General features: G+C 38.0%; 8 protein-coding genes across 10 annotated transcripts; 3 read left to right on the top strand and 5 right to left on the bottom strand.

The window, feature by feature from the left end:
• Positions 1-18,813: 18,813 nt before the first annotated feature.
• Positions 18,814-29,938, bottom strand: chatb (choline O-acetyltransferase b; the record flags this gene model as incomplete). The annotated part of the gene is made up of 15 exons (XM_079261204.1): positions 18,814-19,080; positions 19,899-20,036; positions 22,105-22,167; positions 22,401-22,542; positions 22,852-22,974; positions 23,086-23,214; positions 23,310-23,410; positions 23,484-23,653; positions 23,758-23,935; positions 25,855-26,035; positions 26,148-26,201; positions 27,671-27,789; positions 28,364-28,555; positions 29,055-29,097; positions 29,862-29,938. 15 exons carry the CDS (start codon positions 29,936-29,938, stop codon positions 18,814-18,816), a joined length of 1,977 nt encoding a protein of 658 aa, XP_079117330.1.
• Positions 29,939-31,470: 1,532 nt separating this feature from the next.
• On the bottom strand, positions 31,471-33,039 carry slc18a3b (solute carrier family 18 member 3b; the record flags this gene model as incomplete). The annotated part of the gene is made up of 1 exon (XM_079260831.1): positions 31,471-33,039. The coding sequence occupies one exon, from the start codon at positions 33,037-33,039 to the stop codon at positions 31,471-31,473; it is 1,569 nt and encodes a 522-aa protein (XP_079116957.1).
• Positions 33,040-40,515: 7,476 nt separating this feature from the next.
• On the bottom strand, positions 40,516-45,022 carry rgrb (retinal G protein coupled receptor b; the record flags this gene model as incomplete). The annotated part of the gene is made up of 7 exons (XM_079260342.1): positions 40,516-40,656; positions 40,927-41,040; positions 41,469-41,586; positions 41,693-41,846; positions 43,034-43,155; positions 44,489-44,645; positions 44,947-45,022. 7 exons carry the CDS (start codon positions 45,020-45,022, stop codon positions 40,516-40,518), a joined length of 882 nt encoding a protein of 293 aa, XP_079116468.1.
• Positions 45,023-49,670: 4,648 nt separating this feature from the next.
• Positions 49,671-52,343, top strand: lrit1b (leucine-rich repeat, immunoglobulin-like and transmembrane domains 1b; the record flags this gene model as incomplete). The annotated part of the gene is made up of 4 exons (XM_079261378.1): positions 49,671-49,792; positions 50,138-50,595; positions 50,827-51,132; positions 51,274-52,343. 4 exons carry the CDS (start codon positions 49,671-49,673, stop codon positions 52,341-52,343), a joined length of 1,956 nt encoding a protein of 651 aa, XP_079117504.1.
• A 1,878-nt stretch (positions 52,344-54,221) lies between these two features.
• Positions 54,222-55,967, top strand: LOC306771187 (leucine-rich repeat, immunoglobulin-like domain and transmembrane domain-containing protein 2; the record flags this gene model as incomplete). The annotated part of the gene is made up of 2 exons (XM_079260292.1): positions 54,222-55,003; positions 55,180-55,967. The coding sequence occupies exons 1-2, from the start codon at positions 54,235-54,237 to the stop codon at positions 55,965-55,967; spliced, it is 1,557 nt and encodes a 518-aa protein (XP_079116418.1). The 5' UTR covers positions 54,222-54,234.
• Positions 55,968-58,698: 2,731 nt separating this feature from the next.
• Positions 58,699-72,454, bottom strand: LOC306771777 (cadherin-related family member 1a; the record flags this gene model as incomplete). Its single annotated transcript, XM_079261094.1, has 17 exons — positions 58,699-59,241; positions 60,684-60,938; positions 62,443-62,671; positions 64,138-64,205; positions 64,819-64,983; positions 65,799-65,951; positions 66,292-66,495; positions 66,620-66,720; positions 66,826-66,904; positions 66,990-67,133; positions 69,395-69,511; positions 70,738-70,824; positions 70,968-71,057; positions 71,203-71,253; positions 71,345-71,490; positions 71,795-71,890; positions 72,394-72,454. 17 exons carry the CDS (start codon positions 72,452-72,454, stop codon positions 58,699-58,701), a joined length of 2,589 nt encoding a protein of 862 aa, XP_079117220.1.
• A 4,762-nt stretch (positions 72,455-77,216) lies between these two features.
• On the bottom strand, positions 77,217-82,215 carry ghitm (growth hormone inducible transmembrane protein). 3 transcript variants are annotated; one of them, XM_079261110.1, is made up of 9 exons: positions 82,125-82,215; positions 81,589-81,750; positions 80,368-80,470; positions 79,974-80,085; positions 79,721-79,862; positions 79,467-79,575; positions 79,066-79,254; positions 78,026-78,197; positions 77,217-77,936 (listed from the first exon to the last, which is right to left on the bottom strand). In XM_079261110.1, exons 2-9 carry the CDS (start codon positions 81,718-81,720, stop codon positions 77,849-77,851), a joined length of 1,047 nt encoding a protein of 348 aa, XP_079117236.1. In that variant the 5' UTR covers positions 81,721-81,750; positions 82,125-82,215; the 3' UTR covers positions 77,217-77,848. The 3 variants fall into 3 exon arrangements, with proteins under 3 accessions (XP_079117236.1, XP_079117238.1, XP_079117237.1); XM_079261112.1 differs by having other exon boundaries at positions 82,147-82,193; XM_079261111.1 differs by having other exon boundaries at positions 82,094-82,164.
• An 11,155-nt stretch (positions 82,216-93,370) lies between these two features.
• chst3b (carbohydrate (chondroitin 6) sulfotransferase 3b) lies at positions 93,371-94,857 on the top strand (the record flags this gene model as incomplete). The annotated part of the gene is made up of 2 exons (XM_079261346.1): positions 93,371-93,489; positions 93,639-94,857. The coding sequence occupies exons 1-2, from the start codon at positions 93,410-93,412 to the stop codon at positions 94,855-94,857; spliced, it is 1,299 nt and encodes a 432-aa protein (XP_079117472.1). The 5' UTR covers positions 93,371-93,409.
• Between the last annotated feature and the right edge of the window lie 49,322 nt (positions 94,858-144,179).

Raw genomic sequence — 144,179 nt, forward strand, 5'->3', positions numbered from 1 at the left:
GCTTAGATTATTTTGCTCCGAAGACATAAGGGAAGGAGAAGATTTGTTGTCATGACCCCTCGTGTGCTTGTTTATTGCTAATTATTCCTTTTTTTTTTCTTTCTTTTAAAATAAAAAAAGATGTAAGGAAAATGCTAAATGTTGCAAATAGACCTGAGGCATTATGGTTCTTGTGTAAGGGATCTAATTTGCATATTATTCTAATCTTAGAACATGAATTATTACATACCATTATTATTTAACACCCCTGACACTTGCCAAGATGTTTGATATGTAAAAAGTATTTCTGCTAACATTTTAACAGCCAATAATTAAGCAAACCTAATCCATAGGTTAAGTTATATCTAACAATTTAACACCAGAGAAGCTTAATCAACCTTTAGAGATTAAGTTGCTCTTATATAGTGTGAAACAAAATGCATACAGTGAAATTACACTTAGATTCCAGCCACCTTTAAAAGCAATATTTGCTATGACCTTATCTTTTCCACAACAAACTTAAACCCTCTTAAGTAAGCTTTCTTGTAAATCCTTTAAATCATCTTCAAGATTTTTTAAGGAAGCTCTTGTCTGCTGTTTTTTGTTCTGTTTCCTGTTTAGATGATCCCACGCTGCTTCAGTAATGTTGAGGTTCAGGCTCTTCAGAGCCACTGCCAGCTCGTGTATCATGGGGTATATCTCAGCCTTCTCATTTCCCCTCCTTTGGAAAGGTTTCTTGACAGCCACTCTTCATTGGGAGCCTTTCTGATAAGGCTTCATTGAAAATCAGAGGGATCAATTGTAAAAGATGCATCTCTTTGCTCCTGTGTCAGAACAAAAGAGTCTTTTTTTTTTTTTTTTAAATTTCTTAAGAATTTCCCTTTCAGATACTGTTTATCTTATGTGGATAGATTTGTACGGTCTAACAGTATTTCTTTTGTCCTCTACATGTTCAGTTTCCTTGGAGATTTTGTTACTTCAACCACCATGGCAGTATACTGTATGCCATGTTATATACAAATATTTCTGGGAATCCATGGTTGTTACAAAAATGCTATTTTATATCTGTCAAACTGCGAAGTACTTAACATTTTTCATGGCTGCAAATAATGATTAAATCATGTAACAATGTGCCTCAGAAGTGGTCTATTATGTGTACACACAAATGTGCTTTATCCCTCGTGTTACATACATTTTTTGTATTTGATTCAAATCAGTGAAAAGTGGCTTCACCAACAAGGACAGGACTGAAAATGGTTGAAAATAAAGCCAATGTGCAAAGGAATGCTTACAAAGACCTTTATGAAGGTTTGGAAACAAGAACGTCTGTCTTCTTAAAAGGAAAACATAAAGAAATGATGGTTGGCTCAAGACTTCTGCACTGTACTGTAAATATCTTCTGGTAAAACTGAAACCTTTCCAGTATGAACACCACCAGCGAAGTCACCTGTTAAGAATTAAATTTTAGACATCAAAGAATTCACTCCAAGGTGATTAGATCCCATGCCTTTTGCAATTAATCTGCACACTGACATTTTCAGAGGGATTTATTAAGAGAGACTTCTTGGCAAAGCCCTCAGCACAGCTGTATCATGTTACAACTGCAATCTCCCTGGAGCAAGACTCAACCGAGTGAAGGAAAATCTATCATTATTTGCAGTGACAAAAACCAAAATACATTTGTACAGCTAAGGTTGGGAAGCTCAGACTCTGTCATATTTTCTCCAAGCCATCATGCTCATCAGAGAACCATAACAGTCTTTTCCAGACAGGATGTTTGCCTTGTCAGACTCCTGAAATTTTAACATTGTTCTTCTGCTTGATCAAATTAGTATTGTCACGATTTGCACACATGGACTGCTGTCTCTCTGTTTGAACTCAGCATGACCTAGATGTTTCCTTACTTCCTCTGTGTCCTGTGTGGCATCTCAGCAGTAGCATAGTCACTGCAGTTTGGCGGTAATTGTCTCTCCCCTCCGGCTCTACACATGCTGAGGTGGTTCCCCCTCCAAAGGCAGTTCCTTAACTGCCCCAGAAACCTGCTTGCATTGTCTTTTAGTTGGGCTAAATAACCTGCAGTCAAAAATAGTTTCTTAAAGATGGGCTGCTCTAGAGGAGGTGGAAGCAATGTATAATTCCACCACAACAGCAATTATTTATTAGTGGCAGCTTTCTGTGGCCGTTTTACTTTAAATGTTTTCACTGCAATTGATCCAAAAGAAAAATCCATTTTATGTGAAAGCTGTAGCTTTTAAGCAAACTGACTGCTCGCTCTGTAAGGTCAAGGATTGAGTGAGTGAAGTTATTTTGCTGCTAGTGTTATTAGATTGCCAATTTATCACTGGAGTGTCATGTGATTGATACTGACTCAGCTTGAATGAAAGATGAAACGAGGCCGTTTTTGCCTTCACACAAGAATATCCTGGTTGTCAAGCAAGGCTGTGTGGAAGACGCTCTTAAAGTGAATATGCAGTCACACTGGTGTGGAAACATAGTTTGCACTTGTTACTGTTAGCAATGTAGATAAACCCAACTTTAACAATGAACTATGAACCATTTTAAAATGTATTTTTCAATTTTTACCCTAGTCATGGATCTTAATTGTTTGTTAGAAGTATGGCTTTCTCTTCCCAGTGCCTCACTGATCATCAATAGTACACTGAAGCTGAACTTTAGGCTGGCCGCTCATGCGCATACACTCAATATCTATGAAGCCACCCCAGAGGTCTGTCCTGCCACAGACTTCCGAGGAAGTATCATGATCGTATCTTCAAAACTTCAATCTGTAAAAAAAAATAAAATAAAAAAACATCAATCTGCCACTCTACCCCATGCATATGTAAGCCATCATACCACAGGTGCCAATACATTCATTTTCTGACCAAATTTGGCAACATACCCTCTCTTGGAGAAACTATGCTTCTGAAAAATTCTTTTATACCCAGTCCTGACTCCATTCTCTGTAACCAATTGATCGACTTATCGACTTATATGAGAATCTTTTTAGAACAGTGTAACTTGTGTGTCCCATAAACTTGACTGAATTAGCATTTTTGTAACATTTTACGTTTTTTCATCTATGTTTAAATCTAATTTCAAGTGTTACTGCTATTTTTTCTTTTTTTTTTTTTTTTTTTTTTTTTTTTAAAAAAGTGTTTTTGAATAGCACTTTAATCCATTGATGCATCGTGTCTACTACAGTGGACACCTATTTAAAGGCTGGACTCTTGTATATTCATAAGCGAGGATGGTATATTTGCAATTGGCCACTTCAGTGGACATTAGTAGAGTCACCCAAAACACTGCCACTCACTGAAGAAAAAACAAATGTAGTATGAAACGTCATCCATACATGTACATGTAATTACCAACTTTATCTCAGTGATGAACAGGACAAGAAAATGATATTTGTCCATTTTTTAGAATATTTCAATCTTATGAATATAACAATATATTGTTTTATAAATACTTCTATAGAATAGAAAAAAAAATGAACTAAATAAAAAGTCAAACAATATTAAAGACAAAGAAATGTGTCTCTGTACATGTCTAGAGAAGTAAAATGTTTCATGTAAAAAACAAAAAATCTGGCATTGTTTCTTAAATCATGCTTTAGACAGTTAAAAGACAGAACCTCGTGAGCTGGAATGCCCAAAGCCGGTCCTCAATGGCCGCTGTCCCGCAGGTTTTCCATGTATCCCTGCCCCAACACACCTGACTTACATTAAATGGATCCAACAGCAAATGAAATTTTGCACAATGACTGATTAATTTGAGAAAGGATACATGGGACACCTACAGGACTGTGGTCCTGTTGAAGATACTCTTGGATTGCTTGCAATACGTTTTAAATTCTTCTTCATCTCTACTGTGTGTGCTACATAATCGGCGCTAATTCATAAAAAAGTTGTGATGCAGCGTAAAATGTTACTTAAAGGTTACAATTTGCAAATACTATAAACCAGTATTTATTTTGTGGAAACTGAAACAATTTTCCATTTTATGGAAAACATTAGGTCATTTTGAATTTAATAGGAGCTACACATTTAAAAGGAGAGTTGGAACAGTTTGATGTTTACTTCCTCTGTCTACTTCCTCTAAACAGAGTGCTTCCTCTCCTTTGCCTAACTGTTTGTAAACAGTGAAAAGTGGGGAGACTGAGAAAGCGAGAATTGCTGTCCCATTCCTTTTTCAGAAATTTTCATCTCATGACATGACACGTTTTCTATTAGTGAAAGAGCTGCACTGCACGCACGCAGGCCAGGATAGTACTGTACTCTTCACCTGTGAAGCCACGCTGTCATGATGGATGCTATATGTGGTTTAGCATTGTCTTTCTGAATTAGGCCTTCCCAGACATAGATGTTGCTGGATGGAAACAGATGTTGCTCTCAAGCCTCTGCCACATTAAATGGGTGATGCTTTGAGAAGCCTAATTTAATGCAATTTTGGTCACATTTGCATATATTTGCATGCATATTATTGTATCATGTGAACATGTGTATGCCTACTTATCAGGAGGAGGTCCACCACATGACAAAACCATTATGTTTTAAAGTAGGTGGGTTGTACTTCTTATCATAGGCTAAGCTGCACAAACATATACCTTTACTGTGTAAACAGTTCACTATGTAGCAGGCAGACGGTCAGATAGTGGAATTCAGTTTGTATAGACTAGATTTGCAATAAAACCTATGATTAGAACACACAGAAGATCACTGTGTCTAATTTTTTTTTCTTTTTTTTTTTTAATTATTAATGATTTTATGCTGTTGCTTTTTTTTTTTTTTTTTTGGACATGAACAAAGCCTTTTCTGGGACACAGTTAGGAACTTGATGCAAATTCCTTTTGTTCATCTGTAGAAGCAACCTTTTGATTCTAATCAGTACATTTAGCTTTATTTTGTTTTTTTTACTTTAACATTTCCTGAATTTTCATGCTCTTACATGATGAGCTTTCTTTCCTTTTTCCTTTCTTTCTTTCATTCCTTCCCAGATTCTGATTTCAGAGTATTTACATTTTACCAATCTTTACTCTCCAGATTTGGTGAGCTGTTGTGAATTGTAGCATCAGTTTCATGTTCTTAACTCCGCACTGGCAGTGGTGGCACCTTGTCTTTCTGCTCATATGTTTCAAGGTTTATCGTGTTGTGCATTACCTCTGTACCTTCATTGCAAAAAGTGGTAATTTGACTTGTTTGATTTCTATCATCTCAAAACCAGTCTGATCATTCTGCTCTGACATCAACAAGGCATCAGTGTTTTCATTCATATCCCCACTGCTACTTTGATATTTTCTCTTTTTTTAGACCATTCTCTGCACTAGAAAAGGTATTGTGTGAAGGACCCAGCAGATAAGCAGTTTATGAAATACTCAGACCAGCTCATCCAGGAGAAACAATCATGCCATGTTCAAAGTCACTTAAATCCCATTTTTTTCTTCATTCGGATCCTCTGTAGGAACTTTGGCAAGTTGTCTACATACCTAAACACATTGCATAGCTGCCATGTCACTGGCTGATTGGCATTTTATGTAAACAAGCTCTTAAACAGGTGTACCTAATTACATGGCCAGCAAATGTCTACATAAGAAAACAGCATTTTTATCTGACAGTCTGAAAGCTCCATCACCAAGTAGCACTGAGAAGATGTGACCCAGATATTCTGAGAGGCTTTTTTTGTGAAAGTGCCACCATTACAAAAAATAAGTCTCTTAGACTTAGAATTGGGACCAAAAGAAAGAATTTTTCTTTTGGTCCCAGTATCAACAGATAAGAGTCTCATCTGGGTTCAAAACGTCTAAATGTTTTTGGGACCAAATGGCCATCATTTACCACAATACGATTTTATATTCAGATTTCTGTGGTTTAATGATTTAACTTCCAAGGATCATTCTTGTTATTTTGTTCTCAACACATTTTAACTGGAATATTTTATGATCCAAGACTTAAAATGTGGAGTTTAAGTGCTCCCGTTATTGTTTTGAGCAGTGTAGTAAACAGCATTGAGTTGCCCAGATTCTATAAATAGTAAATGCTGTTAAAGCAGGAGGAATATGTTGTCATGTAGCAAATTTAGCATTTGCATGTATTTTTGTGATCTGCATTTTAGCAGCTTATTCTGCATAAAGTTGAGCTGTATTCTTTCCATTTTTAAAAATTTTTTTTTGTTGGCTGATGTAGCAGATGAGTGCCGTCCTTCGAATAAAACAAGGGGTTGTTTTTCCTGCAGAGCTACTCTCTGCCTCAGAGAAATAATCAACTCAGTGAGAATGTAGATATAAGTATGCTTATAGGAGTTAAAAAGATTACGTTTCACAAACCTTTGTGATTCAGTTTGTTTGTCTGGCTGAATTTAGGACCATTACATAAAAAACCAGCCAACACTGCTGTGCGAGTCACCTCATAGGTCTAATTCTGGACACCCAACCATAATGTTATTGACAGAACATTAAGCTGGGTCATCGAAAGATGGTGCTGGCGGCAACCAGTGTTTTCACTGTGTGAGGAGCAGGTTGTGACAAGGTTTGGCATTGAGATCAATGGAGGAAGCCCACCTGGAGATGGATGACGGGAGAACATTAGCACTAATAAGCGTCTGCCACACTGCAGAGAGAGTCTGAATCTTACCTGCTGGCTGCTATTGACTGGAAAGTGGAGCAAAGACCTGAACCTTTCCTCATTGCACATTGGTTTACCAGGATATGAGAGAAATATGGAGTCACTGAGGGTGTTTATGACTAGACAAAAGCAGGGGCACAGTTTATTCATTTAAAAACCTTTAATGCATTAGAAAAATAATCCTGCAACAAAAAGTTAATGTCTCCAATGGACAAAATCCAAGAGAATATCGACTTAGTTATCATTTATCATGATGTATGAGCATCCTGAGACGAGCAGAACGGGAGGCAGGTCCCTCTCTTATGGAATAAGCTCCCAGTTAGTGTTAGGGAAGCAGACACCCTCCCCACCTTTAAGACTAGGCTGAAGACTTATCTTTTTGATAAGTCCTATAGTTAGGGATAGTTAGCATCCCTTAGTTATGCTGCTATAGGTTTAGACTACTGAGGGACATTTCCTGATACACTGAGCTTCATTCTTTCTCTTTTTATCTCTCTCTTTTATCTCCCCCCCCCACCCAATAACAGTGTTGCATCATTAACATGTATGTCTCCTGTCTCAGCAGGTCTCCCTGGCCGGGAGTAGCAGTTCCTGTTGTCTGTTGTCTTTCTGTCCTCTTCCCCCCACACAGCAGAGGCAGATGGCTGCCTGTCCTTGAGCCGGGTTCTGCCGGAGGTTTCCTTCCTGGTAAAAGGGAGTTTTTTCCTTCCCACTGTTGCCAGTGTGCTTGCTCAGGATGGGAGATTGAGTTGGACTCAACTCAATCTGTTGGTTTCCTTATATAGGCTGTTATGAATTGGCCTTCATTATGTTTTTTTTTTTCCTGTCTGTAAAGCGTCTTGAGATGGCATTGCCATGATTTGACGCTATATAAATAAAGTTGAATTGAATTGAACATGTACAAATGAATGTAAAAACTTAGCAGGTACAAGATGGCAAACTAATTCCTCCCAGCAATTAGTGACACTAAAATGGTCATTATTGGCTGTTTCAGAAACCTGAGCAATGATGTAGGCATCTTTGAAAATGAAAATGAGCTTGACATTTCCCCGCCAAAGTGGATGGGGGGAAATGAATGTCCCTTTGTCTACTGTTTCAGAAACTGACATTTAAGAAGAAAACTCAGAGAAAGACAAACACAGCCATCTTTAAAATCTTTCAATTAAAGCTGAGTCTATATTTTAGCTGTCTGTTTTCACTCACAAAGGGATTATAATAATGACCATTCTGGCATTTATGAGGAAACTGTTCCCAGGATGAGAGCTACGTTTACACACCATCTTGGAGCCTAATTGGGTGAGAAGTGAGGGCCCATTAAATAATGTGCCACAATATATTATATGCCATGAGCAGAAATGAGCTGCTTCCACAGAACCAGTCTCATTTAAAAGAAATAAAAAAAAAAAAAAAAAAAAAAAAAAAAAGAAACACAGATTCTGCTTTGACAGGATCCCTCACAGTGAAATTCAAATCATGAGTGTTTAATCTTTATACACTGACGGTTTCTTAATTGGGTAGTAGTTTAAAATAAGACAAAAACTAAGAAATTAGTTTTAACCAGATAAGACAAATTTTTAAAATGTGGCATATTTTAATAAAGATGTTATAATAATGTAGGAATCACAGTGGCTCTAGTTACAGTCAGTGCAGTAAAACAGCTAACTCTAAGCAGGCAGCAGCTGTCATCTTCCTCTTTAGCTGTTGTTATAAGTTATAATGAGGTTCTGTTGCATGACAAGGGGACATCTATTCATCTGAAGGTAATTTACTCTCTGTTCAGCCCAGGTACTTGTCTTCTCATGGTTTCTAAACTATAATCCATCCACAGGCTGCATATTAGCCACACTACTGTAAACGTAGAACCTAAACAGTGTTGGCAACATATGATTCATTTTGAGATTGCAGGATCAATAACCAATTTGAAGATGACCTGGTGGAGAGGATCCAGATTGTGAAGCGGCGGTTCAATGTGCAGCGTAAATCTCAGCTGGTGGATGTGTGTCTGGGCCTGCCACAGCTCCTGCTCTAGGGAATGATTTATGTCTTGGCCCTGCGACAGGTCCAGCAGTGGTTGAGCTTCCATCAAACAGCCGTGGCTAATTTGAGTGGCCTCAGCAAAAGAGGTTTCTCAATGAATAGTGGGATGGAAAGGGAAAGAGTCAGGGTGTTAGAGTTAGAAAAAGTGCAGAAAGTCATGATTGGTGTGGAGAAGAAAGGAAAAAAAAAAAACAAACGCTCAGGAGGCATTGATCATTAGCTTCTTAATCCTAAGTGTTACTATATATGCATGCAATGCCTCTGCTTTCCTGGAGACTTTGCATTTCACTTTTAACATAAAAGATAAACAAAAGAAATATATGCTGTAAATCCATGGCTGGAGTGTATAAGATTCTACAAGGCTGTGCCAGGCCAACATCTTAAGACCAGAGTCAATCATCCACAAATGCCCTGCAAAGAGACAAATGCTAAAATGCTTTCCTCAGATCGGAGTAACAACCGTTCATCTGCATGCATGGCTTCCCTATTCACTATGAGAGCTGGTTGCATAAGAGCCAAATATGAACAGATCCAAGGTGACAGGAGGGGAAAAAGTTAGATAGAAAGAACTCATTAGGAGAGCTGCACCCTCCATGCAAGTCCATCTCAGTAATGCAGAGAAATTTGTTATCTGGCCATGAGTTCTGAAGGATCTCTCATAACACTTGACAAGTGAAAAGCGCCACCAGGCTGCTAATGGCTTTACTGTCATGGGTGCAAATAAAAAGGCATGAGTTTGCATGCATGCAGGCTTTGTGGCTCTGGTCATGTGAGACGCAGTTTGCAAAATGCAATTCTCTCACTCCCCAAGTTCCTGAGCAGATCTGCTCTGTTGCCAGGCCAGATGTGAGATGGAGGGATTGTTGGTGTTGGGGAAAGTATGTGTGTGTATGTGTGGAGGGGCAGTGGTGGGGGTAAGGTGCGCTTCATTACATAGTCAGCTCCCAGGTGGCCATTTGTCCCAGTAACATTGTCCCAGCAGAGTAAAGCACTGTGGGTGGAAAGGAGATGAACAGAAGCCAGCACGAGCAGAAACAGCATCCCCAATCCTACAGCTGCCAGTGGCTCCATCACTCTCAAGACTCCAGTAACTAAAGCCACACACCATGGAGCAGTGCACGCTTCCTGACTCCTGCCAATTACAGTGACCCATTAGGAAGAACGAATGCTGCTTCAGCAGATGGGAAAGCAGAGGTGCTTTCATTTGCTTTCTTGAGGATGGAAAAAAATCTTTTCTGCGTCGCTGTAGCTTTAATGTCTGAGTATAACTTAAAAGTCAGATATTATTAGATCTTGTAGTCAGCTATGATTTTTTGAAATATTTGTTAAAATAAAATTAGAAAAGCAGACATAATCATGATGGTTTCTGAAACTGAATTCTAAATCTTCCAGGTAACAACTACCTTTGTGGTCTTCTGGATATGTAAGCTGGCAGTAGTTGTCCAAGGGGATGAAAATGGAAAACTGATCTGAGAAAAATTAATCAGTTTTATTATGGTACTATTTTTCACAGAATAATGAATGACAAATTTTTTTATTTTTTATCTGAGAAGTTTGCTGACTTTAACAACTACTAAAATTGATCTAAAATGTACTTTTTTAAATTAGGGGGGCCAGTACCCATTAGTTGTTCATAACCCTCAACTACTAAAACTCTGACCTATTTTGGGGCTAAATTTTAAAGAGCAAAAAAAAAAAAAAAAAAAATCTGAAGTCTTCACAAAGTTACAAAATCTGTCATGATTGTTATTTTTAATTATTGAACTTATAATTCTTATACTACTTCACCCACAACATATATGCATCCAGCATATTATGAGTGGGTCTACTTATAATTTTACATTCGTGTGTGTTGCTGTGATGATGTGTAAGTGTGAATAGTATGTTATGTATATGTGGGTTTGATGGGTTCTCAACTTGGGGGATTTTAATGAGTAATATTGTTTTTATCTTCTTTTTTTTAATGTGAAGAGTTTGCACTACTTTTTTTTAATGTATGAAAAGTGCTTTATAAATAAAGATTGAGTGATTGATCTCTCATGCAGTTGCAAACGTGACTTCTGAAACTCCCATTGAAGAAATAACACACAGGTTTGTTTTGGGTAGAATTATCTGACAAAGCCTAATTTTATACAATCTATGACAGACACTCAGCTTAGAAGAACCACAAATTTCCTTTCTTCATTTGTCCAACATGTTCATCAAAAATGCTGTAAATTTTTGCAGAAAATGCAACTGAACATATGAAGTATAAGAAATTTAAACACTTTTTTCCTTCCTTTACTAGTGAAGTGAAAGACAAAACTGAAGCACAAACAGTCTTAGAGGAAGAGTTACAGACTGTGATCAACAAACACATTAGAGGGCAACTCACCGGGGAGTTTTCTGTGACAGAAAGTTAATCCCACCACTAAGAGGTGTTATGAGAAATCAGATAAGAGGCATTAGGAAGTTTATGGACCACACCACACAGCTGTGACTTAATTTGGTGTTACCTCTTTCGTAAATTTTCTTTTTTTTTTTTTTTTTTTTTTCATACATTCCTGAGCTCATTTGTGTTTATATACTACCCGGGGTTATGAAGGCAGATGAAGGAAGCGGAGAGGAGTGAGTTGGCGTTGGAAAATAATGGTTCTTTGTTTAAAGAGCAGCTGGGGAAAGCAATATGTGGTGACAGAGGGAACACTTCTGCTGGATCTCTCTCACAGGGAAAGGTGCTAACCCTAAATCTTTCTCTTATTGCCACAAGCAGCACGACAATATCTCACTCTGACGACCGAACTCTGTTTTTTTATGGGTGCTTGGATAATTGAACAACAGGAAAGGAAAAAGGTCCAATCCACTTATCCGTAAAAAAAATGTATCTAAACCAAATGACTAGTGAAGTGATACACGGATTCTCTCTCTTTACTCCTCTGTTGCCTTTAACTCTTTGTAATTTGTCAGTAAGATATGTTTGTGAACCTGCAGTGTTTGGCGCAGGAGTGATGGTATTACCTGGGCTACATGTGTCCTGGTGTAAATAAGCCTGTCACTTTAGCCACTAGTTCATACGTAATACAGGACAGGGCTGAGGGATGATGGGCGAGACGCTTTATGGCCTCTCCAGCCACACTTGTCAAGGAAACAAGCGCCTGAAGACAGCACGGATACCCTCGACAAATAGGCTTTGTTTGTGTAGTTTACAATTACCCAACTCAGAGACAAACTATAAAGCATTTTCAGTCTCCAGATCAGAGCATGAAGCAAAACAACAGCAAACTCTGAGCTCTACTTTCCCAGTCAAACTAAGAACTGGTAGCTGAAAGAAGAATTTGATCAAACTTTTACCTTGATAAATAAGCCTGATAATTTTTTTCTCTTGGATAATTTTTTCCCTCTTGTTTTAACTTCAAGTTGAGATCTTGCTCAGAAGTAATATGTTAGACACAGAGCACTAGAATAAAATTGTATCTACAGTTCTGCATTCAATCCCCCTGAGTTTGATAGCTGCTGTCCTGTTTGTTATTTTTATGTTTTGATTAAAATGGATGTCTTCTGAAGAAACTGTTGGGCTTTCACAGATAAAAGCCAATAAATAAAGCGCAGCAGGGATCCAGGTTTTAACTGGGAAATCTACAACTCCCTGCAGCATCATGGAGCCTTTTATGTAGCATTTTAATTACAGATTTTGTAAAAAAAATAAAAAATAAAAAAAAAAAACCAGAAAGAAGAACAAATGACAAATTTGCCATCTTCATTTATCTGTGGATAATGATCCATTGTGCCTCTTTGTTCCACAGTCCAGGAGAGACCTGAGTGACTGTTGCGTTTTTTGACGCTGCCACCACAAAAGTGACAGCTGCATAACAAGCTCAGTGCACAGCAGAGCCCAGAGGTTCACTGTGCTACTGCTGCTCTGAAAAGCCCTGAAAGCACATGCAGACAGCTCCCTTGTCTCTATGGACAGTTACACAAACATACAGCCATTCTGCAACATGCGACAAGCCCATGACTCAGATTACTCAGCTGTGCTATTCCCCATACCCTTTTGTAAAAAAAAAACTTTATATACATGAACATATCAAACACCCTGAGCCAGTGCTGCTCTCTTCGGAAGACTATCTGTGCATTGTTGGAATGTTTGTGCTGAAATAATAATCGTCATGGTAAGAAATCACAAAATAAAATAAATAAACCAATATTCGCACTTGATGATTTAAATTTAGATCAAGTTTGGACTAATCACTTCATCAGTTTCAGCATAAAATTGAACAGAGGGAAACATGCTGCAACTTCTTTCTTTGACGACTCTGCCATGTGTTGGAATCTAATCATTTCCTGAAAATGATCAAGGCCAAAAGCCAGTAAAATGTCTCCTTTGAAATGTCAGGGAAACATCTGGCTCAGGCAGAGACATCTGTCTGATGAGGTAACCCTCCCAAAGCTCCAAAAGTTCAACATATATGCATCCAGCATATTATGAGTGGGTCTGTATGGCTCATTACAGGTAAAGCTATCATTTAAAATATTTTAAGATATATGAAAGGTGTTTTATGGTAGCTAATAAGCTTCCTGTCTCACTTTGAAATCTTTGCCAGAGAGCTGAATATAGTTTTCTCTTTTTGAAATTATGATTGGTGCTGTGTAGCCACAGAGCAGATGGTGTTATCTACCTCATGGGGGAGAGGAGCAACAAGTGTGCAATTAAAGGCCTGAAGAGATGGATAAACTCACACAGGCAGATTCTGGAAAATAAACCAGTTCAGCAATGAAGCACAAAATTAATAATACCTACCTGGTGTAATTGGAGGGTTAAATCAGAAAATTCTTCTGCATGGGGAAGTGAAATCAGTAATCTGAGCTAATTAAATATTCTTACATCTTCATGGTCAGCAGCATTTCAATAGTCTTTGAATTAACAGTTTTTGCAGAAACAATTTAACTGCCAATCCAGCAGTTTCATTGCTGAGGTTGTAAAATCTATAATGTTTGGATATTTAACTGGAAGCACCGGAGTTATTAAGGAAAACATTTGCAACCGAGGAAGTAATCGAGTTGCACTGTCAAAGACTGGGTCAGTATCAGAATATTGTCATCTTCAACTCCCAAGTGTGCGATAGCTACAACAGTTTGACAAATTCTTACACACTCGCTAACATAAAAGACTGGGCTGTTCATTCAGGACAGAAATGGCCAAAGTGTCCTTTCAATGGACAAGTAAAAATGCTTTTCATCATAAAGATAGACACTTTGCTCCTACAATACATTATGTACAGTACATTCTCCATACACTCTTCACACTCCAACATACTGTATATACACCACTTGACTTTTTAATTTCAATTCAGTTCAATTCAACTTTATTTGTATAGCGCCACTTCACAACAATGTTGTCACAGGGCACTTTACATACATGAATCAACATACACATCATTTCGAGCCAATTCATACATATCCTATCATAGAAACCAACTGATTGCATCGAGTCATGGCTTTGATCCAATCCTCCATCCTGAGCATGCATGTGGCGACAGTGGGAAGGAAAAAACTCCCCTTTAACAGGAAGAAAACCTCCGGCAGAACCCGGCTAAAGGAGGGTGGAGAGGACAGGAAAGACAGATCAACATGTACAATTGCACTTATTCAGGAAGATCTGCGGAAAAAAGGAGAAATAAGTTAGAGATGGCAATATTGGCATATATTTATACATTAATATATTAGAGAAATAGAGCGAGGTACTTCTCAGTGCATCAGGTAAAATCTCCATTGCTACATAAATAATGGATGGCTAGACTACCCATAACTATAAGAGCAATAAGCATAACATGGACAGTTGGGTCCTGTGCATGCAGACTCCAACTCAGGAGATTTTTAAAACCCATTTATATTGTTTTAATGTGCTTTGTGGGCATCTTTATTTCTTTTACCTTATCGTACAACCCCAGCTCCAACAAACGTTGAAATGTTGTATAAAATGGAAATAAAAACAGAATGCAAGATATACAAATGTTTTAAAACCCCATTTTATTACTGTAGGAACAAAAAATACATATTTGATGTTGAAACTGAGTCATTTTCCCATTTTAATTTAAAACGGTTGTTTCTTTTGGATTTCATTGGCAGAAATAAAAAACAGTTGAAACAGGGGGTAAGAAAGGCTGTATAAGTAAATGGTCAACAAGTCGAAAACAAATGGCTATTAGGCAACAAGTCTAACACAACTGATCATAAAACAAGCATTCCCATGAGGCTATGTCTCTGATGTAAGGATGGGCAGAGGTTCACCAGTCTATGACAAATTGTGTTTAAAAATTGGGGAATATTTCCAGGCAAATGATCTTCATTTAGTTTTTTTTACTGATAGCAGGCATGAATCTCTTTTGAGATCACAGCATGGACCCCAAAACACTTCCAGAAATGATTATCTGTGCATACAGTTTATTTTGCAATCCACAAATGCTGCTCAAAGATCTATCATGCAAAGAAGAAGATATGAACATGATCCAGAACTGGCGCTAACCTTCTCTGAACCAAAGCGCATTTAAATGACTTGAGACAAATTGGAATATAAATATTTTTCTTTTGGCACAAAATTCAGAATTTGAATTTTTTTTTTTTTTAAAAGATGGATGCTTGTCATCAGCAATGCTGTAAAGGAAATTCATCATTCCTCATCCACTTACCACCCAATCCATCCATTCATTTAATCATCTACCCATACCTCCTTGATCTATTCATCTGTCTTCACTTTCCTCTTTGTCTCGCCTTCATCCTTCCTTAATCTATCCTTACTTTTCCTCACCCATTCATATCTCCACTACTGTTCCCCCTGCTTTATCTGTTCATCCTTCTCTTTCCCTCATCTCTTTCTTTCTTCCATCTCTTATCCAGCTACCAATACCTTTCTTTAATTACCCCCCCCCTCCTCCCCACCCATCCATCCTTCCATCCCCCTCATCACCTCTCATCCTTTACCATCTCATCGTTTTGTCTTCTCTCTTCATATAATCACTTTGTTTCTGGGGTGGTCCTAAATCAGCTTGGGTCACTAACATCCTGAGAGTCCCCACAAAGAGTCTCGTCCCATTCTTCAAACAAACACCCCCAGATGAACCAGTTAGAACGTTCAAATCTATCTATAAATTTGTGCTCACATTTCATTAAATAGCAAACTTACATTGTTTGTGTGGTCCTTCCTGGTGAAAATAGCCATGAGATTTTCCCAAGCAGTCTACAGCATCACAGTGTTGGATTTACCTCAGCCCATTATGACTCTCCTTCTATGCATAAATGTTTGGAAAGAAAGCAGTCCAATCAAAAGACCAAGTGGAACTCAAGTCATAGTTGACTCAAATGCATATAATTATTTAGTTTGTGGTTTACATCCACAGCTTAGTGCAACAACTGCTAAAGATTGAGTTACTGTTTGAGTTGTTTTTTTAAGTTTAAACAAATAAAGCCAAGAGTATCATATATGATATGTAAAGTTTCTGAGATGTTTGGCATCACATTATGGCAAAAACTTTGCTCAAAATCCTGTTAAACACAATCTGACACTGGTTTACTGCCCCCTCATCAATTCCAGAAAGCAGAAGATGATAAAAATTATGAAATATCACATGGGGATAACGGTAAATGTCCCCCTTTTGTTTACATTATGTTAAAAGGCCTTCTAAAAACCACATTTTCAAAAAATTGTAATTTTCTTACAATTTCTTTCTTGGGTTGGTCTCTAGAGGGTTAAAACAAAGAAATACTAACTCTGAAAGTAATGGTGATATTCATTTTATTTATTGATTGCCTTTCCACATTTTGCCATGTGACTGTTTTCATTACTCTTTATATTGGTGATTTCAGCTATCATCAGTAAAATAATGCTTAAGCCCAAAATATTGTATTTTACTTTTCAAGATGAAGATGACATGACTTTTCACTCTACAATATTAAAGTAAATTCTTCAATAAAACTATATTCTGTATTTCAGTTGTATTATACGTTATAGATATATTTAGAAATAATAAATCAGGCCCTTTCTATGCACATATAAAGCCTGATTGTTCATCTATTTTGAATTAGGCAAATGAAAACACTCTTAACGGCACATGACAAACATTACATTCTTGTACATGTTTTACCCACTAAACAGAAAACACCAAATAAAAACATAATCAAATCAACAGCATACAACACTGATTAGATTTTACAGAGATGACATAAACAGGTTGAAATACTTTAAGGCATTTTGTTTAGTCTTGACTAGTATTTTGCTATGTGATACAATACTGTCACACTGAAATATAAAAATACTGCTATTATTTAAGATTAGACATGCACATGTGTAATTTGCAGTTTTAGCATGATGTAAATTTTGAAATGATCTACATAGTTCACATTCTTTTTGGCAGATAATCACACAACACGTGTCATCTGGACAGATATTACAAATATCCACACATTTTCACAACAAATAAAGACTAATTTGACATACTGCAACATGAGTCATCACAGATTAAATAAGACCCTCGACAAACATTTGTATGGGGATTTTCAGCCACATTACTCTAAGCAAACATTTTGACCAAATCAACCACATAATATCAACTTTTGTTATTCATTGCAGTGTGTTTGAATATCAAATATAACAAATGTAGATACACTGATTTTAAATAAGCTTCATGCATTTAATGATCTGGGCTGGTAAATTGCACATAGACCCTCACTGCACTTGCTCTTGTGTTATTGCACGTAGAACACTAAACACGAAAACAAGACATTTATACCTTTTATCCTGCTTAAAACTACTTTTTGTACATACACATAAACACAATATAACACCTCGGTCACTTCTGGACTGTATCCCAGTTTTCATTTAATACGTATTGCTGTAATAGATTACACACCAAACAAGACAATTTCAATGTGCCAATGAAACCACTATACCACATAACTAACTTTTGTCTTTACACAATATTTTTAATAATCAGTTGTTTATTTTAACAGCTCATAACATTAAAATTCATCTCTTAATATAGATATCTTAAAGTGCACCACCAAATAGACTTCAAATATGCACAACCCCTTTGGCAAAGTCACTCTTTTAGTTAAGGTAATTACATAAAAGAATAAATGTAATTTAGCACATTTTATGGATCTCACAGTGTTGACAAACTGGCACTAATGAGGTTGGCTTGGTCACATTTACAAGGGGTCATGATTGCTATATATATTTATATATATGTATATATATATATATATATATGTATATATATATATATATATATATATATATATATATATATATATATATATATATATATATATATATATATATTAAAAAAAAAAAAAAAAAAATTATATATATATATATATATATATATATATATATAAATAAAAAAAAAATATATATAGTATTACTTATATATATATATATATATATATATATATATATATATATATATATAAGCAATTCATAGCATATATATATATATATATACATAGCATATATATATATATATATGTATATATATATATATATATATATATATATATATATATATATATATATATATATATATGTATATATATATATACATATATATATATATATATATATATATATATATATATATATATATATATGTATATATATATATATACATATATATATATATATATATATATATATATATATATATATATATATATATATATATATATATATATATATATATATATACATACAATATACATATATATGTATATATATATATATATATATATATATATATATATATATATATATATATATATATATATATATATATATATATATATATATATGTATATTGTCTCCCCTTTTTTTGTATACCATATTACTACTCTATGTTAGGATCGCTCTTTGGAATCACTCTCTGACAGTGGATTTTATCCTCAGATCAGTGCTACAAAGAGGACATGGCTTCAGTTTCCTAAGGGCAGCAGACCAGATAATGTCAGCCGACCAGGGTCAGTGTTAGACCAGAATCATTCTGTTGTCCACACGGATTCAAAAGACCCCCTCCCCCAGTTTATTTTAAGGCTTTTGCATTTTACTGTGAAAGTAATACTATTGCACAAACAATACATGAAGGCATCACAGTCTAAATCTAAGAGTACTGAGTTTAACAGCAGGGTGAGCATGCTCTCTCAGTATGGCTTACTTTCCTGATTTATGAGTCTGGCTGGGTCCCTGGCTACTGTCAGCCGGTTTGGTTGCCGCAGCACCAGTTCTGTTGCACAGGTCCCTGATTTCCAGTAGGCCCTCGTTTAGGGCTTTGATCAAAACGGCTGAGCTTGTTTCTGTGTTCTCCCAGAAACTTGACACACAGAAGATTATGTGGTCTGACTGTGGGTTGTAACAGGCACCGTAGCCGTTGGGCACCACTGGACCGTAGCAGCAGAACATTTCCACTGCTGTAGGAACCTGTACATAAAACAAAAATTGTGTTACTCTGGCTCAGCATGACAAATAAAGTAGATGTCTGGGATTTAAAAAAAGTAAACAACTAATAAAATATGTGTATTCTGATAATATATATATATATATATATATATATATATATATATATATATATATATATATATATATATATATATATATATATTATATATCTTATCAGAATTAGGATTCAAGAGGTGACTAACTCTGATGGCTGTTGTTTCAGCATTAGTAAATGTGAAATATGCCTCTTGTGAGGAGGACCTTTTACTTGCACTGTGTAAGGCCTGTTATTGTTTAAAATTGTGTATTGACATGTGTCTTTTTTCCCAGTTCTTGAAGTGTTTGCTGATGATACAACTTTCTTTTGCACTGAGGAAAACTTAAAACAGCATAAAAGTCTTAATGAACTCAGAGGAAATCAAATGTTTAGCAAACCCAATGTCTGAACAAATGCATAAATCTTTTGTATAGATGCCCCTGCTGTCAAACTGTGGAACAGTTATGCTGATTACATAGATTACATCGTTTCCTCTTACTATACTGCATGAAGAAAATTGTGCTTAAAATAAATTTCAAAGTTGTTTAAGTTCACTTATCAACACACAACTGTGTTATATTTACATAAATAAGTTTTCAGGAGAATTCATATGATATTTCTAAATCATGTTTTAACACTGGAAAAGCAGAAGTTTGTATTACAAACATATTCCTGTGCTTGTCTATTTATTATATTTTCATTGTTAACTGTGAAAAGAGAAAATAAAAGATATGGCTAAAATAAAAATAAAAAAATGTTCTACCTGGCTGGTGGAGAGGATGAAATGGTTACTAGCCAGATATGTCTCATCACAGAAGATCTCTGGCTTTTCCATGTTGAGATCCTTTGCAGTCTTTAGTAGCCCAAGGAGGTGATTGTCTATTCCCATTCCTGTAATCGCCTGAAAAAAAAAACCCTTTCCTGAAGAATGATGGATTTCTTTTTATCAGTTAGAAAGTTAAACATAGCACAGAAATGGTTTATAAGCCAAGTCAAAATAGCTGTTGCGATACTGGAACAATTCCTGAAGGTCTAAATGAAGTATCAGGGGTATGACTGGATTGGAGCAGCATCCAAACAGCTGCTACAAGCTGTTGTGCAGCAGTGGATTAATGTACCTAATATTGATGAGATTTTGGAGTTTGGTTGTTGAATTGCAGTCTAAAGCCGTCTTTTAGTTCCTTAAAATGTTTTCAAAGTTGCAAGTATGTTGGGGGGAATTTAACAAACATAAAGACCATGTCATTTTAAGTGAAACATTGATGTTTTTGCTGAACCACAGAAGCAGCAACTACTTGCTTTTAGTGTTCTCTGAAAGTCCAGTTATGTTGTTTCACGAGTAATAAAGTGCAAAGTTGTGGACTTGTTTAAATCTAGAACTAACAAAGGACAGAGATTAGGGTGCACAGGTAATTTGGAATAACTTTCCTAAATGATTATTTTAATTTGTTGCAATCTTGTTGTTGTTTGCAATTTATTCAAATGAAGGTAACAAAATTATTTGATTAAATGTAGAAAACTGTCTTAAACATGAACATTTTACGTTAAGACATGGACACGAGCCCTCTTCTATGCATGTTTGACCACAACATGAAAGTTTTTAGTTAACCTATAAGCCAAATATAAAAAATGTTTATAATATGCAGTCCTCACATTGTATAAATATTATTTAATCATTTAAGAATGTATGAAAGTTACAAACAGGTCTATATATTTTTTAGAATCCTAATGATGAAGGACGCGATGGTAAAAAATTATCAAGTTTGCATCCTTATTTTTTTGTTAGACATGATGAAATTGTTAAAAACAGTTCTCATTATTTTCGGAATAGAAATTTAAGAAAATCACTAAAAGCGATCCATCTGTGCTTAGGGAGATGGTGATTTTCTTTATCTTAATGCTAGCTTACTTTAGTTTAACATACCATACATCAACTTGGTCGTATGAGGTTTGCAATCCAGCAGGGCTTCTATGTATCCTGCTCCAACACAGCTGATTCTAATAAATGAGTCTTTGTGCAGAACCTGATGGGCTGTTATATCCATTTAATTCAGGTGCGTTGAAGCAGAAATAGATGGGAAACCTACTGGATTGTGGACCTCGTAGGACCGAGTTGAATTCCCCTGCCTTGCATAATGTGCTTCTTACAGAATGATCCTGAGACACTGCTATTTCTAGGATGCTACATCATCAGATCCAAGCAAAGGACTGTTTTGTTGTCAAGGATCATTCAAAGGACTTTGTCTTATGTTTCATTAGAAAAAAAAATCTCAGAGTTGCGTCTTATTGTCCTTCACCTCCAAACACTCAACCAATTGTACAAGCCCAAAACAAATGAATAACAATAAATGGTTTTGATGCAATCAAGTTTTGTCACTGTAATTTAGGACGTTAAGGCAAAGGTCAGAAAGGAAGAACCTCTCAGGTGTAACGGTGGGCTTGACAATCTGCCACAAACTGTATCTATAAACTGTGGAACGATTTTAACAGATGTTCTTTAATGTTAAATCGTCTCCTAAAACTCCAGCAGTTGGTCTCCTCACATCCCAGATGTTTGTTAAAAGTTATGGGATGCTACACAATGCGATTTATCACCCTGTTCCCAATTTTTGGAGCTATGATAAAATATCTGAGATAATAATTATATTCTGTTGGGAACAGAATATGTTAACTTTGACATTTTTTCATCAAAAGGAAGGATAAAAAGCTGTTTGGTTGCAGCTACAACAACAACTATTTGACAGCCATGATGACTCTTTCCTAAATTAAGAAGGACATGACTTGTAAGGACGAATCTTACTGTGAGGAGGTATCCTTTGCATCGTACATGTACCAAAGCTAACATAATGAAGTTTAGTCAAGAGAAAAAGCAAGCTGTCTCAGAGTTTTGTAGAGATTTGTTGTAGATACAATGCCGAACCGGCTATGTCACTGACATCAAGATATCTTTTCAGAACTGAAATACTTACTGCGACAGTGTAATTTGTTTGGGCATTAATTGCATCCCTTAGCCTTTTCATTTTCTCTGAATCCTGTTAAAGAGGTAAAAAAAAAACTTGTTAAAGAAAAGTCAATGCATTTGTTTTGTCATGGACATGGACAGTTTCTATTGTTCATAGATCCATCAAATCTGTAGGGAGATCATCTGTTTATATTGAGAGACTGGGTTTGGCATCCCAAGCTGGATCGTTGCACCTGTTTCATTTAGCAATGAGCTGTAAGGTGGGAGTTAGTAATTTGGGGGAAAGTGAGAAAAATGACTCACGCTGAAAGTTGTTTTCTCATCTGTCATGGACTTCACAAAAGCCAGGGCTTCGGGAGTAGCTGAACGAATGTTATCTACCCGACCTTCTTGAAAACGGCGAAGTGATGCACTCTCATATGTGGACACAAGCCTTTGCCTGCATCTGACAGACAGAAATTGACAGGATGTGCCAAAGCCATGTCCTTTCCATTAAATTTATTTTTTATTTCAATATACTATACATATTGTATAAAGCTGGGGTGGGTAACTCTGGTACTCAAGAGCCACTGTCCTGTAAGAGTTAAGAGTTTCCCTGCTGCAACACAGCTGGCACACACCAGGCTTAACTCGCAGACTGATGCAGAACTCAACATCAAACTCGAGTCAGGTGTGTTGCAGCAGGGAAACTCCTAATACTTGTAGGACTGTCGCCCTCAAGGACCGGAGTTGCATAAAAAAAAAAGTAATTTACTTGTAAAATGCAAGTTGTAAGGCAACTTGTATAAATGCATCTGGACTCATCTTTTGCTTTTTAATAAATTCTTTTCCATAACTCATGAATTTGAATACGTCCATGTCCAGATTATTCACTAGCCTGGAGAGAAAAAAACAAAACATACAAGAAATGAACAATATTTAAACATGTCTCCTGTGGTATTTGTTATCATTTGTAAATAACGCATCTGCTTCCTTGTGTTGGTCTTGCCTTTGGAGTCTATCTGCAGATGCTTTTAAGAGTCCTTGGATGTGGGGGTTATACTTCCACAGCAACCTTCTTGGAGGGGCAAGATCTCTCTCTGTTGTCAACTTTGCTGTCTTGGAAGGACTTCCTGTTCTGTTCACAACAACAACACTTTTGTTTTTGCACAATATAGACCTCAACGGGATTCATTGACATGACAGTATTCTCAGTACAATGTGCTGACTTACATATATTTCATCAAGTATTCAGAACACTGCACCAGAACGATTCCTTCAAATGGTGAATGCTCACACACCACCCCACATACCCCATTCATTCCTATAACAAACTAAGAGAAAGCAGAGTTAAGTAATTTAAGTTTATACGTATCAAGGATCACAGTGCCTGGAATAAAAGCCTACCTGCATGGACTTGTCATACCAGCGGTTTGCTCCATTTTTCTCATGTCCTCCACCATGGAGCATCATCAGTGCCCTGTTAGTATCACTAGGCTGGAGACCACAGGGTTCATCCAGACACACCACACAAACACAACTCTCAATCAGGGCCAAAGAGTCCCGGTTGGTTTGTTCTGCATATAGGAAGAGGGTAGACATAATACCCATCTGAAAATTGCTCATCAGTGATTTGAAACATTAAAAATGGGCAGGATGGAAGTTAGAGTTGCTAAGAGACCTTTTATCAGCGTTTCTCTTGCTTGAGCCCATTCTGTTCTCCCATCTGATGTCAGGATGCCAAAAGGAGGCTGTTTCTCTTCAGCATTTTCTGACATTGCCACGATCTTCTCCAGTTGGTGGAATATCTCTGTCTCATTGAGCTGCTTGTTGTTTGGGACTATATCTATAACGAAAAACTAGTGAGAAAAAAAATTTCAGTGATGTCATAGACTGCAAGATACATGACACAACTTTTGTTAGAGGATACTGTTGAAATGTTTCCTTACTGTTGAACTCATCTCTTGTTTAAACAGTTATAATCATGAGGAACTTAGCAATAATGATAATGACTAAAAATGGCAATTTTGTACCAACAATACAAGTCCTGTGCTCCCATTAGCTAATGATGGAACTCCAGGAAGCTCCTAGACAAAGTAGTAGATTTAATCAGCTTTAATCACATTAACTCATTTATTCTCCATAGAGATGGAGCCTCACACGCAGGAGACCGATAACTCTTAGGACCATTTCCAGGTGAAAAATCTTACAGATGTTGATGATATGGATTAACACATTTATATGCACGATGACCATCAGTTATGGCTCATACTGTTTATATATGAAATTAATTAAATGATGCAGATAGTTGAAGTTAGGCTGATTTGTGCTGAGAATTTTAGAGTAAGCAAATGCATGTCTTTAAACAAAATTCCCTTCACAAAACCTACCAAGGATTATATAAAACTGATATTAATTCAAATCCAAAAATCAATCATGTTAAATAAAATGTGAATTTTTTTTTTTTTCACTTGGGCTGACCTGTTTAACTCTCCTTGTTCATCCATCATACCTGTCCTTTAAAAGTCATATTAAAAACATGTAATATGTCCAGGAAACCTTTCGAAAATACGTTTTTAGCAAGAAACTTTACTTTTCAAGTTTGCTTATTTGAGTCAAAAGTAATGGTTTGAGTGCATTTATCAACATTTAAATTTTTTTTTCAAAAGTAATATGCATTTCCAGAAGAGTAATAAACCCTTTAAAGTGTAACATCTCGTGTGCAACTTTACTTTTTTTTTTTTTATCTATCAATAAATAAACTATCACTTGTGTTTTACTGAATTTGAAAAGAAAAAAACCTTATTAAACATATTGTTAATTTGCATAATAAGCTCCATATGAAACAGATAATGTATTTCTTAAACTATTGAATGTGATGCAGTTAGGACAACACCCACCAGAAGAAACCAGAATTGACATGTATTAACAAAACTTTAAATCCTGAAACTGCATCATAGTTGGAATTTTGGGAGAGTTATGTTGTATTGCATTAGTTTTCATCAAAGTTTTCTAAAGTTGCCACTTTGGAAAGAATAGCAGTAAAATTTCAAACCTTAAAGTAGACATGTACACATACCTACTGCAGAAAGGCTGGAAAAAAATTAGCTTTTTTTTTTCTAAGGCCCTTAGTTTAATTTCCATTGTTTATTTTATTTTATGTCTTTCTTTCGGTATTTACTTATATTCCTCTATTTATTTATATGTCATAATGTATATAATAACTGCTAAACAGAATCTGTAATAATATTTTCCATGTAGGTACTTCATGGTAAGCCTGTGCATCATTTATATTTTGTCCAATTTAAATATTCAAATATTCATGTGAATACCTTTGATAGATTTAAGACAGCTAGTTTCATAAAGGCAGACTGGATCTGTTATTATAGGTGGCAGTAAAACCCTGTGATATAACCCAAATAAGATTAAGCCTACAGATGAAATATTTGGTTATCTTGGTCAAGTTGCACAGCAATGAGAGCTTTATATTTTAGTTTAATTTTATCATTTGTCCTATGATGGACCGGTAACCTGTCCAGGTATACCCTGCCTCTTGCCTGCTATATACACAAATATACAAATAAAACATGTCTATTACATTTATATTTTCATACAGATAAAAAAAGATTGCATTAATTTGTAACCCATTAATACATTACACAATAACATGCTAAAATTTAAACACAGATAAAACCTCTAATGGTTTCTCTGAATGAGGCACAGTCTTCATTTAGAAATGTGATGGCATGTGAAAAGTCTCAAAGCCTGGGATCCTGACCTGGTTCTTGCATGCCACAATTATGTGCTCTGGTGCTGAGGAGACTGCATTCATGTGGACTTTCAGCATGTCTGTCTTTAACCCTGGGTAGCGGTAGGAGGTGAAGAGGCGGTAATACTGCTCCATGCAGAAAGGAGTCCCAGCCAGTTGGCCTCGAGCGAAATCCACTGGCAGTGCTCGCCTGAGAGACATCATTACACACACCTGATTACCTCTGACTCAGTTTAAAGGGTTTTAAGTTAAATCCACAGTGGTTGAAGGGTGGCAGGTAATCAGTTACAAACTTAACTCACGCATCAATGAGAGCCTTGTACTCCAGCACTCCCTGGATGAGACGGGCAGCGAATCTTAAGAGTAAGAATGGTGGAATAAAACAAAAAGAAAGAAAAAAAATTGTGTTGTGAGACAACGAACAATCAAAACAGGCTGGCTGGTGACCATAATTACATATACTCTCATCCTTCAAAAAAACTAACAGTGATCAAATTATGGTGAATTACAAGGCTACAGTAAGGAAGCTGTGTGTGTTTATCTGTGTGGGAGAGAGCTAGTCTGTATATATGAGTGGGCAGTGTGGGCAAATAGGTAAAACACAGTGCCTTGTCAGGTCTTATGTTGTATGTCATTTATCTTGGTGTTATTACGTTCAAAGCCAGATCAATACAAAGGAGGCAGCCGCAGCCCACCACACCCCTAAATGAGGCCTGACTAGTGGTCTCTGTGGAGAGTTTGGCCCTGTCACTCCCAATTTAATAAGTGGCCGTGTCAGTAGATTACCAGCTGCTTGGGGTGCTCTGGAAATATTCAGTTAGTGTGGTTCGAGCTGACAAAAGCTAATGCTGAGTTACAGAGTTGGATGGATCGGTGTAATGTCTGGTGCAGTATGACTCATTTAATAATGGGCATGACTGTAATTCAGATCTTAATCTGAGCCTCTGTTTGCGGAGAAGAACATAAACCCTGTCAGCAGCTGAAGCGCACGACATACTTATTGTCTGCTGACGTGAAATACTTTTCATTTATTCCAAACTGAGAATCCACATCGGTTTTACAAAACAATAAAACTGACTTTCTAAAGCAGTTCAGTGTTCAGTGTAAACTTTATGAAAAGTGACATGTTCTGCAGATTTCTTTCTTCTATTGCAGTAACATATTTCACTCAGCTGCAGCTGTAACTCATAAGGCATCAAAAATGGGGTTTCAACTATTTGTTTGTAGGTTTGTAGGTTTGTAAGAATGTCAGCAGTACAAATTGGGTTATAGCAGAGCTTTAAAAATAAACAGAAAAGAATAATTAAAGTATTTTTTTAAGCTTAAAATCCAAATATTCTTGCTTTTCCAAGTCTTGAGTAAAAAGACTATTTTCTGTTATTTGTTGGAGAAAAGCTGAAGGCAGATACAGACAAACTGATATGACTTTTTCGTTGTTTTTGACAGTTTTGTGAAGAAATAAAGGGTAAAAGGCTTCCTGCTAATTGAAATGTTAATTTAGTATTCATTGTAGTAATAAATACTAAATATTCATTTAGTATTCAGCTTTGTTTTCATTGGTTATAGAAGAGTAACACACTTTTTGTAAAATACAATTTAACCCCAAACCTGAACATTAAAATCTTAGGCATGAATACATTATGTCCGAAAAATGTATTCAGTCATTTTTCCATTTTTACAAAGAGAAGAATAAGCTTCTGTTTTAATTTCTGTTATATCCAATGACACAATTCTGTTTTTTCATCTTCTGCAGTAATATCAGAACGGAAAGAAAGAAAAACGTTCCAAGTTTACGCATCAGCAGAACCAAATGACCAGCACATACCTGAGGGCATCTTTATGATCTCTGAATGTCTGCTTTGGGAACACCATGGCGGGGCTGGAATTGACTGGTAAGGCCAACCTATTGTTCAGGTACATGTCCTCAAGCCAGTAGTCATAGACCTAAATGTAAACAAGGGACACATTATGAGAAATGTTGCTTTTTAAGGCATTTTGGACTCTATGTTATTACTTTGAGATTGAAGACCTGTGGGCAATGGGGCAAAAGAAACATTGCAGTGGATCATCTACCAGGTGAAAAAGGAGAGTGGGAGTGTAATAGACTTCACTACATTGGATGAGCTTTGCACTGACCAATCACCCAGATGCAGAAAGAGAGACTGAGGCTCCATAAATCTTCATTACCCAGTGCTATATGTTCTGTTTTTTCAACTATTATGAATATGCAATATATATTTTTTTGAGATCTTTATTTTCAGTCTGTCACACAAATATTGAGGCGATTTTTATCTTCAGTAAATGTTTGTGTATGAAAAACAAAAAACACATCTAAAAAAAATTCCATCAGACACATTTTTTTAGTTTTTAAAATTAACAACTAAGTAACTGAAAAGGGAAAACGTGTCTGCTAGCTCATATATACAAATAAATAAAATTTGTTTTTATCAAATGAAAAAAGCACATTTCCCTGCTCTACACGTAGCAGCAGAGTTGTGTTTAGAGCTGCAGAAATTACCCAATTGCTTGTCTTGTCCCTTCGCTCCATAAGCCTCTTCTGTAGAACCTCTCCAACACCTCCGGGAGCCCCGAACTTCTCAACAATGACCTTTGTCTTCTTAAACTGTTCCTCATTCACCAGATGCTGAACGCACTTCAAGTAAGTGTCAAGTGTTTGTTTCAACGGCGGGACAGGGATCTTTGGCAACACCTTATAAAGAAACAAATCAGTGACTGTTCAACATTTGCATGTCTGTCCTTTTATTCACTGTTCATTAGCTAAAAGGGGAATTTCTCTGTATGAATCCCCTAATCCCTTTTATCACTATAGCCTAACTTAATAATTTATCTTGGATGCTTCAAGGCCCGTTTGAAAACTAATTCCAACACCTCATGGGGATTGTTGGAAAATACAACTTGAGTATCTTTTCTGTCTGATCTTGGATGATTTTCAGACTTACCGCTGTTTGAGAAGCCAAAATGTTGATATATTATTAGGTTAAAAGCAATTGTGAAAATAGTTGGGGCTGTGAGTTTATCCAACTTTTCAGTATGTGTCAAATAACATTAAGCACTATACAGCAATACAGTTACTTTTGGCAGGGTTAAAGGTTGCTGTCGAAGGGTTTTATGATATTTTATCTCTGCAGTTATAAATAAAATGAAGATATGAATAAAAACAAAAGGCCTGCTATCCATTTTTTTTTTACCCCTAGTGGTAAGACAGGTAAAGCTGTGGCGCTGTCCGTGGTGCTGAAACACAACAAACTTCAGCACCACGGACAGGGACACCACGCGAGTAGGAAATGATAAGAAGTAACGTAACCACTTCATGACAAGGTAACACGTTTCATACTTGGCTGCTTTGGTCTCCTGCCGCCTCTTTCTTCATGATTTGCATGCTTGCAGTCCAGTCCAGTCAATGGAAAACGACTAGGAAAGCCTCTAAAGAGGGATGGAGTTCAGCCGCTCCTCCTTTGAAGCATGGTAAGACATTTGAAAGAGGACAGGGAAGGGAAAAAAAAAAGGACGCAATAAATAAAATTAGGCCTATCGAGAAATACGGATACATATGCTGTCTGAAAGTGAGCCTGTGAGCTTCCATTCATCACTTTGCAGCCTAATGCAATTTGCTGCCTGTCATTGAATTCCAGCTGCGCCCCACGCTCACCACTGCAAGCAGATATACATCTTTTTTTTTCTTTTTGCTATTATCTATTTATTCCTAAACTAGCTGAAACAATTAAAATACACGTTAATATCCTCCATTTCCCATTTAAAAAAAAGAAGGCAATGTCACACAAATAATCCCTATTTGCAATATTAGGTGACTATTTATTAGAGTGGAGGTAGTTTCTAATTTAAAAAAAAAGTAGATTCAGACTTTATGTTTGCATCATTTAACTTGATTTGAACCCAAGGTGCTAATAGAGTTAATAACAACTTTTAAGACTGACACTATATTCCCTGTTACTTTTCTCATTTTATTTATTTCTCGAAATAGAAATAGTTCTTACCTGATGCAGATGAAGAACTCAAGAGGTCTGAGAAGTGTGATGAAGTTGCTTTCCACACCCACGCCTTGAAAACCCATGTTTTTATTTTTTATTATTATTATTATTTTTATATGTATATATATATTTTTTATGATAAAGCTCGGTGTGGGCGCTGGACTGTCCCCCAGTCCTCACGCCTCGCCATAAGGCTGCAACTTCGCATTAAAGCGTGGCTTGGAAAAGATGCTGAAGGTGTTTGAGTTTACCTTCCCCCTTGAGGCAAGAAACTCCTCCCATCGAAATCCATTCGCAGAACATGCTATCTGACAGCTTGCTTTACCTCCTCACCATCCTCCCCCTCCCACATCCGATCGCAATTTTGACATATAAAAAAGGCTGACAGACGCTTTTTGGTGTGTCATTCAGAAGTCCCGTCATGGCCTTGTGGAGATGACACATATGGAGCTTTTCTGGTTTAAACAGCACGGGTCACACCTGTTAAGACAGTCTCTGTGTTTTTCTGATGCTTTTTTAAAACATTGTCTTTATTTTTCATAATGTGGTGTGTGTTCATTTCCTGCTGTTTGCCTGTGATCAACAGCAACCTCTGAAAATCTAAATTCAAAATTCTACTTTTCCCATTTATATGCATTTTATTTTTCTCATTCACTCACAGTGTCACCCAATCCCTTATTTTCAACCATGGATTCTAGACGCTTCCCGAAGCGCATAATATATTCATCTGAAAGAAATAACTTTCACGCATAATTATTTATTCATTTTATTATTATCATTAGTTTGGAATAAAAGTGAAGTCGCCGCTATCACACATATCCAAACAGAGATTTATTAAAACGACCAGTGTTCAAATTAATACACAATTTGTTCATTTTTAAGGAGCCTGACTTCATTGACAACGGCTTGACAAAATGTTCCATACACACACGCACACACCGGTACGCGCGCGCACAAACACACGCGCACACACAGTATATAGTGGTCCACGTAAACAATTTACATTGTGCACATATTCACATATGTACAAATTAATATATTATGATACAATTATTTTCAAACAACGAAAATAATAGCAAACAGGCCCACAAAGTGAAATGAATTCAACAGACGACGATTTAGACAAGCAAAAAAAAAAAAAAAAAAAAAAAAAAAAAAAAGAAACGGGCCTTTAATGTGCATGTAAAAAAATGTTTTCTCAGAGACTAAAAAATATAGGCTATTTTGTGTAAGGGAGGGGAATGTGCTGCTTATAGTTGGTACCACAAAATCCTGTACGCACATTTATCTAGTTATATATTTTAATATAATACTCAATAATACACACAAATTTAGCAATTGCTGATAAATCTCTCACAAAACTCCAGTTAAACGTCCATAACAAACGCCACGTAGACTTGTTCGACACAATGAAACCACAGTGAATATAAAAGAAAAAAAACCCCAAAACAACAACTTTGGAGAACGGGTCACACAATCGGGATTTTGGTGATTGGGTGTTTATATTGCACATCGGTACTTACATAAAAGTTTATATTACTAGATTAGAGCCTGTCTGCCTAATCCGTGTTAGAAAGCTCCGCAGAGGGGGATGTTTCAGATGGCGGTGAGAAGTTTAGGTATACTCCGGACCGGATGACTCCTCTGACACGGACCGCTGTGCTTTAAAAGGGTCGAACCCATTTTCATCTACTGTCAGACAGTTCCCTGCTGAACTATAGCCCTTCTTTTTCGATATCCTCTCTTCCATTTTGATTGTGTCGTACAGCCCCTGCGGAGCTTCGTCTAACAGGTTATCTCTCTCTGAGTAAGACGGTTTCATTTGGCACACGTTGCGCAGCAGCAGCAGGGCTGGTGCGTAAAGCACATTGACGAGACCCATACCCAGATTAAGTTGCACAAAACCGAGAGTGTGCACTATTTGCCCGGCTACCACGGGACCCATGGCGTATGCCACAGAATAGGAAATATCTGCAAGAGCATAAACGCTGCCGTAAACAGAGACGTGACGCACGTCGACTAAAAACGCAAGTGTCGGTAGCAGGGCTGTGTCTACCAGCGCAATGCCAAAACAAATGCCGCACAGCGGGGCAATGAGCTGCCCGAAAGTTTTGCATGCAGGAACTGTGCAGGAGCTCGCGCCTATGATAACCATACCTAAAGCCCCGTAGAACCACTGTAAATGTGGATTTTGTGCTGCCAGTTTGACTGTTATGTACACACCAAGGACATGAGGAAAAAAGGCTGGGAGCCAGGTGAGTCCCATTTCCCACTGAGAGGAGTGCATGGTGGTCTCCATCCAGTTGGCTATGGTGGGCTCTAGAAAGGCAAGGGGGATGTTGGCCACTGTCAGCGCCCCAGCAACCACAGCAATGTAAGGATCAATCATGAGTCTGTATATGGGGGTACCGACTGGCATGTTCTCTCTAGTCCTGTTGGAGAAAGGCTTGATCACGGTCAGTAGCAGAAAACCGTCAGCCAGGCAAATGCAGGCGAGCACAATGAAGGGCACCCTCTTGCCCACAAACTCGTACAGGACGCCCCCGAAGGGAGGTGCTACCAGACTCCCGAAAGAGATAAACGCCAGAGCGATGCCGAGCGCCCTGCTCCTCTCCGCTTCCTCTGTGTATTTGTCGGCTATCATCGCGATCCCAGATGTGTCCGCAAAAGCAGACCCCAGACCCTGCAAACTTCTGGCCACAAACAGAGTGATATAATTCTCCCCAAAAGCAAATATGCAGGTGGAAACGAACATAACAGTGAGTCCAATTAAAAGAGGGATATCATATCCAACCCGATCTATGAAAGTTCCCGACAGTGGATTAACTAAGAGCTGCAGGATGGCTTTAGATGCAAAAAGTACTCCTATCTGGATATCTAAATTGTTCTTGTTGCTTTTGTCTTGGCTTGTGCTGTTGGCTGAGGAGTTGGGGTGCATCACTACATGGACGTGCTCTGACTGCTCGCTCTCCAGATCAGCAAGATAGTCTGGGATAATTGGCACGATTACCATGTAGAGCATATTGTCCAGCAGGAGAGCCACGCAAACAATCACTAAGATGATCCGTCTTTGCTGGTGAGGATCCCTCATCGCGGTGCCTAGCTGCTTTGTTCTTTGGCCCATCTCAGATAGTTTTACGGCGGCTGATTTGGCCAGCCCGGATGATCCTCCTTCTCCATCCATCTTGTGCTTTTCTTTCCTTTTTTTTCTTTTTAAGTTATTTTAATTCTTAAAAATAGTATTTGTGCTTCTCCTGTTTGCTGATGTTTCAACACCTCGGATGACTCATTGGTGTTTTCTCTACATTGAAGAAATGCTCTCCGTCCTCACCTCGCCTGTGCGTAAAGGGAGAGGCACAGAGGAACTTGGCCGCCTCATCGGTGAAGATGGCTTTCTTCAGCTTCCTCAGCTTGTCCTCGATTCAGCCTCATCCGATGCTGTTTCATGATCCTCCAGGACGTGACGTGGTGAAAGCGTAAAATATCTGCACCTCGCAGAGGTTTGTAGCTCTATCCTTACATGGCAAAGTTTGTGTTTGGAGAGATTTCCCTTACTTATTAGCAACACTTACTCTAGGACGCTCAAACGCTCTCATCCTCGTGTTCATCCCTTCTATCACCTGTGGCACTTTTCCTCTCTGCGCCGAGACCAAGAATGACTTCGTGGCCATTGGTGCGCATTAACCCGCAGGTTCGGCGCTATTTTAGTCCTTTTTTGTCTCTCCCTTTCATCCAACGCTGTGACGCATCACCAGCTTGCCCCCAAGTGGATCCCCTCGCCACTTGCCTCCTTTATGCTAATCTCCAACCATGGCAGCGATCACTTCAACCAATAAGAGCCTGTGAGGTTTACAAGAGCAAAGAAGGGGACAAAAGACTTTCTTCTGTCCAGAACGGGCTTTTGGACTTGTTTAAAAAAATGTTTATTTTCAGACTCATTCATTCATTTCATAAATTGATTTATAAAACTGTTTTCAACATTGGCTTGAGAAACGTTTCCTGAAGGAAATATCAACCCAACACAAAATGCATATCCAACGCACGAAGTTAATTCATGTTAAATAAAGTTAATTAAAGTTCATCTAAAGAAAACGTAGAGAAAGAGCAACAATGATCAGCACACTGGCGTCTCGTCATGTTTATATAGATAAATGCAACATTAGTGCCGCAGTGTTTAACAAAACACCAAGAGAAAAAATATTAAAGACAATAAATACATCACTAATAATGGGAAAAGTTTCTGCAGAGTGATATGAACTTGTATTCTCTCATCTCTGTTTGTCTCAATGATTGCGCGCCGGACATGAAATTGGAGTCCCTAAGATTTCAGCACCACCACGTTTTGGATAGCTGTCGTCAAGTAAGACGTTATTTCTTTCTTTCTTTATTTCCTGAAACGTGGTCCAAATTCCAAAGTCTAACAAAAATTGCCTTAATAATGTTTGAATGATAACCTCATATGCAAGCATGGAGAATCTATGCGGGTTAAGAAGGAAGAAAAATAATTACATTGATTTAGACAGTAGCGACACCTTGTGGTGAAAATAAGCAGATTTAAAATAAACAATATAGTCATGCAATGTAGTAAACCAGACACGTCTGGCTACTTACTACATTATAACTTTTGTGTAGCATTATATGTGTTATGTTCAATAAGATAACCAAACTTATTACATGTTTACAATAAATGAAACCCAATATCTTCAGATGTTGGTTTGCATCTTTTTGAATGAATCATCTATAGAGTTCAGTGCTTCTTTTATCGTTCTGTTTTTTTTCTTACCATGTTCCAAATGTATCAGAATCAAACTTTAGTCATATTCTCAGTAGTCATGACAAAGGAGGAGAGACACAATCACCAAAAACACTGAAATACTTAATTAAATAATTTACACACGTTATGAAAAACATTCAAAAGGATGTGTAACACACACACACACACACACACAACCACACATTAAATCTCACAGTAAGTTTATGATGTAGAAACATTGATAAGGTGATAAATTGTAGACATAAGGTCCAACTGAAAGTTCAAAGTTCAGCAGCCTAATGGCAGTAAAACAAAAATCCATGTTAATCTTTTAAAATGTTTACGATCTGTTTGACAGAGACTCTGAAAAAGATCATGCAGGGTAGGGGGAAATTTTCCCCTCATTACCCTCTCTAGGGCCACCTTGTCTTCCAAGCTGAGGCTGGTGTATCAAGTGAGATGCAATGTCAGTCAACATACTGCCAACCACACCTCCACAGAATATAGTGGGGAGTGATACTTCTTTCAATTTACTTAGGAAGTGCAGCCAGCATAACTGGAACATGATATTTACATTTGTGTGGTGTTATAAGTGTGAATAGCTATACCTTGATTAGCCATATCATCACTATTGCCTGCCTGATATTAGGCTGCCTCCAAAAAGGGGCCAGATATATGTGGATTGGGTGTGCTTCTGACAGATGCCATTTAATCTCACCAGTTAGAGGCCATGGCGAGCAGCTCAGACTGAGCAGAGGTCAAGCTAGAAGCACAGTGGGGGAGTAGTAGCCTCACAGCAAGAATATCGCTGATTTTATCCTCAGCTTGGGGAGGTTTGAACAGTGTGAAGGTTGCTTGTTCCTCTCTATGTGTGGGTTCTCTCCATGTAGTCAGGCTTCCTCCCACCCACAACACATGTATGTTGGGTTAATCACTATGGTTAATTGATCATTTCTCACATGTAAGTCGCTTTGGATAAAAGTGTTTGCAAATGACTGTAGAATAGAATGCTAGAACGTCATGCTAAGCAAGACGTTGCCACGAGGAGGGGTAGTTCCGGGTAGCAATGGTGCTCATTTTCTACCAACAGAGGTCAGTAATGACTTGCAAATAACATGAAACATGCAGCCTGAGGGCCACAGTCCTGCAAGAGTTAGGAGTTTCCCTGTTGCAGCACACCCTGATACATATCAGACTTCATTTGCAAAAAAGAAATAATTAATAATAAGATAAAACTTAGGTAATAAATATCAAAGTAGGAAACATAAGAGTGGAACTTACAAACACACACACATACATATCTATCTATCTATCTATCTATCTATCTATCTATCTATCTATCTATCTATCTATCTATCTATTCATCCATCCATCCATTTATATATATATATATATATATATATATATATATATATATATATATATATATATATATATATATATATATATATATATATATATATATATAGGATCGATGTCCTAGGGCAAGACACTGAACCCCAAGCTGCCCCCCGATGTGCCTATTGGGGTATGAATGTGTTGGATGTGTGTGCGCGTGAATGGGTGAATGTGACAAGTAGTGTAAAGCGCTCTAAGTGGTCTGCATGACTAGAAAAGCGCTATAGAAGTACAAGTCCATTTACCATATATATATATATATATATATATATATATATATATATATATATATATATATATATATATATATATATATATATATATATATGATATAGTTACTATCCACATCTATCTACTATCTACAGCTGTTTAAAACAATATTATTGAAAACTGTGAAAGGATACTGCATTAGCGTTGTGTACATATTACCTACACCGTTCTCTGACTTGTTGCAGTAGTCTTATAACAGTTGCTTATAATGAAGACTCCTATCGGCAGACAGTGTACTCAGTGGATTATCTGAAGCAGAAAAGGCAGCACGACTGCACCAATAGGAGGATTAACACACCACAGGAAATAACTGCCCAATTTCACTAATGACTAAGGCTTTGCACTGCAGCAGCCGTTACGTAAATCCTTTTTTTTTTTTTTTTTTTTTTTTTTTTTTTACATTGGTTGTACATTGCAGCCATGATAATGCTTTTTTTTTAAAAAAATATAGCCATCACATGAGTGACATTGAGGAGATGTTTCTGCACAAATAAACTCAGCTAACTCATTATATGTTGGCAGAATCAAGAGTTTTATTTTGATCCTCTGTGTCACATTAAGGAAGATAACTTGGTGTCTGACATGGAAATGGTGTGGGGAAGAGAAATGCTGCATGGATGTCTAATGGTGCAAATGGGATCTAATGCTTTGAAAAAGATGCCATAAAAATCCACTGATGTGTCAGTTTTTAGAAAAAATTACTCACTCTGGTGTATTGAAATAGCATTTTCAGTAATCTATGCTGACCTAAAAACCATTAGAAATCAAGCACATTCAGTATTCAAGAACACACACGCAAGCTTCATGTCATGGTTTTTATTAGATTATTTTATTTTATTAGATCTTTTTTCCCAGTGTGTGACATGATCTGACCTGTGAGCTATAATGTGTAATGTTTAAAGGATTAACCATGACCTTTGTTTCTGTTCTAAATAGCTCTCACCCTTGTAATGGATTGCCTTCCACACAAGTAAACACACTCATTACTTAAGTATTATGCATTGTGGGAGGGTTTTTGTTGTGCCAATTCTCCATTAGTATTGGCCCAACATTATCAGTGAACTAAAGATGTAAACAAAGTGTAATAACTGTACCATTTTTATTTATTTATTTTTTTATTTTGTTGCCTGAACTATAATAAAGCATTTTTTATTCATCATTGTCACATTATAAGGCTTTGCATTTTTCTTTAAATATGTTCTTTTTCAATTTTCTTCTATTTCAATGTGCAATACAGCTGCTGAAAACAATATAACTTTTAGTAAGCTTGAGAATGATAAAATTAAGCCGCATTGCTTAAATAGCTGTAAAATCTAAACCAGTAGTTCTGAGTTCAACAGGACAGAGCAGTATGGTGACATATATGCTTAATTCCTTGAATACATCTGACAAACACTTTTGATTCTAAGATTGTAAGGAGACTTTATCTGGTTCTTCTTAACAGCGCGAAATAAGTATTTAAATAAGATTCAAAGGCAATAAGCTATCCCGCAGTATTCCGTTTTCACAATGTTTTCACAAAAATAATAGTGATAGTGAAAATTACAATAATGGTTGTGTGAAAAATGTTAAACATGATATGGAAGGAAAAACACCAGTTTAAAATTATATTCTAGGGCTTGATTATTTTATTTTATTTTACCACTTATCTAACACCATTGCTGCTGCAGTTCAGTAACTTTGTTACTAAACTTGATAACAAAATAAGTATTACTTGTGGATTTGGTTAAAAAAAAAAAAAAAAAAGAGGTTTAACTAAATACAAAACCGGTAATACAGATCAGAAAAGTTCAACAAAGATCTAAGAACATTCTGACCTGATAAAAACGGTTTCCCACGTGGGTGATGTTGCATTTCTGGCACTCAGTTTTGCTAAATGTTACAGTAAATGCATGGCTGTGCATGATTAGTTTCATGTACAGACTTTTTTCTCTGTGAAAACAACCTTACATCGCCCTGTTGGATAGTTCTGGTCTAAATCCCCAGTCAATGAAACAGGTCGAAGCCAGATTTACTTATTCCTACGATGTGTTGGAAGCTTAACAAGGCTTAACCTGTGTGTGGCAAGTCATTGTGCTCTCTTCCTGAGAATGTGTTGCTGCCTTTTTTTGTCTACAGCTTCGACCAAAATAGATCACCGGTCCACATAGATACTTTGCAACGGGCAGTCAAATGGTCTGCTGGTTCCAGGAATATGAAGCTAATCTTTTGGATTCTTCAGATTCTCCTGCAATAATCCCACAGGTGGAAGAGGGGCAGAAAAATTATGAGGATAGGATTGTATCCAACATGTAATACCAACTAATGAGCAGCTTGTTTATGTGCTGGAGGGATATTCAGCATTGAAGAGTCAGCTCCATAACAGCATTCCTGAGTCAGCTTTTCCTTAGAAGAGTCAGTGTTTTCCAACTTCAGCCTTTTCAATTTACTTCAGCCTCTTTAGGGACAGTTTTACAAAAAAAAAAAAAAAAAAAAAAATAGAACTGCAAAATCTTGAGGAATGACATTACTAACGTGTTACTTACCAGTTTAGTTTAGGATTTTGGCATTTATTGTGCTAATTTTTATTCAATACAGATGGTAAGGTCATCTATTTGCTGGTATTTGGTCAAAACCTTCAGTTAGAGTAACCAAAGTTTTGTCATTGCACAAATTATTCTTTTTTTTTGTTTGTTTTACTTGTCCTGTCCAGCATTAAAGCAAGCAGAATGATGGTCTGGTTGCTGTGTTGCGCTGTGCAAATGTGCTTTTTCAAGTGGATATATATATATATATATATATAAAGATCCCCTCGATAATTTATTTATTTATTTTTTTTAATCTATTTATGTTTTATTTGTATTTTTTACATGAATAATCTTAATTAACTGGTCTTAACCGATTTCACAGTGATCAGCAGTTGCTTAAATAAATATGTAGAAAATATTTAAAATCTTGAGTCCATGAATGTCTGTCCATTCAGTCATTGTGATGATATGTCTATATGGACACAGATGTGTTTACTATTTTGTTTATTTGGAGTTGATTTAAGCCTAGATTCTGACACTGTTTTCTCATGCAAATGTGACTGCTCCTCATTAACGCCTACCTACTTCTCTCCTGTTAAGATGAGCCAACATTGACATTAACAGGATTTTGGATGCTGACCAGAACGTTCAGGTTAGTGTGACTGGATAGTTTAGACAAGATATTTATAGTAAATGTTTTTTTAGCAAGGAGCAAAGTGGAATGAAAACAATCATGGGAAACAAATGTAAAGGAGCAAATGGTTTCATTGGCAGTGTTGCTGTAAGCGTCTGTCAGGTCAGTGTCAGATTAAACCACCCATAAACAAAAGTTTATCTTAAGGTACTTAAAGTTTGTTGAGTCACTCCATTAACAAGTCTTTGGATTCAGTGGTCTTTTTCATGTGCATGGAGAAGTAGTTATTGTGCAGTTTCTCTTTCCTAGAAACATAATTTGCCTTGTTTTTACGAGACATCAACACAGTGAATATACAAAAGCAGCTATTAAATAAGATGTGGAATGCAAATTTAGCTGGCGGTAACTTAACATTAGACTTAAAAACAAAACGTCCAATTTACTAATGTATTCATGATAAGAAAAAAAACACACTTCAGTAAACAGTGACTGTACCAAGGATAGCGGTCAGACTCGTTTCATCCTAGGTGCAGCCTAATTGCATAATGGAGTCTTAACACAGTAAATGCTTCCTCCCTTTAAGTAGATGTTACATCACTGCTAGTAGTCTACCCAACTAAAATAAAATTGTTTAACCTGCTTGATAATTACTTGAGACCGCCGTGCCATGAAAAGTCATCTCCGGATGCTGCATTGTCACTTGCAACAGTTAGGCTTTTTAATTACAACAGCTCTGCAATTCCCACTGAGAAAAGCCTTGATAGAAAGCACACAGCAGACACGCAGCAGCATCTTTTTTATTGTGTGTTAAATGGGGATGGAGAGGTGAAACCTAGAGACAACTTGCTGGAGAAAGATCTTTAAAATTGCATCGATCCAGCAGGTGTGGCTGCGCCAAACAGAAAGAGTCCTGAGTTTTGACTACTCTCCAAATGGGACGTGGAAAGAAAAAAAAAAGAATCAAAAGAAACTAAAACCAGTGTTTTGGGCATCTCAATAGCTCCACAGTATCTACTTTACAACATCTTAGTATGTTCGTGTGAAGGACCTATCATAAGAGAAGATGGTGGTCTGAATTTTTGCAGAACATACTTTCTCTCATTTTGACTTCTTAATATCTGGCTCAACTATCTTCTGTCCGGTGAGGAAGTGCCAAACGCCGCCTCGGTAGAACTCATTTCCAAATGAGTACAGAAGAGCATTGAAGAAGGGGTTTGTCTTCGCAACAACTGGAAGCACCTACAAGAAAAAACAGCAACAACAAAAAAAAACCAAACAATGTTTCTATTCCAGTACATAATTTTATTTGGGGGTGGGAGGAGTTTCGGTATAAATAATAGTTAAAACAGATTCTAGTATTTATTGTAGTTATTGCTAATACAGTAAAGTTATGAAAATCTTCCCTCAAGGCAACACTTAGCCACCGCACAAGTCATGTAAATTGAACAAGAAATTAATAGTCTTGAAAAAAAACTAAATGTGTATGAAGAAGAGAAAACTAGTGCTCACCATTCGAAGCTTTGGAGAGACGACTTTCACATTCTCAAAGCAGGCATAGATACACATGAGGACGTATGGGCCCCAGCACGCCAACATCACTCTCAAAGGCAAACTGGTGTTAAACTAGAACATATATTCCACAGTGTTACATGCAGCGCAGTGGACTTTAGATGTATAACAAGCTACACAAAGGAAAAAAATCATGTTGCGCAAGAGCAACGTGAAACTTAGTGTCATGTCAATTGACAAAACAATGACAACGTTACTGTATATGACAATGTTTAAAACAAACCTACCTATTTATGTAACTTAAATGAGCATAAATAAGCCCTAATCATCTAGCATCACCTAGCTAGCAAAAGCTAGCTCATTGACTGTGATTTTACATTTATTGCACAAACCTGAGATACATGTCAGTGTTTTCATCAAACTGTAGACAAAAAACCCATAAAGTACACTTTCAACTCATTTTTATAGTCATCAATAAGTGTTTAGAAATGCAAATGTAAATTTCAGCACATTTCTATTTTGGCAAATTGCAGCATATTTACCCTGTGATTATGGATCTTCTTGAAATGTTTGTAGATGGAATCATAACACGACAACATGGTGATTGCTGGGAACATCAAGTAGAGCACCACCAGTGTTAGCATGTAGGTGATGAAGTCCCTGTCAACAGGAAAATAGCGTGAGTAAATGGTTGCGTGAACGCAGCATATAACTACTGGTTTTAGAGCGCGACTACAGTATGACTCCTGTAGTTACATAACTCTACCTGTCTCCTCTGGTGTAGTCCAGTGTACAGCATGTTCTCATTGGTTCAAAGTCATAGACACCCCATCCCATGAGGGGAACAGCAGCCCAAAAGATGGAGAGGGCCCAGATGATAATGCTCATCGTCACAGTTGTACTCCAGAAGAGCTTCTGTCCTGTAAATTCAAATGTGCCAACAGTCAGTTTGGATAAAAATGATAATGATAACGATGATGATGATGTCATAAAGGGAAGTAAAAATTGTTGCTAAGTTGTAACTGGATGTGTGACATTTAGTTAATTTTAGTGTTTATATTGAAAATATTCAGAAATATAATCTCAGAAGAATAAATTTTATATGAAAGATATGTTAAATATATGATCAGAATTATATATTAAAATCAACCAAACCCCACTTATGTCCCCCTAATAACCTAAAAAGACAATGCAAGTCTTTCAAGAGCTGATCCGTGCCACCATCAGTATTATTTTGTCAAATTCCTTTTTTTTACACACAGAAAAACAGAACCCCACTCTAATACGCTCCCATCCACACCAGAGCTCCTCTCATTCAGACTGGGAGCAGTTAGCTAAATCACTTTTCTGCAAGTTAAGAGCCTGAGGGAGAATCAGATCCTCTCAGGTCCAATAAATTAGACAATCTCAAGCAGTGTAATCATGTGAGAGGTGTTGTGTCTACTTGGGGGGGGAAGTTAGCCTGCAATCAGAGTGGTAACCACAGTGTTGCTGCATGACTGGATCTGTTGAGCAGTAAGTCAGTTGGAGGTCTACTGTTGTACCCATGATAAGAGAGGAAATAGGTGCAAGGGACCATTGGCTCTCCACTAAATGTTGTATATACATTATATATATATATATATATATATATATATATATATATATATATATATATATATATATATATATATATATATATACATACATACATACAATGTATATATATATATATATATATATATATATATATATATATATATATATATATATATAGATATCTATCTACCACAATGCAGGTATGAGAATCAACAGGGTGAATCCATTAGTTTTTCACTGTTGAAAATAGAGTTTATTTAAACAGATATAAAATTCCAGCCTCAAGGTTTTTTTTTATCCTAGATGGCCTTTAGAGATAAGGTAGGCTTACCTTAAAAATGTGATCATTTTTCACTGAAGTGAGCACTTTCTGCAGAGTACGTTGTGACAATAAGGAGGAACATGCAGCTCTTAAAGTTTAAAGATACACCAGATGTTTTGTGTGCCGTGCCATAGATAATCCATATGTTTGTTGTGGTGTTTCACTGTGTTTTTTTCTAGTGCAATTGGGGTCATTTTGTTTACTCACTGGTGCAGTACTGGTGATATCTATCCCAAGCAATTGTAGCCATGAAACTGATGGAGGCCAGCACTGATATCATCCCCTGGAAACCATGATAGGCACAACCATCTTGACCAAAGGGCCAATACCTAGTGATGAAAAAGAAATTTGTGTTACACTTCAGTTTACCGCAATCCTGCAATTGACTGTCAGTAGGGTTCAGAAAACAATCCTCCTTGGGGCTGCAGCTCAAACCGCTGACCATCAGGTCACAAGACAAGCGGCTCTACCACCTGAGCCACTGCCACCCCCAATAACCTGCTTTAATATAATAAAGATGATTTTCTCAAGATGGAAATTGCCTCTGATAATTAATGCAAACTGGGCCTTCATTGGTGAGTTTGCAGAGGTCAAGACATTCCTTGGGTGTGTGTAAAAAGCCCCCATTCCAGCTATCTGCTATCTCCCTCTAATCAATTTTTGGATTTGGAATTTGTTCTTTGGCTTTTTAATCAATATGATCTCTTATCTTGTAACTAAGCTTCAGTCACGGCTCTATTGTTTCTGTAAAGCTCCTGCTTCAGTTAACTTTTGTTTTATTTCCTGTTTTATTTGATAAAGGAGTAACCCTTGTTTTTTATGTGGATTTTTGTCAAATGGTTGACTTGTTTTTATGTCAAGTTGGGATTTTGAAGCTCTGTGTTAAACCCTGGATTTATGTTCTCTTTATTTCCTGCTGTTGCAGAGTCATTTATAAATTTAACAGCTTTCTTGTTTCCATTGTATCCAGGCTCTCTGTGCCCACCACGCAGCTGGATCCTAATCATTACAGATTGTAACACCAGACATATTTAAATGTGTTACATGATTTTGTAAGCGACAAAGGAATATGCTAGATTATAAATGTGGCATGTCTTTGAAGGAGGCATAATACTTCAAATATAGACTTTTCAAAGTTTTCGCTTGCACAATATCTATATTATTCTGAATGAAAAAATATGATGTCTTTAAAGCAAATTTTCAGTCCTGATTATTTGTCTCCATGTGTCACCAACACAAACATCTTCCATTAGCATGCAGTAAATCAACTGCCTTGGAGTCCAAACGTCCATCTGTACAAACATGCTTACTGTGTGCACCAGTGAAGGCACATCTTTATTTTTATTTTTTTTTTTTTCAGACTATGAAAACCCATTTTAATGAGACAATCAAACACTATATTTGTTCTCCAGTGAGTAAAAAAGACCTTGTTCTGTAACTTCAGAGAGATTTGCTTGCAAAACTTTTTGCCTGAAAGAAGTGGATTGTGGAGTGGATTACAGAACCTAGAAGCTTACATGGCTTGAGCTGGATAATATCAAAGACTGGGTTAATTCTGTTAAAGGATTTCATTTAAAAAAAAAAAATGCTCTGGACCTTTACATGATAAAGGGTCAGTAAACAGAAAGCACATTTAATAATACACAGTCCTCTGTGTTATACCTGAGATAGCTAGCATATGCAGCTGTGAGCCCGTTTAAATTCAAGCTTATGTCAGCCAAAGCGAGATTAAACACAAAGAAGTTACTGGGTGTTCGCATCTCCTTCACTGTTAGGAAGGCCAGGATGCTGATGGCGTTGAGGAAGAATCCAAGTAGGCCTGAAAGTAAAAACAAGTCAGTTACTTCCTTTTAAACCTCAAAATTACAAATTTGAGGTTTCAACCACATTGACATAATTTTGAATTAAACCTAAATTTGGCCCACAAACAGTAAAACATGAATTGGGTTTGAGCCATTTTTGGTTTGCATGGTGTAAACCTGGAAGACAAAGTTGAAGATTCTAATGTTGCCCTCCTTAATATAAAAAACATGGAGACAATGCAAAGACTATTCAGTCTCTGCAAGTTCCACAAACTGGACTGAGTTGACTCTTGATCGTCCCACGTACAGTCCACTTACCCCCAACAAGAAGCGCAGAGCCGAAAGTAAACATGTCAAAATCAGTGAATCCCTCTGGTAATGTATACGCTCCCATGTTTAGATGCACAGATTGCAATTTGCACAAAAACTCAGTCTTTTTTCCTGCTGCGTGTCGAACCACCGTTTCCTCCAAAATATCGCCTTATAAAGGCTCTTTCACGTGAAAAAGCACAAGGAGACTAATCTCCGTAAAACCCCTTTTGCAATCCTCTGGGGAATGTTGTAACGAGCACTCTCCCCAAACTTCCTACAAGTTTATGATCGAAGCAAAGTTTGCGCGACTGCTGCTGCGCTATTAGTTGATGTAAAAGGTAACAAGATCTGAAATGGGATTTTCAAACCCTGTGTTTACAGATACCACCTTCCTTTCTTCAATGCTAGTTTATTTAATTCAGCTTTTGTCTGATAAGGACGCAGAGGGGCTTCATGGGAAATGTAGTTTTTTTTAAAGGTGCAGCGCACTCTTAGTCCGATGGAAGTAAAACCTGAAATGACATCCTTCTTTCATATCTTTAGGCAAGATTGTGATTTTTTTCACCCTCTACAATTATAAAATAGCTAACAATTAAAGCATTTTGCATTATTAACACCCTGTTTGGCAAATCTGATATTGATAAATCCTGATTATTTTAACATTCACCTCTACCACTTGTCACAGGGCTGCAACAAGCCCAAAACGTACCAGATTCACCTCCAAGAGCTCTCCTGACAAAATTATTTCATTGAAACTGGCTTAGCCCTTTATGCTCGAATTTTAAAACACAAAGGAAAGTTTTCAATTTGTGTTTTCCATTAAAGTCATACATTTGTATATGTGGTGTCTGGTTCTACAACTTCTGCTCTCACCTCTGAGTCTGTCAAATCCTGAATGTAGACTTTTCTATTTAGAGATCTAAACATTATTTCTGTTTTTAAATTCAAATCTTCATTCCACAATTATCTATCTATCTATCTATCTATCTATCTATCTGTCTGTCTGTCTGTCTGTCTGTCTGTCTGTCTGTCTGTCTGTCTGTCTGTCTGTCTGTCTGTCTATCTATCTATCTATCTATCTATGACCTGTATATCCATTACAGGTCACCAGTCCATCACAGGGCCAACCCAGTATGTATGGAACCATACATATTTGTTTATGCTCATTTGAAGCTTAGAAGAGCCTGTGTTACTGATTGTTTGTTTGTGCAATATGGCGTCAGATTCGATCTGACTACAAAAAGGAAAAACAAAAAAAGAACTTTGTCAGACCTGAACATTTGCAGACTATCCATCCTTTCTATCAGTAATTATGTATATTAAGGCAACTGATAACTGATATCTTAATATAATGTCTTAAGCAGAACAAAAAAAAAAAAATGATTGTACATTTGTAGCCTGCTGCTAACAGAGATTGTCTCTCAAAAAATCTTTACTCTAAACTTTAAATTGTGAGTTATAAAAGTCAGCAAAACTGTCAAAATCAATTCATATAGATGTGTATCTGTCACACTGTTTGCTAAAACAACCTTTAAAAAATCAGGACAGCAGAAAAGTGATCTCTGCCTCTTGTAGTAGCATGAACCCTTTAAAATGTAACATTTGGGTAGGCTCTGATTGCTCCACTAATCTCTCCACAGATTACCACAAACTCATTAACCACGTAGTTACGATGTGTCCCAACAGCATTATAATACCCTTTTTCTGAAGCTGCCCATATTGTCCTGACTGAGGGTCCAGACTTCCTCACATTCAACGAAAAAAAAAAAGGCTGCAATGTCGATCCTTGTGACTGCATCTGCTGCTTTGACACATGGGATGTCAAAATGTTGTGATTTGATTTGGACCATCTGATTCACAAGTTGCTGCCCCTAATCCAAACAACAGGCCTGTGCATTTGTTCAAAGCTGATGGAGCAGTAGGAGGTAAGCTGGAACATAAAGCAACACAGCTCTGAATTTCGCAAACGATTCAATACCACAATCTGTTAAGCTACTGCAGCTGAGGGTGATGAAACTGGTGCCAGCACAAACCAACCCAACAGAATCATGAATGCTGTGAATTTAGCTGAAAGAAATACAGACATGAAAAGTTCACTAATACGGACGGCTTTGAGTGAGAATAATTTTGATTTTGGCCAGTATTATATCCACCATCAAGCACTGATTAGCTCTTTTACTTCATTCTCAAGATAAAAAATGCTAAAGTAACACTCAAGTACCATCTCATTTAATGTCTCAAGTCTTATCTCTTTGCAATCTCGCTTCATTATGTTTCATTAGGAATGAAAATTTGTGACCTGACCCAGTCTGTAATCGTTTCACTCATGTGCTTGTATCTTTGCAGCCGTTAAACATTAGCCCATTGCATAATCTGTTGGTTTTGCAATAAAACAAAGGTTCCTGTGTTGCGTTTGTGCTGAAGCCCAGCAGCAAGTTGATGAATGAAAGTGATTTTTGTTCATTCCTACGAAAGTATAAAGTAGCATTACAAATAAGAAGTAGTGTTAGTAGGTGAACACAGGTCCTGTTTCCAGGTACTGGTGCTTTAAGGTGATTTAACTTTAGATGAGTTTTATCCAATTTTTCTGCAAATGTCTATTTTTATTATTCTGCAATTTTTTTCCAATGGTATTATTTAGCAATCTTGTATATGCTGTTCTTTTTTTAGCCATCCTGTTTGATATCAGCTGGACCTCAACCACTAGGGTGAAATAGTATTTCTTAACTTAACAGAAAGCTATTTAGCTGTTTTCTTATTGTCTTCTGCTTTATGAATAATGATTTTTTTCCAGTACAGTTTACAAGGACTGCTAGCACAAAGCTTGAGGAGCCAATGAGAGGTTTAAAATAAGCATCACTTGCCTTTTCTTAGTGATCACTGTAAATAGCCCCATAGAGCTCATTAAGATGCTGAGAGATACTGGACCAGTTAGGCCTCTTTTCCCTGGAACAAGCTCACAGTTTGGTCCTGGAGTGCAAACACTCTCCATTATGTTTAGATTAGGTGTTAAACTTGCCTTATAATCTGAGCCATCTGGGTCCATGTGAGGGATCTCCCATGATGCATCAAACACTTCCCTCCTTTTCTTCCTCCTCTTTCTCCATGCATTTTTGTGGCATCACTGTACTTTGTAGGCAAAAAACTGAATTACTTCTTAAACCGAACAACATAAAGATGTTGCTTTTGAGAAAGACTTTTAAATTTGAACTAATTTCAAAGAAATAGCTTTTCAATAATTTTTCACTTTTACGTCATATTCTACACATTAAAGCAGGAAGAATTTATGCAAATGCTTCTCACTTGATTAAAATTAAGTTTTTGAAGACACGGCCATCTCATCTTTAAAACAAGATGCCTATCTCTGAGGTTATGCATGTGGATGGTGATAGGGACAGGTGCAGGGTCAAACGTTTTCTTGTCTGGGGCAGCCCTTCTGAAAGAAATAGAACACAGATATAATAATAAGGGACAGAGCGATGACTGGATTAAAGGATTTGAAATCACCCTGCCGTATATTTAAACCTCTGCACCTGAAAAAAAAACCAAAAAACCAACAACTCAGGCACTGTGACAGCACATGCGTCATTCGCAAAGTGCGTCACAAGCAGACACACGGATGTAATACAAATATAGAAATACTTATACATACTGTAGCACCTATACTGCTGAGCAAGCAGCTTAACTGCCATTCCTTTCCTTTCTATTTGGTGTGATAGAAAAATACAAAAGAGAGCTTTATAGATTTATATATAATACATAATAAATTATTGTAGCTATCTACTATCTTTTCGGCACTAAATCAAGAAAGTAAGTCTGTCTAACATTCAAGGTAAAGTCCTGACTTGTAACTAATTTTAGTTTTCTTGGAATTAGACGACCTAAAAGTAGAAAAAATTAAAAGTTTTTTTTAAAATGGATATTTAAATCAGTGGTTACTTGAAACAAAAAAGTTTCATATTTATTCCATTGCGAAACGATAAATACTGTATGAAAATGATGCCAGGACTATTCATCATCACCCTCTCTACACTGCCATCTAGTGTGCATTTGTTGCTATATAACTCCATTTTGTTTTTGTATTTAAAGTAACTACGATACTTGAAGATAGAGGAGAAACTGAAGGACTTCTTATGAATCTTATTTTTTCATTCTTTTCTGTTTTATCATTAATTCTGACTGGTTATGAAGTATTTAAAGATGGTCAAATGTTAAAGTATGGCAGCTTTCACCGGACTCTAGCTATTTTAAAATATTCGCACTTTCACATATTTGTTGCCTACCTCAAATGTGTCAGTTTCACTGACCCACAAGTAGTGGATTTGGAAGATTTGGCTTCATTTACCTGCATCCTCTACTTTATCAAGCTGCTGCACCAGTCAGCACGTTTCATGCCGTATTTAACCAGCCAATCGATTGTTTTTAGAGTGTTTCTCAGAGAAAGAAAATGCAAAGTGTGTAGCCTATCAGCGTCCAGGAAAGAATAGCCTAATCGTGTGAATGAAAATAACCCAAGTCCTCCTCTAATCCCTGCCTATCCCTTTTATCTGAGGATTCAGACCAGTCAGAACAGTGTGGAGCTGTGAGCCTGAGAACTACCACAATGCATCGGAGGTCCTGTTAGACCGTGTTCTTACATCTTATCTTTCTTTTTTATTTTCTTTTTATTTAGTCATTTTTAAAAAATTGTAGTTTAGATCCTTGGAGTTTGCTTCTTACAGGGGGGAAACATGAGTCGTCACTTCTGTGCTGCTTTTTGTTTGGCTTTTGTTTTTCTTCCTCTGATGAGAGCTTCATGTCCTGCACAGTGCAGCTGCTTTTTCCACAAACTAAGCGATGGATCAAAAGCAAGGTAAATTATTTGCATTTTGTTCACAGCTATTACTATTTTGTTGTTTCTAGCATGCAAGCCATGTTTAATTTTCTGCAGCTTTTCCTTTATTCACTCACTCTGTATTGTGAGGGATTAACTTGGGGTTGCTCTTTAATCTCCTTTGCTTGTTACTGAACAAAAGGTTAGGTTACTACTTTTTTTTTTCTCTCTAAACCTGAAATGTTAATTTTAACAAAACAGAAACTTTGAATACAATTTAATACAACTTAAATATAGTTCTAACCCCATCTACTTTTAAAGCATCTTAAAGCAGTTTTTGTGTACTGTCATCTAAGAAATAATATTATTTCTGTCTTTTTTTAGGAGTGTGCTTTGCAATGATCCAGAAATCACTGCGATTCCTCCAAACTTCCCCATTGATACATCCAAGCTCCGCATTGAGAAGACAGCAATTACACGCATTGCCAGCAACAACTTCCACTACCTCAACAACCTGGAGTTCCTCTGGATGTCTTTTAATTCACTGAATGCGCTCAATGCAGACAGTTTCCGGGGTCTTTACAACCTGGATGAGCTCAGGCTGGATGGGAACTCACTCACATACTTTCCCTGGGAATCTCTGACTGACATGCCTATCCTGAGGCTCCTGGACTTGCACAACAACAAGATCTCTGCTATCCCTACATCTGCTACCATGTATATAAAAAACATCACCTATCTGGATTTATCCAGCAATAGCCTCACCACCCTTCCTGCTGAGGCTCTCTCCATGTGGCTGAGTGTAAAACCACCTCAAGATTCGGAATCTAAATTAATTCTGGGTAAGTATCAAGCTGTAACGTTTTAGGGCACTGGAAAGTTTGCCTTTTTTTTTTTTTTTTTAAAGCTGCCTTGTTTTAGTAAAGGGATTAGTCTAATTATAGCTATTGTGTGCAGTGCCAGTATGTCAAGGAATCAGACTAATTGTTCTTATTTTAACTCCCAGCTTTTGTCTTAAGAAGTCTCAGCATGGTGTTAGCTAACAGTCGTTGTTACTTTTGGTCCCTTTGCAGGTCTTCATGACAACCCATGGCTTTGTGACTGCAGACTTTATGATCTGGTTCAGTTTCAAAAGTCCCCCTCGTCATCTGTGGCTCTCATCGACACCAGGCTGAAGTGTGCTGATCCAGAGAGCCTTTCAGGGGTCTTCTTCACTGAGGCGGAGCTGCAAAGGTGCCAGGGCCCTCGGGTCCATACAGCTGTGGCTCGAGTTCGGAGTTCACTGGGCAACAACGTCCTGCTGCGCTGTGGAACTGTTGGAGTTCCGATTCCCGAGCTTTCTTGGAGCCGTGCTGATGGCAAGAAAATGAACGGCACAGGTGAATTTCTCCTAAGCTAATTCCATTGTGCTGAGTTTAGAAAAGCATCTATTTGTGTCCAAGCCCAAATGTCAACGAGATTAAAGTTCTTCCATTTGTGTCAATCTGTTAAACCCTGGCTGTCTGTTTCCCTTTTTTCAGTTCAGGAAGAGGTTTCAAAGGAAGGTATCATCTGGTCGATTCTGAGTGTGCCTGCGGTCTCCTACAGGGATTCTGGGAAATACGTATGCAAAGCTACCAACTTTGTGGGCACTGCAGACGCCATCATCTCCTTAGTGATCACAGATTCCATCCGATCAGATGAAGCAGTAGGTGGCGCGTCTAAGAGAGGCAGAGGGAAAAAGACTGGTGGCATTGGCCGAGCTGCTTACCAGGAGAAGCTCATCGCCAGATATGTCCCCCCACCTACCAGCACTGCTGCACAGCCCATTATCGAACCTCTTAATGGTAAAGGTGTGACTGGGAAGTATGAGATTGAGAGCTACAGTGTCTCTGATGATGCCTCACCAGGACGAGGCACAGCGTCGGAGTCCAAGAAGCCAGATGAGGGGGGCCAGGATGCTTTGAGTAACTTAGCAGCCAATGCCTCATCGTTGCAGCAAATTCCTGAAAAGAGGGTGGTGCGTTCGGTAAAGGTGATTGGAGACACTGACCACACAGTCTCTCTGAACTGGCGAGCCCCTACAGCCACAAACGTTACCGAGTTCAGTGTCCTGTATGCTGTGTTTGGAGAGAGAGACATGCGGCGAATCAGTGTAGGTGCTGGAAAGAACCGGATCACCATTGAGGGCCTTGTGCCAAAGACAAAGTACATTGCTTGTGTTTGCGTCAAAGGGTTGATCCCAAAAAAGGAGCAATGTGTAATCTTCTCAACAGACGAGGCCGCCAGTGCCAGTGGCACTCAGAAGCTCATTAATGTGGTGGTGATAACGGTGGCGTGCGTGATCGCTGTCCCGCTGACTCTGATTGTGTGTTGCGGGGCGCTAAAGAAACGTATCCAAAAGCTGCTGGGGCGACAGGCGAAAGAAATGCAAGACTCCTACGTCACGTTTGAGACTCTCGGCCCAGGGGGCAAAGCCAAAGGAATGGAGGGGGAGTATCTGACCCGGCTAAATCCTGATGAATCCAATAGGTTGCTCTCAGCAAGATCAAGTGTAGACTCAGAGGCCGTAGCCAGGACTGAGGGGCCACCTAATGAGTACTTCTGCTGAAACCAAACAGAACCTCGGTTTCAAGAGGATGCACTTTGTTTTGCCTGCGATGTTGACAGATGAAGCGCTGAACTGATCAAAGACTTCAAAACTGAAATGACCCTATTTCATGGGTATTCAGCAAACTTAGTTGGTTCTGTCAGCGCAGGATATATGAGATTATTTTACAGCCTTGTGGGACTAAAATCATCCATTTGTTTGGTTGGAAGCAAAAAGGGAAGCTTAACACAACAATACAGTTTTAATATTGGTGTAAGTGTGTGAAAATAACTTTTATTTTTTTATTTGTCATGCACTTTTAAAGATAATGTTTTGCCTAGAAAATTGTGTCGATACCCTAAACTCGTGACAAACCCAGTGATTTTTTTTTCTTTTTTCCAGAATGTCAACCTTTGCTTTGTGTTTATTTAAAAACAGAACGTGTGTAGACAACCAGCAGTCTGTTTAGTCTGTTTTTTATATCAGTTTAATGTTGATGTGCCAGGTTTACTGTTGGCTCAGAAACCTAAAATACAATGAATTTTATAACATGTAAATATTTGTAATCTGAAATATTTATCTATGTATGAATGTAAGGACTGAAAATAAATATTTTTTATATTTACTCATCCTTACAAGCTTTATTTTCTTCCTTGATATCTGAGATTATATATTTTTTTACAAGACAGGATTCATGTTAATTTAACTGAAGGAAAATGTTTTCATGATCTGGTGGTAAAACTAATTCTCAGACAAATGATGGTTGAGTCTTCTGAAGCCAAATACAGCTTTACAGAGCAGTCAGCACGTCTGTAAGAAAATAAAAGTGCAGCCGAATGAGCAGGCCTATTTGTAAAATATCAATAAAAATGCAACATTTTGCCACCTCAGGAGAAAAAAATGAAAAAGTATCTAAGCAGACTAGAGTGCAATGCTTAAAAATATTAAAATAATTTGTCTCTAGCTTTTCTGAGAGATTACTGAAGATCGGATTAACCCATTTGCCTGTTAAATTGGAGCCTGCTGCCACAAAAAGATGGAGTATCGTAGCAGAAATTTAAAAAAACCAAATAGACAAGGCTGTTCCTTCCTGACACAACCTTTATAAACTCAAGACAGCTAGGGTCAGATTATTTAGGTCAGACTACAGTCCTTTCCAGACATCTGTCTGTCTCGCTTGCAGCCCTCTCTCTCTCACTGCTCCTAAGCCTGACAGGCTCCAGCCCACTTAATACAGATGGCCCTCTTGTGTTGTCAGTGTTCTGATAGGGGACAGATACATGGAATAAGACTGATGCAAAGCATTTTGGTATCATTCCTGAATAACAGTAACTAAGCACATGTCATTATGGAACAGCATTCATAAGAGAGAAAATGCAAACATTTGATTGAGATCATGCTGTTTTCCAGACAAAGTGGACCACTGCTATAAATACACCTTTCCTGTGTCTCGAATGTCATTCTGTGTCTTAAGCATTACGTCAGGGAAGATTAAGGTAATAGGCTTTCTTTGGGTGCAGCCGATAGGCATGTACTGCCCTTACAGGCCCATTTCACATGTTCGTCTATGAACATGGATGCCTTTTGTGTCTCATTGGGCGTCTCTTTGTTTTCTTCCATCATTGTTCCTGGATTTTCCACTTGTTTGTTGGGTTGTTCCTGCACAGATGAGAACCTGGGGAGGTAAGTTACTACTTAAGCTACAGAAATTTTTATAAGGAAGTTACATGAAAGTTGTGACCTTGTTTTGACCAACCTGATTGTTGCTTTAAATGTAACTCTCTTGATGCCGAAAATCTACAGACATTGTCCATAAATGTGTACAAGTGCAGCATCTGCTACATAAGCAGCTGTAGACTCAGCTTGTCTTTTTATTAAGCGTTTCATGTCTCATTCTAGATCTTTACTATGTATGGAAACCTCTATGGGACAAATCCCAGGGGACATCCCTGATGATTTCACCAAAATTCGAATTGAAAACTGCCACCTGACTGAGTTGCCTCGAGGTTCTTTCTCTAAAGTTAGTGCCTTGGAGTTTCTCTGGCTAAATTTCAACGAGATCACCCTGATGAACATCAAAAGCCTGGAAGGGCTCACCAACCTGACTGAACTCCGGCTGCAAGGCAACAAGCTGACTTCAGTACCGTGGACAGCATTTCAGGACACACCCAAACTCAAGATTTTGGATCTGAAGCACAATCGACTGGATGTGCTACCTGAACACGCATTGCGACACTTACCGGCACTGACCTACTTAGATTTATCCTTCAACCAGCTTAGCATCATATCAAAAGATGTGTTTATTAATTGGCCTCTTTTCCAAACTGCAGAGAAAGCATGGGGGAAAGAAGGGGTGGTGTCCAATGTTGTTTTGGCTCTGCATGACAATCCCTGGTTGTGTGACTGTCGTCTTAAAGGATTTGTTGAATTCATCAGGGGGGTCAGCCCTCCCATCATTCTGATGAACTCTTACTTGATGTGCTCTGGTCCAACCTCCAAAGCTAAAATGTTTTTCCATGAGATCCAGTTAAAAACATGCACAAAGCCCGTGGCCTCTGCCCCAGAGACCAACATCACTCTACCTCTTGGAGCAAATGCCACATTGCGATGTGTAGTCAAGGCAAGACCAGCCCCATCTATTCAATGGATGTACAGTCTGAAGATTATCAGAGGATTTGCTGGTAAGTTTTTTTTTTTGTTTTTAATCACAAACACTCAAAAGTATTGAAATCCTGCCAGTATAATGCCTCATGCGTTTGAACTTTCAGGTTTGTGCCACCCGATTGTGTCCTAGCCGATGAAAACAATCTTCTGGTTTTAACGTAGCTCTTTTTAATGCGCTGTTTTCTTGTTTTAGCTACACAGACTCAGAAAGATGAGGAGACAGTCACTTCCGAGCTGGAGATTCCTTCCATTCACTTAGCAGACCGAGGACTCTACACTTGTCTGGCCAACAACTTTATTGGCAACTCATCCGTCAGCATTACGCTAAGTATTAATTCCCCCAACTCATCTGTTCCTATTCCTCCACCTGTGCCCATGCTGTCATCTGACGACAATGTTCACATAAATATCCGCATCGCCAAGCAGACAGTCTACGGCATCACCTTAGAGTGGTATGCAACAACAGTAAATCCTGCAGAAACATGGTTCACCGTCCACTTTGGCAAATACGATTCACCCAAGAAGGAAATGATCTACATCGGCCCTGGCATCAACAGCTACTCTGTCAGCGATCTGCTTCCAGTCAACAAATATGAAGTGTGCGTCACCCTGAAGAACCACCCACCAAAGGAAGGCCAGTGTATTGTGTTTGTGACAGGAAGTGATATCAGTGAGCTGGAGCAAAGAGAAAGGCTGATACATATTATAGTCATTGTGTGCGCGATGGTGCTGGCTGTGCCAGCCGGCATGTATGCATGCACCACAGAGGCCAGGTTCAGCTGTGTCGATCGCTGCGTGGATCTGTGGAGGAAGCGGAGGATGCATGAAGACAACATGCAAGGGACAGAGAGGCAGGGCACCTTCGATAGCCTGCAGGCAGCCAGTGATGAAGCACTGTGCAGGGACTCAGAGGAAAAGCCAATAAAGAGGCGGAAGTCTGACGATAGGTGCAAAGGAGGAAGTGCGGCTCAACTGTACTAACATGGACATAAAATAAGAGAAAACTATCAATATTTGTGTATTTGTAAACAATGTTAGTTTTCATTGTGGCTCCAGTTTGAGCCTTTTCTCATATCCAGTCAGTGTCTTTGTTTATAAGCATACAAAACAGCAGCAAAGATTTTTCTCATGAAGCTGAGATAATATTTTGTCATCCTGCTGCAAATACTTTGTGTGTTAATTTATTTGAACACTGTTTGAAAATTGAAAGTAGTGCTGTGATTTTAATCATATCTCAGTGCATAAGAGGTACACTGGGGCTACTTGAAAAAAAGATGTATTTTTTTAAGCCACTATCTCAAAATGGTAACACTTTACTATAATGGTACAAATCATACACTTAGGTAAAATGTAACTCTCAATGAACTAATGCATTTATTAATGAAGACTTTATTATGAATTCCTGTAGCTCATGAACTAATGATGATCTCAATGTTGATTCATGTGTTTACTTGATTGTTTATTGATTAATGAACAATAGTTCTCTGTTAATTCATCAATATGTTGACATATTTGCCGGTAAGCAACAGGAATTCATGATAAAGTCTTCATAAATTAATGCATTAGTCACACATTACATAAGTATATGATTTATACCATTATTATAAAGTGTTACCCTCAAAATGAAGATGCCTTATGAGTCTTAAAATGTGCACAAAAATAATGTTTTTCTCAAAATTTTTGTACTGTGCACCTGCACTTTTGAAAATAATAATAGGCATATTATACTTTATTGTCTATATATGTATACAATTCTATATTACAGAATAAATCATGTATTCTTTGTGTGACTTTATAAGACACTGTGTTCCACTTTGTTTTGAAAAATGCCATTTTCCCCCTCTACAGAACATGAATACTGTCTTGTAATGGATTGAAATGTTTTGATGTGGATTAAAGAGAAGGCAAATGTTGAGACATACACAGATTTTCAGCACAATCACTCACAAGATTTGTTACATAAGCAGTGTTTTGCTATGTATCTATCCATACGGTACTAAGCAGATTATTGTGATTTTCTATCTGACTCCTACTCAGCAGGACATGATATTTCTATTAAATGGCTGAACTAACTGTATCTGCATGGTATATAAATACAGGCATAAGTGTTTAGTGAGTTCAACAGAAGTCTGTGAAGTACATTGCAGTACAAAGCGTTGTGTTGAGATGGAATCGGTCATTGGATCATTCATAGAATAAAAACATATTTACAAGTGTAACAGAATAGGAATATGTGAGTCATTAGATTTCAGAATGCAGAAGTTTATTATGGATTTCCAAGATGCTTCCTTTTATTTCTGCAAGCACAATGAGTCATTAAAAGACGAGATTCGTCCACCAAAGTGATTAAATAAGAATATTAAGAAATTCTAAACAATCTTTTTCTTTTTTAGAAATTTGACATGAAATTAACAGTTTCTCCAAATCTTTGTCCCTCTTGCTTGTCTACATATTTCATTACAACACTTCCCAAAAAACACAAAAAAATACATTGAATTATTTTCAAATGTTTATTTAAAATCAAGACAGTACAAAGACAGTACAAATATGTTACTTGAAGGACCAGGCATGTGTAATTCATATTTATGATATATAGTCAATCTCAACTTAATTAAAATAGGTACAAGTTGATACAGTTAGATACAAGTAATTTGTAACAGCAATGACTTCTTCTTTGCCTACATTTGAAGGCATTGATGCATGATATAGAAAGTAATTGTGTGGACCCTTAATATTTGACAAAAACTCTATATTTAAATATTTAGATCTAAAGAAATGTCCAAGCAAGTTACTAAAACATAACAACGTTAGCTCAAATATTTCAAGCATAGGACTACTCTTTACCAACAATATCTCACAAGAGGAGTTAGATCGCCTTGTGTGCATTTTTAGTCTTTTTCTTCTGCTGCAAGATACAACTTTGAACAACATATATATGTGTATATATTTATATGAATATATGTGTGCGTGTGTGTGAATTAATAGAAGGATACAATACTGTACACTTAAACGGAAATGGACCAATGTACATTTATATAAAAGCATTTTTTTTAAAGAATTATTCACATAAATAAAAGCAGGCTTGTGTTACTACAGTGGCACATTGTAATCATACAAAGGAGCAACTTTTCAGCTTTAAAGCAGCTGATGTAACACAATAAAAATATCAACACACAGGTTCTTTAGCACTTCATAAAAAGCTGACATGTCAAACATCTGTATGCCTCAGTGACCAAGAACACCTTCTCTTTGTTTTATGTTCTTTAGGATTTATTGTGCAGAAATCCTGTTCTTTGTCCAAAAAAAACATTTCAGGGTTGGGAGCATTACATTTTAAGGACGTTATGCAACTTATGTGAACACAGTAAGTCTTTGCAATCCTCTCCCTGAACAATTTACAATGATGTTTCTTACTGCTGGGATGATGTAATCCTCCTCAAGATGGCAGTGTGGTGAATTATCTGCAGCATCCTCTTAAGCCCTCTCCTGTCCTTATCAAAACTAGATCATTTGAGGATGCAGCACATCCCATTTCCGTAATGTCATCTTAAGACATGAATATCTGTAAACCTTCCTGTCATACTCATGAACAATCGCAAGGTAGGACCACCTACCAGATCATTACATGTAGCACAGGTACAATGGGTTAAGAGTATTAGAGCTGTCAAAGAAAGGACCAAACAACCTTAAACCAGATGTTTTGTAGTTTTAGTTAATAATAACCTTGGTTGTTCTCATGGATTTTCTGCTCCAGCTTCATTTTCAGCTCAGACACTAAAGCAGAGCTGATGTTTCCCTCTTTGCGGCGGCCTGACTTTGCTCTCTTGGATCCTTTGGATGCCAACGTACCAGATATTGTTGGGACTGCCCAGGGCCTTTCAACAGGCCGTATGTTAGCTGGAGGAGGAGGAGGCAGGCATGGAGCAATAGGCGGTGGAGGCTTCGTCCGAGGACTGTCAGGTTCCTGTTGGGGACTGCTCTCTGGGTCCCTAATAAGAAACTTATCTGCGGGGTTGGTGAATCTAATACCAGGCATCTTGAAGGTCCAGGGCTGCTGGTCCCTGGGCCGCTTCTTAATGATGCGACGTGCCGGCATGATTCTGTTGGACTTTGAATTGCGCATGAACATAGCTGTAGAGATCATGACCGTCACTCCTACCAATACAGTAATGATAAAAGTGACCATGCCTAGAGCTTTTAAAGGATTGTCCCTACTTTTCATTAAAAAAGCAGCCATAGGCCCCTTGAGAGGAGTCTGTAAAAGAGCACAAATATAGTCATTTTAATCTGAATCTGCGGCTGATACATCATTTATCCAAAGGAGGTAAGCATGAAAGATGAATGCGCAAAGCACTGACAGAGGAGGCCCAAACAACATATCCACCAACCATGTGATGCTTTCACACACACACACACACACACACACACACACACACACACACACACATATACACACAAACACAATGATGTTCCTCTGTCCTACTGTATAGGACTACTGATGCAAAGCTAAGAACTAGGCAGCACACTAGTTGTTGGGAGTGCATCTGGCAGTGCGGCGCTTTGGGATTTCTCTCTGACTGATGAAGGCTGAACAAAAAGGATGGCATGGTTCATAAGACCCGAACAGACATGTTTGCAGAGGAAAGACAAGGAAAATATGGAAAATTAAGAAGCTTGAAACCAAAGAAAATCCCTTTTAGTGAATTTGACAGTCAAATAGTCTGAGTCATGCTTGAGACAACAGAATGTGTTGGTCTTTTAAAAACTAATATAAAAACTTTATTTTTTATAAAAAAAAAAAGTAAGTCTCTTTAGAAGTTTTCGAAACCAAAGAATAAATAATATTACAATAAAAACAGAGGAAAATATTTATAAAATTATGTAATAGTTTCATTATTTACTTGAATGTGCTCCAGTACTCTTTTACAGACAGCAGCCAGCCTGTATCTTCAGCTGCACCAGCAAGTACCAGCTGTGTCTCACTTGACTCTGCGGATAATTTTTATATAATTACTCTCAGGGTTGATTCGGGACTTTTTCACTGCATTACAGTACAGGATTGTGGATATGCAGATTGTCAGTAAAATGAGGGATGTGACAATGCTGACAAAAATTCCAAAAACTGTCAGCGGACGTTTGCTGAGGCCCATGAAGTATGATATAATTCGACCTTTGATCTGAAAAGCACGATACACAACACAGAAACAAAACCAAAACACTGAGTCATCATGAAAATGGCAGAATGAGGGCATGATGAAAACAGACATGTGAAACCATGATAATGACTGACAACTTGAAATAGCAAGCAGTTTATCTAATCACAGTCATATTTCAAATTTGACGGAGACCAAAATTAGCATGAACTAATCCTGCAAACAGATTATGTGCCGTCACTATGGTTACATTAAAACACATTAAAACTCGATTGCTGTTCAAAGTACGATTAAAAACATATTCCAAACATTTGGCTATCATAGCTTTGTTTCTGGTTCTGATATTTTTTATACAACTTGACAACAGTTTTATCCACCATGGACTATGAAGTTGATGGCAGGTGATAAGCTTAAACTGGGGTGTTTATTTTGCCTACAGTAGCATAGCAACAATGCCTACTGCCTTATGTTGAACTGCCAAAATCTATAGCTCAGGCATGCAACAAAAAAGCAAAAGTGTGCTGCTAGTCAAAGCAAGTCTTACCGCCTCTGTGATGTCGATGTTGACCACAGCTGTTGTGCTGAAGGATGGAGAACCTCGGTCCCTGGCCTGCACCACTAGAGACCACTTGCAGTCCTTCTGTTTGGTGATATTGTGAACAATCTCCATAGACTTTATGAAGGGCTTCAGTTTGATCTCACCAGTGTCTGCGTTGATATCGAATGCGTTGTCAGGATCGGCTGTCATGATGGAGTACTCGATGACATTGTTTGGAGACTCTGCATCATCGTCCATTGCCTATATGAAATAACAATTCATGTAATTAAAATGCCAATAACTACAATGTAAATCACCTAGATAAGTAGATTCAAGAAATAGATTTATGTGTTTTTCAGGCTTTTCTGAGTTCTTGTATAACACAGAAAGAGCTACCAAATACAGTAAAATAAATAAATAAATAAATAAATAAATAAATAAAAAAAAATATTCTATTGTGGAACTGAGTAGGTAGCTTATGGTTAATAGTTCACAAAATGTTTTCTTGAAACATCATTTATAGAGTATTAAAAATTAAGTAGATGTTAAAACCTCCATTTTTTTTTTCAAAAAAGTCCACATACAAGAAAGAAGTCATATTTTTTTTTCCACCTTTTTTACAATGGTGTGTCAGTGGACAAACCCTGTGTGTACTGTCCTGTAAGTAACACTGCAGTACCGGCTTTGTCTGTAGGTAGGAGAAATGATGTCTTAAAATGCACCTGGAAGGAGACAGTACACATGTATAATTTTGAAGTAGCTACCAATAGTGCAGTGATTGCTGTACCTGAATCCACAGGATCCATTCACAAATAAAAACATTTATTATGAAATTACTTTGGCAATTGACGTCCACTGTTAAATTGCATCATCCAATGTCCATAATTGCCCCCTCATTCTAGTTCAGGTGAAACCTCTGTTAATTTCCGTTTCAAGTTCAGAAGTTCCTTTTGGGAATGATTTGAGTCTAAAATCCCAGCAATACATAATAATACATAAATCATAATTTTGCTCTAATTAAAACTGGCCTTTATCTGCATGTTTGGGTTTCATTTTCAAAATATTTGACAGCTTATGAAACAGTTGAAAGGCAAAAACATCAAACCCCAACTCACATATGGTTTTATAACTTTATCTTTTAGGACAGGAGTCCTACATTTTTAATAAGTCTTACAAACTTGGATGAAAAAAAACAAAAACAGCAAGGCTTTTGTTGATGCCTTTGAACTTTCTGATTTCTTTCAGCTGGCTGCAACACTATGCTCCAGGCTCATTTCTTCCAGTTGGAGAAAAAACATGTCACCTGAGTGCTGAGACATACTGATAACATTTTGATCATTCTTGATCAAAAATGGACTGCAAAATAATGAGCTTCATCAGTTTTTTATACACATGTCAGGTTTGTGGTTTTGTCTTTTGACTAGATGTGTATAAGAAAACAGGCAAAATCTCACAAGAGTAATATATGAAAACTAAACCTGACTTTTAGGAAACAATGTGGACACCACTGGCAGCTCCCTTCCAATGATTTTAGACAAGTTCATTTCAAAATAAATGAATTTGCGGAAATGGAAGTCACAACTCCAAATTTCTAAATGCATGTAAAAGTCACAAAACTTTCAGTTTCCAGTCATCACAAGATGAATCATAAAACGTGCTAAGCTGAGTGCAAAATATTTGGGAAAGTTTAAATACTTTTATTTTAGAAATAAATAAGTGAATAAAGACCAGTGACAAATATATTATATAATCCAGAGTTAGCTACCTCCACTTTGACAGGTGTGCCGATAATCATGGTCTTCTCCAGAAGTCTGTCATCAAACTCTGGAGGGTGGTCATTCATGTCCATGACGGTGACGAAGACCTCGGCCAAACTGTACTTGCCCTCTGAGTCCTCAGCCTTTACGTAAAAGTTATATTTTGACCTGACCTCTGCATCCAGACTGGTCCAGGGCTGCGTGGAGATGAGACCTGATGATGGGTTGATAGTAAACCTGCAGGTAAGATCAGAGACTGAATGAGTCACAGTCCCGTAGTCACAACCAACAATGGGTTTCAAACACAAGATGTTTAACAGCTTAGGTGATATTTACATCACTGCCTCTAAATCTCTGCATGACTCATACTTGGAGTTTGCCAGAAAAAGGTTTTGTTTTGTTTTGTTACCTTTTTTTGTCCAAATTATATGTAAGTGCAGTGTCGCGTTTTGATTTAAAACGTTCTGCACTAATTGGCAAAAACTCCAACCATCCTTCTGTCCATCCTTCAATCCATCGCTTTATCCTCTATCCATGCTTTATCCCGTTAAAGATGGCTGGGGGATGGAGCTAATCCCAGCTCTGTGTATTTTTCCTGAGCTTTGATCTAAAAGGTAAATCTCTGTGTAAACTGTGCTTTGAGAGATATTTCTAGGGACTTAACCTATTATCCTCAATTACTTCAGTATTACTTTAGTAAATAGGCATGTATTTATGAAACCTATTTTTGTGTGAGCATGTGTATGTGTTGTGTTGCCTTTTCAAAACAGTTTGCCAAATTTTTCCAGAGATAAACCTGTTGATATAAACATCGCTCCTTCTCTTTGAGAAATGTACAATTGCAATCTAGTTTTACTGGAGATGATCACATTTTCAGCTTCAAATATGTTCATGCTTATAGAGACTAGAGTGTGTAATTTCCTGTATATGCCATCCCATAAGAAATTCTGTTAAATTTCTTGTATAAAGGAGCTCAGATGTAAAATGTCTTCTCATATTTGTTTGAAAACAGGTGATGAGGGAAACAAGCTTTGCTCCTTATTGTGCACCAGTTTTTCACCGTTTTAGTCTACTGAAGGAAAAATAATTGCCTTAAGTTTTTATTTTTGTTTAATCAATTCACATACATGTAAAGTATAAATACACTTTATGGTGCAGTACTGGGCTTGCCGCCATTTTATTCAGCTGACTTTTCCGTCTTGTTCTCTTGTGAAAATTCACAAGTCAATCTGACAACTTTCACACAATTAATTTGGGTAGCTGCCTGCAGACGAGCATAAATTCTCACTTTGTTTCCGCTGCCTGCTGCCTCGCTTTTTTAAAAAACTACCGTTTCTGAGGCTCCAGCTGTCACATTGCATGTTAATTGGCTCTGGCTATGTGAGAGGGGCCAGGCTGTCTATTTTTAACCCTCCAATCCAATTAGGAGATTATCCAGCATCTTGCAGCCATTTTAGCATGAGCTGTTTGTGAAGCAGAGGGGCCAATCAAACTAGTTCAATGCTTTTCCTGTTCCATCAAAGATGCTAAGAAGAATCAAGAGAAGAATCCTGCAGGTTTTTCTGAAACACTTTTCAGTCTCACTTTATAAATGTCTTTTTTGTATGTGAAATATGTTTTTGTGGGAATACAAGGGTTGAAAAATTTGATCAGACTGAAGCTAAACTGGCAGGACGGAAAGGGATTTTTTTTTTTAAACTCACAAATCAGATCCTGATCCATAAATCGTGTATTTGACTTCACCCCAAGGCCCTGAGTCTGGATCATTTGCCTGGGAAAAATAAAATAGGATAGAAATTAAACCATATTTGACAAAAAAAAAAAAAAAAATGCAAATAATAAAACACTGTAAACATGGATATGAGATTTTTTTTACAACTTTACTTTTATGTAGTGACAGTAGGAGGTTACACATCCTGGTTAATAGTTGTTATTTATTATTCAAGCTGGCTGTGGATAAAGAGCTAGGGTCTTAAGCCACTGAGGGTGGAGTCTTACTGTATTGAGAGGGGATGTAAGGATAGGTCAGCATGATTAACCTTGAAGCAAAATTAATCTTTTTACTATGCTGTTGTTTGGTCACATTGGTTTATATTTCAGGGAACAGTTCTTACAGTGTGAAGGAACTTCACAGGCAAAAGTATGAAAATGTCATCAATAATTCCCCTTATTGAGGAATATCACGGGGCAGACCGAAGTGGTTAAATGTGACATTGTGACATGAGTTATATAAGCAGAAACAACTAGAACAGAGCTTTTTCTGCCTGGCTCGGACACATTTCCATCTGATAGACTGCACTGAGTAATATGCATTTATTGAAGGGTTGATGGATTATTTAATCACATTGTTTGGGTTAAAGCAGTGATAATCGTGATTGACTCACAGTTACAGACACAACTCTGGAGCCTCCGGGAGAGTTCTCTGGCACCCTGGCGATGTAGTACTCTGATGTGAATACAGGGATGTTGTCATTCGTGTCCAGCAGGTTGATCACGATGTCAGCTGTTGCACTAAAACGCTCAGGAGTGTCGATCTCCACAGCCAGCAGCTGCAGAGACAAACAAGTAGTCGGAATTAGAATAGAAATTGATGACTTGATTAAAGTCATTAGCAAGAATGAAAATCTAAATCAGCAGCTTTGTGAGGTGGTAATATTTTTTTTATTAAAAAAAGATTGTTTATAAGAAGTTAGCCTGAAAATACATGAGGTTGTTGAAAGAATTTTTTATGTCTACATCTTGTCATTTACTTACATGCAAAGGAGCCTTGTATATATGCACTGTTAAGAGCGATTGAAAAATGCTAAACTTTCCTTTTTTCTATTTCTTCTACACATTGAGTTTTAACCTGTACTGGACTTAGAAATCACATCCAAACTTTGTTTGGAGGGTCTACCAATGTAGGTTTTAATGTTTTAATGTCACAAAACCCATTCTGCCCCTCAAACATTGCAGCACATCTTATTACCTTATTTCCCACAGGCTTTGTTTTAGTTCTTGCCTTGTTAAAATATTCCTCATGAAAAGCACAGTCTGCTCTGACTGGCAAGGAAAAGAAAGCTTGAGCAAAAACCACAAGTAAATGAAGAAAAGCCTCAACTATTAAAAGGAATTTATTTTGAGCAATGCAGGAACGGTGTTTGCTGAATGAAAGACAATCCCCACTTGTTGTGGGTTTTGTACCTTGTAACTTAGGAGTTACTTTATATACATGTGAAGCTACACAACAAAAAAAAAAGACCCCTTACATAGATCACCAAAAATCAACACATAATAATCTGTATAATGGAATAGACTGTACACACCTCCTTCAGTACTCATCAATAAACTTATGATAACATGGTCACATCATATGAAGTTTTACCTTAAAAGTAAGGGTTGGTCCCTTTTCATAGTCGATGCCAGATGTGTCCTCCACAATGATGGTCACCTGGGCTTCATTTAGGACAGTCTGGGGAACCACTCGAAGTACTCGGTTCTGCCCCACAAGTCTCAACTTAAATTTAGCATTTGCTCCCTGAAAAGAATCAGAAATGTAGAGGAAAAATTAGTGTGTAGTCTGGACAAGAATAAATAAAGAAAGATACACTCACTGCTAACTCAGAAAACCTTTGCACATTTTTGTAAATAACAATTATGAATTATAAAGTTTTGTAAATAACTGAGACAATCAGGTAGTTTATGCTCCATAAAGCAAGATGGAGAGAATAAACATTGTTTGGTTTAGCATTTGATATGATGTTGCATAATTACATGTTATAGGTTTTAATGCATCTCTCAGCAGAGTCACAAACAAAGAATAGAATAAAATGTGACAATTCAGAAACTATTTAATCAAATGTATTAGTAAAATTCACCTGATCAGAGTCATTGACCGTGATCTTAAAGCCTCTAAGGATCTCCCCTGCAGGTGGATGCTCATACATCGTGACCTCGAACTTGCTCTGAGGTCCATTTTCTCCATAAAAGGTCGGAGGATGGTTGTTGAGATCCACCACCCGGACTGTCACCGTGGTAATGTCATAGTCCAGCAGCTGGTTGTTTGGTCCGACTTCTGACGCCTGGAATTAAACATCACATTGATGAGCACATTTGACAATAATGGTCAACAGTATTACTTGAAGGGGGGGATAATAATCCTCAAGAAGTGTGTGTATGTGGAAGAAGATGAGTGAAAAATTGTACCTTGACTTTAATTTCATAAAGTTCACTTTTCAGGAGAGATGGATGGGCTGACAGGGTGATACAGCCACTGGTGCTATTTATGTCAAAAACACCATCACTACCTACAAGATGAAGACAAATGTGTTTAGAATTTTAACAAAGTAAATCAAATGAATGCAGATGATGCAACACCACCTTCAAAGACTCAGCTTAGCATTGTTTCTTACCATTAATGATAGAATAATGCATTGGGTTGGGATTGCCTTGATCTCCGTCCTTGGCATACACTGTGTATATTTCAGAACCCTGGAGGAAAATAAAATGAGGCTGAACTTTATGTAAACAAAAGCAATGACATTACGTAATAGCTAAACCTGAAATAAAGTCTTACAGGGACTGAGACTTCGTAGATATAGCCAAAGTATGGGGTTCCTATAAAAGATGGAGGCATGTCTTGGGCATCAAGAACATTGATTGTTACAGTGGCTGTGGAGGTCATCACTTGGTGTTTCCCTTTGTATTTTCCTCCTCCATCCTGGGAAAACAGGAAAGCAGCACAGAAAGTAGAGTTAATACACTTTAATGATATTAGTTGACTGAAATTCATCATGATGACACATTGTTAAGATGGCTTTCCTATGTGTAAGATAATCTTTCCTTTTATGGATAAAATATTCTGTTATTGCAGTTATTAACTCGTGTTTTCTGATTTGTTTTTTCTCAGCTAGTATCACTGGTTCTGAGGTGTTTGCTGATCCCACTTCATCCACCCACCATCAGGATTAGGAAGACATCTTCCCTTTCTTTTCTCTCCACTGTTGCCCACCACCATGTGTCTGATAGCCTCCCTAACTAGCCAATTCCTTTAATAAATTGGCTTTATGTGTCATGTATAACTTTGCAGTGTATATGTTAAAATGCCTTGAGATTACCTCTGTTGTGATTTGGCACTATATAAACAAAGCACAACTTTACTGAAATTGTCATTGTCCTTTCATGTTAATCTATCAACGAAAAATACAGCTGAATGGTTCCCAGTTTGAGCTCGATTAGTTTAACAGGTCCTCTTTTGATTTAATCTAATCTGAAGATGATTTTGCCACTTTCAAGAGGAAAAGTGAAGTTTTAAGGAATGAAATGACAACATTTGATTTAGAAATTGTTCAGTTTAGCGTTGGAGGCTGTGGGATTATATATTTTTTCTGGTATCTGGTGGTCATTTTTATATCTCAGAATTAATATAAAATCTGATCATTTTAAAAAACAAATATTAGAAGCTAGATGTCTTGCATCAAATCATTTCATGACTTAGATTTGCTAAAATGATGAAATGATACAGACAGCATGATAATAAGAAAGAGAGAAACTACATTTATCTAAATTTTTATCATAGTTTATGGGTTTTGGCTAGGGTTTTGCTTCTGTTTTTTATTAAGCTGGTTTACTTGCTCTATTGCTTAAATCAAGCTTCTAATTGGTTAAAATTATTCATTCATTATCCTAAACGCTTAATCCAATGAAGGGTCGCGGGGAAGCTGGAGCCTATCCCAGTAGTCTTTGGGCGAAAGGCAGGGTACACTCTGGACAGCTCGCCAGTCCATCACAGAGTGGTTAGAATTATCTTTAATCAAAATAATTATTTTTGTATCATGAGACTTGTCCATCCCTCTGTCTTGGCTACCAGTGTTTCATCAGTCCCAGTGCGTGCATTTACGTTTTTATCTCTCCCTCTTTATTCAAAAGTTGATTTACCAATTTGTGTCCCTGTCCCACTTCACCTGCTTATTTCCTGGATTAAAGAGTTTTCTATTTGACATTTTAAATTCTGTCCTTCGGTTTGGTTTCCAGTAAGTTTCATCACAGTTTCTTTGTTTTCCTCACTCCTGTCTACTTTATTTACACAACTCCTGCAATCAATTTTCTAATTTGACATGTTTTTTTTTAGGCTTTTCTGTGTTCTTTTATAATATAAATAAGTTACCAAATATGGTGTAACAAACAACTAAATAAATAAATAAATTTTTTTCTAACTTGCTCAAATCTCTTCAGCAAGTATGACTCAATTTAGAAAGATTATATGAAGTGAAATACCAAATACACTCTTTGGCACCTTGGAACAGTTTTTAGTTTTACTCCAGTGGCCTCATGTTGTAGAAAAATTTCAATGCTGTTGAATTCCTTCGTAAATTCCCTTGAAAACTCTTCTTTGCATACTACCTTGTAACAAAGTCTTTTTCAATCAATAAGCAGCTAAAACGTTTTGAAGCAGGAAACCTAAAGTTCTGCAGGAGCCATTTTTGTGTAGCCTTTGTGCTTAAATTTAGTATGGGGAAATGATCTCCACAGTACCGAACTAAGATAACTTTATGAAACCAATGCCAGGCTGTACTTCAATGAGAATTCTTTCATATGTTTCATTAAAAGAATCTGATGTGATGTGTGAACACATAAGCACTTAGAACAAAGGACAAGTTAAATACCAACATTTTCTATCAAACTATTGCTCCAAATGAGAGAAGTCCTGGGAAAAATGACTGCCTTTATTTTACAATAAGAGCTCATGAAAAACCTGACAGCTCTAGCAGATTTTATGAGGAAATGTACGACAATAAACATGTCAAAAACAATATCATGAGGATTTTGAGGACAAAATTTTCTCTGCAAAAATTAGGTTTATGCATGCTGTGTTGATCTTGCAATAAAATGCAATAAGTGTAAAAAATAATGGGGTCAGTGAGGCTTGTGCGCTTTGTTGTTTACTTGTTTAGAGCACCAGAGAAAAAAATGACCTCTCACCTTTGCAATTACTGTCACAAAATGTGTCGCTGTGGTCTCATAGTCCAAAGTCTCGCCAGGTTTCACTCTGAGAATCCCGCTGTGACCGTCAATGGTGAACTTGGCAAATGGGGAGCTCTAATAAATTAATGAGTCAAAAAGTTAGTAGGACAGAAACAATAAAGAGCAATCATGCTAATGCCAGAGAGGCTTCTGATCAATATTGACTCTCAATCTGCCTCAAGTCAACCTTGTCATGACAGCACAGTTTTATCTGACAGTCGACACATGAACAGTAAGAATTATTGCTCGGTCAGCTGTTGGCCTGCACCAAGCCTAAGCTCCTATTAAGCCCTCAATGCCTTGCTCAAATGTAATTGAAATTTAATCTACTAAAGTAACAGCATTTCCAGACTGCTCTCTGATATGAGATTAATCTTGTCCACATTGCCCCATCACTCGAATGCTCTTTTCATCTCTCCACATGGCAGCACAGCTCTCATGATGTTGGTCTGACCTTTATTCTTAACCCTGACTGTTTGGTTCTTATCAAACCAGCAAACAGCATCCCTATCTGGGCAAGAATAAGGACATGCACACATATAAAGATGTAAAATGAGAATTTATTTATTTATTTTTTTTAATTGTAAAACAAAGTTCTTTTTAAGCTTAAAAATTAGGTTTGGAAACCAAGAGGATAAAGTTGTTGGCAGACTTTAGAGTAGATTTCCAAGGTATGAAAGTTAAGAGGTCCAAAGTCTGGAAGACTCAAATGTGATTAGTCAACTCTTATGATCATCTCTGAATTCAACTGGATGACATGTGCGAGGAGGCTAAAAAGGCTGTGACCATTTTAGCCTCAGTCAACTCAGGTCACTTTTCTGAGCACGTGCTGCTGTAAAAGCCTGATGACAGATATAGATGCAGTAGCAGTTATTACGCTTTAAAACAATTCTTGTAAGTTGGATTGCCTTCACTTTTTTAGTTATGAATACAAATATATAATCAAATCTAAATATAAATCATATAACCCCCACATACAAAAAAAAAAAAAAAAAAAAAAAAAATATATATATATATATATATATATATATATATATATATTCATTTCCTGAACCACTTCATCTAATTCAGGGTTGCGGGGACAGCTCGCCAGCCCATATATATATATATATATATATATATATATATATATATATATATATATATATATATATATATATATATATATATATATCTTATTTAGATAGCTAGATAGATAGATAGATAGATAGATAGATAGATATAGTACTGCACGATAATACCATATAAGCTGTTGGTTGCATCTGTGCATTGTTTGTATAACTATCAAGCAGTAAAATTACCTGTAGGAAATATGAAACACTGCCGCCTGAGCCGAGGTCTTTGTCCATTGCATGGACTCTGTAGATGCTGCTTCCTGGAGCAGTGTCCTGGTAAATTGACAAGACATTTCATAAAACCTGCTTTCATTTCAGTGTTGATCAGTTTGTGAAGTTAATTGTTAAGATCTCAAGTTTGTTAATGCACATTGTGCAGATATGACGTCCTGCTACAACTGTGATGAATGGTGTACCTCTGGTATGTCAATGATGAAAGGAAGGTTTTGAAATTCAGGTGGCTCATCATTGGCATCTGTCACAAACACTCTCACTGTCTCAACAACCTGACAACAACAAGAAAACAAGAGAGTTGCCTTAATTAGACTAATTTAATGTCTGCTTTTATGCAGAGAGAAACAATTAGCAAATTCATTACAATTACATTATAAGCACTGACAACAAAAAAAATTGCAATCTGTAAAAACTTACTTTATTACGGCCGTCTGTTATGCTCACAAGTACTGAGATTTCATCTTGTTTCTGTGACAGAAAAGGAAAAAAAACAAGCTATAATGATTTCTTTGAGCCTGTGCTGTTTGTTTGAAATGAAAGTCTTTGTCAAAAGGCTCACCTCTCTGTCTAGCTCCTGAATTAGAGTCACATTTCCTGATTTTGTGTCCACCCTGAAAAATTCTGTTGTGCCTTTTTCGAAAGTGAGACCATATCGCACTGGATCCCCTTCTGGATCTGTACCATTTAAGATGTACACCTGTGTTCCTAAGAGTCACAAAGCAGAAAGTTTGCAAAAGCTTTGGTTTAAATCCTTTGTGTTTTTTTTCCTTTTAATTACATATATTTATGGAAGGTCAGATGAGGCCCCACGCATATTGTTTTCTTCCCGTAAGTCGTAATGTGCGTCACAATCCAAAAGGTATTACAGTGATTAGCTGGAGCTCCAATACTTCTCTGATAATTTCTCACCAATAAATAACACATCTTTAACTACACATATGACCACTAGATTATTAAAACCAGCCCAAAAGCATGTCAAGATCATTATTACACAACAAGTGAAACATACCAACAGGTGTGTCCTCGGAGATGCTGAACAAGGCCATATTCCCACTGGTGCTGCTGGGACCATTGTCATAAAAATATGGAGCATAGTCTGATTGCCCTGCATGACAAAACCAAATAATATCTTGTAAATGTTTTGAGTTTAAGATAATTAATGATAATAATAACCAACCCTTTCTGGAAGATTAGTCAGACTGAAACACTATATAAGCAGATATATAAACAGATTTATAGACTGTATAAATCCTTCAAAAGTTTCGTAAATAAGGTAGAGTTTTCTGTATTCTGTTCTACTTGTTAAGAAATATTTATCATTAAATTATAAGACTGATGCACTCACTCGCTAAAAATGAGGAGGAATCGGAAGCAGCAAGGAGGAGGGAGAAAAAGCGTGAATATATTTAGATTAAAAGCTCAACCACTAAAAGTCTAAGAAAAACATAACTACACACTGAATTCAATGAAGTACAAGCAGCACGAGCACTGTACACTAAGATGGACCTGCCCTCTTTGTGCTAAGGGATTAAGCAGATAAGAGCAAGCCATGAAGTCTTAACCGCACACAATGATAAGAAAAAAAAATAAGAAAAAGAGTAGCCTTACCCAAACTGTAGTGAAGCAGCAGGAGAAACAGTAAAGCATGCGTTTTCTTGTCTTTCTTCATCCTGGTGCGGAGGTAAGGCTTGGCTGGCTCATGTGGAAGGCTTGGTGGAGGGAAAGCAAGCAGAGGAGTGTTGTGTCCTTCTGGAGGCGTCTCAGCAGGCTCAGGAGGTAGAGGCTGGGACAGATTCTAAGGCACTAATCCAGTGACGCATCCCTTCCCTCCGCAGACATCTTCTGCCACACGGCTCACACTCCCATATCTCCCTGAAAAACTCCACAGTGGAATGATAGTTCAGGTTTAACACGTTATGGTGTGATCATCACACTTCAGCACACATGTGAAAATGAGGCTCTGCATCTAAGATTACTGGAAAGATTTTGGGGCTTGAAAACAAATGTTCTCTGTGTTGCAATCAGTTTACGGATTGAAAAAAAAAAACACAAGAAACACATTGTAGATACTTATGCAGTCATTTGTTGTGTTTATTTGTTTGGATAAGTTTGGTATTTGGCTCTTCTCCCAGCTGTAATGGATTTGGACAAACTTAGCAGTCGCATATAGCAAAACACAGTGGCATAAGTTTTAGTGAACACTTTCCCTGGCAGCGCTTTGACCAACACAAGCTTGAGCTGCGCTTACAGATCGCTGATATACTTATAGCCAAGAGGCTTTCTCTGGCCTTGCAGTTCACTTTCCCCAATCAACCTACTGACCGGCAGGCAGTAACCCTCCAGTCGCAAAGCATATAAACAGCACATAGCAACAACCAGAGTTTAACTTAACATTGTTGTATGGCATGCCTATTGTAATATCATCTTAAAATAGGAGCTTTATGTCATGAAACAGGTGATATTTGTCACTTAAGCACTGCCTGAAATACCTAGACATCCTCCTGGCATGCATCACCTGCAGCTTAAGCAGATCAAAGCTAAAACACATGGCTCAGTTATGATCTGATGGTAAAATATAAATAAAGAAATGACAGCCAGGCAGATTGATGATCTACCTTACGACACTAATGATGGCTGAAAAACGTCATACTTTTTATTTTCTGTCATAATGAGAGTTTTTACCTTTTTTACTTCATAAAATCATTTCAGCTCTGCGCACAAGCAGGTGTCATGCGAGTGCATGTTTGACTGGTGTTTTGATGAAGCGTGTTAGCAGTCCTGACTCATGCTGAGCTGCAGTGTATGCCTCTTGTGTTCACAGGTGTAAAAATAGTTCTTGGGTGAATATTAAATCTTGAATGCATTAAAGATACAAATATAGTACATACAAATGTAGATCTCCTTCAGTCAAGATATTAAATGTACCTAAGAATCTGCTTGTAGTATAACAGATTAGGCAGCAAATTCAATTTTCATATTACTATAATCTGTTTCATATTCTACTGTGGAGTATTATTACTCCTCCTGAATAATGTAAACATTATTGTAATATTGGAGCTGATGGAGTTAACAGCATCTACTTTTCTGACCATTAAAGATTACTTCACAACCTGCCAGTGATCTTGTCATTCTTGTTGACATATAGGAATATGAAAAACACTTTTCTGGCCTTGAGAAAATACATAATATCTGGGTGTCAGAAGTAATCGGAAACTCAAAAACTTATTTACCTTTACACTTTAATCTTGGTAAATATGATCGCAGCTAACAGTTAACTCAGAGTAGAACTTTCTTGACGTCTCATGCTGCACTCACTGTACCTATGGAAGCAGGCAACCAAACCAGTTTTCCTCATACCTTTTTTTCTCAACTATTAACCACATATACCCAATAAGCAGTTGTGGAGTTCCATTAAAATATAAATAACTATTTTCCTGTGCTTTGTATTGTGCTTTATGTGTTCATTCATTCATTTTCTGTTCTGCTTTGTTCAATTCAGGATACTTGCTGTTAAGGAGAATCTAAAGTGGAGAGAAAGCCTGAGTACCCCGAGACATCCGACTTATCATGCACAATGAAAACATGCATCTCTACACAGTAAACTTCACAACCTCACACCATCCGAGGCTTGAACCAGTACCTGTCGATGGGCAATACTAAAATTTTCCCTGTCGATACAACACCATTAGTTTACAGTACTTTTTCACTGATACCAATATCAATACTGATATTTTTTGCCCCTTAAAGGAAAATCACGACTAGCTTTTATAAACAATAATAAATTATACTGATGAGTAAAGTAAACAAAATTAAGATTAAATAAATATTTTTTGAGTGATAAAATTAATTATTAGGGCTGTGACGATATGCTTTTGTCCCGATTCAATTCAATTACGATTTTTTGGGTGCCGATTCGATTTAAATTGATAGGCTGATAGGCTACCATAATCATGTGACACAGAAGGAATACACTATGACTGGGCTTTGCATGCTGTTTTATTGCATTAAACATAGGTGAAGACAAATGGCATGTTTTGCATCCCCAGTGGTATCTTGATACTCAGAAAATATCGGCTCTGATATTGTGACTGGCAGATATCAACTCCAGAGTATCGATATGCCCATCCCTTCTCACTGTGACGCAGTGGTGCAAACTGCCACTTTATCACTGTGCGTCATGCTTTAATTAACACATCTGAGATCTGACATTTTGTTAGTATTTTCATTTAGATTTCCCAAGTTATAAGTTATGAATGAAGTATCAATACCACAGTGGTAGATCTAAGGAATACATAAAGAAACACTGTTCAAACATTGTCCATAGTCCAAGTTTTTAATGCTTCGACAAACATTGACAAACACCAAGGAATGAACAAAGGTGGGTTAACAGAAGCAGAATATCTGACTTAGAACTAGTGTTTTGCACACCGACTAGCTGCTAATGTAACTTCAGATTTTGATCAGTTGGACATCATCAGATCATTTGCAGGCCTCGAAAATCTTTATCAGCTGTTCATGACCAAACTGCAGACAGCAAACATTAATATTTCACAGAAAAGATTCTGTGTTTTTAGTTTCTCTGTACTGTATGTTGACTTATATGGTGATATGCTTCAGTTGTTAATAAACGAAAATGTGCTCTAATTTGTCATTGCAATCTTGCACAAAGGTCCACCTTTTATTTGCAAAGGGGCACACTCAAAAGGATAAAAGGGAGATCATATGGCTCCCTTCACCTAATAAAACCGGCTATTATGAAGAAAGACGGTAAAAGTATGGTTGAACAGAGAGCTGTTGGAATGTAGCCCTCTGGTGTTTCGACAAAAGCATGTTACAGATATTTTGTTAAAACCTCAGGAAATCAGATAGGGGATAACACAATATGCTTCCTTTAGTTGATCAGTGGATATCAGTCATTTTTAGTCATAATCAGGGAATCAACTGTAGTAGAACATGCACAGATCGGCTATCTTCTGGGCTTATATTAGTCTCCCTCTCCCTCCACACACACAAACACACACACACAATCTGCCTCAAACCTCTAAGCAGTAAAAACCTTGGATCCTAACCAAATATGAGTCATCAATCTGAAAATGACTGGCAGAGGGTAAAATCTATCCCCAGAGATGGCACATTTCTGCATACTGAATCATTTGCCAATTTTGTCCATTATTTTCCTCTTAATCTCCTCCATTAGTTAGTTTTCATATACAATATGTGAAGCATTCATGTCCAAATGATGCACATGATCTGAAAGGTTTAAACTCTGCTTGGCAGCTGCATACTCCACGTGTATGCGACTTAGCCAACACCTGCATATTTACAGCTGTTAGCATCTGTTGCAAGTGCCCTGGTTTGAAGGTTTCATTCTGGAGAAGCAGCCAGATGGTGGACAAGAGGATTATGACAGTAAGCCTTTGTCATCTGCCGCTACACACCGACTGTTTATGGGGATATGGGCTACAGGGTGCATCCCGCTCAGTCTGGTCTGAAATGCTAAGAGTGTGGATAAAAAATATTAGAACATATAAGTAGTTATCTATCAGATTAAGTTGTGGCAGCAGTGGGGGGTTAAGAACTAAAGCTTACACTGTGGCTCAAACAATTAGTATTAATCAGTGTTCGACTTACTCTGAACGTTGGTGGTTTTGCAGAGGACATAAGTTAATTGTTAAATTATTTAAGAATTTAAAACCTGAAAACTTATTAGTGAGATATTTCCAACACTCCTTAAAAAAGAAAAGAAATCCTTTCCAAACTGAAAAGGCAACAATTACCAGCAAAAAAAGGGGGACTGTAATTTTCTGTTGTGTTCAACAGAGAAGTGTTCTCTGTGGATCAATAGCAGTTTGATGGATTATAAATAACTTCAAAAGAACTATAGATATGTGGACAATAACTTCACTTTTGTACAGCGACATTTCAGAACGAGTGTGAGGTTGACATTAGCTACTTTAACCTGTGCCTACTTGTCCTCTAGACAGACATTTAAAACTATTTTATGATCAAGTATTTTGAAGAACGTTACTATTCCAAAAAAGTAACTTCATACATCAGAGAAAGCCTTATCAGTGTCTCCAAGGACCCGTTAATGCCAAAGTGAAAACGGTTCAAAGGCGGATGTGTCTTTTCATTTAGTTATAAGCCTACTACCTTGTTTCCTCCATCTTGATGTCATGAGGAGCAGGATGGTTCCAAATGGCAAAAGACAAAGTAGAACTCTAAAACTGAGGAATCTTAAAATAATTCAAATCTCCTCACTTTTAAAACTTACGTGTTTTTGAAAACTGAAGTTTTTTTTTTTGTTTGTTTTTTCTAAATGAGGATTGTTGCACAATAGATATATCAACTCAATGCTTTGTTTAAAGATCACAGTTTAAAATGAGGCAAAATAAATAAATAACTAAAAAAAACATCTCAGAAAAACAAAATTTTCACATGTTTATCAATTTTATTGATTAATTCAATTACTGAAATTATGACATTTTCTCCAGAAAAAAAAGGACTGATATTATTATAGATGTAATATAAATGAATTCCCAAGCCTAATTTGTTCTATTAATGCAGGACAATGTGGTTGACATATGTGGCATTTCTGTTGTATCTTTCTAAACTGTAATCTTTGAATGAAAATAAATAGAAAAAAAAAGAGAGATTTTACAAAGAACATCTGAGCAGGCAACATTCCTCTGACAGATTAACATGTGTGACCCCTGAATAAACAATACAATTCCAAAATACAGCGAGAGTTCAGTCTCAGTCTTATCAATATACATTACCAGTCAAGAGTTGGGATACATCCACCCATTAACTTTGAATAAGTATGTGTGGCCAAACTTTTAACTAATATTGTACATCAATTCCTCTTCTTTAGATGCACTGGAAACATGCATCTCAGGGTGCGATCCTTATCTTCACGTACTTACAGAGCATTTCTGTTCATCTACCAGCTACATAAGACTTGTCTCTAAAAGATAACAGCTGATGTATGCCGACAGGAACAAAGTGGAATTTTTTTTCAGCTCTGTGAAGCAAAGAACTGCAGCAAAAGTTTTTCTCATGTTTACTTCCGTCTCCCACCACCGCCATTAGCCAGAATCATCACCAGCCTCATGAAAATGTTCAGTGTGTCCATGTAAATCCCCATACACCTGTAGGATTAATGTACACATTAGAATCTCTCAGAGTACACCACCAACAGCACACTACATAAAAAAACTGAAACCCCTGAGTTACTTACGCATTAATAGGGTCATATTTTTGCACTCCATAGAGAGGGTGTGTCTCAGCCCTCTTGATAACCTTCTGTGTATCATACAGGAGGAACATACTGAACAGGACCAGGCCTCCATAGACAGCAACAGAGTACAGACCTGCTCCAAAAGCTGAAGTGGGTGGTAGGAACATCGACCCTGAAGGGAAGAAAATACCTTCTGTGAGTTTCTAGTACAGATTATATGTGCAACTTCTCTCCCCCCCCCAACACAGTTATGCTTTCAATGTTTACATTCAATATTTATACAACCATGTGCTCTTATGGTAAAGAATAACAATTGTGTCAAGAGTGCCAGATTTCTGCCTAAAAACAAAATCTTAAAATTTGTTGAACCTCATATTAGAAATGTAACCACAACCCCTAATGCTTGTGTCAAAGTGTGGAGACAAACCTGCTGTATTGATATTAGGTGTGGGAAAATCGAATAAAAAAATTAAAATCTGGATTTTTTGCTTCACAATTTTAAAATAGATTTTTTTGTTAAAAACTGATTTTTTTTTCATATAAATAAGAATAATCCATAATGAAATTTTCTATCATTTTTATTGTTTTTATTGATCTTTTTAGCAGCAGGATGATGATCTGTCTACTGTGTGGTTGTTTCCTAAGTGAAATCAAGAAAAATGACAAACAAAAAAATCTTGTACATTTTTTGTTTTTAGTCTACAAAAACCAGCAATATCAAAGAATCATGAGAATTTGCAATTTAAATCGAATCGGCACCCCAAAAAAATCGGAATTGAATCGGGATAAAAGCATATCGTCACAGCCCGAATTGATATAGTTAAAAATACGGTGTTGTTACAATCGGAGTCTGCACGAAAAGAAGAGGAGCCTCCATTGCAATCAATTTTAAGTTATTTAATTTATTGCAACACAAAAATATTTGGGATCACTTGAATTTCTATTGCAATCTTTTGTCTGGACACCTACAACCTCATACTGTTCATAATTATCTATATTACAGAGAAAAGGTTTATGAACTGAAAATAAACTGTACTAACCAAGAGAGGAGGCAAACACCACTCCAAAGCCGACAGCCAGCGGTCCTCCCATGTTGAGGAACTTCTCACTTGGAGCACACATGGCAACAGTAGAAAGACCTCCCACAATGCCTGCTGTGTACCAGGCAGCCCTGATCATCAGAGGTCCTCCAAGGAGAGTTAAGGGAGCAATGACGGCACCCATCACACCTGAGCAAAGCAAAAAGATGACTGAGTATCAATTTCAAAACAAAGGGCAACAAAACAGGCAGCAGGAATAAGTCTTGAGTGTAAAAGTACAATAGACAACACCTTTATGTTACTGCCCTCTAGTGTTCAACTACAGCAACTACATAGTGTGTTTGTGGGGGTAATGTCATGTAGAAAAACAGGGCTCTTAAAAGCATCAAAATAGTACAAACCTGCATGAAGCATCCAGGCAAGGTGTTTGGGCATTGGGCTGTGTTCATACGAAATGGACCGAACCAGCATCCCTGCACCAATCATTGCTGCAAAAGTTGCTCCAATTGCCTGGATGGGACAAAATACTCACATTAATAACCAATCAAAACATCCATTTAAAAATGTGAAAGTGCAAAACTCCTTAACAAGATAAGTGGTTTACAAGCTTTCATTTTCATTAAAAGTAGTTGCACTAAACCAGAGTCAAGCTCACCAGCCAGGATCCTCTCATCATTAGACCCAAAAGTGCTGGGGTCCTGCTCACAGCTACAGCCGAAAGAGCTGTCAGTCCAACACTGCCTGCAAAGTACATGTAAGTGGAGTGGATCCTGTCTTTGACATACTGAGGCCAGATCCTGTGCAGAGAGAAAAAGAAGGCCTTAGATAGCAGAAAATGTGTTTTGAACTGATTCAGATGTACTTTATTTAAGAACACTACATGCAAAGACTCACAAAATGTAACTCACATTGCTTTCTCAATTGCACCGATTTCATTGGACATGCCAAGTCCATAGTAGCACAGAGCTCCAAGACCAACTGCTGCACCTCCAGCCAGGATCATTCTCCCCATGCTGTCAACTATCCATAAAACAAAAGCAGTTTCAGCTATTTTTATTTTTCCTTTACACTACATCACAGGTTTATTTTCTTTTTATTAAAAAGTCTAAAAGACTAAAATAACTTCCAGTATTGGCAGTGATAAGTGCAAATGAAGCTAATCATCAGATCATTATATTTCTTCTCATTATGTCCTATTAGCAAAAGTAGATAGAAAATAATAATAGTGTAACAGAATGGAAGATGCAACAAGCAAAAAAGAAAATAATTAACAAGACAAGCAAAATGTATCACAGCATTTACTTTTGATGGCCGTATCTGTTGCGGGCTCAAAAGCTGCTTCTTTAAGCTGATCTCTGGTGGTCTTCACACGGCGGAATCCAAATCTGGCCTTAGAGGCATACCCCTAGTGAATGAAGAAGACACAACTTCACACATCAAGCTGTAAATTTTAATAAAGAGATTGCAATGGATGTTTAGATGCTGTAAACTGCTAGATCTATAGAATATGGACACAAGCATTTAACTCAATCTAACATTTTATATTTTTTAATATTTAGGTGGAGCAACTTTAAAAAGGGACCTACCCTAAGACCCTAAAAGATTGGACATAGACAAGACTACATGAAGCCATAAAAGCTACAGATTAAACTATCAAGTGCTGCCATGTTTTTCATACAAGCCCAATGCCAGTGTAGTTGGGGTGTTGTGTAAAACCTACATCCAATTAGGCACATGCATGCTGAGGCTAAATGCGTCTTGTTAGTTTGTCCTTTGGTATTCCTTTATCCAACTTCTAATCACAATGTTCATCTCTAAAGGTAGAAAAATGCCCAAACTTAAAACTAAGTTTATCTGTTTATAAAAGTGTACATGTTCCCAAAACTAACTCATTACTGGCTCAAGCTCATCTCCACATTCTCGACTTTACCTTACGTCAGCATCACAGTTGTGATCCTTAAAGGCAAGAGTTCCTGAATTCTTCAGATGTTACAGATATACATTAGACATGGCAGCATATGATAATCAGTCCTGTACAAATGCACCCACGGTTATTGTTGAACACTATAACTATAAAGTTCTTTTAACATAAAAAAAATGTTTTGTCTGCATTGTTATGACTTCAGTTTGATTTTATTTATCTTTAGTTTTTTGTTTTAATGAATACTATAACTGCCTGTTTATAAAACATGTATAAATAATAAATAATAAAGCCAGCTGGGATAGGCTCCAGATCAGGACAGGTAAAGACCCCACATCACAATCTTAGGGTTGTGCTGCAGGATCCCAACCATCCATTCAAGGGCAAATCCCATGACAATGACCCTGCAAACTGAGCAGTCATAGCCCTTCCATGAAGGATACTCAAGAGGAACACACTGGATTTATTTCACAATAAAACCAAATAAAAGCAAAATAAAGGAAGTATGGAAGCAAGAAAGTAAGCAAGCAGAAAGAATCAAATAAAGAAAGAAAGAAAACACACAACATGGAGAAAATTAAAAGAAAAAGGCATCACATTACCTGCTGAGACCTGAGCAAGGGTGGACAGGATTTCAGGGTGGGTGCTCTCAGTGCTGAGGAGCCCTGTGACAACACAGGACGGAGCCCAGCAAGCGGCAGACTCCTCAGACATGTCAGCCTCGCCACTAACATGATCACAGTGTATTCCTAACCTGTATCAGTCTGAAATATAAACCAAAAATCAGTAACAGAACCAGGAAGAATCTTCTGTAATGAAATACTATGTGGTCAATCCATAACACACATCCACCTGGTTTCCTCTCAAATTTATAATTAAATAGAGAGAGAAACAAAACCACAAAATAGTTTTAAATTACTATAACAATAACTAAGTTATCAAACAAATGCTGTCTGAAGAACGGATACGTGTTTAACATGTCATGCTAGCTAACGCTGAGTTTAACGGCATCCGGACGTAAAACTGAAAACTACATTTCTAAGATCTGCCTGTGTTACACAATTCGTATGAAACTTAATCAACTATCAATAACATACGACCACCAACCTCAATACTTAAAGTCGTAAACAGTGCTTACAAGAGCAGTGCGAGCAGTTCACCTTTATAGAGACAAATGCGCAAGTTTCTGACGCAATTATTTTGCAACCTGCGTAAACCTTCCTGAAAATTCGCTGAAGTACGTCATCGTTAGGCGACGGGGAGGATGGGAAATGTAGTTCAAATTGTGTGGAAGTTTTATAATGCTGACAAAGAGGATGCTTGTGAAACTATATCAAGACCAAAATATTAAAAAAGATAAATACCTAATGCGATCTGCTTTAATATTTTTCTTCTGTATCACATCACATCACATCACATCATATCATATCATATCATATCATATCATATCATATCATATCATATCATATCATATGAATATGAAAAACACTTTATTAATCCCCAAAGGGAAATTCAATATTGTAGTAGATAATTAATTTGAGGAGGTCTTGTTCCGGAGGCTGATGGCTGCTGGCAGGAATGATCTTCTGTATCTTTCAGTTTTACATCGGACCTGAAGAAGCCTCTCGCTGAACACACTTTGTTGTTTCTTCACTGTGTTGTGGAGAGGGTGTGAAGAATCCTCCATCATCTTCATCAGCTTGTGCAGCATTCTTCTTTGGACAATCAGCTCCAGCGGCTCCAGAGTTACTCCAAGCACAGAATCAGCTGTCTTGATCAGTTTGTTAATTCTCTTCAAGTGTCATATTCATATATTATATTATATTATATTATATTATATTATATTATATTATATTATATTATATTATATTATATTATATTATATTATATTATATTATATTATATTATATTATATTGTTCAAGCTATATAGAGTTGCATAAAATTAATACATCTCCCTCTTGTCGATGTTCTGCAGATTGCGCTTTTGTCCACTAGGTGACGCGCTTGCTCTTTTATCAAGACTAAATGAAACTTAAAACTTAAAAATGCTCTAATACAGACTCAAGATTAAAAAGCTGTAGATCAGTATTCCTACATTTGCCCAAACACTTTTTTTTTTCTTTTTTACTATTTTCCTTACTTTTCTTGACTTCGTCTGTAAAGTTTACTTTGTGAACAGTTAAACAGAGGGTCTCTGTAAGGTTGTGGCATCACGCCCGCTACCACCGCTCCTCTGGACTAAATTTCCCCGTGATGATTTTCAGTGGGCTGCAACCTTTGGACAAACTTGTCATTCAGTTCAGCGAGCAGCTTGACCTGCAACCTACCGTACTCAACATGATTCCATCTGCCCCACATGTTTTATTCGCTGAAACTATTGCAACTACTTCTTTCAGACTGGACTGTTTTCTGTCACACAACTGAGATACTTTTGGGGAAGTAATGGAATTCATTTCACCCTGGAGTCGCACTTTGAGGAGAAGCTGAACAAGTGGATGGAAAGCCCAGCGCCTTCAGACATCTTCATAATGGTTGGTATGGAAGTTCGTTTTTAAATGATAGTTTAAAACAGCCGAAAACTGCTGCTGGACTATCATCACGTTAAAACTTTAATGTCACCATAAATAAGACACATGTGACTTTTCTCTTTTTTGGCATCAATTTGTCCTCGTGACCTAATATAGCACAAGAACTCCAGAGACTTATCCACTTCTTTTATTTGTCTAATTTTTCCACACATTTTTGATTCAGGCCAACTTCTTTTTACTATTTCTCCTTCTTCATTTTGAAGAAGAGCTGCACATCTGTTATAAGGTTTCTGTATTATTTCTCAAGATAACCCTCAATTATTTTAGGGCCCATGATTTTCCAAGTAGCCTATATCTCTCTTTTTTTCAAGCTAAAGAAAGAGGTATATTGCCTAATTATTTGAATTTTGTATTAATAAGGAACTCTTTGCAAATTATGTCATTGGGTTGTCTTGAACTCTCACTGAAAAGACTTTTTTTTCCCCCCTACAGAAATCTTGCCACTATTCTGTCATAGTTCCAGATTTCTGGTCAAATTCTCGAGGTGGTTGACCACAGCTAGAGCATATGCATTTTTCTTTCAAATTTAGTTTTTTTTTTTTTGTTTGTTTGTTTGTTCTTTTTTTTTTTTTTTTTTTTTTTTTTTGCATAGCAAACAACAACTACTAATTATTGTAGGGTGTGTACTTCCAACAATAAATATGTAGGGTGTATGTTTCCTTCACCAGTATTATGTTCTGGTGAGTGAGTGGCACATTAACTGAAATCCACCTGGATGAGGCAAAAAAGCAAGTGATAGTAGCCACCAGCCAGTTGTGTTCAGGCTGATTCCCACCTGTCCTGGGAAGGCTGTTTCTCCAGCACAGGGTCTTCAACATGTTCATGCTGTTCTTCAAAAAAATCAAAATACTGTTGTGGCTCTAAATTATGTTTATTCAATGTTAAAAATAGTTCTTTTATTTATAAACGTTGCAGACCCCAGCCCTAGTGCGAGCAGACGGTAGCCCTTTACCCATTATTCATTGAGTGTGCTAATGACTGAAAGCAGTGAACTGTCCTGAATGCCACCACCCACCCACCCATTTAGTTGGGGAAGTTCCAGCCAACATCTCTCCACATCCTGTACAACCCTCCCCCTTTGTGCTGAGCAGTGATGTGGGCAGTTTTAAGTCCACAAGGCAGCTAAGAGAGCAAACAATAATGTGTGTTAAACATCTATGCATTGGACACCCAGAAGTATTAGTTGTATCAATGTAGAAGTAATGACTTTTTCAAATGTTCAGAAACATGGAGTTACCTATAAGTCCCATTTACATGGTGGTGCTAAGACAGTGAAACATCACAGTTTTGTTACATTTTAGCCTCCTGCTTACATGGAAACAAAACTTTGGGTGGACAAAACAGCAAAAGTTTGACAACTGACTCAAGTGAAATTTTCTCACTATATACTAAGTCGAACTCAGTCCATGTAGACATGAACTGGAACCTTCGGCGACCATGATGTCTGTCACGTAATCTGAGATTTGCCCACTTGGGCTATTTACGTTCATTAGAAAAATCAACAAAAACATCAAAATTGGACTTCTGTGTTCTGTTTTTGCTGCAAAATCTTTTTTTTTTTTTTTTTTTTTGTTTCTTAAAGCAATATCTACTTTTTTGTGAAATATTTCTGCCGTCAGTGAAGAAAGATGCATCAAATACATGTTCTAGACAGCCAATACACCTCTATACAAGTTCTTTTTATGTGTTTGGGTCTGATCAGGGTGTCAAACTCCTGTCCTCGAGGGCCGGTACCTGGCAGGTCCTTCTTCTGCACCAATACACCCGATTCAAATGAAATGGATCCAACAGCTTCTTGTCAACCTAGTCGTTCATTTCGGTCGGGTGTGATGGAGAATGGAGACAACAAAAACTTGCAGGTTACCGGCCCTCGAGGACTAGAGTTTGACACTTGTGATGCACATGCGGATTGTGTCGTTGCAAAATTTCATCGCCTTGTACAAATCAAATCAAATCAAATTTTATATCTTGAGCACTTATCATGCCACGGGCAACACAAAGTGATTTACAAGATAAAATCAAGTCACAAGAATTAAAACAAACAGTAGATACCAAGACATTTAAAAACAATAAACACATTCATATACACACACACAAGGACAAAAAGCAAACACCCCCCCACACACACCCCCACCCCCACATTCCCCGAAATACATCATTCCCTGAATACTGTCTCTTTAACCGAAGGCAGGTTAATAAAACAAATAAAACATTAATTAAGTGATAAAAATTCTGACTTGGTGCTGATGTGAAGAAACGATACAGGTCTGTATAGAGGTAGTTTTCACCCCCCTATTCAGTGAATGCATTTTTTAAATATGCAAAGCAAAAAAAGTGGTGTTTTTGTATAGAAACATCAATTAAACAGGCATTCTGATGTGGATCTATGAAGTTTCTGCCTTTAATTGTTGACATGAAAGCCTCAGTGGCTGGCTAGTTGTTTTGGTCGCGGCTATACGAGCATGTTGTGACATTTTTTATATAGGGATCATGTCTGTGTCTTTAACATGCACAGAAAGTTGGCAGTGCTTGTCTGGTCTGTTGACAACAAAGTTTCTTTTGTTAGTTATTGTGGTTTTAAACACGAGTTCTTCACTATGTACAGTTTTTAATAGGAAAAATTAGATGCGTCTCCAAATGCATCAATAGCCATTTTATTGCATCCTTATAGTTCTTAATGCATCAGGGATGCAAGATGAGTACCTAGCAACATGACTTCAGACTGCAATGCAAAGGGCATTGTGGGTTCAATACATGGCGCTGTGGGTAACCACAGCCAAAACAAATGCACTTGTTGGATGACAGGTGGCTGTGGCTGGAGAAATGTCTTGTGGTCAGACATGGAAGAATGCAGTAAAAGTTGAGACAGAAATTTAGACAACCCCAGACTGCTAGGATATCGATAGATGCACCTCCATAATTTGCTCTAATGTGGTGGAAACAGTCATCTTGCATTAACCAATAGGTGAGCAGGTTTTGTTTATTATTATTAACGGCTAATATGAGAACCCATGTTACACATTTCTACTCGGAAAGTAGTTGTCAAGTTTTCACACAGGCAAAAAGGTTTCATCAAGATGAATGCATGATATTTTATAATAACATCACAGCCATAAAAATCATAATCTAAGTAAATCAAGTTGTTATGTGTCTAAAGAGTCCCAGTTGACATTTTTTATCAATGTATTTTCATTTGTTTTTAAACAGTGTTAGTTTGTTTCTAGACCAGTTCAAATGGTGCAGCACTTTAAGTTGAACCACTGCATGTCTAAGTGAGATCGAAGAAGCATGGATGTTCTGTATGACCTCTTGCCAATCTGAGACTGATATAGTTTTGTTTAAGTCAATTTCCCATTTCTGTTTGAGTTGTTCCAGATGGGTCTTATAGTAAAGGTTAAAAAGGTTATAGATCTCACTTAAGGTCTTCTTGGAGCCCATCTGGCTGTGCAGCATTTCATCCAACAGTGAATGGGAGGGATGGCTGTTGGTATTTAACCGAACCTCCCACATGTACACCAATCAACAATCAATGTGAGGAACTGAAAGATGACATAAACCCAGTTCATGCTGGACCAGGGGGTCCGGCTTGGGATGAGATGGTTTGATGCTCATCCTGATCTCTGTTCCATTTCCACAGCCAACCGAACCTTTTACTTGCTTGATGGGGGTTAAGTTAAACAAATGTGTCAGGTATGCATTAATATGATGTCATAGAAACGGGAAACCTTCCTTGAAAAATGAAGAAGAACAAAACACAGAAACAAAGGATGAGAGTGGCAGGCATCCAGAGTTTATGTTTTTCTTGGCATGTAGCTTTATACAAAAATCCACTTAATATCATAAACATGGGGTTTTTCCCTCTTATTTGTAAATGTTGAATAATTCTCTGAGGATAAATACTATTTCCTAAAATGTAGATCTCTTCTTTTAAATGTTTCATGGATCACTTGTATGTGGAACAGTAATTGCAGTTATATTCAAAAAATTCCTTATAACTTTCTCAACAAAGACAGATGATTTAACACTCCTTACCTTGTTTTCCCTTGTGAAATGTAAAGATGCTGGAGCTAAAGGTTAATTTGCAATATGCAAATATTTATGTTCAGCCAGTCAAATCAGTTTTGTCAAATCTAATTTTAAAAACGGTTAGTAGGCTTAACTATAATTGTTAAATAATTCTCGTGGAATGAAATGCCAGAGACATACCAAATTTCTTATCATGAGTTGAAATAATCAATAATTACCGCAATTTTAAAAAGAGCTTTGGTCTCTTATTAAGGGAAATGTAATTAGGAACATGTATTTTATTTTTAGACAGACTTAAACCACCAATTATTTGTTGGACAATGATAACAGGATCACATAGCACATATAGCTTTCATCGTGGTGTACATTTTATATACAGTCTCATGCAAAATGGGCTCTGGTGGCTGGTATTTAATTTGTAATTCACATAAGATTTACATTAAATAAGAAGCAGCTATTAAAAGCATTTGTAACCAGATGATAAATGGTGCAGTGGCGGTTTTGTTCTGAGCAGATGATCAAACGTGTCATATGCCTCAGTGGTTTGTGAATATTCACAAATGTCAACTCATGTGGGCTTTCTTTTTTTCTCTACACAGCAGATGCAATAAGCTGGGATAATTGGTATACATCTAATTTACTATATTAGTGACAAAACATCAGACTACTTGTTTTTTTTCAGTAGTTGTTGCTGTGACACACACACACACACACACACACATATATATATATATATATATATATATATATATATATATATATATATATATATATATATATATATATATATATATATATATATATATATATATATATATATATATATATATATATATATATATATATATATATATATATATATATATATATATATATATACACTACTCACAAAAAGTTAGGGATGTTTGGCTTTCAGGTGAAATTTATGGAAAATGCAATATGTTCATGCTACAGTGATATAATATCATAAAAGTAAGACATTTAAGTAGAAGGATGCACTACTGATTTCCTCATCTCAAAAAATTCATTCAACACAAAAGGTAACAACAATGGTAGTTACACCACAACAAAAAATTTGAACGTCTCAATATCTCGTCATGTGCCCTTGAGCATCAATTACAGCTTGACAACGACGTCTCATGCTGTTCACAAGGCAACTTATTGCCTGCTGAGGCATGGCATCCCACTCTTCTTGAAGGGCAGCCCTCAGGTCATTGAGGTTCTGGGGTGCAGGGTTTCGAGCCTCTACACGACGGCTCAGCTGATCCCACAGGTTTTCAATGGGATTCAGGTCTGGAGAGAGTGCAGGCCATTCCATTTGAGGTACACCAGTCTCCAACAGCCGTTCCCTGATGATGCGGCCTCGATGAGCAGGAGCATTGTCGTCCATGAAGATGAAATTAGGCCTGTGCTGTTCATGTAGGGGCACAATCACTGGATTAATGATGTTATTCAGGTAGTATGGGCTTGTCACTGTACCATTCACAAAGTGTAGGGCAGTTCTGTACCAAGTGGACACCCCTGCCCACACTGTAACACCGCCACCACCAAAAGCTCGCCTGGTGACAACAGTGGCTGATGCATAGCGCTCTCCCTGACGTCTCCAACATCGTTGCCGGCCATCTTTTCTGCTCAGTGTGAATCGACTTTCATCAGAGAACAGCACTGAGGCCCACTGGTTCCTCGTCCAGCGTAAATGCTCCCTGGCCCATGCAAGACGATGATGCCTGTGCCTGGTGGTGTGGTCAGGTACCCGTGCAGGTCGTCTAGCACGCAGACCACGCTGATGGAAACGGTTTCGAATGGTCTGACATGACACTTGGGTGCCTCTCACCTCTCTTAAACGTGCCTGGAGTTGAGTGGCATTCATCATCCGGTTTCTCAGGGCAGTGTTCACAATGTAGCGGTCATCAGCAGCATGTGTCCAAAGGACGTCCACTTCTAGGCCTTTCTGTGACTCTTCCAGTCTCTCGATATCTCTGTTGCAACCTGCTGATGACACTCTGTGACACTCCAAGCTCAGTGGCCACTTCTGTCTGAGAACGTCCTGTTTGAAGCATCGCAATGGCAAGGGACTGTTGTTCCATTGTTAGGTGTCGTCTTGGTCTCATGATGTCAAAATGTGAACAGCATGATGAGGACAACTGTTTAAACACCAGCTCTAATTGAACCAGGACATTTATTGGTCAATTCAAGGATCACACACCTGCCGTGATTTTTGCCATTAAGCTCCTTGTTAGAGAACAGCAACTTGTGCAAAATTTATTGAAACATTTAACAGTTGGACATGTGCATTTACAAGCTTAGAGAAGATCACATTAAGTTCACCTGTACAGGTTTGAATGCATTTTAGGCTTGTTGAGAAATTTCACCCAAAAGCTGAATATCCCTAACTTTTTGTGAATAGTGTATATATATATATATATATATATATATATATATATATATATATATATATATATATATATATATATATATATATATATGTATATATATATATATATATATATATATATATATATATATATGTATAAATATATGTATTTATATATGAAACGAGTGGAGAACTTTATAAAGGAGCACCACCCAAGTACCAGAACAGTACCTGTCATGTAAACACTGGTGAGAGAGGGTTTGTCAAACTGAAAACAAATTGTCAGTCTGTCGTTGAGAAAAGACAGTGAAAAGCAGGAAGAGCAAAAAAGATGAAGACAGTGGTAAGTAGCGCAGATAATGCTGAAGCAAATTTAGCACAGTTCAGCATAGTCTGTCCCTTTGTTGAGTATCTGGGTGTCATGAGGCTGAACATAAAACAGATAACTGAGGCAAGATCAAATTAAAGCTAAATGTCAAGTCAAGAATGCTGAGGAACGGAGTTCAGACGTGAGAATTTAGAAGTTTATAAATGGAGGGGACAGATGGACACGACACCAGTTGACTGGGGAGGACAGAGACAACAGATGTAAGAGACAAAGAAAAGGGAAAAGAACAGACAAAAGAAACAGCAGTTTAATACTAAAGTTCACAATCAGCTGAGAAATGTAGTTTTACAATAATGTGGTGTAAATCCTGTATGATGGACAATACACACTATGTGCTCTTCATGTTTAATCTACTCCTGACTACTAGTCACAAGTTTGGACACATTTACTCATTGGATTTATTTACAAATCTTGTATATATGATTAGAACTAAAGTCTTAGAGTGAACACACTGTCCCTTTTCATATCACACACTCACTGACACCTTCAAACATAGGCAAAGAAGAAGTCATTGCTGAAACAAATTACTTATATCTAACCATACGAATCTATACTTCTTCTTAATAAGTATAGATTGCCTTGCAAGATGGTTCTAAGTAACATATGTGTACTGTCTTGATTTTAAATAAACATTGGAAAATAATTTAGTTTGCTTTGTCTAGAGTCTGAAATCGTTGTCTATATTTTGATGTTTAGTGTTGTTATATTCAAAGATTTGGATAAAAGAGAAAACCAAAGATTATTTTTAACTCAGGTATGAAAACTATTTAATTAAATTAACAAACTATTAATAGCCCAGATAAAAAAAAGTAACCATTCATTTTCAGTAAATGATGGCTTAATACTGCCCTTTCATTTCTTTGCTCCCTTCATTTTAATACTCATAATCAGTTATTTGACAGCAAAAACTGCTTCAGTGTATGTGTGCATTGCTGTAACTTTGCATCAAATTAGTTATCAGTGTCAAGATACAACAACAGTTCTGAACAAATATATATATTTTTAAAATGATATTTGTATTTCAACTTTCCATGACAAAATGTAACTTTGCTTTGTGCAGACAGATATTTGACCAGTTCTTTAACTTGTAGCTTCCACATTCTTAGTCACTGACAGTGTGACGTGTGAGTGACCTAGCAGTTTATGTTATGCCATCTCACCCCAAAGGGGGTTCAAAGTCATCCCCGTGTAAAGAGGCCTTTGTGGTTGTGGCATGCGGCAGGGTGGTGCAAGACTGAGTTGACTTTTCCTTCCAGTGAAAATACATCTCAGTACACAGGCTGGTCACCTTTTCATTACATGCCGTTCCACATCGACAGCACTCTACTAGAGCTGCAAACTTCCTGATCCTACTCAGAGAATTTCACAGGCAGTATCCAACCTTTCCCTGTGTTTAGGCTGTAGTCATTTCGTGCTCCAAACTGGCCTAGGACAGCGGTAGCAACAGGATGCGAGAACTGAGTCCAACCAGCTGAGCAGAAACACTCAGAGACATTAAGGTTCAGAGAATGGGCATGGGGTGTGGCATGCGGCTCCGCTGATTAACAGCAGCAGTCTTCTGATGCTTTGCAAATTGCGTCTGCGTGGATGGATGTCATCTCATTAACTCTAGCAGTGTTATTGACCCATTCACTGGCAGGCAAGGTAGGCAGGATTATGCTAAACTCTGAAGATTAGTCAGGGATCTGAGTCAAGCTGCCATTATCTTCAAAGTGAACTAATATTAATCTTCAAGAATGTGCAAGATATTCACAAATAGGTGCCATTAAATCCGCCCTTATCCTCATTTGAGTACCCTCTGCCTGCCCTCTACAGACTTGTGGCTCAAGGTGCAACAATGTATGGCTCTGTTACAAACAAGCTTTCCCCTTCAATTTCACCAGCGTCGACAATACTTGTCAGCTTGCAGAAATGCATCACTCTCACTCTGAGAAGTTGCCCAAACCAGCGAGGACTGTGTTTAAGAGTGCCTCCCCCCCTCCAAGCAGCTGGCAGTTTGGACATCAGGCTGCTCCACCACCTACATCTCTGGGGGGGTAGAGAGTATCATTCTGAGTCAGGCTATTTGTGACTTTTTTGGCAGGCAGTCTTGCAGCTGTGGGATTACAGTTTAATTGGTAAGATTGCGCTTGATTGCAGCCTGTCACTCATAATTCACCACGCTCTTGTGGTTGTTTTTGTGCTTATTTTTTTAAAGGGACTTCCACACAGACTAACTCATAAATACAGTGTCTCTAAGAGCCCCAGCCCTCAGTCTAGCATGGTGGGTGGGCATGTTCCTGAAATGCACTGGCGCACTTAAAGATAACAAGGAACCTCCCAAGAGGAAAGAAAATGAGAAAAGACATCTAAAAAATGTTTCATTTATTTCTTCTGGACAAAAGATGTATGTTAAAAAAAAAGGAATCGATAGCTTGTTTTTCTACTTCCTCATTTTTGTCTCCAAAAAGAGAAAGATGCTGAAAGGCTCAGGACAGTTTTGTTTCACTTTGTTTCACTGTCTTCTGATATCTAAAAGAGAAAAGGAGTAACATTTTCCTCTGGGTCCTTGTGCCACGGTCTGGCTTCTGAAGTACTACACTGACTTGTTATTTCATTCCTGTCTTCTTATTTAGGATATATTTTTTCTTAAGTAAATGCTCTTTTATAGAAAAGATAAAGTGTTTTAATCTCCTATCTATTTGGAGAACTATGGATCTTGAAAAGGGGAAGAGGTTTTGTGCAACCAGCTATGTATTACAGTGTATTTTCTTTTATCAACTGGAAAAATATGGTCAACTTCCCCTTTTTGTTAGATAACATTTCAAGAAGTAGTGTAACACACAGTACCGAGACATACTAGTAGTCTCAGATAACATACAATTTTTTAAAATGCATAACTGACACGTTGATGTTCATTTCATTTGATAGGATGAAAGATTGCCTTCATCAAAGAATACAAATTGCTGAAAAAACTTCCTAAAAGGCAGCTGGAGCCCCGGAGGATTGGCAGAAACTACCCAGAAGCAGTCTACAGCAGCATATCCAAGCACAGCAACATCCAAGAATGAGGATCAAGTACACAATATTCATTGTCTTCTTTGTGGCACTTGTTATCATTGAGAAAGAAAACAAGATTATATCAAGGTAAGCCAGTTTCAGTTCTCGCAGTTTATTTTTCATCACTATAGAATTCAATGAGCAACACAGATGCACTGTGAATGTCAGGTTAAACAACCACCCTGTGGATTTGTTAGATTTCAAACATAATGCAACACTTGTTCTTATATTTCTAGGGTGTCAGATAAGATAACTTTAAAGCAAACTCCCCGGACCCCTCTACATCCGAGTGGTTTCGCCCACTTACTGCTGAAGCACAGTGCCTCCTTCCCCTCACTAAGCAAGGACTTCATGCTGATGAAGCGTCGCCTGGAGAACTACAGCGAACACCGGGAGGTGATGAAGAGGGGCAGGAAGCACATTCTCCTGCTAGCCACCACCAGGACAGGCTCCTCATTTGTAGGGGAGTTTTTCAACCAGCAAGGTGACAACATGTTTTACCTGTTTGAGCCACTGTGGCATGTGGAGAAGATGCTTACTTTGGAAACAGGAGGCACCAATGCTACAGCAGCAACTAAAGCATACCGGGATGTGCTCCAGCAGCTCTTCCTGTGCGACTTCTCACTCCTGGAAAGCTTCATTGACCCCCTACCAGTGGACCATATCACTCCTGCTCTCTTTCGCAGGGAGTCCAGCAGCTCTCTCTGTGAGGAGTCTGTCTGCAGCCCCGTCATCAAAGGGGTCTTTGAGCGCTATCACTGTAGGACCAGACGCTGTGGGCCCCTGAACCTGACCATGGCGTCTGAGTCTTGTCTCCAAAAAGCACACAGGGTCATCAAGTCTGTAAGGGTGCGTCAGCTGGAGAATCTCCGTCCACTAGCTGAGGACCCGAGGCTTGACATCAAATTCATACAGCTGGTTCGTGATCCTCGTGCTGTGCTAGCCTCACGAATGGTGGCATTTGCAGCCAAATATAAGAACTGGAAAGAGTGGGCTAATGGTGGAAACGTGCCCATTGACGACGATGAGGTGAGGAAGCTGAAGGGTAACTGCGACAACATCAGGCTCTCTGCCGAAGTCGGCCTGAGGCAACCAGGATGGCTGCACGGCCGTTACATGCTGGTGCGGTATGAGGACATTGCAAGGTTTCCAATGAGAAAAGCAACAGAGATGTACAAGTTCTCTGGAATCCCCTTCACTTCCCAAGTGAAAGCCTGGATTCTGCAAAACACCCAGGCTTCTAAAGAGACCAGTGGTGTTTACTCTACGCAGAAAAACTCCTCTGAACAAGTAGAAAAATGGAGGTTCAGTCTGCCATTTAAGATAGCCCAGGTTGTACAGAGGGTTTGTGGGCCAACACTGAAGCTCTTTGGGTATAAATTTGTGAGCAATGAGAAGATGTTAACAGACAAGTCTATTAGTCTGATTGAAGAAAAAGTGTTCAGCTTTTTATAGACTTTAACAAAGATAAACTCCAAATACAACTCCAGGAAAATTAAACTTTGAAAAAAAAAAACTGTCCTTTGCAGTGAATTATATTTATTGGGTTTATTTGTTCTTATAAGGAGCTATATATTTTCTGATAGTATACTATTTAATTTCTTTGTTTACCTTTTCTATTTAAAACAGCTAGATAAGGAAATAAAAAGCTATAAAAACAAGAGTTTTTGAGACATTTCAAATACTGAAATAGCATATTGAAAACAGGAGCATATTTACACACCAGACTTTTTTGTTTTTCAAGGCAAACTGTGCTGTTGGCTCAACTGCAAGCCAATTTTTACTTTCAGAAAGACCAAAGGGGATATCTATGGGTTTTGTGAGCAATAATAAAATGGCGGAACACTTTATTTTTTCTTGCGGTCTCCATAGTTGCAAAGTAAGCTGCTTATTTACCAAATAAACTAAAATGCATATTGCTTTGAATAACAACGCTCGCAACTTGAAGAGGAAATGCCAGTCTTTTGCTAGGTCATTTCTTTTAATGAGATTGTAAAGTAATGTCTCATTGAAATGTATTTATTTGTTCCTTTTATTGTTTGGTTATTCTGACTTCAGGTCTGAATGTGGTGCAGAAGTTGAGCTCTTCCTCCCCTCTACAGGGGATGTTTTTGGCATGCTACACTGTACTGTTGTTAATATACATGTTTGTCATTTTGAAAGAAGAAGTTTGAAACTGTAAGGATCCATCAGGTAAAACAGATGTTTATACTGCTACTGCTAACATTCCAACTGCAGCTGGTTTGCAGGATTGTGCAAGGTTTGTCGATAGGTCTCTGTCTGTTTACACAAGTCCTTTGGCTGGTGATGATAGGAGGCCCCTGATGTTCTGGCCTGCCAGACTATTTGCTGATGATTCTTTTTGCATTTTGTGTGTTGCAATAAATCTACTTTTACATGAAATGAATTAATCTACTTTTACTTTTATATTAAAAACTTGATGTTGAGGAAACGGGGCTTTTTTTTTCCTGAAAATACTACACCCCAAAAAGTTTGTATTATCTGAAACAGTTAATAAACTGAAACATATGAAATAGTCCATAACAAAACTTATCATCCAACGTAGCCCCTTCCCTTACACCATTCAAGTTAGACCTACACTACTGGTCAAAAGTTTGGACACACTTTTCTATTAAAAGCCAATGGGAAACGCTTCCAAACTTTTGACTGGTAGTAAACATGTTTCATGTTAAACAGAAACTTTCTGATAAGTAGGTACAACTCTATTAAAAGTACACAAACAGTGTAAAATTAAGTGCTAATTAAATACCCTTTTCAGCTTAATTATGAGTTTTTATTTTAAGTGCAAGGTCGGCTTACATACTTCTTCCTGATGCAAGAAGAATCACCATCAGAGCTTTGGAACATTATGCAAAATGAGATAAAGTAACTGGAAGCTTCTTCACAAGTTATTTGCTTCAAAATATGACAAAATTGAAACTGGGGGGGGGGATGTGGTCCACTTAAGGATGCTAAATATATACATACAAATATATAACAATAGGACCTTTAAAGCTATTTTTTTTTGTACTGGAAATATGAATGTATAGGCAAGAGTTTAGGGGGACCAATGAAACCTGCAGCATAATTTGACAGACTGATATCCACAGGCATCTGTACTACTGATGCAAAACCTCATCCTAGTCTATACAACTGACCACCAGAGTAAGGTGTTCTCCCTTAAGCCACATTATTTACAGCTCTTGTTTTCTTACTGTCTGTAGGTGTACTTTTTCAGTTGAAATGCCACAACCAGACTACCCAAGGAGCCAATTTTATCAGGAAATAAAAAAAAAAAGAAAAGAAAGGAAAGTAGCAAAGCTTCAGAAAATCACAACAAACATCATTACAATCTATTTTCATAGTTTGACTGAAAATAATGCAAGTGCTCGGTCATTTCCTCTTTGTTTTGGAGGTTTTATTTCTGTAATTCTGTGAAACTATGTTTGAGTTTTAAGCACACTGTCTTGGTTTGTCTCTAGAGGCGACATGTAAGGATAGTGCAGAGGCAGCTGCAGTAACTGCCACTGTGTTTACCACTATGGGCCCAGCTATTTCAGTCTCCCAACCTAGTAATTACCCCTAACTTTACATATAATGTGGTCTAAGTCGTTTTTGTCCACCTGACCCCACCCACATGCACAACTGCAGCATTTATATAGTCTATTTAACTGTACTTATTTTTTCTCTTTTTACACAAAGTACTGACTTTTGTCGTAACATTTGTGCGTTCATTGAACCTTGCTTTCACTCACTGAAGTTGGTTCATTCGGTGCATTGCAAGTGTTTTCGTTCTTAACAATAGATCATTGTTTGGTTAGACTGAATGTTCTATTTTAGTTAAAAGCGCTGCCAGGTCTTCAGCCTCAGATCCAAAATCTAATCAGAGTTTCAGTATTCACAAACTCTTCTACTAAAGTCACTTTATGTGGGACATGCGGAGGGTGGAGACACTGTATGGTTGGAGCAAATATAGAATAACCACTTTCCACTGAATTAAAGCCTTCTCAGCCCCCTTCCTCAGCAGTAAAATGAGGGCATTTAGGTAACCACACCCTCTTGCTCTGTTATATGGTGCTTTACCACATCAACCATGAGGGGTTTGAAATATGCAAAACAGCCTGAGCCACAGATCTGAATGATGTCGCGCTGTGAGATCTGTGATAAACACACACAAAACTGAGGTAATTCCAACATGTCTCTAAGATGCATATACACTGATGCTGCTGTAGAAGATAATGATGGTAGAGGAGGAGACATGAATCTTAATACATAGCAAATTATCTCCCACTGAGGAATGTAATTCATAAAACTCAAGTTGGTGCATGCAGTTATGAGTGACAGCATGAGACGTGGGAACAGTAGTTCACATACAAGATTCATGGCAGGCAACTGAGATATGTGAAGACAAATTAAGCAGTTTAATCTGTCATGTAAAAGTTACATATGACAAATTTCCAGCCACACATAAGATCCACATGAGCAGGTTTCCAAGTACTCCAGTGCCTCAGTTTTATATTCTGTGGTGTAGTTTAGGGACCAGTTCTTGACTGGCATGGTGCTTGCTTGCAACCAAAAAGAAACAAAAAAAACACATAACAACAATTTTTAACATAATGGTTGTTCTCCTATTGATCTCAGGTCAAGTGTATATCAACTGCTTCTTTGATAAAGCCAGATATTTGTCTGATTTTGAACTAAAATAAACATTTTTATCTGGAGATTTATGGGCATTGTTATTATGTCATTCTTCTTTTCATAAACGTCGTGGATCTTGGGTCAGAAGAAACCACATTTACTCCTTATGTCTGAAACAATCCATAAGCAAGAAAATATTTATTCATTCATTCATTCATTTTCTTAACCTCTTTGTCCAATTAAGGGTAGCGGGGAAGCTGGAGCCTATCCCAGCAATCATCAGTGGAGGCGATGTACATCCTGGACAGATTGCCAGTTCGTTACAGACAGTTTATCAAACATGTCAATAACTTCACTTAGCAAGATAGCACTAGCACTGTTGCTTGCAGATTGTGCTTGTAGCAGCACCCCTGTTGCCATGTATGCAATATTGGAAAACATTTGGGTAAAAGATGTGATTTGAGCACATGAACTCGAGATGTCCAGCTATGGTACCCGAGGGCCACAATCCTGCAGGTTTTTTATGTATCCCTGCTCCAACACACCTGTCTCAAATATAAGTCATTGTACAGAACTTTGTATGCTGCTGGATCCATTTAATTTGAGTCATTTGTGTTAGAGCAGGGATACATACAAAACCTGCAGGACTGTGACCCTCGAGGACACCTGTAAAAACTGCACCCTTTAAACGCTTTTATCTGACCAAAACTATTGGCACGTTATTGATAGGTTCAAGTGCATGAATAAAATCTGCTGTTATTAAAATACTGTTGAGTACAAGACCTAAAACTGTGTACACACTAAAACAATAAATTCTACATCAAGTTCTTTTGTTTCATGTATAAAACCATGAGCTTTCAGGGGGTCGACTTTATTTTATTCATCATGAACTATGCAAGTGCATACAACTGATTCATTAGAATACAGTGCAGGAAGAGGAAAACATCCAATCTGACTTATCTAAAGTCTCCTCCAAAAAAAAAAAAAAACCTCAAAGAATTTATAACCTGATAACAGTTCAAACAAAACAAAAAAGAAATGACATTTGTTTCAGTGAGTCATAAATTTCTTAAACAACCACTGGGAATGTAAAGCACTTAATTGATTTAGGTTAAGTTTCTCTTGAAATGTGTGTAAATATTGTCTGAAAACTATCTTAGGGGCTTACATTTTTAAAAGCTTATTGTGGGAACACACTGTAAATGCATCTGGCCCCAGATGTGGTTTAGATCCCAGAGTACAGCTGCACGAATGTGTCCAATGTTAGCAGTTTCTAAAAGCAGTTCTGCAATGAGTGTGAAGTTCATTTGTTCCCATCATGCACTAGTAAACTTTGTGAGAACAGGCGTGCACTTTTTATCGCAATGCATGTGCTGATTCATCTCACAGAGAGAAGTCAGCTGCTATTTCCTCATGCTAAGTCACAAAAGAAATCATGATAAGCATCTCTGTGCTTAAGATATTCACATCACTGCTCACTAAGTTTCTCTTTCACATTTCAAAATTTTTAAGACATTTTTTTAGGCTTCATTGTGGCTAACCAAAGTTTAAAGCCTGTGACAGAATGGAAATGAATGCCTGCAAAACATGTAAAAAGTGACTCAAGATGTGGGCAAAAGCTTGTGCTGTTTAACCATTATAGCCACCAAAAATTTTTGAAAAGACATAAATAGCAATAAGTATGAATGATTGTGGTCACTTCAAAAAAAAAAAAAGAAAAGTGAAGAAAAACCCAGTTAAAACCAACAATGTTCTTCTTCTACATATAAATTGTACTCTTTAAAATAATCTGGAAAAAACACTCCTTGGGAAAAAAAAAAGTGTGAGAATATAAAAAAGAGTTGTTGTATTTTGACTAATTAGAGTTTATATTTTGATGAGGCTTTATGGTAAAATGACCACTAGTCCTTGAAATGATTAAGGTGATTTCACCTCCAAGTACAGTTTTCACGTCTCTTCTTCATTTTCTTTTTTTTGCATTGACTTTTACTGAAACCCCTGTATCATCAACTAACCTCAGTATTTATGCATAGCATTACAATCCTTGTACACAGACATAAAACTTTACACCCTCTCTAAATTTAGATGTACATTCTTTAAAATAACTTCCTTGGTTTTCGTCAAACTGGCGTGACATTTCTTTCCAGTCAGGGCCCTCCAACACTAACAATGATTTCGTGGATGAGGGAGGAGAGAAAGTAAATACTTGGGGTTCAGTCAGCAGGTTGTGCAAAGAAAACAAGATGACAAAGTGCAGCAGTGAATAGGTGTGATTCCCATGGCTATTTACCATTTTCTTTCTCTAGGTACAATAGTAGCTCATTGTGCATTTCAAACTTGGTTCTGATTCTTTTGTGGGTTATATTAAAGCCACAAGACGGATTAGTGGCACGCCAGAAAAACACAGATCTTGTATTTTCTACATTTCTCTGTGTTTCTTTAGGCCTATAAGAAAATGGCCTCAAGTCTGAACTCCAGGCTTGTGGTATACTGCAAGACTGTGCAGGGGCATTTACATTCTTGCTAACTGACCATACCGGATACTACCGATTACTGTATATACAAAAAAACAGAACTGTCAACAGAGCAAGAGCCACAAAGAAATCATTCAAACTTTGACTATAGCAATAAACATAAAAGTTATGGCAAACGCTGCATTATTTCTTACAGTTCTGCCATGTTTGTAGCTAAAACAAGCAAAGCTTAAATAGAATGAGCTCACTGTAGGTGCTAACATTTGCATTTTGAATTGACGGTTGTGGCAGGAAAAAAAAGAAAAAATCTGCTTCCAGAGCCACAAAGCTTCAGTCTGTCCTTACATCAATACCTCCTTTTTGACAGGGTGAACTGGAAATTCTTATTTGCAACATTAAGAAAATTCGGGTTTGGCTCATCGTTTATCGACTGGATAAAGATACTGTATAGCAATCCAAATGCATGCGTCAGGACAAATGATCAAACTTCTCACAGCTTCAGATTGCAGAGAGGCACCAGACAAGGCTGTCCACTCTCCCCCTCACTTTTTGCAATCTTTATTGAACCCTTAGCAGCTAGCATTAGACAAAACAAAGACATTAAAGGCATTAACTGTAGAAATATGGAGCATAAGACCAGTCTTTATGCTGATGATGTATTACTTTTCCTTCAAAATTCACAATCATCCATCTGTCAGACAATCGCACTCATCAATAAATTCTCATCAATTTCTGAATATTCCATTAATTGGTCTAAAACCACCGTTCTACCCATCAACTGTTCCTTCCATAATACTCCTGACACTGCTTTACAGTCAGGAGATATTAGATACTTGGGAATAAACATCTCACCCAGACTGTCAGACCTTATAAAGCTAAATTATGTCCCTCTACTAAAAACAGTTGAGGACGATCTCACACGGTGGAAATCTTTACCCATATCACTAATGGGAAGAGTTGCAACTATAAAAATGATGATTCTACCTAAAATCAATTATCTGTTTTCAATGATCCCCATTAAACCTCCCTCCACCTGGTTTAAATCGCTGGACTCTAATGTTACTAGATTTCTCTGGAAAGACAAACCACCACGGATTAGTCTAAAAACACTCCAGAAGACTAAAGATAGCGGTGGCTTAGACTTGCCTAATTTCCAAAATTACTTTATAAGCAATAGACTACAATACATCTCTAAATGGCTTAAACCTAGCTATCTAGATGAACCATGGCTTAATATAGAAGAAGCTATGTGTGAGGATATGGCAATTTCAGACCTGCCATTTATCAGCACAGCTGTCAAACGCCAAAAATGCTTTAAAAGCATTAATATCAGCTCCTCACTAATGGCCTGGTGGGAATTTCTTAAACTAACCAAATCCTTGCTTATTCCATGCAAACTTACACATATTTGGAACAATCCCGACATCCAGCAAAACCGGAAAATGATAAACTTCCCTCAGTGGAAGAATAAAGGAATAAAACAGTTAGAACATTTAATAGAAAATGGGAACTTTCTCCCTTTTGATACAATTACTTCACGATATGAAATCAGCAGCACAAAATTCTTAGAATACCACCAACTTAAATCTATTATAGGTAAGAAATACACCCCTGATCAATTAAACTTGCAGCTACCTATCAGGGCTGCAGAATTCTTAAATCTCAATGCCCCGAAACTGTTATCCAAAATATATAGATTACTATCAAAGCTAGACGATTCCATATGTCTCCCAACTTCTAAATGGGAAGCAGACTTATCCAGTAACTTTGACCAAAATGAATGGTCACAAATCTGTTCAAATACATTTACAATGACTAAGAATTCAAACATGCAACTAATACAATTTAAAATTCTGCATAGAACTCATTATACAGGACACAGGATGTTCAGGATGGGTCTGTCACAATCAAACATCTGTCCACACTGCACTGGCAACACAATTGACAGCTACTACCATGCTTTGTGGTCTTGCCCACCTGTCCAGGAATTCTGGTTTCAGGTATGTAAAGATCTGTCAAATTGCTTCAAATGTAACATCCCTACAAACCCCAAACTGGGCCTACTGGGTTACTTGGGTGAAATTAACATAGAATTTAATTCTGCAAACTTAATCCTCACCAGTTTATGTATCGCAAAGAAAACTATCCTTCTAAACTGGAAAAGCAAACAAAGTCTGTGTATCCAGCAGTTCAGAAATCTCTTATTAGATCACATCAGTGTCGAGATGATGTCTGCCTCCTCAAGAGATCAGTCAGCTGAACTTTATTCCCTCTGGTCCCCTGTGATCAGCTCCATCACTTAGTATGGGGGGGAGAATGTGACCTTATTGCGCTCGGGGTTGGTGGCCGGTTGGGGTTCTCTGGGGGCTGTGGGTCTGTGGTGGGCTCCTGGGGGGGGATTTTGACTGCTCCATTGCTGGAGTGGCTAGGTTTCTAGCCCTACTGGGCTCCGGTGCCCGGGGTTGTCCCCTGTCTCTTGGGGGTGGGGGGTCGGCTTGTGCCGGGGGGGGGGGGGCTGGGCTGACCTGGACCTGCCGCTGTGGCGGCGGGCAGGTACGTGCTCTGGTGCCTGGTTGCGATCCTGGGACTTGTTGAGTGGGGGGTGTTTGATAGTGTGGATGGGATGTGAGTGTGTATGGAGGGATGTGTGTAGGGGGTGTGCGTTGAGGACTGGTGGCGGTACATAGGTATGTGGATGTGTGTGGGTGGGGAAGTGTGATGATGCGTGTGTGGGGGGGGGGTGTCGTGGTGTCTGTGGGGGGGGGTAGTGCCGTGTGTGTAGGGGAGTGGGGTGATGCGTGTATGTGGGGAGTGGCGGTGGTGCATGTATACGGGTGTGTGGGGGGGGGGGGGGGGGGGCGTGCTGTCTGTGTGTGTGTGGGGGGGGGGGGGGGGGGGGTGTATGTATGGGGGAGTGGGTGGTGCATGTGTGTGGTAGGTTGGTGGATAAGTGTAGATATGATGGATGGGAGTGGGGGAGATTTGGATGTGACGTGGGGGTCAGGAGGATGGTTTTAAGGGTGGGCTGAACGGGTGGCTGGGTGGACCTGAATGTGTCCGGAAGTGTGTGTGTGTGTGTGGCTGTAGGTGTGTGCTGAGACAGTGTGAAGTGCCGATGTGTGGACAAGGGGGGACTTCATGTCCCCAGGTGGGGGTGTCCTCTGTGAGTGAGGGGGCGGTGGACAATCGGTCTGGGATTCCCCTTCTGCCGCCCCGCCTCCTCTTTGTCCTCGTGCCCCCCTTCTGCATGTGGTGAGTTGGTCCCCTCTTGGGTCGGTGATGACTCTCTGGTTAGAGTCGCCGAAGGCTCTGGTTACGGGGATGGCTGTCCCCGGCTTGTCCTGGTCCTTGGGAGGCCCTGGGAGTAGGGGGCATGCCCAGTGCCGTGGGCGGCTCACCTTCTGGAGGGAAGCTCACTTTCCTCCAGACTTAAATCCCTCAACCCCTCTTCCTCCCCGCTCCCCATCACACACAGGCAGGGTATTGGGAGGTGTGCACGTGGCGCTGGGTGGTGAGAAAGGCCATCAAGGTGGTCTTGATCGCTGCACCCAGCCTCGGCTCACCTCCCAGTTTTAATTACACTTAGACACCAAACACCAAAACACTGACGACTCACATGATTAGGGGGAAGAGCATGCGGTGTATGGTGGGCGGGGCTGCTTAGGTGGTCCCTCTCCCAACACCGCGTGGCACATCCCTCAATTTTAATTGCAACTAATACATACTTCACAATCAGTCATAAGCGGGGGGGAGGCAGGGACGATAGGGTCTTCTCATGCCCCTGCTCTCGGGGCTTTACTGGGGGGGGGTACGGGTGGGGGAAGAGTGCCGTCCATTAGGCCTAAGTCTGGGCTGGCCTGGCTGTAGGAGGGTTGTCGCTGGCCCTGGGGGGGTGCTGGGTCGGCTGCATCTGTGGGGTGGTGGGGGGGGACGCTGGGAGTGGTGGGCGGTAATTCCTGTCCTCTGCCCCCTCTGAGGTATCTCACATGGGACATGATGGAGGGGTGAGGTGAAGATGTGTGGGAGTGGGTGTATGGGGTTACAGATGGATGGTGGGATGGCTGGGGGGGGATTAGGGTTGGGGATATAGGTGGGTAGGGGATAGGGATGTGTGAGGATGAGTAGATGTGTGTGTGGAGGGGTATGTTGGCGCGTGGGTTGTATTGGGGTGTGCCTGTGTTGGAGGAGTGAGGGTATGTGTGTGTGTGTGTGTGTGTGTGTGTGTGTGTGTGTAGGGGGGGGTGTATATGCGGAATGGGATGTGTGAGTGAGGGTGAAGTTTGGAGGGGGGCTATGGGTGGTGGAGGGGTGTTTGGTGGGGCATGTGTGGTTGGGTAGAAGTAGAGGGATGGGGTGGCGGGGTGTGAGCGTGTGTGGGGGGGGGGGTGAGCGTGTGTGGGGGCGGGGGCGATTGGGGTTCGTGTGACTTGGTATGGGTGAGTGAGTAGAGGTGGGGTGGGGTTGTGTATGTGATGGATGATGTGCATGGATTGCAGAGGGTTGTGTGGATGGGGGTTGAGAGGGGAGTGCGTGTTTGGGGGGGGGGGTATGCATGTATATGTGTGAGGGGAGTGCGTGTTGGGGGGGGGGGTATGCATGTATATGTGTGTGTGGTTTGGTGGTGGGGGGGTGGTGTCCTGTACCCGGGGGCGCAGCTGGTGCGCTGGGGTGCGACCTGGCTGCCGCTGGGTGGCGGTCTGGGGGTCCTGGTCCTCCGTCGGTGTGGGCTGTGCCCTCTGCCTGCGGGGGCGGGGGGCTGCTCACGGGCTCTTGGGGCCCTGGGGCCTGCACTCTGCCCTAGGTGGCCGGTGCCCGGCGGGATCGGCCCTTGCCGGCCTGGGCCTGCTGGGGCCTGTTCCCCCTGACTGCGGGGGACTCTGGTTGGGCACCTCCTTCGACACCTCCTGGGCAGATGCATGGCTGGCTCTGGAGTGGGGGGGTTGGGATCTGTACCTGGGGGTGACTGTCGGTTACCCGGGTCTCTGGGTTCTCCTGGCCTTCCTCTAGCTGTAGGCGGGCGGGGTCACATTGGCATGATCACTCTTCTCTAAACACGTTCCACTCTGAATGTTCTGCATGAATGTTCTGCATGTGTCAGTCACTGAGTCATCCAGCAAGTTTATTCACTAACAGCAGGTAGCTCTCTTTCTGTCTTTTTGACTTAACTTGCTAGTTTCTGGTCCTCATGATTGTCAACGGTTTTGTTCTCCACGAATCTAGAGTTGGCTTGTGTGGGTGTATATATTTATGTGTGTGGGTGGGTATGTGTGTGTACTTATGTGTATGTGTATGTGTATGTATGTATGTGTATGGATATGTATATATGTATGCATATGTGTGAGTGTATGTGTATGTATGTATATGTATGTGTATGTGTGTGTATGTGAGTATGTGTATATGTATGTGTATGTATGTGAGTATGTATATGTGTATATATGTATATATATATATATATATATATGTGTGTGTGTATGTATGTGTATATGTATGTATGTATATCTATCTTTATGTATGCATGTATGTGTACATGTGTGTGTATGCATGTGTATGTATGTGTATATGTATGTATGTATGTATATATGTATATATATAATGTATGTGCGAGTGTATATACATATATATGTAGGTGGGTATGTATGTGCATATACATGTATGCATTGATCTATTTCTTTTGGTTTTTTTTTTGTTTTTTTATGTTCTCTTTTCTGTTCTCTTTCTGCCCCTTTCCTGTCCTTTCCGGTCGGGTCCAGCAGCATAAACTCTGTAATACAAGCTATTATCCAAAACAAATTGAAAAATAAAATAAGAATCAAGAAATACAAGGGGATCATTACATCTACAAAAGTTCCCCTTGGCAAAATAAATTTGCTCAGCAGAACACAGCATCCAGAACATCAGTCTGCTTGCTTAAATGCTGGACAAGACAAAAAAAAGAAAAAAAAGAAAAAAAAACCCCAAAAAACCAAAACCTCCTTTTATGTAACAACCAAGTGAGCGCTAAGGGCTCTAAAAAAAAAAAAAAAAAAAAAAAAAAAAAATAGAGCTATAGAGCTACTGAATGGGTCACTCCATTTGTCCCAGTCTGCTGGCTTTGCTCCATATAAAGAGTAAGAGCTTTTATACTCCCACTTCTTCTGACAATAAAACAAGCATTGCATTTGGGTGCTTAAAAAGGAGAAGAGGGCTCAGGAGTGGCTAATGAGAAGCATTACGCACCAGCACAGAATCTCCTCATTTCCCATAAGATGTTGTGCTGATGCAATTACCAATTATAGATTAATCTCCAGGCTAAACAGTTTAATGACAGGCCATTTTCTTTTTGTCATGTGAGAAACAACCATGTGATGCCACAGCATGGCTGCTACTGATGAGAAAATTTAATAAAGATGGTGAATTCGACAGGCCACAACGCTGGAAAAAGACAGAAGTGAAAGAAATACAAGAGTTCTTATCTTGTTGTCTGTTATTATTTGTAGGCAAGAAATGGAGACTTCAATTTGATTCGATCTCATTAACAATGATAAAAAAAAAGAGAACGTGTATTTATAAGTACTTTCATAGTAAGATGTAAAAATGTTCATTAAGCTGTTATACTTTGATCACTTCTGAAAACAGAGGCATGAGTGGCATTAATCATTTGGTTATATCCACATTTTACAATCCTGATTGCTTTGCCAAAAGTCAGCATGATGATGTATGTGATGATGAAAAGAAATCAAGCTATGAACAGTTTGGCCTACAATCCAAAGTGTTTCCATGCCATCTAATCAAATTCAGTTCACTGTATTTGATGTAAACAAGAAACTGTAAAGTTCTTTGTTGTTTTTTTCCTTCCCCTTTTGTTCTGCTTTATCTCTGCCTCCTCTAAATATACCCTGCAAAGAGTCAACCAAGAAGGAAACAACTCAGCCAGTTCCACAGCAGCCACTCACTCTGATTGCAGCAGTAGGAAGAAACATTTTCATACCTTTGGCTCTGCCTTTTTCTTGTGCACAAAGCTATTCTATTTCCAGCACACAGGGCTGTGGCCTTATTTTGTTAGTGGGTGCAGATAAGAAAAATTCCCTGTGGGGAAAAAAAGAGCTAACATTTACCTTTTTTTTAATTACAAAATTATTATCAAACAATTAAAACCCATTTTCAACATGGAGCCTTCATTATATGTACATGTTGCTGGTATCTGAAGATTAATTTAATTTTGTGTAAAACAATATAGTTTATGGCTACCTAATTTATTCCCTCATATATTCAAATAAAATAAGTATTTTTTGGAATTATCACAATATATGTAATTCATATAGTATAACTGCATTAAATGCTTAACCTGCCACTTTCACAAGGGGAAAATATGACGATGTTGTTAGAACATTGCAGAGCTTGACATAAAACTCTGCCCAATTCTGCTAATTACCCATTAATTTCAGCCATATGTGTTGGAGCAGGGAAACTTCTAGCACTTGCAGAGCTGTGACCATTGAGGTCCAGAGTTGCCCACCACTGATTTAGAAAATGGCTGCAAAATGACCTGTTAAATATTTCACACAATTAATCACTCAGTCGTCACGTGGGGGTGATGGTCGCAAACAATATTTTCAAAATAAATTAACTAAACAAATAACTACAATCATAATTAGATAGTTTTTTAAACAGTTTTTGGAGCTGGCAAGGACGAGGGGTGAGGGGTGAGTTTTACTCATTACTGCCAACCTGTGGTCATTTGTGGAGGTAGCAGTTTTGTGGTTTTGCTCACGACCTGGTGTTTGCCACGTGGTGGTGGAAAGAATCACCTTGAAATCTTACATACGCTGCCTTTAAGGAAGTGAAAAAACTGGCTTAAGGATACTTTAAAACCAAGACCACAGAAGAGATGTTTGCTAGTTCTGGTTAAACTAAATGTAATGTACTTACCTTAATTTTTTTTAAATTTTTTTATTTATATAAGCATATTTATTTATTTTAATCAAGAACTAGGTTCAGCTAAATTAAATATTAGCCAAATACATGGCTAACAACAGTAGCTCTTTATAATTTTATTGTATCATTCAGACTTCTGTTTGGTAAGTAAAGAAAACTTATGCAGGTAATGATGTTGTTGAGTAAAAAAGGATTTTTGTCATGTGCACCTGCATATCCCAACAAGGCAAGTTTGAAGTGTATATGCTTTAAAAAAAAAAGAGCAAACTAAACTTATGTTGGTATTATTATTATTTTGCAGACTAGAGGGATGCTGCACATACCACACTTGGAGGACAACCACTTAGGACTTCAGAGTGATGTCCCCTCAGGCTACAAAAAAACAAAAAACAAAAAAAAAAACCATCTGTGTGGCACTAGAATGCGCAGAACAGGTGGTAAGGCCAGGACCCTTCATTAATGCCTGATGACAGATGAATAGTGGTGTGAATGAACTTAAAGCTCTCCGTAGTGATGACTGAAAAAGGTGAATTTATGTGAACTCTGCTTTTTAAGTCTTTTGTAAACCATTGTGGAAAGCTTTAAAAACAGTTCAAGATATGGACAGAACTGTGTGATCATGTTACCAAGTCATTTAATTGACAACTTTCTCTGAACCATTGGTTCTTCACTTTTGACTGTTACCACAAAAAGTCAATAGACCCCCCTCCTAGGTGTAGTAAAATTGTTACGCACACTCACACACATGCACTCTTGTTTACCCTCAGTTTGTGCAGGAAGAGAGGCTATCTAAAAGGGAATAAACACCTTTCTTCACTTTCCCACAGTTGGTAGGTGAATGCTGGTGATGAAGGGACACCTACAGTAGTTTCTTGTGTTAGAGATTTTGGTGAAGTTGATCTGTGAAGGTAAAACACTGTTCCACAGGGTTTAAATGAACAAAATACATTCTAAGTACAATGCACAGACTTTGGTAACATGTCTATTAATTTAACAATTGGAAGTCATGCACTAAACGGGAAACTGTGGTTAAATTACAACATATAAAACTTGTGATAAACAAACTTGTGATGAATAGGATTACCAAAGCAAGAATAGTCCTCACACATGACTCGTAAATGAACAGTTACTTCAAGATAAGTCAGTTCCCATGCCTACCCTTGACTTTTCTCCTTCACAGATGCCGCTAATCAGATCTGTGTCAGACGGACGTGTGACAGTGGCTGATAATCTGAGGGGAACAGCATGATGCACAGGAACCTCTAACTGTGGCTGCGATGCCTCGTCGACTGCATCACATGCTGGTATTGCTGGTATCTGGGAAAAACAACGATAGCATTTCCCATGATAGCAGAGATTAAAACAACATTTGATTCCCAAGAAAAAAAACCAAGTTGGTCACTTGGTGAAGCAAAAGTCTGCTTGAAATTTCCCTTTAATAATGCAAAAAAAATATATATATATACAACTGCTGTGTTTTTTTTCTTCTTGCATGAGACACAAATATACTTGAACAATCTGAGAAGAGCAAAACCAAGGAACGATCTTAGCAAAAACAAAGAAAATATTAATTTAATTAATCAGTGGAGCTTTTATTTATCTGGTCATCACTCTCCCCATCACAAAACACACACACATTGTTTTACAGCAACTACTTGCACAGTGACACATACACACACCTGCAGGGAAATATAATATAATATAATATAATGTAATATAATATAATGTAATGTAATATAATATAATATAAAATGATACAATATAATGTATTTTGCATGTTATAAAACTAACCTAAACTGGTTAAGACTGTCAACTACAACTCACTGTCAGAGTTTTAGGCGGGATTTGACAAAATCTTGAGTTTTTAATATGTCGTAATGAGAGCAAAGACAAAATATGCAACTGAACGACTTTATTGACTCCCAGAAAACTTTAAAGGCCTAAATGCACCTCATAAAAGAGATAATTCATGTGTTTGTGTTTTGACTGCACGTCAAGCTAAACTGAATAAACACCCATTGCAGTCCCCAAAAACACAACTCTCAGTTTACGTGCAAACTTTAAATGTAAGTGCAATTGCCAACCTTCAATTTGAGCTACCTCTGGTTTTTACAAAGTCAGTGATTTAAGAACAAAAATACAAAAGCATCTTTGTATGAGAACAAACCCTCAGTGCTATATACAACACTGCATGGTTGGCTTGGACAACATGCTAACAATTTACCAGTGAGACCACCAGAGGAAACCAAAAAGAAAGCTGCTGTTTCACATACAAAATGCATCTTTTCTAAAAAGTTACTGAAGTTCTTATGCACAGATCTTTTTTGTAGTTTTTGACTATTTGGTGTTTGTAGATAAAAAAAAAGAAAACCTTTAATTCCAAGCAGAGCATACGAAGATAAAACCTGCTCCGTTCCATACCACAAAGACCTTAATTTTATTATTCTTTTTTAAAATAATATATTATAATATTTTATTTATTTATCGGGGGCAGTACCGCTGGATTGATTGGGGTGGTGGTCCCCCTTTTTAAGAAGGGGGACCGGAGGGTGTGTTCCAATTACAGGGGAATCACACTCCTCAGCCTCCCTGGTAAGGTCTATTCAGGGGTCCTGGAGAGGAGGGTCCGCCGGATAGTCGAATCCCGGATTGAGGAGGAGCAGTGTGGTTTTCGTCCTGGTCGCGGAACAGTGGACCAACTCTATACCCTCTTTGGGGTCCTGGAGGGGGCATGGGAGTTTGCCCAACCAGTCTACATGTGTTTTGTGGACCTGGAGAAGGCATTCGACCGTGTCCCCCGGGGGCTCCTGTGGGGGGTACTCCGGGAGTATGGGGTACCGGACCCCCTTTTGCGAGCTGTCCGGTCCCTGTACGACAGGTGTCAGAGCTTGGTCGGCATTGCCGGTAGTAAGTCGGATTCGTTTCCGGTGAGGGTTGGTCTCCGCCAAGGCTGCCCTTTATCACCGATTCTGTTCATAACTTATATGGACAGAATTTCTAGGCGCAACTGAGGTGTTGAGGGGATCCGACTTGGTGGCCTCAGGATTGGGTCCCTGCTTTTTGCAGATGACGTGGTCCTGTTGGCTTCATCTGGTCGTGATCTCCAGCTCTCGCTTGAGCGATTCGCGGCCGAGTGTGAAGCGGCTGGGATGAGAATCAGCACCTCAAAATCTGAGACCATGGTCCTCAGCCGGAATAGGGTGGATTGCCCTCTCCGGGTCGGGAGTCAGGTCCTGCCTCAAGTGGAGGAGTTTAAATATCTCGGGGTCTTGTTCACGAGTGAGGGAAGGATGGAGCGCGAGATCGACAGACGGATCGGTGCGGCGTCTGCAGTAATGCGGGCTCTGCGCCGGTCTGTCGTGGTGAAGAAGGAGCTGAGCCAGAAGGCGAAGCTCTCGATTTACCAGTCGATCTACGTTCCTACCTTCACCTATGGTCATGAGCTGTGGGTCGTGACCGAAAGAACGAGATCTCGTATACAGGCGGCTGAAATGGGTTTCCTCCGCAGGGTGGCCGGGCTCTCACTTAGAGATAGGGTGAGGAGCTTGGTCAGAGGGGCTCAGAGTAGAGCCGCTGCTCCTCCGCATCGAGAGGAACCAGTTGAGGTGGCTCGGGCATCTGGTCAGGATGCCTCCTGGACGCCTCCCTGGTGAGGTGTTCCAGGCACGTCCCTCTGGGAGGAGACCCCGGGGAAGACTCAGGACACGCTGGAGGGATTATATCTCTCGACTGGCCTGGGAACGCCTCGGGATCCCCCCCGCAGAGTTGGCAAATGTGGCTGGAGAGAGGGAAGTCTGGGCTTCCCTGCTTAGGCTGCTGCCCCCGCGACCCGACCCCGGATAAGCGGCAGAAGATGAAGATGAAGATGAAGATAATTTTTTTAATCAAATTTTAATAGTATGATTTATGAGCATGCCAATCTGACTAAGATATACACTGCATACATTCTTGACTTCTGTAAGTGTCTCCCTAAGAATCATGATCTTCAACAACTTTATGGTTTAATTTAAGGCCTTGCACGCTCTCAATATATTGCGCTGACAGATATATGGGAAACTATGAAGTGACTGTGCTGTGTTAGAGCAGCTCCACAAGCTTGTAAACAAAGAAAAAAGAAAAGAATCATTTGATCTCAGCGTCTCTTCTTCAGTTTTAAGTATTATTGCATGACAGGCTGGTAATTCTGATGTCCCTTTGAATTTTCAGATTTGCTAAGTTTACACAAAGGAGGCAGCCACACCAAGTCTTAATTGTGACTAAATAAAAAAATAGCCATGAGCTTCCCTGCCTTTGGCATCTGCATTTTTTTTTCTAGGATTGCTTCCTGATTTTCTATAGCAAAGAAGTATGGGGAATTGCCTCTTCAAAGAAATGTGAGCCCCACCAGCACTAATCCCCAGTTAATGGCCAGTAAAAGCAATGGACCCCAACAACCTCACAGCCTGCAGAGGTTTCATGTAGATAATTCCTTTGTCAGGTTAAAAAGCAGTACTAGTTTATAAAAAACACATGAATAACATTAAATTAGAGGTGTTGTGATCACAGAAAGACAGAGAAACACCTGAATATAATCTCTGCTCCTGATGAGATTTTGCAGGGAGTTAAAAGTGCAGGAGTTCATTCATTCATTTTCCGAACCGCTTATTCCAATTCAGGGTCGCGGGGAAGCTGGAGCCCATCCCAGCCGGCTTTGGGCGACAGGCAGGGCACACCCCGGACAGCTCGCCAGTCCATCGCAGGGCCGCACACAGAGAGATGAACAACCACACTCACTCCTAGGGGCAATTTAGAGTGACCAATTAACCTATCATGCATGTCTTTGGATGGTGGGAGGAAGCCGGAGTACCCGGAGAGAACCCACGCATACATGGGGAGAACATGCAAACTCCACACAGAAAGGCCACTGACCAAACCAGCCAAGGATTGAACCAGCGACCTTCTTGCTGTGAGGCCACAGTGCTAACCACTGCGCCACCGTGCAGCCCAGTGCAGGAGTTATAAAGCTTAATCTAAAATAAAAGGTGTAAATTTGAAAGGCAGGATGATCATTAATGTCCTCATGGTAAGACGGTTGGAGTGGTTTGTTTCACTGATTCCTAGAAGCAGGCACAGCTCTCCCTGGTGGCCTTGGGCTCAACCAGCAGACCATGATTGGACTCACAACTTTCCAATTTAGAAGTGAATTTAGAAGCAGCATCAGTCTATCTTTAACCTGTGGATTTAAACTCAGAACAAGCAGAAGAAAAACTGAAGAAAACAAAAAACATTTTGTTCCTGCATTTTAGGCTGGGGATAAGTTTCTTCACTTAAATAACTCCTATTACTCTAATAGTACACAGATTTCTCTGTTTTTATTCCTCTCAGAGAAACTCTTGCAGAAAGGGATTCCAATTAATGGTTTAGCGCTTCAAAGTCAAACATTTACTCTGAAACAGGCACAATTAATTGGAATTAATACAGTGAAACATGGATGTTTTTGCTGCACACATGTAGAACAGATGCCACTGAGCCTTGGGGAAACGCAAACACTTCACTTTCACATCGCTGATCTCTCAGGCTGCTTTGCAATGATTTAGCATTTGTTCAAATTATTCAGACATCTCAGTTTGTGTCATGTGACCTGTCAACGCTTGTTACCGGACGGATAAAGCTGAGGAGGTTTGACGTGCCTAGTCCTCCATATGTATGGGAGTGGGTTAATTATGCCAGTATTTAAAGACACTTTTTGATCAAACTCACTGTATTCTAGACTGAACTGTATAAAATTCAATCTCAGTTTAGATGCAATATTTTTTTTTTTTTTAAAAAGACATAAATTAATCCAATGTTCTTACGACTGGATGCTTTTCAGTGTGCTGTTTATTTATTTATCTAAGCACAAACTTGAAGAATATTCTGTAAATTTTATTTCTACTAACAGATGGTAAAATTTTCTCAGAGACTGCAAAACACTTTAATTGGTAATTTCCAGATTATTTGCTCTCCTCTTCCAATATTCATACCCTCCGTAATAGATAGCAGCCAAAGAAACCATCTATTGGTCAAACCACAAAACGTTGAATCTTTAATCACCTAACCCTTTAGCTAATTCATAATTCAGGGAACTGGGATTGAAGCGTTTAGCTCTTCCTGACTATGCCCCGCTAAATGAAATGGTGTGGAAAGTGTGAGGTCATTAACCTGTTACAGGTATGTTCCCTCCTAATATTTGAGGATAATGTATTCTACCCAAGTGTGACAAAAAAGAGGAAGAGCTTGCTCTAAGGTTGGTGGCAGCTATTCATTTTTGAAAAAAACTTAATCATAGAACATTAAGTTATAAAAAGTTAATATCATACTTAATTAGTGGAGATATCCTTTGAAATCTGGGGGAAATTTCCACTCTGCTGCTTGTGGACCGATTGAGGAAGAGTGCAAGATTATATCTTTGTCCTCTGACGCATATCGCAGTGGATTCCCTTTCAGTTCTAAATTTCTGTTTTTGATATAAAGTTACAGTTTTTAATACATATGTGCATCTTTATTTGGACATAATGTCAGTTTCCTATTTTATTTTTACTTACTAAATATAACTTTCTTTAATCTTCATTTCTTTTATAACTCACAGTTCTGTAATTAATATGTTTTCTGTAACGACATTTTTTCCATAATCACAATCACACCTTTACTTATAGAAATTTATACACATATCTTTTTTGTTCATATTTTTGCATCTGCTTTTCAGCAAATTCTTGCATACATCTTAATACACTTGATGTTTTAATGACACTCCCTTTGACTTGGTACAGACAAAGCCATAACTCCAGATGCTTATTGATCCTTCAGCCTCGGCTAGATTTATTTCTACAAGTCTATACAAATCTGTTTCTGTGCAGCCTATTGTTCCAGAGGGGTTAATGTATTATACAAAGTGTTCAGATCAGGGATTAGATTTTTCCCCAATTCCATCAGTCAATTCTTGGTGCTCTCCAGGGCATTCATCATTTTGACAGTTGCAGATAAGGCAATTATTTTCCTCAAGCAACTACAAAATGTAGACAAGTGCTTCTGTGACAGTGTGTCTGTTTGAGGGGGGAACACAAATATTATTCCACCAGTCACTGATGGCATGTATTGCTTGCTACAAAGCAATTCGTTTGTAACACAAAGGAAACAGATGTTAGGAACGTTTTGCGTCCTAATTTCTCATTTTGCCGTATGATATTTTCCAAGAAGTCAAGCTCTGCTCTGTGGTTCAGTAAGATGTTGTTACAATTGATTTGTTATAACGACCTTGTTTTGGACTTTGGTTTTGGACTCAATAATTACTCAGAAAAATCCTGGATTCTAATAAAGTGATGCTCTGAATGTAATGTAATACCTATCTATCTATCTATATCTATATCTATATCTATATCTATCTATCTATCTACATCTATATCTATATCTATATCTATATATACATATTATATATATATATATATATATATATATATATATATATATATATATATATATATATATATATATATATGATAACACAACATTACATACCTTATTTTTGATGATAACAAATCCATTAAAGAACAAGAAAGCAATTCCTAATATCCACATCCAATTATGTTTGTTTATATCAGATATTAGAAAAAAAAGCTAACTTAATGTTTTCGAGTAGCCTTACAATAATCGGGATAGAAAAATGCATAATGTCTATACCACTGTCTTGAGATGCACGTTCAAGCTGAATGACAGCAGACAAGTCTCTGAGGAAGCATATACCTCGATGCAATCTCCTCTATTGACCTCTAGGGGGCAGCAGAACACCTCATTTCTTGCAGCACTGCAGCTGCTTACTGCTGAGTTACAACACCGTCACCAGCGACTGAGTCTCATGTCAGGACACCCTTCAGGCTTCTGACAAATCTTTTTCAAAATAGTTTTTATTTAATTGATTTTCAAGTAAACTAGCAGAGATTTAAAAAAAAAAAAGTTTATTGGACTACTTTTTAACAAATTCACATGTATGCAGCAAACTGACTTAAAGTTGAAGTCACCGTCATTAACAGCAAAATTCTGGTTAAACCACATAGTCAGTACATGTGCATGGTCTGACTATGTGTGAAGGGAATTTATTGTATTTTGTATTTTTGTCATATGTAGTAGACAACAATGTCATAAAAAGAAATCAGTGTGAGTTTCCTAAGAGTTTATCATGTGCTGAAACTGTGTTTGTAAAACAGTTCAACAGTTAAATCCTACAGTATGAAAACATGATAAAAATGGAGAAATACATATTTAAAGGACTATTTTCACTCTGTGTGTATTCTAATTTTACAATACGTGTCCCAGCTTTTAGCCAAGAAAAAGCAAAGCAATGCAGTTCCCATTGCACACTTTGCACCCTGGATTTTGCTTTACGTATGGAAAACTACTTTTCATAACAGGGTTTTAAACCCATATCTGCTATATTTCAAAAAGAAGGTTTTTATTTGCTGAACTTCAGGGTAAAAGAGAGTGGAAGAGCTTAAGGATGACGTGACGCTGAGCTCAGGTCTGTCATCGGATCAAAGTGGGAACTTATTCTCCCATCGCTGTCAGCACATTTTAATGACCAAGCTGTTCCTCCCTAAAACTTTCCCATACCGAGTGTCTGATAGATTCATAGCTTAATCATTAACTTGTACTTAATTCTTTTGGAACAAACAATAAGCTCAAATTACAAGGGGGTAATGGTAAAGTAAGTAAGTAATATGTAATTATCTAATATGTAATTATTTAAATAAAAATATTGTTTTCCATCTAAATGTGATTGTTTCAATCATATTTAGTAGAAAGCTAGATCCTTTAACACTCAGCGAATCTATAATGCTCTAAACAACACTGACTTTTAAAGTATTTTTTTTCCAGAGGGATGTATATGAAAAAAAAGAAAAAAGATTAATTCTATTAAAAAATACTTCTGCTTTTAATAGTAAAAACAGTATCATTAGTGGACTGACAAAGGTTTCATGAGGCTGTATGAGCTAAGCTACTGTGATAATAAATCAAAAACAGAAAGAAGGCCAAGGCCTTTATGGGGAGTGCCACCCATATATTGACTGCACATCATAGCAGCCCTCATGTTGTAGGCTGGAGTATAAATCCTCTTCCAAAAGATATACGAGACATTTGATGTGTGAAACCTGGCTTCTCCTTCCTTAAAGCCGTTGTTCATCTCAAAACACTTTCAAAGTCCCAAAAAACTTTTATGTTACAATTCATTTATTCTAATGTATATATTTAGAAGAGTATGGAGTTAGCAATATAGGAAACTTTAAAAATCTGTGTATTTGAAATGAGCTTACCCCTTTTTGTCTGAAAGTATTCTGGCCCTGTGTCTGGCAGGATGTGTGGTCAATGTTATGAGTAGGATGGCTGGTGTAGACTTCAGTAGAGATGAAAAAGTAGTTTCAAAGAGAGGGAGTGGAAGAAAAGGATCAGTTAACTAATGGGAGAAGACAATCCAAGCTGAACCAGGGATCATCCCCTTCAAACTGCCCCGAAACAGATGTCTGTCCCAGCGGATACTCAGATCTCTCTGCCTGCCTCTGCAACCGTACTAATATCAGGTATATAAGATCAAATCTTCTTTTATTTGAAAAAGTGTATGTTGAAAGTGAGAAAATTACTCTGATTGCTTATTTTGGATCTATGTTTTGTGAAATTTGAGTATAAACATCTCTTTTTCTAAAGACAAGTGTTAGAATATGATAATAAAGCAACTCAAAGCTGTTTATTTAGAAAGCGCTATAAAAGAAACGAACTGTAAGCCATGAACACATATTTGTTTTGTCATTAAGAGTTCTTCTTTGAAGTTTGTGATAAAAATCTGGTACAAAATACAAAAATATAGATCCCTGTTGCATGTTTTAAAATAATGAATTGAAATCAGATGTCATTGATTTTTTGCTGTATATTTTTTCTCTTGTATTTATCACCCTGACAATCTAAATATAAGAATATAATGCTGTTTTGTGGCTTTTGATTTACATCATGTGAATATAATTACACCTAAACCAAGAAGTTTTTGGACACCGTAGCTTAAATCTAAACAATTACATTCAAAACGTCAGAAAACAGAAGTTATAAAAAGGAAGTTCAAACTTAAACAACTAAACAAAACCAAATGAGACCCGAACCCCAACCATTCAGGTAAATGAGTTGTGCCACCACCATGCTTATCAGAAAAAAAAAAAAAAAAGTGGCAGACAGTGGTTGCTCCAATCTTTTGAAAAGAGGTTTTTTGCTCTTACATGTTTCAAACTTGTTTTTTTTTTTTTTTTTTTTTTTTTTTTTTTTGCAGTATTGAGATTTAAGGAGTTGTCCATTCAACTTATTAGAATACAGTTAATATTTTCTAGAACTGATTAACTATTGGTGAATAACAGCATGAGCTAATGGATGAAATTCATTGACTTTTGACGGATTAATAACAATTATAATTACAAGTGTAAAGAGAAAAAAACAAAAAAATCTTGGGGAAAACGTTCACAATAGTTTAATTTCAATGCCTTTGCATAAAGTTGGTGATATGAAGTGATTTCTAAAGACCCTGCAGCTTCTCATTCATGTAGTTCTCAGCACTAACTCTTGGAAGATTGTTTGCATTTTTTATTTTTTTTGTCAGACAGAAACACTCTGTGACAATTAATGCTTCTGCATTGTCTTCGCATAAGCAAACATATTTACATTTCCACTGCATGGATGGTGCTGAAACTATTAGCATGTCTACAATGACTTATGGAAAGTTTACGGTGAGCAGTTTAGAGCACAAACAGATACACTCACATACAGTATATCCAGACAGAGATAAACAAAAACACACAAATGCAAGCAGATGACCATGCACACACACACACAAACAAACACACCATCCTTCAGAACCATTGATTCTGTTTTGAATAGTGCATTTTCTCCTCAGTCTAGATAGTCTTGCTACTGCCCATGCTGTTAGTGCGCCAGGCATTTTCAAACTCTTTACATCCATTACATTCCACTAGGTAAATACCTAATGCTGGAAACATTTGTCAATGTATGCGCCTGGCTGAACAGAATAGATTATTGGGGGCTGAGTAAAATACACTGCATTTCCAAGCAGCACCATGCCTGTGACATATTAAAAACTTCACACAAGACCCTGTGCAGATTCCCTCTGCACCAATGTTTGCAATATTTCAAGAAAATAAAGCTCACAAATAATAGTAGGCATTCTCAGTAAGAAATACGAATGTCATTCTTTAAAATAATATGGGCAGCTGGAGTATTTCTGCTGTTTTAGCAACAACACACCCTCCTTAGACCCGTTTCATGCTGACTTTCAATGAGGGGAGCAATTATGGGGACCGTTTTGCTCAAACAGAAAGCAATTTTAAAAATGAGATCATTATTCAGCTGAAACACCTCTACATGTCGGATGTGATTATTTATCCAAAGTTCAGTTCACTGCAACTCTTTAACTTACTTTTGTATGGTTATTCATTGGTATCTTATGCTACACTTGACTGTGGCTGAAATCATAAAACGTTCTTATTGTTTGTCTTGTCCTATCACTTTTAAGCTTATTTACTTTTTATACAACCTCACTCTCATTTAGTATTTTTTATATTGCACTGTCTTTACATGAAAAGGCTCTCTAACCTGGGTCTGCCAAACTAACATTTGGACAGAGCAGAATTAGACCTTATCTTGAATGAAAAACATTCTGTTTCCTTTTCTATAGATGTTGCAATTATTGTTATTGTTAAAATATCAGGTATGATTATGTATAGAACTGTAGTATCATAATGTATTTTATATAGAGCAACGTTTTTGTTTTAATATGTTTTTAACTTCAAATTTTTAGACAAATCTATATAAATCCACATCAATGTCAAGCTAGCAGAGTTTTACATTAAAACGGCAAAGTAACAACAGCAACAAAAAAAAAAAAAAATCTCTCCAGAAGGATGAGTTTAGTTTCTTGAATTAGATTTCTAAAGGTCCTTTTAAGGTTTTAAAGTTACAGCAATTGACCTACCGACTTACTCTGCAGCTCACGCCAGGATGTAAATATGTAAACATTTCATCTGTAATGTTCTGCATGTGGTTGAATAAATTTAACCCTACTTATGTAGACCTTTTTATGATTTCAGTTTAGTTTATGATTAGTATTGCGACTTTTAATAATGGAGACCAGATTGTGGTCTGGTCTCCATTATTAAAAGTTAAAAGAGAGATATTTTTCTTCTGTCACTGCAGTCTTTTCAACAACCTTAAAAAGTGCTTTAAATGAGCCGAAGTGGTTCACATTTGTGTGGCTAAACATATTTTATAGAATTCTTTTCACATTATTTCAAATCTCTAAAATGCATTTCTAAAAACCAGCATGTGTCCTCTCTTTGCCTCTTTGATCATCAGTAATTAATAGAGAATGGGACTCCTGTGGCAGACCCTCTTCAACAAAGATACACAATAAAAAGCAGGGGCCAAGAGAGGACAGGGGTGATACTGGTTCTCTTATTTGGGTGCATTTCCATTCATTCCTTCAATATTCCATTCCTGGTTCTGCTTCATGGGTTTGTCTATTGTGCAGCACTGAATGGGAGAGCGCAGGAGCGTCTCTGCTTCCGTTAATTAGAGCTTTATCCAGCTTCCGCTCATTGAAGAGTCAAAGTTTGAGCAGTAGGGAAAAAAGGGAAACCTGTGTTGCAGCGACCCAAGTTCTTCATTGTGGATTAAAAACATGAAAAGGTGTGATTTACCGCTGGTTTGGGTGTCGATTGCTGGAGTGTTGGTGTTGTCAAAGAAAAAAAGGAACTAAAACCATAAGATTTTGAGTCTCGCTGCATACATGAGAAACCAATATGGGGCAACAAAATCTTCGGTGATAGTTTCTTAAACCTTGTGTTGAGAGTTCATAGCATTTCTTCAATGATATTTCAGTGCTGTACAATCTGATGTCGAAGTTCACGTGGAGTTAAAAGCGATGGGACATTCCAAGGACTATTATATGCATAGTGATTGTGCAGGAACCCCTACTTGTCTTTACACATGAAATGACCAATTGTTCGTGCAGGCTTAAATGATGCGCGAGGAAAAAGAGAAAAAAAAAAAGTCCTGGGGTCTGTTATGACATGTGGCTATGGGTGTCCTTTTATACCTTGAGATTCCCTTTGCCTCATTAGTTAACACACTTTCTTAGTTTTGAACAATACCTTAGCTTGAGTTCTCCCAGCAGAGATCCCCCCGCTCAGTCGATATTTTCAGGGCCTGCAGCAGAGTTTCAGAGAGAGGGCCCTTTCCCCCCCTGTCCTAACAGCTTTAATACTTGTAATTATCTCTTGCTGGGGGAGGCTGGAAATTGGATTAGGGTGGTGAGTCTCAGCTGAATGAATTACCTCCATCTCCCCACTTGGTGGGCCACACACTGATAAAGTGCGGAAAAACGGATTTGGATTCAGCCTTAGCATTCATGGCTTCCTTGTGGAAAAATGAAATTTTCCAACAGAAGGGGCCAGTGTGCCAGTAGTATCTGTCCACAGCATGTTTCATCTGCTCCTGCTCTTCTGGAAATGCAATTACCTGCGTTATCGAGGCCTAAATGGTGACAGTTTGGCAGGGGAGCAGTTCCACCTGCCAAAGGCATCATTCCACACTGTTTTTGTTGTGTTCAGTATCCTTTCAGTTTGAAATTAGTCCCCCTTATTTTTACCTGTCAGAAGTGAAACAATTGGCTGTTTTGTTTACAGAAAGAGTAATGCTTCACATGGAATGAAAAATGCAACAGTTTAGCAGTAGTTCATTTATGTATTATGATTATTAATTTATTTATAATGTGACTTTTTGATAAAATAAAGAGTTATCGGCTAATGTGGCGGTTCTGTCAGTCTTTTCACTTAGTCATAATGTATCTCAGTTAAAAACAGAAGAAGTAATGATCTCAGGGTGAGTGAGGAAGAAGCAGCAAAGAAAAGCAATTGAAACAACCAAATAGATTGTTTTGTTTCTGCCTTCTCCTGAATGACTGAACTTACAGCAAAGATTGGTACTAAATTATTTACAAACATCAACTCAGCTAATGTCGTACATGTGTTGTTTCTCTCAGAGGAGAAAAGACACAAGTTTTTTTAGAGGGTCCATTAAATCAATAAGTTAATGCTTGCCACTGGTCACCCCTGATGCAATATCGTGAGCATTAAACTTGTGGATTTACAGTATTTTATATACTATAAAGTTTTTATATATTCCATGCACATTTCGTGGTTGTTGATGTGTCTGCAAGATAAATTGTCTGAAGTTGGAATTTTATTACAAATCACTGAACAATTGTCTGAATGCTTTGTCTAAATGAGGCAAAATGACCTCAGACTAAGCTGAACTAAAGAGATAATGCTCAGAGGGAAAGTTAAAGACTTTCACTCAGACTGAAACGAAACTAACTTTGCTTTTCCTGTTGTTCATTAAACAGTGGTTTAAATTCTGCTCTCATATTGTATTTCCCGCTGTGTCATTGTAAGGAATCAGATCAAACAGAGGACAAACTAGCCCTACAACCCAGTGCTTGCTAACAAACACCCCCTATGTCTTTTCCACTTCCCATTCTTTTAACCCCCCACTGAGGACAATCCTGGAAGGTAGATAAAAAGAACAACAAAAGATAATTAAATCTAAAAAAGGAGGGACAAATATCTGCTTTCTAACTCAAACAGTTGGGGATGGATTTCAACACAGTGAGGGTTTGCTTAATTTATGCAATGGCCTGATGGGAGTCCTTCAATGTTTATAATCTGCTAGGGACATGGATGGGTAAAGACAATGCACTCTGTTGTAATTGTTGCATTCCTATTTTTACAGTTTCATCTTATCACTCTTCCCAGTACAAATAACACTTCCAAAACCAGTAAAATTAAATATTTAATAATCTAAGATCATCAACTGGCAGCTTTGCTGTTATCAGAGGTGTAAGGTCTCCTCTGACGTGCCTTGTTGTTCCAACTCAAACCTGCATCTCATCAGAGACAAATCTAAAATTATAATACAGTTATGCCTCACATAGACCCAGCTATTTAAGTGTGAATTTAATATTCATTGCTTTTGCAGCTTGGTTGATTTTAAGGTGCTATCAACCTCATCCACCCTCCTCCCAACCCCACCCACTCCAAACACTGCTGCCATCTACACCACTACATCCACCAAACAGGGGCAAATGGCAGGCACTGGGACAGACGTGCAAACTCACACATCCAGCCATCTCTTTGTCCCTCCCTCAGTCATTTTCCACATTCTCAGTCTTGGGCTGCCTCTCTCTGTCCCCCATCACTCTCCCTGTCCTTGTTTTTGATCTTCAAACGCTGGTAGGGATAATGACTACAAATCAGGGATGAAGGTGAGTGATCACAATGTGGCCCACCCATCCCAGCTGGCCTTTTTACTCCCCTCACATGATGCATCTTGATTCTTTTTGAGAACCCGCTGAACTGCACAGTAAAGGTCTCATGCGTGGTTCACAATGTGCTAAATACAAAGACACAAATACAAATATACTGTACTTAAACTTTTTCCCCAACGAATTTTATCTACCAGCTTCTTGTATTGTTATTATCTATATATATATAAAAAAAAAAGTTAATGAAGTAAATAAGCAGATGTTGTCCAAACAGTGTGCTTTCTTGCTGACTTGCTAAAAAGTCAGTGGAATAATACATAAGTGGCTTAACACTACAATCCCAAATTTAGACAGTTAAACCATAGCTAACATGCCAAAAGTTATAAAAGATTAATCTTTCTAGCAAAGTTTCTGCACACAACAGAAATTACTCAAAGACAGAATTCTAAAAATAGTTTCCACTTTATTTATGTTAAAGAGAAATTTGTTCTCCAGCAAAAACGGTCCTTAATTTTCTGAAATAAATTGTATGATTGTTCTCATAATCACAGGAGGGTGTCAATTTTCTGAATACTATTAGAAGATTGTAGGTTTTTTTTTTTTTTTTTAAATTTCTGTTCACAACTTTATCCACAAAGAGCAAGTCCATGTTAAAATGTAGAAAAACATACCAAAACAAATGTTTAAAAAAAACAACAACACAGATTGACATGCACATACATACAATACCACATCAGCTTTTCAACAACCTGATAACTCTTTAGCTGGTATTTTTATGGTGACCTAAACATTATGTCATGCAAATTAAACATAATATGAGATTGCATGTTTGCATCAACCCCTCCTCTTTCCTCTTTATGTGAATATGTGACTTCTTGAACAAAAGAGTTATGAACACTGTTTACTCCAGTGTGGAAACACTAAGGTGAGTTGTATTGCCCTCTTGAAGCTTGTAGTAGCTGTACATATAGACTGCATCTATAATTGATACTTAGTGACATAAACAAGTAATCTACACCGCATGCCGGTTTTAGTTGGGGAAAAAATGTGAATAAAAAGACACTGTTGTTATTAAAGAAACTTTTTGCCCATTCAGCCATACTGACAGCAGACGTTCATAATGCAGCAACTTAGAGATCTTCTTTCTGAGGCACCAAATTAAAAAGTGTCCTAGCACCCGGAGTCCTCTCATTTCACATCATAAGTTTCTAATGGGCAGTTTAGATGATTCATGCCAATCAAACATCTGTTCCCTTGTCATGAGGAGCACCTGTTGACCTCCACCTGACCTCTACTGGTAAGCAATGTGGTGGGAGAGACGGACTACGGCTTCCTGTTTCAAGCAGGAGAACAAAACGGATCAGGGAGAGATAGTTTTATGGCCACTGTTTACCTTGGTGGAAGCCAGCCTCTTTTTCCTCTTTTTTTTTCTTAATGTGCCCTGGAAAAAAATGTTTCACTAGGGAGCAGGAGGTGAAATTTTTCTCATCCAAATGGATGGCAATTTCCCACCATTTAGCACCTGAAGGTAATTAGCTTGAAGAGATAGCGGAGTGAGAAACACGTTCATGGAACATTAACTCTCGTACATTCTCCAGTTGCAGAGAATTAATAGGAAAGATTAAAGTTTAAAGAGAGCAAATGCCATTACCACACAAACCACCTCTCTGTGGCACCATCTTGGGCTAACTTTTCCCCCTCTTTATAATAAGTCTGTATTTCATGATGGCATCAGGGTCTGGATTACAATAGCAGGTAATAAGTGGTAGCAATGACACAGTTCTGCAGGTTTGCAGTTTGGTTGCATGTGAGATAATGGAGAGCCTCAATTGCCTAAAGCTTCATTTTTCTCCATAACAGCTTGCTGCTTCCTTCCTCTATCCTCTCATGCTGTATGCCAATAAACAATTCAGCATCCTTTCTCTCATCAGCATGTTAAGCAAATGCAAACCGCAGCTTAATGAAAAATTCAGTGATTGTGACTTTCAGTTGCACATTGCACGTCTTTTAAATGTAGTTTCACGTGCAAAACAAAGTCTGCAAACAAGATGACGTGTTTAAGAGTGTAACATCGCAGCGTACTCTTGTATCTGTTCTTCTTGCTTTCCCCAAACTTTGCCACAGTAGAAACAGTGTATTGTAAAGATGATTAAAATCAAACAATAAAGTATGTCTCTGGGAGCTGAAAGATATTAAATTGAGACATGGTGGGATTTATTGCTTAGAAAACCCCATTCTATCTGATTTGAAAAGTCCAGTCCTCCAAGCTCTAGAAAATCTATTTTCCACATTTTAATACCCTGCATAACAGTCCTCATAATTCATTCGAGTGTGTTAAGCACAGTTTTATTAGATCTGAAACAAATTTTGGTGGGGGATCCTATAGGCCATTAACCATAGAGTAATTTTATCCTTGTTTCCTTAATGATGCCATAATGGTGAGTGAATTTCTTAACTAAAGACCAAAGAACATTTTGAAGGTCAGCTTCATCTGCAGACTCCTTCATGCGCTTCTCTGAGAGATTGGAAAAGTCTGAGATTTTTGAAGAGTCATTAATAATGCTAAAGCTGAAGGCCTATTTGCGTTCTCGCTTTCTACCTTTTAATGTTACAGTTTCTTCCTGTTCCTTCTCTCCGTTTCCCTGCTTCCCTCTGTTTTGCCGTTTCTCTCATGCAGAGAGAATGGAGCACTGATTGAGAGGGTGCACACGGCAGCACAGTGACATACAGATCCCAGATGTGGAGCCTCAATAATTTAAATTTTATGCCTTTATTATCACTTTAATCATTTTCTTTATTCGTTTTGTCTCAGTGATTGGAGAAACAGTTGATAGGCCGAAATACCCTGGGAACAATTTTTATTTGGTGTGTGGTGCAAAGTCTAATTAGAATTAGAATTCTGCTGAGGCTTGAAATGGTCGGTACTTTATCCTGATCGCCTTAGATATTGTTCGAAGTCAGTCATTTGTCATAGTAGAGCATGCTGGGAAGGGGGCTGCTAATCAAGACTCCATCTCCTCCACTCCGTTTCTGCTGCCATTGCACCTCTGTCCAAATAAATGCTGTTAGGTATAAGGATGTCTTGGTTCTGACACTAAATGTTATGGAAGCCCTGCGCAGCTGTTCTCAAGTCATGTTAAACCACAGCATAACTTTCAAAGAATTAAGACTTTTGAATTAATTTTTTTTAACATTTAGTGGCTTATATTAAAAATGACTTAAAATTTTTGCTGAGCGTGATGGGGATGTGGATTTAAACACTTTAAATGATGCACGGCAATATGAACTTTCTGAGACCTTTTTAGTGGACAAAGTACCGTTTCATAATATTGTTTATGTGACTGAACAAATATGAACAAGTATCTGCGAGGTCAGTGATCCTTCCTGTGGGTCCCCGCTTTGAATGACATACCACTGAGCTGGGCTGCTCTCCCTGCCCTGAAGATTAACCATAAATAAATAAATTAGAGCCATGGACAATGGAGCTTCCCCTCCTACATGAAACCTCACCAAGAGCTCAGCAGAGGCCATAGACAGCGGCATTTTTGTCATTGTCTGTCAGGAATAGAGGAGTAATTCCCCAGAACTGCACGAGTCTTTTATTCACCAGGTGAGCCAAGGGTCTTTTAAGAAATTGAAGCTGACAACCCTTAACATTCAGAAATGTACCAATAAATGGGTTTTATGCAGACATATCCCAATGCCTTGGTGGCAGACATCAGGACGAGTGCCACTGTTCAGGGATGTTTCACTGAGTGAGGCTGTTGGGGGTGGAAGAACTCACAAAAGTAAGATCCCAGAAAACCTAAAGAATCTATCAGTTTTTCCCACACTGTTTGCCACCAGTGGGGAGCAGTACTCTGGAATTTGTTCATTTATATACATCATGTATGTAAAAGCTTCCTTTGATTCTTTTCTTCTATAAGCTAATAACTGAGAGGATTAATGAAAAATTGCATGCAGTCTTTAATATGAGCTTTAAAAATTAACTTAATTTAAACATACAATGTGACATGCATGCAACATCAGTTTAGTGTACAAAATGATAAACCAGTGGAGCTGGTTCAGAATAATTAATTTAATTAATTAGGTTAATGCAAACACATTATATAGGCATCCAATGATGATCCCCAAAAAGCCTGCTTTGTTAAAAATCAGCTTTACATAAGGTCTCACCCAGAAGCCTCATCCACCCTGAGGCTCATTTCTTCTAAATGTTCTGAAATTACCTTTAGTGGAAAAAGACCTAACATGGCAAAATGTACCTTTAAAAGCCAGAGACATTTTCTTTTTTCAGCAACAAGTTTAATTGGAAAGAAGTAGAATTCACTTTGAACGGGCAGGAAAAAAATAAATCGGTGTGACAAGATGATCGATTACCTGTAACTCTACCTGACACAGAAATTAGGGTTTTTTAATGATGGGCTGCCTCTTCTTGGACATGAAATTCAAATGCTCTCCCAAAGACTACCTTCAGCCATCACTTGTCTCCTGCGCTAGTACGCTCCAAACGCAGGCACTTTGTCTTTGTCACCGGGGAAAGGACATTGTTATTACCGACATGCCTTTGTATTAGCCAATTTCATTCCACTACAAGTAACATCTCATTGGTCTTACCTATGCTGTAGGTTCACATTTATTCCCTGTAGCCAAGATGTAATTTGATTATTTTCTTAAAAATGTTCAACATAATGTCTTCATTACACACACACGCACATACAAATATATAAATATATATGTGTGTGTAAAGAGAGAGAGCGAGAAAGAGATATTATTATTGCTATTATTATTAATATAAAATATCCTGTAATGATTTTAAAAGAAATTTGAAGAAAGTAATAGTAATTACTTAAGCAAACGCAACTTCAAGATGCACACCTAACTATAGTGCTGACTGTATGAAATCAGTGGCCAGCTACAGCCTTTTCCATCCTATGTATTTAATATATTTTGACACTAAAATAACCATCCATGAAGGGGCACTCATTTACAGTTCATAAATTCCACATATTTCTCATTTATGACCTGAGATCTGCTTAATGTGATACTTTTCTTGATCAAATTATAAGATGAAGTGTGTCAGAGGAATGGTGAGACTGAGCAAGGCTGGGGGGTGGAGGAGGTGTTGGTGAAGGCGTGAGGTGTTTGCAACGCGGTCGCCTGCGAGAGTAGTGATGCAGCGCTCAGCCGGCTGTCCACATGGCTGGAGGTATTGATCCAGTTATCATTGCTAGATCATCACTATATAGACTCAGCAGCAGAGAACTGGGACACTGACTGACTGAGCTGACGGGAGGCTCACTGACTGAAAGACTGCCCGAAGGAGGACTCTTAGCTGCTTCACAGAGGTCTGAAAGGAAATGAAAAAAAATTAACAAATTGTAAAAAGGATGGAGGAGAAGAATCTGCATTCAAGCCATGGATGGCCCAGAAGGTTAAAGGGCTCCAGTAGCATCAGCATCTTAATTTATTTTCAAAGGTACACTGTTACGTAATCGAACAAAAAAAACAAAAAAAGCCATAAAATTCAAGATTATTGTCACAGAACCATTTACTATTAGTTCTCTTTATCATAAACATCATAAAAATGTAGTTAAGAGCTTTTGCCAATAACGAAGGGACCTAATGGGTGTAAGGGGTGCAGCTGCACAGTAATCCAAATCTAGGGAGCGGATGTGATGTCATCAGAAAATCATGGTTTTATTTCTAAAATCTTAAGTGCACAAAATATTTTACTCTACTTCACCTATTTTTGATAAACGTCATCAGTATGTTGGAACACTGAAACATCAGCTCCGAGATACATATAAAGTTTTTAACTCAGTGACCACAGGCTGTTAAGGCAGGCAGAAAACATCCAAATTGAGGAAGAGCAGTTTTACAATTAACTGTTACAGCAGATTACTCAGCAGGAAATCAAGGTTAGCTTTTAATAAATAAATAAACGTAAAAATGAAGAGCACCAAATAGATTGCTGCAATTCATAGAGACAAGTGGGTATGGGTTTGCAATTTCTGTCTGGTATATAAGATTATTTTGGTTGATATAAAATGTATTGTTTAGTAATATTTTAGCAAACAATTAACTGGACATGCTCTTTAGAGATTTTCATTTACAGTTGATGTATTGTGATAATTTGCAGTGATTGGAAATGGAATGAGTAGCGATTGCTCAGTGGGTAGAGTTGGTGTGCTTCAATGGACATGTTGGAAGTTCTGTATTTAACCTTCCTTCACTTTGAGCTGTTCTTAAGTAAAATACTGACTCTCAAATTGGTGACTGCAGAGAAAATTCATTGCATATACAGTTTAAATTGCATATTTACACTGCTTAACCAAAAAATAAAATTACTACTTGAATTTAATTAAGCAAATGTTTTGTGCATTGCATTGAAATGAAATCATGTATCTTTCAATATTAAAATTTTTTATAAAAAAACCTCCACACACAAATATACCAAAATTGACTTGCTATTTTTTTTTTTTTAATCTCAACCAAAAGGAAATATTTGTTTTCTCCAGCAGTTTAGACACCACTTCAGTGAAAAACAAGTTTAGAGAAGAGAAATGTTTACCAGTTCCATAAACAAATCCAATCTGTATTATTACTTTCTTCAAGGATTCAAATAACAACATCAGTAAACCTTAAAACTTAAAATAGATAATGCTCCAATAGGCAAATCCTCCTCAAAGTAAAGACAGAACATGCAATAAGAGAAGCAAATTGCCCAGGACATGCAAGGTATGGCTCCCCTAAAGCAAGGGCTATAAAGCTCACCTCACCTCACCCCACTGAGTTATATGCTAAAGCCCAGATATTTCATTTACTTGATCACTTTGCTTCAACATAATCACTTTTATACAGATTTATTGCAGCATGGGTCACAGTGCAGTGAAGGTGCAGCATTCTCCAGCTGTTTATGCCTCCTAAGAGCTTTCTGCTCACCCGCCTTGCATCGTCTTTGTCTTATTTAGAACGGAGAAAAAGTGAAATATGACAGGTGATAGTGCCCTCATTTGTTCTGTATATTGCCTCACACACACCTCCCCACATGTTGGTGCTGGTCTCGGTCTACCAGCAACTCCTATTTCTCCCCCCAACCATGAGAGACCCCCCCCCCCCCCCCCCTGCTCCCCCCTACTCCTCACTTCCACTCCACTACCCCCAAATCTCCCAAGTGTTGTGTTGTCCCTGGCCGCACTGTGAGGAGGAGGTAGGCACAGAGCTGTGGAGCACAGCCGCCACCACCAGCATTACCTCTGAAGGATAATGCCGTTTATTGCATTTGTCAGGCAAACGCGGCAATACTTTGTAAGTCTATTGCCCACTTACTGCCATGTACTTTCAGCCACCACTGATGTGCCTCCTTCACGTGGTTCTGCTTGCGCTATTTGGCAAATTGATTCATGGCTGAAGGTTGGAAACACAGATGAAAAGAATTAGAACTTGTTAGATTCTTCTGCTCTCTTTCATTTTATCCCAGCAAACATTTTCTTCTTTTTACTTCTTCCTCCCTTCGCACTCAGCTAAAGACCAAACCAGGACTGATGATGCAACATAAGCAATTCCATTAAATGTTTTTAAAAGCCACAGGAGCCCTGGTATGAGTCCCATTGTAACGTTATTGATGAGATCATTATTATGTATAGAATCCCTCAGTGAATAATAACCCATTATCTTTCATTTTTCCTGTTTTTGTCAGTGGATGTTGGAAAGGTTAGGCAATTTATTTTAATGTTAAAACTGTCAGGCACTTACACAGCCATGTCTTGGTTCCCAATACATTTAGCATTTGTGGCCATGATTGGTTTTAAACTAGGTTACATCTTTGAACAAGCTATTCCCACAAATCTCAATGTAATTCCTTCTTTCTTGGGTTTATTTCAGTTGATTTCAGGTCACATTAAGACAAAGTCCTGAAGTTTTAGTACTAAAGCCTGTTCAAAAAAACTCTAAATTTGGCTTATGCTAAATACAAAAACGCAAAAGAGTACAGTTGAAGTCTTTTTTAACATCCCACAGTGTTCCAAAACACAAGGTTGTCTGATAGTGATATAAATATACTCCCACCCATAGACAAAGGAAGAGGAGGGAAAAAATGCTCTGAACGCTTCAGTGCATTTAAATTTATACAAACTCTCTCCTTGACAGTGATGAATGTTACACTGTATTCTACAATATGTTTAATGCATAGGACTGTTAAGTTTTCTATTCCAGTGCTGTGCCATGGAGTCACCTCGTCTATAGTTTACGAGATACCAGATAATATAACCAGAGCCACAACAAGAGTACATCAGTCAATATCTGCATGGATGTTTTCATCATGTAGATCATACATTTGATGGCTGATGGTAGATTCACGGGATATGCTGTTAACATGAAATATTAAAATAAATATGCAGTTCTATTAATATCTATAACTATAGCACACAGTATCGTCACCCTCAGATTTTATTTTCTTTAATGTGCTGGTTCTCTAATGAGATTATCCTCATTAAAAAGCCAAGTTGTTGCATGTTGAAAAGAATAGAATTTATTTTTGCAGCACTTTTCAAAGCACCTTAAGTGCTACACGGTGAATCAGTTAATCCTTCAAAGCACATTCATATTTGTTGGTGCTAAACTACATGTATAGCTACAGCTGCCCTGTTGCTGACTGACAGAAATGAGGGAGCTAATTTGTATCTTTGGCCTCTCCGATCACCACCAAACTATTCAGGCACCAGTGATGCTGATAAGGCCAGGTGGCTGATGTGACTTTACCAAGGATACATCTAAAATAAAACAACAAAAATGGCTTCTATAAGGCGAAGTTCAAATCACCAACCTTTCGATTATTAGACAACCTGGTCTTTCACCAGAGCCACTGCCATACAACTAACTTTAAGTGAGATCTACATTTAGGTAGACCAGAGTTTGCTTTTCGAAGATGGAGTCAGACCGGTTATGCATCCACACCTCCACAAATCAACTGAACTTTCTGAGCCAAAAAACTACGGTTTGATTAAAAAGAAATACCCTTCATCACAATATCAAGAAATGTATTCATAAAAATGTATTAAAATCAACTAAGTTTAGTTAACTGTTCAATTTTACTTCACTACTCATCAATAGGAACTTTTGAGTCTAAAGGAAAATTTTATAAGTTATTGACATGCAAAGGGTGCGATGGCCCTGAAGTGTCACAGCAAAACAAGAGCCACAACACAACACATTTAGCCACAACACAACACAATTAGTCACAACACAACACATTTAGCCACAACACAACACAATTAGTCACAACACAACACAATTAGCAACAACACAACACAATTAGTCACAACACAACACATTAAGCCACAACACAACACAATTAGTCACAACACAACACATTAAGCCACAACACAACACATTAAGCCACAACACAACACAATTAGCCACAACACAACACAATTAGTCACAACACAACACAACTAGCTGCAACACAACGCAATTAGTCACAACACAACACATTTAGCCACAACACAACCCAATTAGTCACAACACAACACATTAAGCCACAACACAACACATTTAGCCGCAACACAACACAATTAGTCACAATACAACACATTAAGCCAAAACACAACACAATTAGCCACAACACAACACAATTAGTCACAATACAACACATTAAGCCACAACACAACACATTTAGCCACAACACAACACAATTAGTCACAACACAACACAACTAGCTGCAACACAACACAATTAGTCACAACACAACACATTAAGCCACAACACAACACAATTAGTCACAACACAACACATTAAGCCACAACACAACACAATTAGTCACAACACAACACATTAAGCCACAACACAACACAATTAGTCACAACACAACACATTTAGCCACAACACAACCCAATTAGTCACAACACAACACATTAAGCCACAACACAACACATTTAGCCGCAACACAACACAATTAGTCACAATACAACACATTAAGCCACAACACAACACAATTAGCCACAACACAACACAATTAGCCACAACACAACACATTTAGCCACAACACAACCCAATTAGTCACAACACAACGCATTTAGCTGCAACACAACACAATTAGTCACAATACAACACATTAAGCCACAACACAACACAATTAGCCACAACACAACACAATTAGTCACAACACAACACAACTACCTGCAACACAACACAATTAGTCACAACACAACACATTAAGCCACAACACAACACAATTAGTCACAACACAACACATTAAGCCACAACACAACACAATTAGTCACAACACAACACATTAAGCCACAACACAACACAATTAGTCACAACACAACACAATTAGCCTCAACACAACACAATTAGTCACAACACAACACATTAAGCCACAACACAACACAATTAGCCGCAACACAACACATTAAGCCACAACACAACACAATTAGCCACAACACAACACAATTAGTCACAACACAACACAATTAGTCACAACACAACACAACTAGCTGCAACACAACACAATTAGTCACAACACAACACATTAAGCCACAACACAACACAATTAGTCACAACACAACACATTAAGCCACAACACAACACAATTAGTCACAACACAACACATTAAGCCACAACACAACACAATTAGTCACAACACAACACATTTAGCCACAACACAACCCAATTAGTCACAACACAACACATTAAGCCACAACACAACACATTTAGCCGCAACACAACACAATTAGTCACAATACAACACATTAAGCCACAACACAACACAATTAGCCACAACACAACACAATTAGTCACAATACAACACATTAAGCCACAACACAACACAATTAGCCACAACACAACACAATTAGTCACAACACAACACAACTAGCTGCAACACAACACAATTAGTCACAACACAACACATTAAGCCACAACACAACACAATTAGTCACAACACAACACATTAAGCCACAACACAACACAATTAGTCACAACACAACACATTAAGCCACAACACAACACAATTAGTCACAACACAACACATTTAGCCACAACACAACCCAATTAGTCACAACACAACACATTAAGCCACAACACAACACATTTAGCCGCAACACAACACAATTAGTCACAATACAACACATTAAGCCACAACACAACACAATTAGCCACAACACAACACAATTAGTCACAACACAACACATTTAGCCACAACACAACCCAATTAGTCACAACACAACGCATTTAGCTGCAACACAACACAATTAGTCACAACACAAAACATTTAGCCACAACACAACACAATTAGTCACAACACAACACAATTAGCCTCAACACAACACAATTAGTCACAACACAACACATTTAGCCACAACACAACACAATTAGTCAAAACACAACACATTAAGCCACAACACAACACAATTAGCCGCAACACAACACATTAAGCCACAACACAACACAATTAGCCACAACACAACACAATTAGTCACAACACAATTAGTCACAACACAACACAACTAGCTGCAACACAACACAATTAGTCACAACACAACACATTAAGCCACAACACAACACAATTAGTCACAACACAACACATTAAGCCACAACACAACACAATTAGTCACAACACAACACATTAAGCCACAACACAACGCAATTAGTCACAACACAACACATTTAGCCACAACACAACCCAATTAGTCACAACACAACACATTAAGCCACAACACAACACATTTAGCCGCAACACAACACAATTAGTCACAATACAACACATTAAGCCACAACACAACACAATTAGCCACAACACAACACAATTAGTCACAATACAACACATTAAGCCACAACACAACACAATTAGCCACAACACAACACAATTAGTCACAACACAACACAACTAGCTGCAACACAACACAATTAGTCACAACACAACACAATTAGCCACAACACAACACAATTAGTCACAACACAACACATTAAGCCACAACACAACACAATTAGTCACAACACAACACATTAAGCCACAACACAACACAATTAGTCACAACACAACACATTTAGCCACAACACAACACAATTAGTCACAACACAACACATTAAGCCACAACACAACACATTTAGCCGCAACACAACACAATTAGTCACAATACAACACATTAAGCCACAACACAACACAATTAGCCACAACACAACACAGTTAGTCACAACACAACACATTTAGCCACAACACAACCCAATTAGTCACAACACAACGCATTTAGCTGCAACACAACACAATTAGTCACAATACAACACATTAAGCCACAACACAACACAATTAGCCACAACACAACACAATTAGTCACAACACAACACAACTAGCTGCAACACAACACAATTAGTCACAACACAACACATTAAGCCACAACACAACACAATTAGTCACAACACAACACATTAAGCCACAACACAACACAATTAGTCACAACACAACACATTAAGCCACAACACAACACAATTAGTCACAACACAACACATTTAGCCACAACACAACACAATTAGTCACAACACAACACAATTAGCCTCAACACAACACAATTAGTCACAACACAACACATTTAGCCACAACACAACACAATTAGTCACAACACAACACATTAAGCCACAACACAACACAATTAGCCGCAACACAACACATTAAGCCACAACACAACACAATTAGCCACAACACAACACAATTAGTCACAACACAACACAATTAGTCACAACACAACACAACTAGCTGCAACACAACACAATTAGTCACAACACAACACATTAAGCCACAACACAACACAATTAGTCACAACACAACACATTAAGCCACAACACAACACAATTAGTCACAACACAACACATTAAGCCACAACACAACACAATTAGTCACAACACAACACATTTAGCCACAACACAACCCAATTAGTCACAACACAACACATTAAGCCACAACACAACACATTTAGCCGCAACACAACACAATTAGTCACAATACAACACATTAAGCCACAACACAACACAATTAGCCACAACACAACACAATTAGTCACAATACAACACATTAAGCCACAACACATCACAATTAGCCACAACACAACACAATTAGTCACAACACAACACAACTAGCTGCAACACAACACAATTAGTCACAACACAACACATTAAGCCACAACACAACACAATTAGTCACAACACAACACATTAAGCCACAACACAACACAATTAGTCACAACACAACACATTAAGCCACAACACAACACAATTAGTCACAACACAACACATTTAGCCACAACACAACCCAATTAGTCACAACACAACACATTAAGCCACAACACAACACATTTAGCCGCAACACAACACAATTAGTCACAATACAACACAATTAGTCACAACACAACACAATTAGCCTCAACACAACACATTAAGCCACAACACAACACAATTAGTCACAACACAACACATTTAGCCACAACACAACACAATTAGTCACAACACAACACAATTAGCCTCAACACAACACAATTAGTCACAACACAACACATTTAGCCACAACACAACACATTAAGCCACAACACAACACAATTAGCCACAACACAACACAATTAGTCACAACACAACACAATTAGTCACAACACAACGCATTTAGCCGCAACACAACACATTAAGCCACATCCCAACACAATTAGCAACAACACAACACAATTAGCCACAACACAACACATTAAGCCACAACACAACACAATAAGCCACAACACAACACATTAAGCCACAACACAACACAATAAGCCACAACACAACACATTAAGCCACAACACAACACAATTAGCCACAACACAACACAATTAGCCACAACACAACACATTAAGCCACAACACAACACAATTAGCCACAACACAACACATTAAGCCACAACACAACACAATTAGCCACAACACAACACAATTAGCCACAACACAACACATTAAGCCACAACACAACACAATAAGCCACAACACAACACATTAAGCCACAACACAACACAATAAGCCACAACACAACACATTAAGCCACAACACAACACAATTAGCCACAACACAACACAATTAGCCGCAACACAACACATTAAGCCACAACACAACACAATAAGCCACAACACAACACATTAAGCCACAACACAACACAATAAGCCACAACACAACACATTAAGCCACAACACAACACATTAAGCCACAACACAACACAATAAGCCACAACACAACACATTAAGCCACAACACAACACAATTAGCCACAACACAACACAATTAGCCACAACACAACACATTAAGCCACAACACAACACAATTAGCCACAACACAACACAATTAGCCACAACACAATGCATTTAGCCACAACACAACACATTAAGCCACAACACAACACAATTAGCCACAACACAACACAATTAGCCACAACACAACACAATTAGCCACAACACAATGCATTTAGCCGCAACACAACACGTTAAGCCACAACACAACACAAATGAATACAGAAGCCATCAATTTTCTAGAAGTTTATGTTTTTGTTTATGTGACTGTAAAAACTGCTGCATGGATTTCAGTGATTTTCTTCTTCTTCTACTTTTTGAAAATGGGCTTCGGTCTGAACTTAGAACTTAAATTCCAATAAAATTTTGGAAGAGATCTGGAAAGAATTGTGGACATCGGAATTTTCAAAACGGATTCTTCATAATATGGATGGAAATTAGCTCTTTATTGAAGGTGCACTCTCCAAATGCTTTTCTAGTCATTTTTTATATTTCTTTATTATAAGGCTAATAGTGTCAACACAATCACTGACAATTTAATACCCCCCCCCCCCCCCAGCCACCCCCATGGATTTTTATGAGTAAGTGAATTCACGAATTCTTTAATGTAAAAGAACAAATTGTGAGACATTTTGACAGTTCATCTGCATCACAGCGCCAACATGGCAAAACTGAAATATGATTGTTGTAACACATTGTTGGTGTGTTTGCTCAGGTTCCCATGCACATCAACATCAAATGTTTATACAGAGGAGAGAGGGAGAGGGTGAGGGAGCTATCTGTTCACACAATACATAGTTACTCAGGCAAAGCTTATAGATTTGGGAGAATAGATTCCATGTCAGGGTATCACACTTACCAAACCTTTAGAGTGTGGCACCTTGTATCCAATCCTGACTTGACACAAATACTTTCTGGCCCATATTCAATCACCTCTACAAGATACTGTGTTACAGATGACCTATGACAACAAATGGGCACAAGAGAGGTCAATTAATTAGATCTTGAGTGATAAATCGGATGAATGAGGAAGCCACATATCTGCAAGTCTAAGTTAACAACCAAGTTTTATGACCTTGATACTGATCCCATATAATTTCACATTGCTAATGTAAATACAATTAAGTGTTGCTGTGTAATTAAGTAAAACCTTTACAAGTGTTTTGATTTGAGTGTCGTGAAATAAGCAGGAATATACTGCAAAGTTTTGTGATTGCAAACTTGAAGGTGAAAGCAATAACTAAAGTTTTACAAGACTGTGCAGCTGTAATTTACAGCACTCTGAAAAAAAAAGGGAAAGTATCATAAATGTAAGAATTTTGCAGTGACCCCTTGGTAAGCAAACATAGCTGGAACAGCAACATACAAAAGACTTCTTTGTATTTGTCTGTGGAGTCTTGTCACACACCTGAGTGTAGTAATTTTCCAAGACACCACTTTAAATTGCGCTCCAGTAACAGCATGTAAATGGTTCCCTGTTGAGATACAGAGGTGCTTTGTGACTTGATGTAATTCAGATACATTGAACTGAGTGCAAAGGTAGTATGTGCTGCAGCTCTCCTTTCATCAGCTAACCTACTTGGCTTGATACAGGTGACTGTGAGAAGTAATTCGTATAAAGTCTTTTATAATGACTGTGCAAGTGCACAACAGCACATTCAAGAGTTGAAAATAAATAAATAACGTGTGAATAAAATGTGAAGTTGTGGGTCTTTTCCTCCCTTAGATCACACAGGTGTAATCTATTCTTGCAGAGCAGCAGCAACTTTTTACTGAACATTGCAGATCCCTATTGAGTTACCTGGTGTCAAACTAAATAGTTTTCTTTTTACTGAACATACTGGCATGTGAGCTGAACTTATCAACAATAAGTGGAAATGGAAATCTACTCAATAAGATGTTTATAATGTTCCAAGAAAAGACTTTACTCTTGTCAATAACTGACATGGAGCATACTAGTGCTCCATGAAGTATCTAAAGTACTGCATAAACATGTAAAAATGGGAGCAATTTGTGCATCTTGGCCTATTGATTTTCTGGCATCGTCTCGAATGTATGATAAGGCACAGGAATGAAAAGGGTAATAACAGAAATGCTGGTGTCTTGTGACAGAAGAGACAAAGCAAGTTGTCTTGAAAGGATGTTGTGAAAAATAATTCTGATGTAAAGTGCTGAGAGTATTGGAAAATAAGGAATTGTTAAAAGCTTACTGTTTGGATTTGCATAAATCCCATTATAAATATATATATATATATATATATATATATATATATATATATATATATATATATATATATATATATATATATATATATATATATATATATATAATGTATCCCATTGTATTTTGCTATTTGTGTTGCCTTATATCCTTTTTTTTACACCATCTGTAATGGGATTAACCCGGATTAACACACTGTTATGAATTTCCACAACAGAGAGTTGCATTCAGTTTTACCTATTCCGAAGCCATTGATGTTTTTTCAATATTTTCAATTTTGAACAACTGAAAATAAAATGTCAATATTTTTTTAAAAAGCATATGAATTTGCACTCCTTTTTAAAAAAAAAAGATATATATATATATCTTAAATCCATGTACCGGGGTATAATTCAGCCCATTTTGTGCTGATTCTATGCCTCAACAGTGATGCAACAACACTATGTTGAAGCAGCAAACCACAGCAGCGTTATATCCCTTCTTTAGTTTTATGAGCCATTCACAGAGCAGGGTGTGATGTAAGGACTGCTGAACCCTTCAGACTAGAATAAAGACTGTAATATGTAAACAAAGCTGCTCATATGCACTGATTTACAATCCTCCCTCCCTACCAAAGAGCACAAGTCTTGCTCCCTGCTGAATTGGTTGCACTGCCTTAGTGACTGTATGGATTGGGATGCATTTTACCCCTCTACAGTTTTTATGGCAAGTTTAAAACTTCAGACTCATTGCAATTTTACTAAATGAAATGATGCCAAAATTTTTTACCACACACACACACACACGCAAACAGAGATCTTCCCCCTCCCTAACATGAAAACTGCTTCTGTTGTCAGAGATCAAGCATATCCTCAGACTCTTGATATGCCATCTGTATCTTCACCCCTCCTTGAGATTAAGTAAGGTGGGGTAACCAAGCCGCTAAAGGTTTTTAACATCTGCGCTGGGCTGCTGTAAGTGATACTGAGGAGTTATAATTAAAGGTTCCGACTGAGGGAACAGTGCTTAATGTGGAGCACCCCTCTGCTATCCATCTGAAGTAATGGGGTGCAGTGCAAGCACCCGACTGCCACTCCCCAGGCCCCATCTCACTCTCTCATCTTTACCCCACCTCTGATGGATGGGGAGGACCGGGGGCCAACTCTACAGCGACTTCCACTGATAGTGTTCCACAAATTTCTCTCTTGCTTTTGACTCTCCTCTCATTTAGCTGAAATTGTGCAGCATGTACTACATTGTGAACGATAGCTGGAAGAATGACTGATTCCAGATTGTGCTGCAACTTAATTGAGAAAGTGTGATGGGAATGATCTAAAACAGTCCCAAATGACAAATACTGTAAGAGCTGACTTTCAGCAGATTGACCTTTTCCAATGATATAGTGAAAGAAAAATAAGCTCTATACTACAGGATAAATCAAGCGAAGATCACTTCATTAACATAAAGACAGGCTCTTATGTTAGATGGAGCCTGGAGATGAAATCTGTGATAAACATGAGCTTCTTATATCTGAACATAATGCTCTCCAATGATGCACATACTAACCTGCATGCTTTAATGAGGCTTTTAAACACTTTACAAAAAATTAAACATTCTGGCTTTGCTTAAAACATTTGGGACTGAATGTATGCTACTTTCCTCTTGTTCTGCTCTTATCTCTGCACTGAGAATAAGCTTCGTTAAGTGCTTCAAACACTGTGCCTCATTTTTCATGTGTGTGCCTGAAAATCACTTGTGACAGGTAAATTCTGACAGTACAGAAAATCTAGCCTCAGCCATTAGAGTTAATATTATGTTTCTTTGGCAATCCCTCATCATTTTGGGGGCTCATTTACTATTTTTCTTTATAAGATATTAAGTATTCAAACCTCATTTACATCCTTATTTTTCAATTTGCTGCCGCAGTAGTTTAATTTATTCCATATAATTTCTTTTTCTGAGGGGGACATTAATCATTGCCTGTTCCTTTTAGTGCCTCTGGGATTTTTTTTTTTTCCTTTTAAATCAATAAAATAAAGGCTCTTCCTTTGCTGAATATGATAAAACATTTTTGCCAAAGGATATCAGTATCCTAGCCAGCTGGCTTCCTCCTTCTTGTTTTATTCATTTTTTGGGCATCCTGGCTTGTTTATTTATCTATCTTGTCATTCATACATACAGTACACAGAGGGAGAGGTCAGTCCATTCAAAAAAAAAAAAAAAAATGGAGGGGGGGTGAAAGTGCAGCCGATCGTTTTATCATTCCCAGTGAGTGGCCTTCCCCTTGATCATCTTCATAAGACACTGCATGCCTTTTTTTTTTCTTTTCATTTTTAATAGCTGATGTGAGATAGTCATGTGTGAAGAAGGGGGAGGTTGTTATAGAAATTTAACTATCCTTTACAAATTGATTCACACTTCACCAGCGCACAAGGTCCAGTAGGTAAATTACCAGGAGGACACAATCTTAATTCTCTGCCTTCATGGCATTACTGCTGTGTCCAGAGATGATCACAGCATTAGTGGAAGCAGATACTTACCATAGATATTCTGAAAATGTGTAACTACATATTTAGATAGGAACTGAATAGGTGTTTTGCAATTTTTGAAGCTAATCATTGGAAGCACACGCAAAAATCAATGTAACAGCTTAATCTATTAGGTTAATTTTTTTGTGTTCCTAGGCAGGTTTATTTGTGTAGCACATTTCATTTGCTCCTGGACAAGATTTATGTTCAACCAACAAAACGATTAGCCTTCACTGAATAAGGGACAGGACCATAAAAAATATGAAGTTTTCAAAGTGTAAAGCTAAATGAATGTTGGGGTCTTACTTTAAATGGTTGCCCCCCTCACAGTCAAAGTGCTCATTACTGCGAAGCGTTAATCTATATTAAATTATTATAAAAATGGCCGTCCAAAAGAGTTCAAGTCAGCGTTTTCCAAACATCCACTCCTAATGACATCATTCTTCTGCTGTCATTAAGGATATTAAAAATTCATTAAGAAGAAAAGTACTGCTGAGTGGTAACAAATCAGTGAACATTTCCCCTTCAAGACTAAAGAGTAAAGAACATGAAGAAGTTTGAGGTATATTTTTAAATGACAGCATGTGGCTAAATTTAAATGCCACTGTCGGCAAATGGACCGCACCTGATTTGTTAAAACACAAACATTGCTTGAATTTACTGAATAGCGCAAAGTATCTTTTTGAAAACAAAGTGGAAAAAATAAAAGAAGATTCCGTTTTTACATTAAAAAGATAACATTAGTTTTAAAAATATTTTTGTGTTGCTGGATAATCAAAACACTAACTGTCCTGCCATCCTACTAATTATGCACATTATGTTTCCATGAACAGATAATCATAAATGCTGAAGATGTGGGTCTTTAAGGGTTCAAAATATTCAATTAAGTACCGACAAAAGTCAATAACGATGTAACATGGCTATTTTATTATGCATAAAGCATAATACTCCCAATGTCTTGACATGAAATCCATTCAATTCTATGTTTTCCAAAAACACTAAACACCTGGCCATAAAGCAATAATTCAAAAAAGAGCAACAGCTAATAAAAGGATTTTTCACATTCTCTGTTTCGAAGTGTTTTATAAGCTAATACCAGCCCATGATGTGTTTGTACTTTACATATTGCAGTACTTAACATTTGCACTCCATTTTGTCGGTCAGGGCCCAGTGAGTATGTACAACAATTTCATTTATGCTATAGGGTTCTCTCAGCATTTTAATGGTTTCAACTGAATACACATCTTGTTGGATATATACTGTATAAACAGTAGACTGCATTTTATCGATGTAAGCCTATGTTCTGTGGCACCACGGCCCATTGCTCTATCAGGTTTTCTATCAAG

This window comes from Telmatherina bonti (assembly GCF_933228915.1).
Source record: "Telmatherina bonti genome assembly, chromosome: 21".
Classification (NCBI taxonomy): Eukaryota; Metazoa; Chordata; class Actinopteri; order Atheriniformes; family Telmatherinidae; genus Telmatherina; species Telmatherina bonti.

Coding starts and splice junctions, on each gene's coding strand:
- ghitm (XM_079261110.1), bottom strand. CDS start 81,720: ATGTTAGTGGCGAGGCTGACATGTCTGAGGAGTCTGCCGCTTGCTGGG. Junction 80,086..80,367: donor AACAGATACGGCCATCAAAA/GTAAATGCTGTG, acceptor TTTTATGGATAG/TTGACAGCATGGGGAGAATG. Junction 77,937..78,025: donor AAATATGACCCTATTAATGC/GTAAGTAACTCA, acceptor TTAATCCTACAG/GTGTATGGGGATTTACATGG.